The sequence below is a fragment of the Pezoporus wallicus genome, unplaced genomic scaffold (genome assembly GCF_028554395.1).
Source record: "Pezoporus wallicus isolate ANWC-B61680 ecotype Strahan unplaced genomic scaffold, APGP_CSIRO_Pwel_v1 scaffold_8004, whole genome shotgun sequence".
Classification (NCBI taxonomy): Eukaryota; Metazoa; Chordata; class Aves; order Psittaciformes; family Psittacidae; genus Pezoporus; species Pezoporus wallicus.
In genome coordinates, this window is record NW_026639346.1 from 1 (window position 1) to 144179 (window position 144179).

At 40.0% G+C, this 144179-nt stretch overlaps 3 protein-coding genes across 5 annotated transcripts; 1 reads left to right on the forward strand and 2 right to left on the reverse strand.

Moving 5' to 3' along the window:
- Window positions 1-121: 121 nt before the first annotated feature.
- Window positions 122-11189, forward strand: SKP2 (S-phase kinase associated protein 2). The gene is made up of 10 exons (XM_057414306.1): window positions 122-539; window positions 705-1034; window positions 2690-2801; window positions 3078-3221; window positions 3806-3940; window positions 5488-5586; window positions 7160-7287; window positions 8341-8392; window positions 9085-9192; window positions 10396-11189. Exons 1-10 carry the CDS (start codon window positions 122-124, stop codon window positions 10607-10609), a joined length of 1740 nt encoding a protein of 579 aa, XP_057270289.1. The 3' UTR covers window positions 10610-11189.
- A 1969-nt stretch (window positions 11190-13158) lies between these two features.
- Window positions 13159-38933, reverse strand: NADK2 (NAD kinase 2, mitochondrial). The gene is made up of 12 exons (XM_057414290.1): window positions 38573-38933; window positions 29858-29946; window positions 29674-29762; window positions 28131-28212; window positions 26729-26812; window positions 24304-24440; window positions 23198-23276; window positions 20744-20887; window positions 18576-18631; window positions 18443-18496; window positions 17871-17994; window positions 13159-15941 (listed from the first exon to the last, which is right to left on the reverse strand). Exons 1-12 carry the CDS (start codon window positions 38876-38878, stop codon window positions 15803-15805), a joined length of 1383 nt encoding a protein of 460 aa, XP_057270273.1. The 5' UTR covers window positions 38879-38933; the 3' UTR covers window positions 13159-15802.
- Window positions 38934-42015: 3082 nt separating this feature from the next.
- Window positions 42016-76730, reverse strand: RANBP3L (RAN binding protein 3 like). Of its 3 annotated transcripts, none has more exons than XM_057414291.1 (15): window positions 76391-76730; window positions 67716-67774; window positions 67413-67449; window positions 66519-66596; window positions 65376-65450; window positions 65058-65132; window positions 64316-64440; window positions 63815-63918; window positions 59741-59825; window positions 58590-58689; window positions 58015-58145; window positions 56872-56992; window positions 56148-56290; window positions 55265-55451; window positions 42016-43331 (listed from the first exon to the last, which is right to left on the reverse strand). In XM_057414291.1, exons 1-15 carry the CDS (start codon window positions 76632-76634, stop codon window positions 43162-43164), a joined length of 1734 nt encoding a protein of 577 aa, XP_057270274.1. In that variant the 5' UTR covers window positions 76635-76730; the 3' UTR covers window positions 42016-43161. The 3 variants fall into 3 exon arrangements, with proteins under 3 accessions (XP_057270274.1, XP_057270275.1, XP_057270276.1); XM_057414293.1 differs by lacking the exon at window positions 42016-43331 and adding an exon at window positions 45251-45897; XM_057414292.1 differs by lacking the exon at window positions 66519-66596.
- Window positions 76731-144179: the final 67449 nt, after the last annotated feature.

Sequence of the window (144179 nt, forward strand, 5' to 3'; positions counted from 1 at the left end):
GGAGGCCCGCCCACCTGCGCGCGCGCGCGCGCGGGGTTATAACGGCGCGGCGCGGCACATCGGGGTTGTGCACTGAGGGGAGCGGAGCGGAGCGTGCGACTGGCCGTCAGCTGTCGGCGACATGTTCAGGTGCCCCGAGTGCGTGCGGCCTCGGCAGCGGGGGGCTGTGGGGGAGCGGGCCGCGCTCTGCCCGCTGGCGCACGGGATGCGAGGGAGCGGGGGAGCTCAGGTTCACGAGCGTTCGCGGGGCGCGGAGCGTCGCGTTCCTCCCGCGCGTTCGCGGCGGGAACTGATGTGTGGGTCCTGCGGTGCCTGGGTGCGAGCCGTTCATGGGGCCGTGGTTGCGGGTCTCCCGGAATGCCCCCCTCCCGCCTCCGTGCAGCACGCGGGGGTGGCGGCGCTCTCGTTGACCGTGGAGCGCTGGCGGGATGGGGTAGAGCGGAGTATCCCGCGCTCCCCCTCCACGGTCCCTTCGTCCTCGGCCCTTCGTCGAGTGCCCCCGGCTGCGCTGAATTTCCGCAGCACGGTCTGTGGGAGAAGTGGGCGGGGGGGGTGCGAGCCGTAGCGCATCTCTGCCGTCTTTCACCAGCCCCCTGCTCGCCCGCGGAGCCGACCCGGGAACCGGGTTTGCGTGATCCCTGGCGGGTTGGCTGAGTGTGCCTGATGAGCTGACGGCTCAGCGGACCCAGCGCTCGTAATATTAGGGACGTGGGGTCAGTGTGACCGTGAAGTGGTTCTGTGCATACGCGGTGCCTTCAGAGCCTGTCTCTGCAGAAAACACCTCAAAGATATCTTATCTTCCAGCCGCAATGTGTCCAGCAACAATGTGCCCACCAGCTTTTTGTGGGGCTTGGACTGCGACGCCAGCAGGACCTCGGAGCTTCTGGGAGTGTCTCTCCTTAAGAAGGAGAAGGTGGACGATGAAAACACTGTAGAAGATGCGCAGGGGGCATCATCCTGTTCTCACAAACGGCAGAAGATGAAGGAGAGGGACTTTGTCATTGTGCGCCGGCCTCGGCTGCTCCGCGATTCAGGTACCATGACGCTGGTATGCCGGGGCATACCTCAGCCTCCTTTTGGAGCTGAGCTGTAAGCAATGCAAAGACCCTGCCAGAGAGCTACGGGGAACATACAGCGAAGGGTGTAGGAAAGGGACTGGCAGAGAAAGAGCAGGGCTGTAACCTGAAGACCTGGGGCACTAAAAAAGGTTATAGGATGCTGGGCTCCTTTCCCTGGTGTTGAAAGGTTTTCCATCTGCAGAAACTGCAGAATGCAAAGGAAAATTACAGCTCTCTCCAGACCTGGCTAGACCATGATGTGAACCATGACCTTGGTTTAGCTGTAACAGTTATTTTTCTCCTTCTTAGTATCTGGTGCAGTGCTGTGTTTGGGCTTTTGTCTGAGAACAATGCTGATAACACACTGAGAGTGTAGTCCTTGCTCAGTAGCGCTTACCCTGATCAAGGACTTTTTAATCTCTTGTGCTCTGCCAGTGAGGAAGGTCAGAAGAAGCTGAAATGCTCTTGTGCTCTGCCAGTGAGGAAGGTCAGAAGAAGCTGAAATGCTCTTGTGCTCTGCCAGTGAGGAAGGGCACAAGAAGCTGAGATGTTCTTGTGCTCTGCCAGTGAGGAAGGGCACAAGAAGCCAAGACAGGACACCTGACCCAAACTGGCCAAAGGGGTATTCTATACTACAGCACATCATGCCCAGTGTAAAAACTGAGGGGAGTTACCTGGAAGGCCCAGATTGGTGCTTGGGTCAGGCTGGGCATCGTTCTGCAGGTGCTGAGCAATTGTGTTGTGCATCACTTGTGTTTATTGTTTTTTTTCCCATTTTTAGTTTTATATTCTCTCCCCTTGTTATTTCCCTATCATTATTACTATTAGTAGATTTATATTTTAGTTACTGGACTGTTCTTACCTCAACCTGTGGGGTTTACATTCTTTCAGTTCTCCTCCCGATTCCACCTGGAGGGGGAGTAAAGAGGGGGATGTTTGAGCAAGCATCTGCATGGTTCTGAGTTACTGGCTGGGCTTAAACCATGACAGAATGCTGTCAGATGACCCTGATTTTAAACAAGACAGATTCTGGTTTATAGGCAGCTGTTCTTAAACCTGTCAATCAGAATGTGAATGGCAACACCTTCTGGAGCTCTGTATCTACTCACGAGAAGCTGAGATTGCACCACATCTTTTCAAATAATTCTTGGTTGTTAGTGTGCGTAATTTAAGGAGCAGTTTGCAGTACCTCCTTTTCCCCAGGTACCATGCAAAAGCATAGCTCACTTTGGGCTCCCTTCTGGGAGCCTGGCATGAATAGGAAGGATGGGCATTTCAGAAGAGAATGGGGGAAAGAAGGACCATACAAGCCTTAGAATACGTAGGAAGTAACTGAGATGCTCTTGTTTCAAAAATGAGTATATGAGCAAAGATTATTGTGATATTTTTTTTTTCCCCTGGAATTTGTCTTTCTATACCTTTAGTATGTATACTAGATTGATGTTATGGAAAGCTTTACATTTGCCAGTTGCGCCTGCACAAATATCTTCCTACAACAAAGACATGAAAGGGAGATGAGTAGCAGGCTGATCTCTAATGCTTAGAGATGCAGGGGTGCTTTCTAACAGTCTGTCTCATCAGCAGGCAAAAATGAATGAGTTTTAACTAGAACATTTGCTCTTTTCCTAAAGGTGCTTCTTGGGATACACTTCCAGATGAATTGCTTTTGGCCATCTTTGCATATTTGCCCCTAAGTGACTTGATAAGAGTTTCTGTTGTTTGCAAGAGGTGGCATCGTCTTTCGTAAGTATTACTTCTCATCTTGTAGTACTAAGAAAAACTTTGCTTCCAAAGACTGTTAAATGATCTGGTTCCTACCTTGTTTATTCATATATAATTCAGTTTATGTTATATATGGGTTATATGTATGTATAATCAAAAGATGGCTTGCATATTTCAACATTAGTAAGTTCTGTTAAATAGTTTTCTCGGTCTTTTGTGACACTGAAAACTTTCAGTAGTTGTACTCATGCCTCTCACCCTTTCTACCTCACTAACAAGTAATATTCTGTGCCTTAGGTTTGATGAATCTCTCTGGCAGACTCTTGATCTGGCTGGTAAAATTTTGTTGCCAGGGGTGGTTGGACAGTTGCTGCCTGCAGGTGTTACTGTATTCCGCTGCCCACGATCTTCTATTGGGAGCCCATTGTTCAAAACAAGCAAGTAAGGATTTTTCTGCATGTTCTGTATCCTTAAACATTGTCTCTAATATTCACAATTTCTCTGTATTTTGGTTTTAAGGTCTCCACCAGTAATAGCATTTGTGCTGTCTCTGGAGTGTGAAAGAGCTGATCAGTAGTTAGATGTGTTGAAGCAAGAGGATCTGCATTCACCTGTCAGTTGTTTAAAACTGAGTTACTGTGATTTGTTTGAAAATATCAAGCAACCATCGTTCAATGTAGTTTGTATCTTGTAGAACCAAGAATTGTTAGCATCTCCAGTGTTTTTATATGGAACACTCAAAAAAATATTTAACTCCAGCAGGATAGACTGTCAGCTGTTATGATGAATCCTGTAAATGTCTTGAAGTTAAGAGGTCTCCAGTTTTGGGTGGTAGCTTAACAGTAGTCCCAGTGAGCTTATTAGTATGTTCATGTACAGCTGAATACAAAAGTATTATTTTCTGCAGGCTTTGCACAGCTTTATTGTAGGGGATATATTTATGGTCTGGGGGATTTGTGGAGCAGGTTTTAATGAAATTTTTGTAACCTGCCTTTCTCCTTTTTCTTTCTGTTTTTTTTTTGTAGACCTCTCAAACTTCAATGTATGGATTTGTCGAACTGTACAATGTCTGTTGCAAGTCTCCAGAGTATTCTTAGTCTGTGTGAAAAGCTGCAGAACCTCAGCTTGGAGGGGCTAGTGCTTTCTGATGACATCATCGAGTGAGTGATAAGTTTGGGAATATTCAGTAAATACCTCCCTTTCAGTGCTATCATTTTGTGCAGGCTAGCAAAAGAATGCATTTGAGAGTTGTTTGTTGTGGGAGCCTTTTTAAATTGCCATATTTAGATATCTGACAGGGCTAGCTGGCAGGCTAGATGAGCTGCCTCATTTCTCTCTATCATCCAAGAGATGAGGTGAGGAGCAGATACCCCTCTGGAAGAGTGTTTCTTGGTGCTGGGCTTCTTTTTTTATTCCCCAAAGCAGGAGAAGCCTGCTCGTCTCTCTAGGGTTTACGTGTCTGTTGGCTGTTCCCACAGCCAAGCTGTACAGCGGAGCTACTATCATTTCCCCATATCTGTGCTCCCAGGAGAACTTTGTGTTTAGCATGCAGGTTCTTTTCTGTTTTAAGGGGTCTCAGCAGCTCTCCCACCAGGTGCTTGTTGTACTTCTGCACTGGTTCTCACTTTTTCATTGAACTTCACTTGTGAGTGTCTTAAAATTGACAGTCTGTCAAGGAGATGAACTGTTGCTGTTGTGACACTAATGTTGCTGTAATGACACTAATGGGCATGCAGTAAACCTCCTGTTCAACCACAGCAGGTCATTCTGGAGGTGCCAGGGACTATAGCTCGGATGGTAGAGACTCTGGGTGTCCAGTTTCCTATTCTTGAGCTTTCTGATGCCTTTCTTGCTCCAGAGAAGAAAACAAAAAGCAACCCCACAAAACAAACCAACCAAACATGCAAAAAAACCCAAACATACAAAACCCAAACAGAACTAACAAATTCCCAGAGCACAAATAAACCAATGTTAGTTGGCTTTTGATACCAGATGAAAAGTGCCTGAAAATGAGTACTAATTAGGGTTGGAATTTTATTGCCTTATCCCTGGCAGTGTTAAAGGCCAGACTGGACAGAGCCTTGGGTGATAATGGTGTAGGGTGAGGTTACCCTGACCATGGCAGGGGGTTGGAGTTAGAGGATCTAAAGGTCCTTTCTAACCCAAACCATTCTATGATTCTGTGAAATCTAGATACTGGATGTAAGGGATTTTCCAGGTTTTTCCACTTGCATGTCTGTTGTAACCTTGCAGACAAGTGCATGCAGGGGGGATGCTGTTTGGACATGTGTTTTGTTCTCAAATAATCTTCATCTTGCAGAGGGGTGGCTTCAGAAATGGGATGGTTACTTTGTCTTTTGTAGAGGTATAATCATCTGTGATAAGCCATGGTGTGTGTTTAATGTTATACAATAGGAGAAGGTGAAAATAAACTGTTTCCTTTTAAACTTAGCAGTTATAAATATGCAGACCTGTCAGGAATGTAAGGTAAATAGGCAAGTATCCCTCTCAAAGTTGTGCTGTGATGCAGCAGCTGGAGTTGAGATCTTTAGTGACTCTCAGGTTGGTCAGGTTACTAAAGATGCAGTGCCATGTATTTAATGAATAATTCTGTGCCTGGGGTTTTAGCCCTTAAAAATAATCACACTTCCTAACAATGCAAGCAGTGTTCCAATATTAAAATTGTTTCCCTTTTTCTTCCCTACAGATATATTGCTCAGAATCCCAGTTTGGTGCGACTAAATCTCTCTGGGTGCTCAGGGTTTGCTGTAGAACCCTTGAAGCTGATGTTGAGCAGCTGTTCTATGTAAGACAAAAATAGTTTTTGCTATTCCTGTTTCCTGCTCTTCCTGAGAAAAACTATTCTTTTTAATTCTTTCCATATGCATCCCAATTGTACTTATCTTTAATATCTTTTTCTTTTCTTTTTTCTTTTTTTTTCTATGAGCTGGCTTCTCTTCCTAAATGCCTACCAGTTATTATTAGCTGAATAATCAGTTTCTTTCCATCAAGCAATTTGTTCTTTAATAACAAAGACGTACTTCAGCAGTTTTTCATTAATTTCTTTAATCGTCCTCAAAGGAAGTCTGCTTGGTATCATGTAAAGTCAGTTTTCTTGAGAAAAGCAGTACATGATCCTCACAAAGTGAGAGTGTGTTTTGGAGCTGAAAAGTGGAGTTGCAGAGCTCCCTTTGCAATCAGAGTGCAGTGTGAATGGCAGAAAACATCATGCTTTTTCATTCGTGATCCTTCAGTAACCTTTCACTTTATGAAGCACTGTGCTCAGATTGACGGTGCCAGTGATTAAACCATCTGCTGGCCGGAAATCACCGAGCTGAGCCCCAGTCTGTCTGGGATTTGTACCCTGATCTTTCTGCTGACTTCCTGTGAGATGCTGGACAATCTACTTAATTTTTGCTTCTGCAAAAGCACATTTTTAATCAAAGTCCAAGTGAGTGGGCAGACAAAGCCTTCATCATTCACTGCCTCTCATGGGTAGATAATGCTTTCTATTGCTCGGATCATGAGCTCTTCAGAGAATGGCAGTCCATACAGTGCACAGTGGATAGCAGATGGCAAACCTGATCTGAGGAATGCTAGTGGCAATTTAACTGGTTGGGGGGGTGGGGTGGGGGGGTGGGTGTTTTTTATTTTTTTTCATTTACATAATGACTGTAGCCACGTGCTCTGCTTCTCCTGTCCATGGTGTATTTGTCCTCTGGTTAAATCTACAACACCTGTACACAAAACAAGCATTTTGTCTGAGCTCCAAATGGTGATAGGCTATAGGTAATTGAGCATGTAAAGAGAGTTAAGTTCACAGTGTGGCTAATGCTTATATAAAAATGTGAAGTATTTTATGCTAATGAGGATTAACTGGTCATCTGACCAATGCTAATAATGGATAGCCTTTTTCTCAATGTGAACATCTGTTCAGTAGTAACAGATTCAGGTGGCAAACTGAGAAGCAAGTTGAAAAAACAGTGTCTCCCCATGGCAGTCCCTGGAAAGAACCATTTTCTTCCTAAGATATTATTGAGTCATTCCAGCTGGAAGTAGCCTTGGGAAGTTATTTTAACCCCTTGCCCACAGCAGGGTCTAAATCCAGCACTGGCCAGGACTTTTCTCTGGCTAGATCTTGAAAACCTCTAAAGACAGGCTCCACAGCCTTGCTGGGCAACCTGCTGCAGTGCTTAATTATTATAGTAAAGTTTGTAGTCACAGGTACAGTTCAGTTGGTAGTAGGTGTGTTACAAGTTTTTGCCTTAAAAGTTTCAACTGTAATGGATAATATCAGAACTCAGACATCGTTTCAACTGTAATGGATAATATCAGAACTCAGACATTTCTTCTAAATGACTCTGTTCATTTGTGTGTAGGTTGGATGAGCTGAACTTGTCCTGGTGTAACTTCACAGATGCCCATGTCAAAGCAGCAGTCAACCATATTACTTCAAAAGTAACCCAATTAAACTTAAGTGGATACAGACAGAATCTACAAATTCAAGGTAAATAGCAGCATGGCAAACTCTTGTACCATTTTATAATATAAAGCAAGAGGCTTTGTTTTCTTCTGGATGGCATCCTCTGTGAATACAGGAAAAATCATGCACTAACACTGACTTTGTGCTCTGTGTAGCTTGATGTGCTTTCTGTCAGACAATCTTACTCATGTCTCTGGCTTAGCCATGAGGGGTGGGATGATGTGTCTTTTGAGTTTAAAAACAGTCAGATGAAAGCTCATTTTATCTTCAAGTGAAAGGTGTAGCCCTTACTTCAGAAGTAAGGCATGGAATCGGGATACACTGGATCCCATGCTCCACTGCGAATTAGCTTTCCAGATAAGGTACTTGGAGTCTTCTTAAGAATTCTGCTGTTGTGGCTGCTGAAGACATCTTCCAAAAGGGAGCAGTCATAGTTACTACTGATATGATGGCCTACCAGCTAATTTAGAAGGCAAATAATCTCAGTAATCAATATTAACTATTTACTTGATAATAGTTCTAAGAGGAAAAGTTGGGTAAGTTTGCAGCGTTGTATAAAATACAGAGAAATCTAGATCTTGGGAGAGAGCGCAACAAAAGTATAGGTAAAAGGTGAAATGGGTTAGGTGATAAAAAGAAATTAACTTTCTCAATGCGCAAATGTGGCAATAGGACATTGGCTGACGCACAGGTAGGTAAACACAGGCAGAAATTTTTTTCTATATGCAAGAATTTCGGGCATCTCACCATTACTATGTCTTGGTAAATTTCGAGAGCACTATCATTTGAATTATTCTCTTGCTAAGTTGCTGGCACAAGTGGCTTTTAGGAGTTTTCTTCTGACTTGATGGGTCAGTTTTTCCGAGGATTTAAAAAAAATGCCTGTAAGGTATCTTGATAGGCAGACTGGATGCTGTAAGTCTTAAGTGCATATCTTTTTAACAAAAAGTTGTGTTTCAGCCATGGAGCTCCAGTAAGAGAAGGTATAAATGAACATTTGTGGAAGTGAGCAGGGTGTATAAAGCACATTCATCGTGTTAGTAAAAAATGGACTGACTCTGAGTGTCCTGTTTTCAGATGTTCAGACACTGGTGGAAAGATGTCCTTTACTTGTCCATTTAGATCTAAGGTAAGAAGGCCTTTGCAGCTTGTCCTTAAATTGTATGGTTCAGGGAATTGCCGATTCTATTGTAGTGCAGTAATTGTGTAGCAATAATGCATGATTGTGTAGGATTGCACAACCAGTAAATACTTTCTATGCTAAACCTACAAAAGATTTGTTTTCTGGCATGGCCTAATCTGGAGCAGGTAACTCACTTGAACATTTCTTTCTTACCTCAACATAAATGTTATATACAGCATTTGTAAACTAGTAAGTCATTGTAGCCAGTAGGTAGAGTGGAAGAAAGCATTTAGGTGCATGCAGTTTATGAGTCTAGCATCGTAGAGAGGGTTTAGTTCAATTCTAATATAAATTTGTTTCTTGGCCATAGAACGGGGGCGGGGGGGGGAGGAAGGTGTATTTTGGTTTTGACCTAGTCAGTTAAAGTATCTTGAAATCTTGGTATGTGATTTTTATGCCTTTTTATGGCATGAGTTCTGCTGCAGAATATCTGCCTGCAGAGAAACTTCTGCTTCAGTGAAGATTGAATCACTCCCCCACAACACACACACTAGATATGGGTTATTCATCTTGAACAAAAAAAATACTTCAGTGGTAGACAAAGAATTTTATATTCATTAAGTTTCTTAGCCTGAATTTTTGAAATGGCAGATTTACTGCTCCTTTAAACTTAAACTTTCATGTGCTCTTGTGTACAGTGACAGCGTGATGTTAAACCCTGAGTGTTTCAAGTATTTCCATAAACTCAGCTATCTACAGCATCTGTGTCTTAGCCGATGTTATCAGATATCCCCTGCTGACTTAGCGTAAGTAATCTCTAAATGGCTTTGATTTACTTCTCAGAGTATAAGTTAATTTAAACTTGCTTTATTTTAGGCTTAGAATTGCAAGCACTGTTTTGAAAAACTTACTGGTGTGAGGAACTGGGAATAAAGAGCTGAGATAAAATAACCTGACTGCTACAGCACATACCTTTGAGAGTCCAGGCTAGAACCAAAAGCATCTGCAATAATCTTTCTGTGATGTGTACTCACAAAACTTGCAGTTCAGTGCATGCATCATGTCTTCCCTTCATGGCATTGAACTAGTGGTACTCATTACCATGAGGTACAGCTACAGGTACTAGTCCTGCCAGTGACCAGTATTGGTGTCAGTAATAGGCTTTCAGGTGCACAGCAAGGAGAGTATAGTTCTTTGGAAAAGTTGTTGACAGTACTTGCTGACTAGACAACCTGTTTACATTCCTTTGCCTATTCTGTGCCTGTATCGGTTATTGGCTGCAACTGAAACACAGCTTAAATTTACTTGCTTGTGAGGTGGTTTGTTTTGTGGTTTGTTTTTTTTTTTTTTTGCCTTTTATTAGTATAGCAGCTATCTATCTCAATCCTTTCAGGAGGGATGTCAATCCTAAGGAAATGATCAACAAGAAAAAGATTGTGAGAGGAACAGGGCTATCAAAATGGGAAGCTGAAGAACCTTTTCTGTAGAGTGCGTGCTGTCATGGTGATAGCTTGTGTGTCTCTGCTTTTCAGTTTTGTCCAGTACTTGCTTATAGATACACAGGTCACATGATGACTGGGCAATCAAGAAGCCAGGGCTGGCTAGTCACCAAAACATGACAACAGATTGGAAACTGATAGTACATAGGGGATTGTGTCCTCTGAGCTGCATTGTGAAATTTCATCTGGGGCAATTCCTTACACTTGTTCTAAAGTTCAGGGAAGTTAAAAGGGAGGAAACAGTTCATTTTCACTCTATGTGAGAGAGAGAGAGAGAGAGAGCAGCAAGAAGCAATTTATTCGGGCCATTTCCAGAATTATCAATGCAGAGAACTAGTTCCAATTAAACATGTGCTTTTAAAAAGTAGGAAAAGGAATTTAACTTAAGTAGTTACCATAATTCTAAAAAAGCAGAAATACAGTTATCTAGTTTGGGTACAAACTGGAAAAAAAAATCAGGTTCATTATTAATTTTATGGTTGTGTTGTATTTTTTTTCCCTCTTTTCTAGGGAACTTGGTGGAATTCCAACATTAAAGACTCTTCAGGTATTTGGAATCGTGACTGATGGCTCCCTAGACGTCCTCAAGGAATCTCTTCCTGACGTAGAGATCAATTGTTCATACTTTACAAGTATTGCAAGGCCAACTGTTGGTAGGAAAAGGAGCCATGAGATTTGGGGCATCAAATGCAAATTGGCACTGAGAAATTTTAGTGGCTTATGATCATGTACAATGCCCTGGATGCAATAAACATACTGTGTGTAGTGAAGCTCCTTAAGAACCAGAATGCTGGAGCACTTTCAGTGATAGTATTGTTATTGTAAAACGCATTCTGACTTGATCTTGTGCCTTAATGTAGTTTCATAAATATTCTCACAGTATTTTTTTACTTACAGCCTTTAGAAACCTGATAATGTGGGAGCGATTGTGGACTTCTTTTTTTCTGTAACTGGGGATATTTTTTCAGAAGTACTGTGAAACAGCTGTTGTAATCAAACAGTGCCAGCCTCTAGCGACTGTTGCATGTTCTGATGCAGCTTTTGGTGCTTTGTGGTGTTCTAAAGGTGCTTCTGGTTGACTCTACCAGTTCTACAGCTCTTGAAATGGCTTGTAGGGGTGCTAGATGTTTTAATATGGCTTACTAAGGAATTGTCTTTGTCTGAGTTTGTGGACCTCAAAGTGAATTATGGGGTTAAACCCATTTAAATGCTCAGTTGAACAAGATATGTAGTAAGATGAGAAGCTGCCCACTGTTTGTGAGAGACAGAGTCCTGAATTTGAATTTACCAAGCCTGAAAACAGAAAATAGATGTTGAGAAAGGAGATGTTGACAGGAAAGCAGCTAAATAATGCAGAAGAGAAAAAGTAATATAAAGGGGCCAGTGAAGTTTTTCTTGAGCAGAGCATAAAGATAATACCTGTCTTAATATTCTTATTAGCAAAATACACTTTGAAAAACCCATTCAGAACAAGCATCTGTAAATGTAGATGCTGGTTATCAATTCTTTCATGGTGTGTTGCTGTTTTCTGATACAGTAAGGTTCTGCAATATTGAAGCTTCTGTGACCTTGATCAAACTTCTATGAGCTTGATAAAAACTCGTAAAAAATATTCTCTTGCTTCTTTTAAAGAATAAGATCTTTCAACTGCAACTCGTAAACTGTCAGGAATTTTGCAGGAGGAAGACTCAAATGATTATAGATCTTGGACCAAAACCTCAGACTGCAGCGAATGCTGAAAGGGGTAGATGCTTTGGTGATACTAAGGAACATCAATTTATTACTTTTCTTCTGGTAATAGCTTATGTCTGTAGTATCACTTCTCTTGTATCTGTAACACTAATCAGTATGGGCTAGTGTTGGGTTTTGTTGGTTTGGTTTTTTGTTTTGAAGTCCTGTGAAAAGATGAGTAATTGTCCAAAACCAAACTAAGAATATGATCATGAACTTTTGTCTATGTCTATTATGATGGTCCTTTTGTATAAGCATGGAATGTTCCAGCAAATATGTGTTAGTTGAGAAGTCCTGGGGTAAAACTTGCACCCTGTGTAGGACATGAAGATGCTGCTGTTGTTTCCATGAATGCAGCAATCAAGCAGATGGTATTTATTCATGGATATTTAAAATGAGCCTACAGCATTACTGTGGGGTTGCTGCATAGTTTATAGTGTTTCCCATCTCAATCTGAAGAGAAGTGCTTGGGAATAAATACCTGGTAGTACAGAACAGATTCATTACTGTGGAAAGATTGTACAAGTACTAGAAATTAACTTTACTTTCTATAGTACAGCAAATACATCATTATCTTGTGGTTTGGTTTTTACAAAGTCTTAACTGTGTTGGTGACCCTTAGAATCACAGAAGGGTTAGGAAGGCACCTTAAAATTACATAGATCCAACACTCCTGCCATGAGCTTTACACTAGACCATGTTGTTGTTTAACTCACTACTGGGCTTGTGTCCCTCACAAAGGAGTTAATGGACAATATGCCTTGTGAAAACTGGAGTGGAGAAGCAATGGGAGGTTGGATATTGGATACTGTGTTGCTTCAGTTTGCCTTCAGTTTGTGCCTTAAATTACTTCAAAAGTAAATCTCTGCAGCTCAGCACTAGTGTAAATTCTTCTTCCTATGTATCATGTAACTCCATACAACTTGTTTTGCATTTAATAAAGATCTGAAGAATTGATACCTTGTACAAAGTGAAGGAAAATGTTTTTCCATCCATAACTTTCCACCAACTTTGTCATGGGTTAAAAATGGAAATTTTTAGGGAAAATCATGGTTTAGAGGACAGGGCATTATCACCAGTGTATTTTGAATTTAATAGGCTGTGCTTTAAAACCCTGTACAGAGTTGAGGCAGTAGTATGGCCTTTAGAAGGAACTTGCTGGTTATTTTGAGTATGAGGTTCAGTGGTGAAAGAGAACAAAACATTTCTATTGCAAGGCTATGGGTTATGATGGCAGTTGTAACAAACATGCAATGGAAGCTGTCTGGGTGAGGTACACCACTGCCCTTTTCCAAAGTGAAAAAAGTTATGCGGTAGCTCTAAGCAATGCCTACCAAAAGCTGCTACAGTGATGTTTGTGTTTTACTAAAGCTGTTATTTACAACTGCACAATAAAGCTGTTATTTACAACTGCACAATAAATGAAAAGAAGCTTAACACCTGAAATGCTTTTGAAAGTTGAAATAAAGCACAGGACAACTTCTTGCATCTATGATGTTTTTATTCTTTTATTACATAATGCATACACCACTTTTTTAAAAAAAAAGCAAAGAATGACAGGTCTAGTTTAGCAGAACACATTGTGGACTGGCATTAAATGAAAAGACCATGTATCTGATTCTGCAGGTAGAAAAGGTGTAGAATTCACTGCCAGTCCAGCCAGATTAAATCAGTGTTAAACCAATACTCAGTCCTGTCACAGAATACTGTCTACCAGGTAAGGTGTCTGTACTGCAAATCCTTTGTAATAAAGGAACCTTAAAAAGGATTCTACAATTCTTTAACAAAAAAGGTAGCTGCTTACTGTTTATCTATTATAGATCTCTGAATCATCGTGGTTACTTAAATCAAGCATTCACCAGTAAATGCTTTAACAGAAGTGCAATTAAACATAGCCAAAACCAGTAGAGGCCACTCATGAGTAGGTCAGCTTTGCATTTTGCTATGTAAATTAGGAATCTGACTCTGAAATCTCTTCCTAAGCCCTAAACAGATCATACTTTGAGTCTTCAGGGTCTGAAAACATTGTCTTTTAGTCTCAGCGTTCATAACAAGGAATGACAGGCATCATTAAGTCTGAACATACACACCTTGATCAGACTAATCAGTCTCTATTAATACATTAAAGCACACAAATGTCTCTAAACAAGGTCTCTGCCAAGAATTTGTCTATGCAGGTATTTTAGTACACTTTCAATACCTAAACCTCTGATCTAACACACTGGTAAAGTCCTAGAAAGTCATAAGTTGGTCATAAAAATCATTTATTTATGACTTTCAACACAATGGCATTGGAGGGGGGTGTTGAATCTTAACAGTATATTGACTAGTGTATGAGACAGAGGCACATAAACCATCCTGAAATGGTTACAGATGGATTAGGAATAACTGACACACCCCAGTCTCTGTGTAGACAACTTTCTAAAAGATTAGTCTTTTGCATCTTTACATTTAGACCAGTTTTGCAAATAATTTGAGGCATTAACAGCTTTATTCTGATAGTTCCTGAACTTACAAAGTTATGAAAGAGTTATTTGGCTACTTTGATTTTCCCCTTCTGGTCTGCAATTGTGATAACTCAAGCAGAGAGTGTAAATAACTCAATCTGTAGCACACTTAAAAGGTGAAACATACATAAACAGTGACAGCTTACTCAAAAAGCTCCATCAATATCACATTTTCCTAAAATTGAATGGTCTGGTCAAATCAATTTTCTTTAAATTCTGGTTTAGAGTGAATACAAATGCTTAAAACAGTAGAAGGAAAAAAACAGTTTATCCAATTTCTTTACCTATAGAGATCAGTTTACATTTTGTTCGGCAATAAATACTGGCCACACTGGAGAACATTTCCATTAGCCCTGAGAACATCTGTTACAGAAGTCTCTTCATTCAAAAGTAGTCAGAAAACTCACTTTTGGGACTAGATTGGTAGTAGACAGGACAAGTAAACTTGTTTCAAGTCATGTAGCAGAAGAGTTCCTGTATAAGAATCTTCATCAAATTCTGCCCTCTTATCTATGCAATTATCAGCACAGACTTTCAAAGGCAGTCACAGTTCACAGTTTGTCTAAAACATTATCTAAAGTGACTTCCTCGTCTATTTGGGCTTTTTTACTATTGCCAACCTGCTTACCCATCTCATGATCAGAGGCATATAAAATTGAAATTAACTTGTTGCCAATTAAGTGTCAGTAAAATTCCACATAGGACTGGAAATTTAAACTTTTTGGGGAATTTAAAAACCCATATCTGGAAAACCAGGTACATATAGTTATGAGCTTGTGCTCCAACTACTAGCACCCAGCACATCTCATTTTTCTTCAATTCCGAACCATTCAACTTACTAAGGCCAAATATCTTTTTTAATTATAGCCACCTACATACACTACTGAACACACTGTGAACACCCACTAGCCAACTAATCCATTCAGTGAAGGAGTATATCTTACTTCAAATGTTTCTTATATTTTATGTATTTTTATGAAAGGGCTTAATAAAGCCCTTAGGTTTCAGTTCCAACTCTAGCCAAAAACAAAAGAGCTACCTTATTCAAGATGTGATTAAACCTGATTTTTACTTCTGATGTGAATCTACAAAGTAGAAAAAAATATTGGAAGAGAAAAAAAAAAAAGTCACAAATTGTAAGAAACTACAAAGTTGTAAAATTTTTGAAAAGCATACAAAAAGTCTGTATTTCCATTTCTATTACATCAACATCAGGATTTACCAAAATCTATATGTCCTTGCATCAAATTGCTAGATTGACAGTCAACTTTTCTATAAAAGTATATATATGAAGGGGTTTAGTTTCATCACTCCCTGACTGTTACTAGAAAAATGTACATCTGGATACTTAATGCTACTGACTTAATACCTGAACCCATCTACCTGTGTTTAAAAGTATATTCTTTCATGTTTGCCTTACAAGTGACAATGTCAGTTTTCACTGAGGTTAGTGGTGTGACTTCAGATACATTTCTTTCACACCAGATGCAAAAACAGTTAAAAATCAGGCTAATGTTTCCCTAACCCAAAGGAATGAAAAGCATCTCAAACTTCCTCCAAATACTCTTGCATCCAGAAAGGTCAACTTCCAACATAATGCAGCATTATGATGTGCTGTCTATCCCCAGGAGTTCCCTCTCTGGATGCAAAGTTGTTTCAGCAGAAGACACTAGTGTCCTTCATTCTTCCAGCAGAACAGTGCACAGTGCATCCTCTGTATCAATCACTATTGAAGCTATCGCCCCATCATTGAACTCAAAAGATGTTCCTCCATCTATAACCATACATGCATCCCAACAGCGGGAACGGACACAGACCCTGCAAAAACACAAAAAATAAGTACTCACAAAATAGCTTAAAAAAATAAATTAAGTATTTCACAGAAGCACTTACCTGAACAGTAAAACTGATTTTTGGATAAGCGTGGGTCAGTGAACGCGTAACCATATAGGAGGATACTTAAGAGAAGAATTTATCATGGTACTAGTACCACAATCCCCCAGCCTATCAATACTTTGTGCAGACTTAGCAAAGAGTCCAGAGAGGACTGCAGGACTTGTTCAAATGGAGACTATTGCTCCAAGAGGCTCAGGACAGCCTGTAACGTAACACTTGATATTGTGAAAGCTGTAGTTTAGGTGTATGTTTTAAATAAAGCTACTGATGATGCCATTTAATAGTTGTTTACTTAATCTTCTACAGGAAAGTTTCAACATTAGAACCATAAATTGAAGCAGAACATGCAGTTTCAATGCTTAAGATTCAAATAATTTTGGACATTAATATGGTCTAATTTTGTTACATGAATCATTCCCAGAGACAAGGGAAAGTAATTTCAAACACAAAGTTGAAAGTCAGAATGCTTGGCAGGCAACATCATATATAGGCAACACCATAAACAGCATTTTACTGTCAATATTAGAGTTTGACTACTATATCTTCAGGCTAATTGATTATAAGACAGCATTTTCAGAGTTGGACAAGACAGAATAAAGCTACTCAGCATCTTCCTCTTACGTTTAAAAGGAAAATTAACCTTTGTAATTTGTCCTTTCATATATGTAGAAAGCAAGTAAGTAAAAAGTTCTCCAAATTTGCTAGGTAGGAACCAACAGTCATTATGCCAGAGTAGCTGCAAGAGCGCAATCTTATTACGTGGATGTGCTTGACTGTTTTTGACTTGGGCCTTGGTCTAGACAATGTTGTCATCTCCCAGATTTAACCAACAGTTAGCCAGTAACTTAAATTTTCAGGAAGACACCTCTTTCACAAATATGAAAAACTTGGAAGCACAGCCACAGTGTCAAAGCTTAATTGGCATGTGCATCACTAAAACACAGCCTAGTCTGGACACTGCAGAAGAACTTGGAGGCATGTTCCACTCGTCCATTTCACTCTGGGCATCTACTACACCAAAAAAGATACAGAACAGCAATGGGGAGATGTGTAGTATCAAGAGCTAACGATCAACTATAACAGGCAGCAAATTCTATTTAAAAAAGGAAAAAATGGGAAGATGTGCCTCACAGGTATTCACACATAAGCTAAAATGACAAATAATTTAGTTTGGAAGGGCATACAGTCCCTCTTTCCACTTAAAGCAGCCCTTACTTCAAAGGCAGACTAGATGGCTTAGGGCCTTGCCAAAGCAAGTTTTGAGTATCTCCAAGGACGGTGATAGCACAATCTTTGGGCAACTTGTTCCACTGCTTGACAATTCTCACTCTGACATATTTTTCCTTTTTTCTAAGTCAGAATATTTCATCCTGTGAAATCATGGCTGTTGCCTCCTATTTTGCTCTGAAAAGAGTTTAACTCTGACTCCTCTGTAACCATCAACTAGTAGCTGAAGATAGCAACTGGATCCATTCTGCTTAGTGTGTTCTCATCCAGGCCTCTCCTTTATAGATCATGTGTTTTGGCCCCTCATCATTTCACTGGCCCTTTCCTGAATTCACTCCAGCTTGTCAATGCCTGCATGACGTACTGAGGGAAATGGCACTCACCCAAAAGTGGGCACAGTGAGATTCTTCTATTCTGTAAGATTATGAATGGATTGAACATTAAAAAGGCATAACATAACCTGCCAACATTTTCTTCCTGTTGTTTTAAGAACAATACTCAAGGCCATCAAAACACAACACAAATTGGATGTTGAAACACTTCAAGGGAAACTCCCAGGTTACTCCTACTTTGGCAAATACACAGAATGAAGCCTTTTCAGTGACTGCTACAGCCAACACTTACTTTGAAGAGAAGCCACGCTGCCGGCTACTTGAGAAAACTCTGTTTACAATAGGTTCTCGAACACTGAAAAACATCTTTGGTTCTTCTGGACTGTAGACCAAGGACTCATTGTAATCATTTGTTACTGTAAACAGAGAAATCATGCATTAGTTTTTCCTGAAAATATCAGTTATTCTCAGAGATACACAATCCTCCAGGAAAGAGCAGCTTCCCTTACAAGATGGAATACTGAGTCTCAACATATGTTTAATAGCCTTCACCTGCAAATTAAAAACTAATTTTTCAGAAAATTCTTTTTAATTCTATTGCATGACACTCAACAGCTCTCTTCAGGTGATTAAATATGTGTCTCTAATCTTAGAACAGAAATTCTCCTGAAGATCAATATATATGAAAGTCTAAGTAAGTGCTTTCATATCGAGTCAGACATTTTTCACCAAATGTGCCTAAATAATGTTTGCAAGAAATACTAATATTGCAAGAGTACTAAATACTGAAAGCAGTATTAAGAGTACAAACAAAATTAACTGGTCAAAGTTAAAATACCTTAAAGAAATCTTTTTTTCACTAACCTTTCTGTACCAGTTCTGTGTTCAATGGCATATTCAAACTTCCTTGCTTTTTTGCTGTTAAGCCAAAAGAAAGAGACCCAATTAGATACGTGTTTATATAAGCTTGGCGAGTAATGCCATACTGTTCACTCACCGATATTAAGGATCTCTTCAACAGCTTGTTGTGCTATCTTGTTAATATTATAGGACCTAGACAGAGAATCACACGTCTTGTTTACTAAACAGTAAAACTGGGGAGAAAACCAAAACAAAAAATCTTGCATAAAGAACTATATTCAACATCAGGAAGAAAGAAATAAAATAAAATAAAACAAAACCTTTAAATTGACTCTTGGTTTTACATCTACCTGTGGCTTTGTAAACCTTAATAAACCTTTAGGTAATTCTTCAGGAAAGAGCAGCATGACACACAGGATGTAGTATCCTTACCAATAATCCTCCTGCCTTAAAACCCAAATAATTGCTGATTTAAGTCTCCATTAAAAAACACACTGCATGACAGTTTTACAGACTTTGTGTGTTCTTATCCCTTCTATTCACCTCTTGCTGATTAATACCTTTTGTTAGTTCTTATTTATGGGACCCACCACTTCTTTACAAATATTATGCCTCTTTTTCTATATCCTAAGGTGTGGGCTTTAATCTCACAAGAATCTGTGTATAGAAAAAAGGAACTGTCAGATCAGGCATTTTTGCATTTGCCACATTTGGATGCAGAGCAAGTCAGCATAAAACCTCAGTCTGGACTAAGTCTGCATTCCAACAAAAGTCCTGTGCCCAAGCTCCACTGGGATTAGGTAATCACAGCTTCTGTATAGCATTACTGTGCACATCTCAGGTGCCCAGGTCTCAATACAGGTTAAAAATACTTCTGTCATGGCACCAAACCACTTCAGACTGCAACAGACAACCACTGTATATCTAACAGACTACAGAACTGCTGAGGGTGGTTGTCCGAGACTCCTTCTCTTACACTTACTGCCTACCTGCAAGCCTGAGCAGATGCTAGCAAGAAACTGAGATGCAGTTTGACACTGTTCTCTCTCTCAACTAGATATCCTTTTATGCAAGTTTTGGCAGCTGAAGGAAGCACTTGGATATTTAGATGCATTTCAGTCTGAAGCCTGAAATCCCAGGAGACCCCTTAAAACGCTGGCTAAGGAAGATCGCTCCACTGAGGCTTGGCGCAGTTTAGAGACATCCATCAGTATACACTGATTACAGCAGTGGAGATGGGCAACCCTGGAGTTTGGTCCCTGGTTCTGGCATTGCTCAGTAGGGAGTATATGAGCAGATGAAATCCAGAGCAGCATTGAACTAAGATCATACAGTCCCAAGGTACTGAACACTAGGAAAGTTACTCTAGCAGTGTGCCAATTTCATCCTTGGCAGCCTCCAGGACTATGTTATGCTGACTGAATACAAAATTCTGAATTACAATGAAGAGTAAAACCCAGTAACCATGGTTACAACATGACTATTCATTTTTGAATTTCATTAAAAGCTTCAGTTTTAGCTCATCTTAGCCTGCCACATAAATCCAAGATTTGTTGTACAACTTTAAACTACAAGCACAGTCAGACTTCCAAATGAAAGAGGCTCTCACTGTACAGGTCTCTGAAATCTCAAAACTAAATTGATTTAGACTTAAAAGCAGTACCGTAGCTTGTTTAATTTAGCCCTCTGATTAAGCTAGCACAGATCTGCTTAGATATGCTGTCTTTGTTTAAGGGGAAAACTCTGGCAAAGAGACTGTGCCATTTTAATTAAATTTCAAACAGGCAAGAGGCTTGGAAGGAGAATGGACAGCAAATGTGCCAGAGAACACTTAAATCTGTTTCCAAGTACACTTTTTCCTATTCTTGTTAGAGGTTAGGTTTTTAGAAGTTTTGCATACTACTTCATCTAAGCATTTTAATTTTAGCCAACAAGAGCAGTCCAGAGATCCCTCCAATATGCTCTGCAAGGATGAGCAGAATCTCTTTCCCTTGCCACCCCAATCATTCATCTCAGAGGCATGCAACCTCTTCCACCAAAATTACACCTAAGGTAAACTTCTATCTCAATGCCTCAGCTGCTCACCCTTTCAACTCTTCCCATACACACAAATGAGGGGTGCTCTGCTCTTTTCATACCCCAGAAACAGCTTTGGACCATACCAGCAGTGAGAATATTAGAATATAAGCACTAACTTAGTCATAGCTCAGGAGAGTCTCAGAATGGACAAAATGCTTCAAGAAAATAGGTCCATCTAGCTTATCTGAAGTGAAGTTTTATATCAAAGCAGCAACATGTACTTACCATGCTTTCGATCCTGTTCCAGTACACACATTAAGTCCCGAACTCTTCTGTTTTTCCCAGGGACCATCATCAACTGATATCTCATAATAGGAGGCCCTATGAAGCGAGAATTTAAAACTGGGTTTGCAGGATTTAAAGTTCTCCCTGAATAAGACAGAACACACAGCCTTATCAGGGACATAAAAATTTAGAGCAGCTAGTTTCAAATCTGGACAATTTCATAGTCTTTGCAGTGCTTCCCATTTGGCAGCCACTTTTGATTCACTGTTTTACAGCATTTTTATAATGGACAAAAGTGATTTTCAGCATGAACAGTGGCAGTTTTTCTACAGCCACTCTTCCTATTAAATTATACACAAAAACCTCTGTGGTTCATTAGGGAATAGCTTCATTCCAGCAGCTTCAAGTCCAGCAGGGTTTGCTGGACTTACAGATGAAACTATAAATACATTAACTTCCTTGTGTAATTGTTGAACTACTGAAAACCTGTGTTTATGCTGTGATTTGGTCTCATAAAATTATACGAGGGAACACTAAGAAGTAAGGTACTCCATCATCAGCAAGTAATAAAATGGTTTCAAGCTGAATCCTTGATTGCTTTAGTAATTAAAAATCCACTGTGATTCTTCACAAACAGTTTTAGTTTTACAACAGTCGGAAGGCTTATATTTCTCTCCAGGGCAAATTCTTCATAAAACTCAGATGTAGTAAGTCTTGGGGCGTAATCATAATTCTGCAAGGTATTACTTATATTATCAGCAGATTTCTAATGTTAGGCATAGAGAGACCAGTCTCTGAACACTTCAGAACATCCAGGAGTATATTTACGAACTAAAGCTGTTGATGTTCATAAGTCCCTAATTCAAACAGTATGATGTAGTCTTCAGATTAAGATACCATCTTAGAAAAACACTATATTCCCTGTGTTCAGTATGTTTGAGTTTCACCTTAGTAGAAGAGCATTACTGAGCTGTTTTATATAATGAATATTTAAGTCCGGATCAACTAGGAAATACACTTCTTGAATATTTGGTGTCACAGTTTAGATTCTTAGTAACCAAGGAGATTTTGTATACTTGCTCTTGAGAACATGGGAAGATGAAAGAACTGGAAGCAAATTACGAATGCAGGTGCACAGCTTAAGTCAGTTTAAGATAATTTTTGCAACCTGGGTATGAAACTTCAGTTTGTTTTTTTTCCCTCTCCATTTCCTTCAGTTTCCTTGTTTTCTTAACTAACATGCAGAGTAAGACCTTGGAAGAAGCACCTACAGTTATTTTGTCTTAATATATAGCAGACTCATGCTTTACAGAAAAGTCATCTGAGTGACATCATTATTTACTCTTCAAGTGCAAGGTCCTCTTACTGAGGTTTGTTCCTACACGCACTGTGCTCTTAAATGCTTCTTAAATATACTGGAACCAAAGAACATAATGTATCTTTGACACTCAGAAGAGGGCTATTAGAAAGTATTGGGAAGCAGCTTTGTGTTCCTCTCACTGTGTGTTAAGGAAACCTTTAAAAATCTTGATAAAATTAGGTTTAATTTAATAGAGAGCAAAGTTTCTATCTCTGAGACTAATTCCTTCTGCTCATCTGAGGCTGCAGTCCAGCTGGAAGATAAAGCACTCATGGAACATTTATATTGTTTCCAGCAGCAATCAAAGTGTCCCAGGCACTGCACAAACAACAAAATGTTACTCTAAACAACTTAGGTTGGTTTGGATTTTAAAGATGCAGAATAAAGGGGACAGAGATAGAAGATACAAGTAAATTTGGTCAAATCCTGACCAAGGATCATGTTTTAACTCCTTTCCTACAGAGCCATATTGTTCACAGCTTTCCTGTTACTGGCAGAAATACACTGATCTTCAGGACAGAAAGGACAGCCAAAGGTATGCTGGATAATGCAGTACCAGGATTTGATTCAAACTAACTTCATAAAACAACAAAAAAAGTATTTTCCCACAATAACAGAGCTTCTCACAAAAGCAGGCTGATGCCTTTGCTCTAATGACAGAGAGGCAGGGAAAACAGTACCTGGTCATATTAAAAACTATTTCTGCTTGGTCAGGCTAAAAGCTTATGAAAAGATACTTAACAGGAGATGCATGAGGCAGTTTAAGCACAGACAACTAAATCTCCAATCCACTGTAAAGATAGTAAGTGAAAGTATTTCGTTTCCTAAGAACAAAGCAGGAAAGGAGTAAACCAATGAAGCAAATAGCCAGGAATAAGGAAAGATGATAGAATGGTCAGACAGCAAGGTAGAAAACCACAAATTAACATCACTGCACTTACATCTCTGAAAATACACTTTGTAATCACCAACAATACATTTATGGACTAGAACTGAAATTTGACAGAAAAGACATGATCGATTGTTCATTGCTATGTCATAAAAATAAATTAAGTCAACTGTGCCTTACTGCAACAACAAATAATTAAACATACCTGGATGAAAGAGATTCCCCAATGAAGACTTCGTTGAGGGCTCTCACTGGTAAAAGATGTGGACCAGAAATGTCGGATCCTGCAGATATAAAATATTAACAGTTTTGAATCATGGCTCTAAACCCCAAATATTCAAAACCAATTCACAACTCACTGAAGGACACATTCTGCTGCCTTTGTTTGCACTCCAGACATAGTCTTCCATCTTTTTCAAGGACTCAATTTTTCACCGATCTAGTCTGCAGCCAGTCCTTGTCCTTTACTGGAGACTACAGATATTCAAACCAAGGTCAATAAGGTGACAATACTTGTGTCCTGACATTACTTTCCTTGAAAACTCAGAGTAACCAGACAGACTGAAGCCTTCTGCCAGTAACTTAGCCTTGTTAAATTCACTGACAGTGACTTAACAGACGTTTCTGATAAAGTTCAAGGAATCAGACTTTATACCACAGGGTAATTAAGGGGAATTAACAAATTGTTCATGTTGACAAAAGACCTCTCAGTGAGAAAGTGCTAGACACAGGTTAAGGATAGAATCATGCATCCTCAATCCATGACAAAGAAAACTGTCAAAGGTGTCTGATGACGGAAGATTTACCCAGGGAGAAATTCTCACTTCTAACTATAACTTCTAATTTCTCATTTGCTTTCTGACAGTCTGTGACCAGCTTTTTCAATTGCAAAGTAGCCTATCAAATGTAGCACAAGTTAAGAGCATGCGTGCAGGTACACTAACACACTTTAAGTGTGGAGCAACTAAATCCATGGTAAAATGTTCATGTGGTGTCTACAGTAACCCCAAGAGACAGCATTTAAAAACAAATCCTCAGGTATTCTGCCAGCAGATAATATTACATAAAAACATCTCTAAATTAACTATTAAGACTGAAAACTGGTTCTAAGAGTTTAGCCCAGAATAAACTTATAGAAACAAAAATACTCCCTTCTAAAAATCCTTAATCTGGATCTTCAGCTAATGACAGCTGTCTCTGTTTCTCGAATACAGCAATGAGACTTCAAATATTTCAACTCTTACAAATACTTATCTCCCATTCCAAGTTATCATAGCAAAATTATTATATCCTTGTCAGATTTTAACCTACTTTGATCCTGGAATCTTTCATTTATGTGAGCCCTGCTGTGTTGCTCTTGGCTTAGCTGTTGTTCATGTAAATCTACAGGGAGTGGGTTAATACCAGTTCCTTCAAGATACAGTCGGATTCTTTGCCGCCATTGCCACCTTAGAGAGGAGAAGAAATTGGTGTCAGTAGATGAAATATTTATTACAACACTAGGACCAGAGTCTTCACTCTCAGAGCAGAGCATCTTTAAGTTAAATATACTCAAAGTCATATTTCAAGTTCTATAGATTCCACTACAGTTTCTAGATTCAGGAAATTACTCATACTAAAATGTAAATATGCTACACTTACCAATTTGCTAGCTCATGTTTTTGCGTGTGTAAAATAAAAGCACACTGGCCAAAAGTAGTCTTCAAACATTATACATAAGAGCTCACCTTTTTAGACATGTGATCCTAATTTATGAGTTCATGACTGATGCAGTGATTTTGAGAACAACAAACTCTCAGAAATTTATGCAGCAATAAATGGTGTATTTTTACCTTCTTCTGTTTGTTTTTGTAGATATCCAGAAAAACAACTCTAACCACCCCTTCACACGTAAGGGCCACAAGTATCCTCATATTTTAAGACTCTCTCCTAGCCTTGGAACTTATGAAGAATTCAAATTAAGAAAGAGAATGATATAAAAAATATTCTTCCTTAACATACAACAATTCAGATTTCCTATTTCTTCTAGAGGAGGGATCAATTAATTTTTTCCTCTGACAATTTAAGAGATTATATAAAACAAAATAGAACACTAGTTTTGATTAAGAAAGCAAATCACAAGGAAGTGTTATGAGCACATCTTTTCCCAGTTCACACGTTGACAGCTGGATGACAGTATACAAGTTTCCTGAAATTACAACAAGAAACACTTGTGCTTTATATGACTAGATTACTCATTTTTCCTCATTGCCATCCTGGTATTGCCTTATTCAACACATCCTTAGTATAACTACCTATCTGCCCTTAGATTCAAAGTATGCTTTTAGAAATTCAGGCAGACAGCATGTGATGAGTATCATTATGCTAGCCTCCTTACAATACTCATACTAGAACATGACAAAACCCTTATAAAATTAGAAAATAGGACTCCTATAATACCCATACTCTGAGATCCTGTTACACCACTGACCCTCGAAACAAAACCAACATAGCTTGTCCTTTATAAATCTGTAACTCAGTAATGTTGGCTGTTTCATGTGACTACAAGGTAACTGCTTACACATATTGTTGCACTGACACCTCAAGGATAAGATGAAAAGACAATTCCCTTTTCCAGTCTCTGCTATCTCACTGCCCTTACATAACTCTTGAGCCATCAGAAGCTCTTCCAGACGGGCTAATCCAGTTACCCATGTATGTTAAAGTTTCCTTAGGGCCATATAAATCTGAGAACTGCCAAGTGAAACAGTCAGGTCCCTGCTCAAAAACATCAGTTCCTGTTATTCTGGAAAAATAACCAGGGAGATCCTGGACCAGCTTTACCTATGCAGCTTAGCATGATAGTGTTAAAAGCCTCTGTTTTCTAAGTCTCTGAATATGCAAATTGAAAGTACCTTTTCATTTAACAATACATACTGAAACTCCTTCAGTTACTCAAAATTGATCCTGATTACTGTATTCACCTCATTTCAGAATTTACCCTGGCATAAGTCCAGTGACGCTTCAAGATACAAATTAAATGTGCTGGAAGTATAAACAAAACCCAACTGCAATACATTCCACATGAATTACTTATTTCTGTTTGATGGTTTGCAGTCATAAAAGTATTCTGGAATGTTAATATACCACAGAACAATATCTCTTTAAATAGCTAATAAAAACCTCTTCCTTAGTCTGTCCTTTAAAATTCAGGTTGTTTCTTAATTCCAGTGCGATTCTTTTAAGAATATCTTGTACTGAAAACATCAAGCTATCTTCAGCACAAAAAAAAAAGCTTTGCCTTACACTTGATCTGTCAACAGAATTTAAGCCACTCTACCTTAATCACCAAAAACCCAAATGCAACACTGCCCATTTCCTAAACATATAGGCTTCATCAGCTTCTATTAGTATGGCCCATAACTATATTACATATGCTTTTGAGTCTTAAAGGATGTAAATCAATATACCATTTACAAGAATGCAGTTCCTCATTTATGAATTTGCTAAGTCAGAAAAGAAAATCAATTACTGAAGGTCATGACAAAAGTCTTTGCTGTAACTGCCAGTCAATTTTATCCTTTGTATTCCAATCTCACTCACACACCCTCTTTCAGCAAGGTAAACATCTATACAGAATTTAAAATTTGAGGCATAAAGATTTTACTAAGCATTATCTGTTTCTTAAGAATTCATAATCATTAAGTATTTTCCAGTCGCAATGTGTTTTGGGAAACCAAAGATCAGTGAATCCTACCTGAACTCACCACGATAAAGCTTCTGTAGTGCTTCAGGAAATGAGTGTGTGTATCTCACAGGCAAGCATAGGTGACCTTCCGATCTGGCAGCAAAAAAGGACAATGAAAATGGTAGGGTATCTATTAAGGTTTGGTTCCTTTAAAAAACAAAATAAACATCTCTTTCTCCAACATAAAGCAAAGTTACACTTTGACCCTTATGAACCTATGCTATTCTCACAGAAATAGCACAGCAGCAACAATACAACCTCTTTCAGCTCCCATGGTCTATGTGTGTGACACAGCATATTTCTCCCACATTTCCACTGAAAAATAGCTGTTCAACTAGTAATCCTGCAGAAATAGGTAGGTACTAATATAGTTCCTATCATCATAGTTCTGGCAAGGAATTCAAGCTCAATAAATCTTGCAAGTTAGGAAGAAACTTTCCTCTATTTACACACAAGTTAGTGACATAAGACAGGTAGGCAACATTCCTAAGATCAAAAAAATCTCACATCAAAGCCAGGAGACAAAATACTACTCCCCTGTCATGAGTGACACTTGATAACTTGCAGGCGCTTGTTATTTGAACCCTGCTATTCAGGCTTGACACTGTAAAAATATGTATCCACTGCATTTGAAAAGTTTTGGACGAGGAAAAGAGTATGGAAGGAATTCAAACCTTTGTCCACCACTCTTATCTACTAAGGTTACATTAACTGACAACGTCAAAAGCAGAAACATAAATCTGAAAATTTCAGCAGACAGAAATTCAGTAAATTCTGAGTTTTACTTGAGTCCATTTGAAGATTATACCAACCAGGCAGTGCTAATACACTGCATCCACCTGCCCAAATCAATCTTAGGCTAGGTGGATGCAACTTTTGTGGAGTTTATAATAGGACAACTAAATGCCATTAACTGGCTGAAGAGACTGCATTCTCTGAGGTATGACATTGTTTACAAGAAGAAGCCAAAACAAACTTTTTAATCTGAGGCCCTGCTGGATTTCCAATAGGCTCCACCTTCTCCATAAAGAAGCCAGGTTTCTGTGTGCTCAGGAAACACATTTGGTTTGGTTTGTTACATCCCTTTTCCTCTCTCTGCTCTATACTGCCATGCCTGGTTAGTAATACAAGTTAACTAGGTGCAAGTGTTGTTACACTGCTGTGGGGAAACAAGTGTGGCAATTTAACACAGTCATGCTTATTCAATACGATGTAATTTCCCCTCAGATGAGACGGGTAACTCATTGTGGAAACTTTTCTATTAAAACAACAGGTTCACTTGATATCCGCAATCCACTGGAACAGCTATTTACGCTGCCAAGTGCTACAAGCATGTCTCCATGCACCATAAAATAGATGCATGTTGTGCCTGATATTAAACAAAGCATTGTTTTCCCAAATGTGGTTTTACCTTTCAGGATCAGTATTTACACCAATCACGGGTTTGGATTTATCAAAGACCTTACTGGCAGCCAACAACATTGTACCATCACCTACAGATAAACCAAAACTAAAGTTAGTTTCTCTTCACATTCTAGGATCACAAACAAAATAGTCTCGGGTATACTGCAGTATTACCACTGTGTGCCTTTATCTCCACAATTGATCAGGTAAGCTGCACAAAAATAGAACACAAAACTACTGGGACTTTTTAAAGTAGAACAGTGACAACTGAATTCCAACATGGCAAATGTGACTGGAAAATTTACAACTTATTTAACAGCTATACATGAACAGGCAGCTGAGTTTGGCAGAAGTAAGTTTGAAAAGAGATCTATGGAAATTTTTGTATGTTTATCAGCTGGTAAGAGATCTAATAAATTTAGAAAGTATTGCTAATCAAAGATACGGAACACAGGAAACAATACCAAATTTTACTGTGAATCACACAAAACCAAGGACTTAGTTCTATCTCAGCGGATCTTCTAGAAGACACAATTTAAAGGTCTTAGTTGAACCCAAACAGCCACCCTTGGAAAAGAAGTCTTGGATAAAACTGTGAAGTAGAAATCTTTAAGTGTTACTAGCTTCTGCAGATACTGGTATTCTTTCCTGTCTGTAAACACTAGGACAACTAACCTGAATTAGTTTTTGCACCAAGATGCAAGCTCTTAAGACTGGCTTTTTCACAACCATGACAAATGTTGCCACAGTCACATTGGCACTTTCATCTCCACCTTAGAGGAGTTCTTTGAAATATACAGGAGTGTATTAGGATGCTTCAGGAATGCACATACCCTCTTCTACCTGTTCTGCATGGTAAGCAGTAGCTAAGGGCAAAGTGGACCCAGTGAGGAGGAGAAAAAGGCAGAGCAGTGCCACAAAAGATTGAACATTATGTTAGAGACCAGGAACACACTGGGCATTTTTTGCAGCAAATCACAAAAATAACACTGAATGAACTACTGCAAAACAACATTAAAAATAAACACGTTAGTTGCTCTGTTGGTTCATTGAAAAAGCTCTATCAGGCTGCTCAGTAGTTGCATACTATTACCTCTACCACCAAACTAGATACTCCAGCCACTGGAATTAAGTGTGAAAGCAAGAAAGACAGTTAGAGCCAAGAGAAGGAAAAGGCAGTATGTTAGTCTCCACAAACCAAAGAGTAGGGTTATGATTGGATGACAGCAAGTATTTTAACCTCTTTGGTTGAAAACTATAGTAAATCACACAGTTTATATTGTTATACACAAAACAAGCATTTCCAAAGTGGCGATGTGCTGGGATTCACTTCCTAGTCCTACAGTTTTACACCTGACAGTTAGAGAAGATGGCCACAACCATCACATTTTGTAACATTTCCTGACAATTAGATAAGCAATTAGATTTCAAAATGTGCGTATCTCAGACGCTTCACACACTGCAAAATATTTTTGGAAAATGTATCTGTGAAAAAAGATTACATATGTTGTGTATACTGAAATTAATGCTTTCCTTTTATAGAGTCATACCTCCTGCTGATATAACCGCATCTGCCCACCGAACTGTCTCTTCATTATATTCTCGACGTTTAACAAGGCGAACTTCTATCCTCTCATTCCTGCAAAGTGCAGAAAAAGTATGAGTGAGTCCTTCCTTTTGTTATTTTACACAATCCATGGAGAGCTGCACCATGGCTGAAATTCTCATTCTTACCGTAAACTGTCTACAAGATGCTCCACATTTTTTGTATGAATGCGATGCCGCTCCAGCAGACCAGCATAGTTAGATCCCTTCAAGGCAAGCTGTAAGACACAAATTGGTTTTGTAGACCTTAATCACTACAGTAAGTGCTCTTGAGAAGAAGCAATAAATAAGCATGTATTTCATCTCAGCAGAGACATGTATTTTATAAGCATTCTATTCATTACATCCCTACATACATTCCAGCCAGCTTACATTGACTAGTTCATTAAATGAGTTACATGGCCACAGCAGCCAAGAATCACAGACCTTGTATAATTGTGTAGAGCCCTTAAAAACAAGTATGCTATTACACCACTTCAGACACTTTGCTTTCTCTGAATCTGCTAAGTAAGATCTATGAGTAGGTAAATGTACATCAATAGTTATACTAACTATACTCCTGTCATGTTCTAAAAGCAAGCAGATAGTTACCTAATTAAGAACTACAAATATTTTGCTACAGAGAAAGAGAACAACAGAAAAAGCAACAGGAATGATAATTATGAAAACAAGAATCTTTGATGTAGAGCATTAGACTTCAAATCGTATTTGAGCTAAAACAGAAGACTGCCAAGGGCTGACAAAGGTGACATTTCCCCTGTCAAAAAACCTTAAGGACAATCTATCAGACTACATTTGACACTGTCCCTTGGATCACAGACCAGGCTTTTTAAGCAAACTCTCACCAGTAACAAGACAAACTGCATTTAGCAGTTTCTTTCTAGCCTTGTTTTTCTTGGAATCCAGAGAATTTAAATACTTAATCCTGACACACTTGTTAGACCATGGAAATATTTTGCGGTTTTGCATACATAGACAATTCTGAGCAGGCAGAGGAGACTGATGGCTGAAGATTAGATTTTTTTTGCAGCAGCAGCAGCAGCAGGTGTTTGTGCGAGTAATTCGGCCAACATCTATATGCATTCATTCTTCACCTCAGTGTGCTCATCTGGGGCTGGGACTGCCAAATATGTGCTTGCATGGAGGTCAAGCAAGAAGAAAGGGAAATGCAAAGGATGTGAAGCAAAAGGAGTTTAACATATATTCATAACAAAAGTGATCCTGCTTTAAGCAGCAGGCTAGATTAGATGATCTCCTAAGGCTCCTTCTAGCCTGAATTTCTACAATCATCGCCTTCTTTTCTCCAACCCGTTAAAACCAATTTACCATCACAGAAACTAAACTTCTCCTAGTGTTTGTGTAGAGAAATTCATCTGTGCCAGAAACTTTGAATAGGCACTTCCAGCAATTTTTTCAAGTGCCTTTACTCCAAGTTGCATACCCTTCCCAAAAGAAAGTGGTGCCACACAGCCTCATCTAACCCCATTTCCATAGACACGCAACACAGAACTCCATAGCAAAGGGTAGAAGACTGCCAGGATATGAGAATTACAGTTAACTGCAACCCAACAAATGCAATCTTTCTTTATCTGACACCCTCTGATGTCAAGAAATCCAACCATGAGCTAAGCACAAAGACAGACTCAGTGCTGAAGAAATTGCAATAAAGAATGGAATTGGCCATTCTAGAGTTGTATTGCTGTTCTGTCCAGCAGAATCTGCAAGATTAACTTGCAGAACAAAATCTTCAGGTGCTATCACAGCTGGGACCAAGAAACTACCTCCAACAGAGGGGCTCACAGACTTTGCCGGGATGCCACCAACAGCACTACAGGCAGGCAGTGGGAGCAGCTGTCAGCTGTCCTTGGTCACACAGATAAACATGCGGGTGATGAAAAAACATCCAGACAAAGCTTTCAGGTCATCTTTACTAAGCTTTTTAATACTGGTTTACTAAGGTATGGGGTGTCATGTCACATTAAGTGCCTCACACACTTAAACCCTTTGTTTCTACTCCCCAGCTACAATGTTTGCACATGTCCATATACCTCTTGCTCTGCCACAGAACGTAGTGTTGCACTGGGAACTTGAACTGTGCTGCTGTGCTGCTGGGGGGAGGAAGAGAGACCACAAGGCTATGACCAGGTACAGCACTACCTGTTGCTGGGTCTGCTGTCGGCCTCTCATGATCCATCTGGGGCAGAAAGGAAAAAGTGGAGTGGAGAAAAGAAGGTATTCACATCCCACAGGCAATATCTGCTGCTGAGCACCACAGATTTAATTTGCTACAAGAAGGATTTTCAGTTGCAGATTGAAAGCACAAATTGACCTTGCTTTGCCACCAGAAAAAAACAAGAAACCCACAGCAAATAATCTCAAAAAAATCAACCATGTTACTAAAATCAGAGTTCCCGTTCAAGCTTTCTCTGGAACTATCTGTTGTGAATGAAACATAAGCACCTGATATGCAAACTGCTGCTGCAGCATACGTTTGTCAAGTTGCTACTTCTACAGGCTATTTCACACACAATGAAAACTGCAAACCCCATCTTGCAATTTTATGTAGCTCATTTATTTGGCTAATTTGTCAGCATGCTATCTTTCAGCTTGGTCAGAGATCTTTTATCTCACAGCAAAGGCAGTGTAATGAATCTCTCACAGGCTTTTGAGCCTTTTCCAGAAGTTGCCAGACTGCAGACTTACTTTCTAGACGAGCGCTAGAAAACAAAAATTATATTCCTACAGAGCTCTAAATCTTCAAACTGGAGTACCTGGCATTTCTCAGTGTTGAAGCTTTAAAAGCCTACATGAAGGACCACACATAGGTCTGGAGCCCTGCAATGCAGGTTATGTGATTTCTTCTTGACTAGAAAGGAAACTGAAAGTAACGATGAATCGAAGTTACTGGCTATGTGTCTATAAGCACACAGGAAACACAGCATTAGCTATGGAGTCCCATTTGCTGAGGCTCCCAGAACAGGAAAAACTAGGAATAAAACGTACAGGAAATGTCACATCACAGCACAAGGGTAGTCAGCTATGGGTGGCATTAGCAAAAGCAAACAAAAGCAGAAGTATTCGTGGAGACTTAGGCCTATTAATCTGACCTCGATAGCACGCAAGACTGTAAAATCAAACACATGAATATATACACAACAGCTACTCTAGCTAAAAGCACATTAGCATACAAAAATAGGGACAAACTGGCCAAAAATACATTCAGGCATAACTTTAGTAGCATCCTTAAACCTCACATCAGAAATGAAATGCAAAGCAGGCTGCCAGAAGAATTTGCATTGGAAAACACACTCAGGTGAGCAGAACATGTTCTGTGATGGGAGTTATTTTTCCTTAGGAGCCTGAAGGAGGAAAGATCTAGACTGAATGCCCAAAACAATCAAACAATCTTTTCTTGTATCTTCTGGCCTGAATCCTTTTTTAGTGAAAGAGTTGTTTCCCACAGAGCTCCCTTAACAGTCATTTAGGCAAAACACATTGACTTGACCGCCCTCCTCTGGAGTCTCAGCCCTGACCTCTGGCAAGTCTCACCCCATCGGCTTTGAATTCTGAGTCCGCTGACCCCAAGCAATGCTGGCCCTCCAGGAACAATGCTGTGCAATGAGGACATAGCATCTAACCACAAATATAGAAGCAACCTGAAGCCAAGCAATATCCGAACACCCACTGTTGTCCACATATGTGGATTATGATCCTTGATTTAGAGGGAAAAGTCGTAGCCAAGTCTCACTGGCATTGCTAACCTAAGCATTAGGATAAAACAGTATGCTCTCTCAAAACAGCAACGTGGATGTTGTCCAGAGTGAAATAAAAAGCACTGATCTAGAAATGATTACTTCCACAAATTTCCACAATGAACTTGGCTACACATGCAGGAAAACAAGAACACATCACTGCTTTCCCACCTACCCAATATCTACAAAGAGTCACCAAATAAATGGATTTAGAGAGCAACAGCTAAACACAGAAGTTTGAATTTTAAACTAGCAATGGAAAATACTACGACAACTACAAGTATAATCATCTAACCATTTCTAAGCAGTGCGCAGCGCTATTAAAAATTCTGTATTTTCAAAACCTGTCACTCTGTATTAACCACATACCCCAAGCACAGACAAGTCAGTGCTCTCAGTTTTAAAAGAAACAAACATTTAACAGGAATATGGGGAAATGTTTTTTTCCAAAAGTGTTAAATTTTGAACTAGAAACAGCTTTGCTGGAGCACCTCTCCTGTGAAGACAGGCTGCGAGAGCTGGGCTTGTTCAACCTGGAGTAGAGGAGGCCCTGGGGAGACCTTGTAAAAGCCCTCCAGTACCTAAAGGGGGCCTACAAGAAACATGGGGAGGAACTCTCTATCACAGAGCGTAGTGATAGGACAGGAAGTAATAGATTTAAAATGAGAATAGATTTATTAGGTTAGATATTAGGAAGAAGTTCTTCACTATGAGAGTGCTGAGACATTGGCACAGGTTGCCCAGAGAAGCTGTGGCTGCCCCATCCCTGGCAGTGTTCAGAGCCAGGCTGGATAGGGCTGTGAACAACCTGGTCTAGTGGATGGTGTTCCTGTTCATGACGGGAGCTAGAACTAGATGATCTTTCAGGTTCCTTCTAACCCAAACCATTCTATGCTTTCACAGAAGTGGCTTGATTTAAACTTCTCAAACTTCGTAAAACAGGAAGTGTGTTCTACCTGCCTTTGCACTAGAAGCATTAAACGCATCCAGTCATACCATACAGGCCATTAATTGCTTGCTTATAAAAAATGTGGTAGGTTAACCAACGCAGTAGGTCTACCTACTGTAAAACCAAGATAAGGCTGGTGTTACCTGACTAACACTTTGCCTGTCTACTGTTGACTGATGTACTAAGCAGGAGCTCTCAGTTGCTCAGAACTGTTCCCATTACTGCTCCTGGCCATATGCTAGGCTTCTATCAGTTTGCTATGTCACCCCTTGTTCTGTAGGGACCCAGTGGGACGCTTTAACTAGAAAACTCTTTTTCCTTATACTTTCCTCATCATTTTCTTCAGCAACTTAAACCCTTCATTTTCATTAGAGCAGCCTTTCAAATATTGCCTTAATATCTGCTATAATGATTATGAAGTGTTTTGCATATTGTAGCATTTTGTATGCCACTACTTCTGTAGCAGCCGACATCAACAATTTCTTCACTTGGTAAACAAAACTGGCAATATTATGTTCCTGAAGCTTTACAGAAATGCTGCTTGGGGGCAAGAGCTTTACCTATATAGGAACAAAAGTAAAAATGCCATAAACTATTTTCTCATTCTTCATCTACCACATTAAAGTATTATTGCCATTTTAACCATAAGATTGTAATTCAAAGGCAAATGCAGAGAAAATTGCTGTGTTAACTATAAACAGAGCAGTAACTCTGCTGCAGCAGGTTTCCAAAACCCAGTGCAACCCTCAGTTCTCATTAATTCAGCAGGGCACCAAATAATGTCATAAACACAACTCTTTAAGCACATAAAACCAATACTAAAGTCACTTCCAAAAAGCAGCCTTTTTCAGCTATATAAAGTACCAGATGCTCGATGAGATAATCTATGACGTTTAATTCATGTACACTGAAATGCCCTACTTTTACATCTCTTTGCTATGTATAGCTGAGTATATTGGAACGGTGGGCTAGAAAAAAAAAAAAATGTCATGGAAAAAGGAATTACTACAACCCATTTATTTGTTTCCATCATTTTCCAGACTCCTCTTACGACAGAAAAACACCACAGAAGGAACAAGCTCCACAGTTCTTTGGTCTTATTTTGGTATACAAGGACATGCCAGCTTCAACTGAAGCTCTCCAACTTCCTGAGAGGCAATCCTTCCTGACCAGCCACGCTCAGTATGTTGTTGGTGCCCTACACTGAAAATGAGTTCACGCTGGACCTTTTTCAGGGGAGGCAATATCCTGCTAACAGGTTACCTTTTCTCCATACAGATACCAGTTTTCAAGAAAGCTGTATGAATTCACATTTCTAAGATGACCAACCCTGCCAATTTGCTGCAGTGGTCCAAAAGAACCAAAGTTTGTGCCAAGCCTTCAATTCCTTTCTCTCCCTCCCCACTCCAAACAGACACATAAACCAGCCACAACAGAGTATCAGCTATGGTACAAACTGAATCATTTTCCTTCAATTAAGACCAAAAACCACATAACTTCTAATCTGACATGACGTTTCCAAAGGTAATTAAAACTGTATCTAAAGTATGCTTGGATAGCTAAATCGTTCATCTTCCCTAAATACCTAACCAAACTGAGTTAGCAAACAGCAAGGTGAGCCAAGCCTTTCCTGTGCACTTGGCTTTCATTCTTTGCCACTATCCCAACTGCAGACTTTCACATGAGCCTTGACTTCCACCCTGCCCTCTGCACAGCCATTTGGGTGACTGAGCCCAAATGCCAAGACTCACAACCCCTTTAATTCACAAATGTTTAGGATAAACTGGGCATCGCTCAGGGTAGTAGCAACAGGGACTTGCTGCACGTCCAAGGGCAGCATCTGACCTCATTTCTCAGAGGCCAGCAGCCTTGGGACCAGCTTCTTAAAGTCTCCCCAGGAGAAGCAGGGACACAGGGAGCACAGAGTGCAGCTAACCTCAGGAGGCAGAATGCATCGCTCTCCTTGCCATGTTCCCAGGCTGCCTGCAAAGGACTGGCACAGAGGGGGAAGGACACTTTTCAGCAATCGTTCTGCTAGGAAGTGATCTCTGCCCACAAGAGAGAGCGTAAGAGTCTCCTGAACCTTCACCTAATAATTACCGAGGCTGCCATCAGCACAGAAAGCCTGAGGGGGAAAAAACGTGAGATGGAGTCCCAGCAGAATGTAAACACATTCTTACAGGTCAGCTGAAAAAGAAACAGGCAGTAAGGAGGATTTCTTCACTCTCTCATTTCCTATTTCAAAAATACAATTCTGGAAGAGCTTTACAGTGTGTTCTTGCACGAATCTTTGTATTCCCACCCATATGGCAGCAGCCTAACTTAATATTGCTAGACACGTACTTAGGCAAGTTAGGCTTTGTCTACCTGGCATTGCTATGAATTTTATTGCTGCAATTCCTCACATTGAGGTATTTTCAGGGGAAAACTAGATTTAAAGAAGCACCAGTGCTAGAATAAACATTCTAGAATTCTTCCAATTATGGAGAATTACACCTGCAAGTCTCTCCTAAAGGACAAACTCTATACAGTGTTTCTGCAACTACTACAATTAGACACTGTGCATTCAGTTACTTTAAAGGCATCTTCAGACTTCTAGATGTTGCCAATAATGCAAAATGTGCATTCTTGTGAGAAGAGAAACAGCAGCTATCACTGCATTCAGTTGAGAGCACCTTTAGGGACATACAGCACTAACAACACAGCTCACTGACTCACTGTCCCAGACCTGCCTGTACACAACCAGTTAGGGAAAGGTGACCAAATGCCATTTCATTTTTCTTGGTTTTCTCTGTGCACTGAGAACTGATTCCCGGTATTAAAGAGCAAGAAATGCTTCCTCAAGCTTAAATGAGGACAGAAAGGCAGGCTCAGAGAGATGAACTGTGAGAGGGTTATTGCTACTCCACAGCTGCCGTATGAACAGAAGCACAGGGACATATCAGCAACAGGAACCTGTATGTAGATAAGAATAAGAATACAGGTTGATGTTTCCACATTAAATTTGGTGCCTACAGGAAATTTGACTAGAGAGCTTTCCAAATCATGTAAAAATGTTTGGACAGGAATTCCATAGAATGTGGATGATCAACTTAAGTATGCAGAAAAATGTGAGAACTACCTCGCTTTAGATACTGTACTTTTTATTCTAGTGCTTTACAAATTGAAGCTACACAATAAAAGCTGTTGTCTCTGTTACATAAGTTACAAACATTTGAAAGCTTAATCCTAACATTGCAAATGAAAGTGGTCTAAAACATTTACAGTTGTAAGAGACCACAGACTAGACAGACCCAAATTAACGGGCTTACTCAGAATAAAGACAATTATATGATATCATGACCTGCCTGCAGAGACTGCTGGCAACCAAAGTGAAGCAGGTACCAGCGGCAGATGAGCACCTGAAGCAGGGAGTCACAGGGTATATGGAGGATGGTATCACTGAGCTTGGTGGAGATGAAGCTATGAAAAGTGGGTGTGCTTATTAACTCTTTCTTTTGTATACCTTCATTAATGGAACAGTCACTTGGTTTTGTACTGAGTGCTTCCTAACGACTAACGAAAAAGGTTTTTCTAAAAACTGTAGCAAGACAAGATGGATGTGAATGCGAGATCTGTCTGTTTAACTAGAGAAGTTATTAGACAAATATCTTAAGGATGAAGTGAGGAAGCGACGCAAGGATGGGGTGCAAAGGAGCTGAAGGAAATGATTCCTTTCCAAGTCTCAGAGTGGATTTTCACAACATGGTGCTTTCCTCAGAATGCACGTCTCTAAAATAGTAGAAAGAAAAGCCTGGAGCCTTCTGAAGGCTGCTGGAATCACTCCGAGGATAAAACCCAAACACACTTACTACACAAATCCCCCAGTAGCTTGCAACAGATGAACGAAGGGCAGTTAAGCGGCGCTGCTTGCACCGCTCTCCTCGCCAGCTCAGGTCGGGCTCTGGGGCCTGGGGAGGAGGCAGGACCGGCACCGCCGCCCTGCCGCGCCCCATCTCACCAGCCCTGGCCCCCAGACAAGGCCGGGGGAGGCCCCAGGCCCGCTCGGGACACCCCTGCCCAGCGGCGGGCCGCTCCGTAGCGGGGGCCCCGCGGCGGCAGCGCCAGGGCAGACCGGGACAGCCGCCCCCTTCCGCTGCTCACCAGCTGCTTGAGGTCCTCCTCGGAGAGCCCAGCGTAGCGGTACCGCTGCTGCTCGAACTCGTACCGCGTCGTTTTCACCACCACCGCCACCCGCGACGGACGGAACCCGCCGCCCGCCGCCACCCCCTGCCCTGCCGCCGCGGAGCCGCTGGCGGGACTCAGCCCGCGGAGGGCGAGGAGGCGGCGGCGAGTGCCGCCGAGCAGCGACAGCCCCGCCGCCCGCTGGCAGAGCAGCAGGGACCGGCGAGCGGCCGCGCGGCTGGCGAGGCAGAAATAGCCGCAGAAGAAGCGCCGCGCGGAGGACATGGTCCCGGCTCACCGCCCGCCCGGGAGGGCGCAGCGCTGCCCGGCGCCCGCTACCCCGCTCACACGCGCCACCTCCCCACCGGGGCGGGGCTTTCACGTCTGGCGCCACCGGACCTAGTGAGGGGCCGGGGCTCCTCAGGCGGTGCCTCGGCTCCACCGGCACAGGGGGGTGGTGCCTGCGCCCCTCCGCCGTGCACTCGGCTTTCTGGTACTCTGGCAGTGTGCACGTTGGAGGCAGATGCCGTCCTCTGTTCTAGCTGAGGGGGAATACTGAGGTGGGCCTCGATATGGTATCTCACTGGGAAGCTGGCTGAAACGGGCCTGAATCACAGAACTTGTCTTAAATCACAGGTTGGAAAAGGCCTTTAAGATCGTCAAGTGCAACCTTTGCCCGAGCACTGCCAATTCCACCACTAAACCATGTCACTGAGGACCTCATCTACGTGGTTTTTGAACACTTCAGGGATGCTGATTCCACCACTGCCTTGGGCAGCCTGCTCCAATGCCTGAGTACCCTCTCTGTGAAGAATTTTTTCTAATATCCAATCTAAGCCTCCCCTGGCAAGCTCGAGGGCATTACCTCTTGTCCTATCAAGTTACATGGGGGAAGAGACTGACCCTCACCTCGCTACAACCTCCTTTCAGGTAGTTGTAGTGGCAATAGTCTGAGGAAAAGGCCTTTGAAAGGTAAAAAACACAACAGGTTTTGTGTTTTAAAATTACTAAGAGAAACGTAGTTTGAGAAGCCCATGTCTTCTTTGTGACCACTCTGGCCTTACTGTATTGATGGCAATGTCTGAGGAAGCACAGTAAAAGGCTGTGTTGTGAAAGCAGTTCTCCTGCAAGAGACCTGTGCAGCAGCACTGTGAGGACATGTGAGTGTGTTTGCCAAGCCCAGGTAAAAAAAATCACCAAATAAATAATCGATCCTGATTACTTTTTAATGTGGGGTTTTTACATCATTAATAATAACTGCCTTCTCAGGCGCTGGCTTCCACAGACAGCACTGCTGCACTGAAAGCCTGTTTACACATGTTTAGTCTCATTACTCACCCCGTGCCTGTGCTTTCCCTTTGGGAAGTCACGGCCTGTCTGTCGGGAGGGATAGGAGCAGCGGCTTTTACCTGTCAGTGCAGCACCCTTCTACAGTGCTTTGCTAAGAGAGTCTTAGGAAATGAGAGTAGCTAAAGCCTTCTAGCCCTTCCCTACTTTTGTATAAGAATTCCATCTGGTCTTCACTGATGGGTAGGAGGATTTTCTATCTACTGATTAGCTTAGCCTTGAAGGAAACCACCATAAACCAGATTACCAGAGGAGTAATTAAACACAGCTAATTCCCTTGCTAATCAGAAAATGCCTCATTCTGTGTAACAATTAACTTTTGGATTGCACAAAGTTGTAGGTAATACAAGTTCCTGGAAACGAGAAGGATATAAGCGGTTTTGAAAATTTACAGCTGTTATGAATGTTTTATAGCTTATTTGACCTTATATTTGCTCCTCTAGTATTCTGTGCTTCATGTATTACCTCTTTGAACTGGTTTGATCTTTCTTTGAAAAACAAAGCAGCATCAACTACTAAGGCAAACTTGAATGTGGAGCAGTATTCTACTCTGAGGCTATGCAAGATCTTCTGAATTAATGACCACAGCAAGCATTATAAGCATCACATATTAAATATATATTCTAAAATGTAAATTCAAAACAGTAAATGACATTGTAATGTGCTGGAAGCAGACCTGAGGCATGGAGTGTGAAGTGATTCATCTGGGGTTCTCAGAAAGAAGTCTTACTTTGTAAATGAAGCTACTTACAAAATGTTTGATAGACACTAGTTAACTTCTCCCTTACAGTATCTTTTGCTTTGAATGTACACAGGAACAAGACACGTGTTACTTGTCAGATGACACTCAAATTCTTTTGAGCCATGTTCACAGTTTGTGACATATGACATGCTTCATGCCCCATCTTTAGTGACTTCAGAGCAACATACACAAGTGCATTAAGGGTCAGATTTGTTAATATAGAATTAAATTAATAAGCACAGGCATTTTTCTCTGGTACTCTTCTAGGATATAAGTGTGGAGCAGGGGTGAATTCCCACTGTAATAACTTTTTAAACTCTTGGCTGACAACAGCCAACTTTATTTTGGGCCTGGAATACTTTAAAATTCCTCATGGAAACAGACACCTCAGTATTGCCTACAGTAAGGAAAATGCCCATTTTAGACACCAAGGAGTTAGAATACATGAGATAAATTTCAACACACAAATCCATAGAAAAATGGGCATTCTTAGCTCTACATTCTTCCAGTTATATAGTGGACTTTAAAAAAAAAAAATACCCAAAACTATGAAGTAAATGTAAAATAATCTGTGTTACAAAACAGTGTAACTGCAAAAATTTCTATGTTACGCTAAATTATTCCTAAGTCATTATACTAGCTGCAGAACTGGCAATGCATGACTCTACCAAATGTAGCCCTCTTTCATCACAAAGAATGTATATATTGCTCCCAGTGCACTAGTGCACTTACAATCTAAGACAAGTGTTCATTTCTACTCCTTATTGAAGTCTGTAATGCCTTTCTATGATCATTTAATTAATAACTAGTTAATATAATTAACTAATCCAACCATTGGCATTCCCTAAACTTCCTTTATATGCCCCTAAGTACTTCTGGTACCTGAAAATGATAGTTCTGGCTTTGTGTTGAAAATGATAATGCTGCCAGTGTTAGCTGCGTTCACAGAAGAGGAGGTAAACAGACCATTACTGTAACCTTTCACAGCACTGAGTCCTCAGATTTTGAGTCCAGCTGAACATCTGTTAATTCTGACTATTCATAAGAGAACTCCAGACTAATGCTTAGAGAACACGTCACTTGTGTGACACGTCAGACTCTTACAGGTGGATTAACACATAAGCTGCTGTATTCTGACTGATTTTCTGATCCCAGATTCTGTCCATATATGCTTGCATTTTGCTTGCAGCTTACGTCCCTCATCAGTGATTATACAGTTTGGGTTATTTGCTTCATAAATTCTGAAATAGAGGAATTTAAGCATGAAGAGAATGCTTCATTAAAAAAAAAAAAAAGGAAAATTAAATAAAAATGCACTTATGAATGCAAATTATTGAGGGTTTTTTTTCAGACAGAACCAGTGAGAGGGGCAAGCTTTCTTGTCCACACTTTCATTAACGCACATTTTAATTACAGAAATTTACTTTTCTTCTTTTCTTTCCACTCCTCACTAATGCAAAGCAAATTACACCATCCCTGAAGCAAACTTACATGACTGACTTCTCCATTTCAGAATCAATTTGAATATGCTCAAACACCTGCAGAAACATTGTTTTGTAAGAAGTGTTTGTGAAAGACAGGTCAGGAATCTGAACTCCACTTTTTAGGCAACTACCGTGCAACAGACTATGTGTGGTTCTTCTGGATTTTCCTGCAAGCATCCCCCAACAGTTGGTCCTCTAAAACTCATCTAGGGACAAGAGGACGCTCTTTCCCTCCCTGTCCATGTTGCACAAGCTGTCAGTAGGGCTGAAAGCTGTATCACATGTGCTGAAGGTTTTTTTTGTGTACTCATTCATTCACTAGAGACATTACCAAACTCTCAACTTTACCGTTTGCAAAAACTAATGCAGAGGTCACTAAAGATCATGACATAAATACCTGAGCGACAAGATTTAGAAAGAGATACAACTACCTCCATGATGAAAATAAACCATTTAAGCTATCCCATCCATGTAGATTTTGATAGAAACTCACAATCTTAGTGTCAAGTATCTGCAAATATATCCTTATATTGGGAATTGTTAATTTTCCCTGCTTTTGGAAGTTATTACTGCACTAATACAGAAGAGCTTTCAGTCCATTACAGATATAAATTAATCACTGGGATTTGTTAGAAATAAGTAACAATAAATAAATAAATAACATTCATCTGAAAAGAATATAAAAGAACATGTTGCTCCACAAGCAGCAAAATGTGTGACATCTAGTTTCATGTGGATTTGGGTCATATCCATACAACCCTCTACAGGCCACAGCAATAGTAATCTCAGTTGTACGTCCCTCTATGGTTTCTTTCTCCTCCCTCCCAGAAAATGCTGCAGCTTGTTCAGAAACAGGAATGAGCCACTCGGCCCCACAAGCCTCACAGGAAATACCAATCTCACACCAAGCTTACCCTGAAGCTTTTTCCTCAAAGGATACCTTCCTCTGAGTTCTGTCACTCAGTAACTGCCGTTTTCCTTGAAGAACTTCAGTTTTATGTCAGCTTTCTACCCCCCAGTCTGAGTTTTCCGAAACTGAACAGTGGGCTGGAAGTGGGCCTGACCCACTCACTGGTGGATGAGGTACACAATGGTTTAAATCTCATTTCCTTAGGAAAGCAGGCTTGAAATTCTGCAGCATGGAAGGAACTGTCTGTGGAAAGCTCTAACAGAGACACAAAATAACACAACTACCTGTAAGAAAATTGTTTATTGTTCAGGCATAGAAATTGTTGCTCCAGCTGTCCTAAAATGACAAACTTTACATTTTCAAAACTGAGTTAATATGTCACATATTAGCATACCTTCTGCCTTGACAAACAATGAATTTTAGTGCAATGAGACTAAATAGAATAAATAATTAGGCTCTCAAGAGTAAAAATTCATAAAAGAAACACGTGTGTTTATATGTTTGTATGTCCTCTATTATCACAGGATCCAAACTCTTTAGAACAGTTCAATATCTCTTTTTCTCCTCAGCTTTAGGAGACATAGCTTCATGTTGGAGAATGTGTGTGTCCACATGAGTGTGTGTGTGTTTGTATACTTGTGCATGTGTAACAATATGGGGAAGAGGCAGATCGGAATAGTTTATTGTGAACAATCATAAGCCTTGCTCCTTATGCTGTGAGAGCAAGTGACAAAGTTTAAGTCCTGTGTCTGCAAAAGTTCTGTTGTGCCTGCCCTGGAACACTCAGTTTGCCAAAGATTTTACAGCTGTAGTAGAATTTAGAGGAATATCATGACACTCAGGTACTTAAATCCTGTTTCACGGAAGGCTTTGATTATCAGAACAGACTTTGAAATCAAAGTCTGCATTCTGTGCATAGCCAGCTGAACTCTAGGGCAAAGTTATCACCATGACCTGTTGCTAAATAGATATGGCTGCTGTGCTTTTACAACTGCTGAAATTTTTATAATGTGGAGATTTGTTCCTGATTTGCAGCAATGAAATACGAAGATCAGCAATGCAAATACCGATGCGGTCAAAAGAAACATATTGTACAGCTAGTTATGGAAAGAACATTTTTGTTATTGGCAAACTGAAGAGTCAAAGGGAATCCCAGTGGTTTGCTGTCTGACACAGGTGCTCTGTTGTGAACCACTCCTCTTTTCCTAAAGGCAAAATTCCAGTCCCACTTCACCTTACTGTCATCCAGATGCTAAATCAGTGTCAGACAAGTGCTAGTTTCAGCAGGCTGTTCAGGATTCACTGTAATCTAGATGCTAGTTCAGCTTCATCTGGACACTCATCTTGACAGGGCATAGAGAAATTGTGAAGATGCTGTTAGTCTCCCAACTTCACACATACGTTCAGATGGGAGAACTACATTGTAATTTGACTCTTCAGGTGTGATACAGCTTTTAAGAATGAGAAATTGTTACCTTAATTAATAGGCCTTCAGATATTTCAGAACATTGTTTGAGCTCTGAGGATGACATATAATATTTGGTAACCAACAGCATACAAGACAGCAGAGAATGGCAGCAGAATTATTACAGACATGTTTTCTTTATGTTCTGACAGAATGAATAGATAACACAGCATAAATGGTGCGTGCATCTGTACTGTGCACAGGCTTATGAATGATCTGGAAAGTCTTAATTCACAGGTGGCATTAGAGAGAATTAATTTTCGTAATTCCTCATGAGAATGGTTAGGCAGTAATTTGCGCAATCCCTTTTACAGAGTGAGCAGGTCTTTGGCACTGTTTGGATTATTGCACACATGAGGATGTATAACATTCATGTATTTCAAGGAATGACGCTGTTTAGGGATAGCTACCGCTAAGGAAGAAGTCATCTCAGGTAGTCTCACATGTTTAAGAAAAAATTTTATGCAGATATCCAGCTATACTGTGCATGCATTTATTTGTGAGTATCAAAAGGACAATTAACAGTGCAACTGCTTTTCAGTGCAACTGAAAAGGTGTTCATGAGCACATGCAGATACACTTTTATAGTTTTTAAAGCTCATACACCCCCAAGACCTGGCTTGCAGTTCTTTGTGGTGAATTCTGTTGGTGTTTACTGCTGTAAAGGCAGACCGTGGTTCTCTGCCCTGTAAGAAAATCCTACAACTCCAGATATTTTCAAAACAAAGTGACAAAAATCCCTAGTTTCTATAGACCTGGTTTCTGTAGACCTTGTCCATGCTAAACTGCCACTCGCAGTTCTGCTTCATGTACTACAGGCAGGATGCTGAACACTGCCCACTCAGTTTTTAATAAATGTCTGCAGAGAAGCCCAGTTTAAAGGACTTAAACTGTATCTCTTAAAGATGAAAATTTCTTCACATGCATTATTAGTTTATGGTTATGTGGTTTTATCCATCAACATGATGAATAAATCTTTTATTCTCTATGTAATTCCTTAGTTTAATAATGCATCTAAATATATTTAATTCTAAAATCTGAAGCCTTTGTAACACTTCTTCAGTACTGGAAACCATTCTGTCATTCTCATCTCAGTGCAAAGCCAGATGATTAGAATCCCTAAAAGTGCATCTGAAGTTCTTTCTCAGTGTATTAAACTTAAGCTGTCCCTAAAATTAATCTCCAATTGAAAGTCATAAGCAAAATGCATTTGTTTTCGTTCCTCCAGGACCTGATTCCGTCCTCAATGAGTCAGTTTAGACATTTTGGGAAGATGAGTTCTCAACTACGCAGTTGTGAATTCTGGTAGGTGTCATGAGCAGGCTACTGACTGCCTGTGGTTCCATCTAGTATGATCTGAAAAAGAGTTTTAAACAATATTGCTTATTTGAGCCTACTCATGTTGAAACAATCTGGAATTTCATAATACTGAAGCAGAAGGTTAAAGTTTGGATATGATCAATTCCTGGTTTAGGTAAATATCTAACTAGATAACACGGGATTATTCACAAATATTTGAGCATGCAAATAGTGAATGAAGCCTGTGACCCCCCATGTCAATAAAGACAGGCACAGAAAGACTAAGGATTCAGATGTCTAGGTCAGACAATGTGTCTGGGATGCAAACAGTCTCACTTCATAAGGGGAACACTGTCTGAACACAGTGTGTTCAGATGCTCAGTACACTGTGAGAAATACTACCTCTCTTCAAACAACTCATTGGTCATGATAAATTATGCAGGGGTGGCTTGTAATCTCTACAATTTGACTCATCTGCAGAAAGTAGATATAGCTGACTAATGCCTGATACAAAACAGACTAACACGGTATCTGTTTAAAAATTGCTGCTACCATCTGGCCACCACTAAATACTTACTAGTGGTTTTAAACCTCTAGCAGGTGAAATGAAAGACCTTGCAGTTGTCAGAATATTAGATTTGATTTCCCCCTCTTTTCTGATATGGCAGCCTTTAAAGCCAGTCAGAGAGTTCTTTTCTTCTCTGCTTTAGAAGTTACTGGTATCTGCTGGAAAGCATACAGAAACTTGGACTCCAACAAATAACTAAATTCTTAAGTTTTCCTCAGTTTTAATCCCTGTCAGGTATATGTTAGAATTATGAAGTGGAATCCTTAATGGTTGAGAAGAATTTAATTAACAACAAACATCAAACAAAAATAGCAGCTTTTCAGGAATTCCTGTGGTGTTGCTGAACAGTAGTTCCTTTAAGAACTTTAAAAGTTTTTTACTTAAAAAAAGCTCTTGTAACATTTTAAATCTTGGTATACACCCACAGATGAGATCCCTAATGAGGACAACACAGGAGGTACACCTATAGTGGACTAGAAGAGGTCTCTACAATGAAACAAGAGTTGCACTTCTGTGATATACCGTCTGGTTCTCAACACCTGTAGTCTCCAAAATGCATGCAATTCTTGGTAGCCCCATACAGGACACACTATGTTTTGGCACAGTTTGGTTTTCTGGCTAGGTCTATGGCTAGAGAGACACCTCTTGGGACTTAAATTCTAGACCGCAGCGTCTTTGAATTCACCCTAATAGCTTCTGAAAGAAAATTCCATGTCAGGAAACAGAGGACGTCACAATCAAAAGAGAAGACCTCAATCAGGATGAAGTTAGGAGAGGATTTAAGAGAGTCACTGATGAGATGCAGCATAAGGAATAATGCATAAAACATTTCTTTGCCTGGTGACACTGTCACCCTTGCCCCTCACACATACTTTTCCAGCTTGTTTCCCCTCAGGGATACAAATGAACAAATTCCTGCAAAATCAGGAAAGGGAACCATACTACTTACAGGCCCATGCTATTCTACAATGACTTCCCTGTGAAAGAAATGCCTTGTGTCTCTCAAGGAGTAACAGTTCTTTCTAAATGCTACAGGGTTACTTTCTACTATTTCTGATCACCATGGTGGACTTATCTCTAAATGTCAATAAAATGCATTCCTTAGGAGCATGGACAGAATCTCCTTATGGCTATGAACAAAACATGGAAGATTTCTCAGAAGTATCAGAAGCAGGGAGTAACATTTTCAGAGACATCTTAGTGAATTATGGGTCTAAGTAGTGACTTCTGATCAGCTGCTACCAATGGCAAGCTTAGGCATTAGGGCTCTAGATGCATGTTCTGTCAGGATGATTTTTTGAGGCTGGCATAGGTACTTTATTTGTGCTGCCAGTGGAAAAGAGATGGGCACCCTACACAGTGTCTGTGTTAAAGAACTTCATATCCAATAACTGTTAGGTGGAAGTTACGTTTATTAGCAGTGCAACTCACTATTCCCATGTACTGAATTTGTAACTGGCTGTAGTCAAGGTGCTTAAAAAACAGGAGTCAGAACTTGCGTCTGCACAGATACCTGATACAGGTCTGCCAACATACAGGAAAGCCCAAATCAATGGTTCAGATCTATTAGCAAAGGAGGAGGAGGTAGTGGCAGTAGTGTGACATGTTAGTCATTGCAGAACATGCCCAGACCCAGACCCATAGGATGCTAGGTCCTCTTCATCCACAGGGGTCGGGTATACCTCATTGCCTACCAGAAGACCATGCTTCTTAACTTGGCTATTCTATAAGCCTGGCTAAGTGTAATTCTTTGTTGTGTATGTTGAAGCAGATCTACCATACAGCAAAGAATGTAAAGTCTGCAAGTGCAAGGAAAGAAAAATGAAAGGGGAGAGTCGTGCAGCTGAGACCAGTGGCATTCTCCTCAGAAAGGAGCACTCTTGGTCCCATCATTGATATGCTATCATATCAGCATTTTTCATTGTTTTTTTTTGTTAAAGTATTTAGTGAGAAAAATTTTCATATGCATAATAAAGAATTCTGCTGATCTGTCTTCAGCTAGATACTACAAAGATAACTGCAGGCAAATATATTACAATACTTAGAGAAGTGAATTAGCAATGAAAAGATGAAAAAGAGATTTGACTTTGCTCAGCCTAGAAGTTTGTTGTCAAGTCTAGATTAATCTCCTTAGCTCACTTTGTAGTCAGTGGGAAAAGATAAATATGTCCTCCTACTAAGAAGGAGAAAAATAACTGTTACATCTGAACCCAGGACAACTTCACAGAGAGTTATGCATCCCACCCACTCTCAAAATCTCTTTGAAGATGAACTGTTCTGTTTCTCTCCACTCAGACTTACAGAGCCATTTGTGGGTGAAAATACCCAAGCTGTAACTGGTGAAATATGATCTGATAAAAACACCAGGTACAGCAACTTATTCTCTATGAACTTCGTGAAATTAATAATCTACTTCAAAGTAAAGTAATTCAATTAAAAATTTAAGGTAATAAATATCTATAGTGAATTTGTAAAATGGCAGAAGTATCTCTACTACCTTGTATACTGTCTGTATATGGGACTAACATCCTGTGGATGCTATAGTGAAGAAATCCATGTAAAAAATCTTACAGAAATGTCTTGCAAACATATAGGATCTCTTTAATGTTTGTAATGCTTCACTTATTATGTATACCATATTTGCTTTTTTCTTCAGGCTCTAGCACTAAAGATAATTCTTACCTAATTTTTCATGTCTCTTACACTGCCATGAAATGCGTAGCATAATCTAGGGAACTCAATTTGGGAGGCCCGATCTACTAGAGGCTGGTGGAGCTGCTGAGCGGTTTTGGCAGGAGGCTTGCCAGGCTGGTCAAGAAAGCTTTAAACTAGATGTACTGGGGGAGGGGGTCATCATTCCATCCCAACACACCCAGTCAGTTGCCAGCACCTGTAATAAATGCTCGGAGCGATGCAGAGATATTTCAGCCGCTCCAGACAATGAGCAGGCTTCATTTGGAGCTCAGCTCAGATGCCTCTATACAAACATCCATAGCATGGGGAACAAACGACAAATTAGAGATGTGTGCACATCTATGGGGATATGATACAACAGGTATCACAGAAACAGAGTGGGATGGCTCCTATGAGTGGAGCGTCCAGCTGGAGACCAGTAATGAGTGGTGTCCCTCAGGGACTGGTGTTGGGATCGGCATTGTTCAACATCTTTGTTAGTGACATGGACAGTGGGATTGAGTGCACCCTCAGCAAATTTGACAAATGACACCAAGCTGTGTGGTTCAGTTGATACGCTGGAGGGAAGGAATGCCATCCAGAGGGACCTTGACACTCTTGTGAGGTGGGCTGATGCCAACCTTATGAAGTTTAACCATGACAAGTGCAAGGTCCTACACCTGGGTTGGAGCAATCCCAAACACAGCTACAGGTTGGGCAGAGAACAGGTTCAGAGCAGCCCTGCGGAGAAGCACTTGGGGGTGTTGGTCAATGAGAAAATGAACATGAGCCAGCTTCAGTGTGAGCTCGCAGCCCAGAAAGCCAACTGTATCCTGGGCTGCATCAAAAGGAGCGTGACCAGCAGGTCAAAGGAGGTGATCCTGCCCCTCTACTCTGCTCTTGTGAGACCTCACTTGGAGTACTGTGTGCAGTTCTGGTGTCCTCAACATAAAAAGGACATGGAACTGTTGGAACAAGTCCAGAGGAGGCCACGAGGATGATCAGGGGACTGGAGCACCTCCCATATGAAGACAGGCTGAGGAAGTGGGGGCTGTTCAGCCTAGACAACAGAAGGCTGAGTGGAGACTCCATAGCAACATTACAGTATCTGAAGGGGGCCTACAAGAATGCTGGGGAGGGACTCTTCACTAGGGACTGTAGTGATAGGACAAGGGTAATGGGTTCAAACTTAAGCAGAGGAAGTTTAGACTGCATATAAGGAAGAAGTTCTTTACTGTGAGGGTGGTGAGGCACTGGAATGCGTTGCCCAGGGAGGTTGTGAATGCTCCATCCCTGGCGGTGTTCAAGGCCAGGCTGGACAGAGCCTTGGGTGGCACGGTTTAGTGTGAGGTGTCCCTGCCCCTGGCAGGGGCGTTGGAACTAGATGATCTTAAGGTCCTTTTCAATCCTAGCTATTCTATGATTCTATGATTCTATAATGGAAGGTTACAGGCTCTTCAGAAAAGACAGGCCTGGCAGACAGCTAGGGCCAGTTGCTATTTATGTTAGGGATAGGCTGGAGAGTATGAACTCCGTCTGAGGACAGGTGATCAGTTAACAGAGAGTCTGTGGGTCAGACTTAAAGGGAGAACAGCGATGGGAGACATTACTGTGGGGATCTGTTACAGACCACCTGATCAAAAGGACTCTCTGGATGAAGCGCTCTATAGACAGATAGGAGCAGCCTCATGCTTGCAGGCCCTTGGTCCTCACTGGGGACTTCAATCAACCTAATATCCGTTGGAGGGATGCTGCGGCCCAGCACAAGCAATCCAGAAAGTTCCTTGATTGTGTAGAAGACAAATTCCTTCTGCAAGTAATAGAGGAGCTGACAAGGAGAGGTGCCATGCTTGACCTCATGCTAACAGGGAAGAGCTCGTTGGAAATGTGATGCTCCAGGGCAGCCTTGGTTGTAGCAATTATGAGATGGTCGAATTTGAGATCCTCAGGACAGTGAGAAGAGTGTGCTGCAAGCTCACTGCCCTGGACTTCAAAAGAGCAGACTTTGGCCTCTTCAGAAACCTACTTAGTAAGGTTCCATGGGATATAGCCCTAGAGGGCACGGGGGGCTCAAAACTGTTGGTTGATATTCAAGGATAACCTACTAGAAGCTCAGGAGTGTTGCATCCCGACTAGAAGGAAGTGCAGCAGGAAGGCCATGAGACCTCCTTGGATGGATAAGGAGTTGCTGAGGAAACTTTGAGGGAAAAAAAGAGGCTTATAAAAGATGGAACCAAGGACAGGCGGCCTGGGAAGAATGCAGGGATGTTGTCCGGGAAGCTAGGAACCAGGTTAGGAAGGCTAAGGCCCAGTTAGAATTAAACTTGGCTAGGGATGTGAAACATAACAGGAAAGGATTCTATAGGTACATTGCAAATAAAAGACAGACTAGGGACAACGTGGGCCCACTCCAGCAGCTATCCAGCCAGCAGGAGAACTGGCTACCCTGGGTTTGGAGAAGGCTGAGGTTCTCAATGAATTCTTTGCCTCATTCTTGACTGGCAAATGCTCTGACCACACCATCCAAGTCTTGGAAGGCAGACACAGGGAATGTGAGACTGAAGATCTTGGGGCCACTGTAGGAGAGGATCTGCTTCGAGACCATCTTAAGAACCTGAATGTGCACAAGTTCATGGGACCTGACAAAATCCATCTGTGGATCCTGAAGGAGCTGGCAAATGAAGTTGCTAAGCTACTGTCCATCATATTTGAAAAATCATGGCAGCCAGGTGAAGTTCCTGACAACTGGAAAAAGGGAAATATAATCCCCATTTTCAAGAAGGGGAAAACGGATGACCCAGGGAACTACAGACCAGTCAGTCTCACCTCTGTGCCTGGCAAAATCTTGGAGCAGATTCTCCTGGAAGGCATGCTAAGGCACATGAAAAACAACAAGGTGCTTGGTGACAGCCAGCATGGCTTCACTAAGGGGAAATCCTGCCTGACCAATTTGGTGGCCTTCTATGATGGGGCTACAGAACTGATGGACAGGGGCAGAGCAGTTGATGTCATCTACCTGGACTTGTGCAAAGCATTCGACACTGTCCCACACGATATCCTTGTCTCTAAACTGGAAAGACATCAATTTGATAGGTGGACCACTCTGTGGATAAAGAACTGGCTGGATGGCTGAACAAAAAGAGCTGTGGTCAATGGCTCAATGTCCAGCTGGAGACCAGTAACGAGTGGTGTCCCTCAGGGATCGGGGTTGGGACCAGTGTTGTTCAACATCTTTGTTGGTGACATGGACAATGGGATTGAGTGCGCCCTCAGCAAGTTTGCCAATGACACCAAGCTGTGTGGTTCGGTTGACACGCTGGAGGGAAGGAATGCCATCCAGAGGGACCTTGACACGCTTGTGAGGTGGGCTGATGCCAACCTTATGAAGTTTAACCATGGCAAGTGCAAGGTCCTACACCTGGGTCAGAGCAATCCCAGAACAGCTACAGGTTGGGCAGAGAAGAGATTCAGAGCAGCCCTGCAGAGACAGAGACCCCAATTGGAGTATTGTGTATAGTTCTGGTATCCTCAACATAAAAAGGACATGGAACTGTTGGAACAAGTCCAGAGGAGGCCACGAGGATGATCAGGGGACTGGAGCACCTCCCGTATGAAGACAGGCTGAGAAAGTCAGGGCTGTTTATCCTGGAGAAGAGAAGGCTGCGTGGAGACCTCATAGCAGCCTTCCAGTATCTGAAGGGGGCCTATAGGGATGCTGGGGATGGACTCTTCATTAGGGACTGTAGTGACAGGACAAGGGGTAATGGGTTCAAACTTAAACAGGGGAAGTTTAGATTGGATATAAGGAGGAAATTCTTTCCTGTTAGGGTGGTGAGGCACTGGAATGGGCTGCTCAGGGAGGCTGTGAATGCTCCATCCCTGGCGGTGTTCAAGGCCAGGCTGGACAGAGCCTTGGGTGATATGGTTTAGTGGGAGATGACCCTGCCTATGGCAGGGGGTTGGAACTAGATGATCCTAAAGACCTTTCCAACCCTAACTAGTCTATGATTCTATGATTCTATGATTGTGTTAGTTCAGTTTAACAAGAAAAAAATTGCTGATATTAACAAAGGAAAGATCGCTTTGTTTGTTTTTTTTTTTCTTTTTTAAGACAAAACAGAATGGAATGAAAGGAAATGCAGACATACTACCTCGTATTTCTTGTTATGAAAACAAGTGTAAGTCACTGAGAATTTACACTTCTTAGCATCTATGTAGTGTTAAGGAGAGGTAATCTCTGAATCTGAGTTACATTGATAAAAAGAGGATGACTTCCTCACACACATCCTTCAATGAAAATGGAAGCATGAAAATGAAACAGTATTTGATTTCTTGCATCCAAGTGGATGTTTCCGTGTTGGTATTTAAAATTGACCTCAACCTGTTCAAAACCTGTGTAAATAAACCTTGAGTTTATTTTCCTTCCTGTTTTGGAAATTGGAGTTCCAGGGAGAAGCATGTGTAAGATGTTAATGTCTGTGGGTGAGAGCTGGGTACGAGTAACTGAAATGTATGTAAAATTACAACCTTGTGGCTCTGAGAATAACCAACAAGATTAAGATAAGCAGGAAATGTTAGAAGTCATTGAAAACACACTTGAAAGGGATTGTTACAACTGCTGTCAGTAATGGACATAAATGAAGGACAGATGCTCAAACTAAAAGGTCAAGATCAAACAGCACCTGACACTCCTATCTCAGAATCTGTTTGCTTGCTGCCATCTGAATATTTGTATCAGTGTCTCTGCAAATCAAAATAAATATTTTAACTTGCAAATATGTGCTCCTACACTGCTTTGAAATCACCTTTCCCCCCCTTTTTTTTCCCTCTCTAAAAAACCAAAAATTTTTTATCATCACTAGTTCTGGAAAAGTATCAGGCTCTATTCAGTTTTCAAGTTACCAGAAACTCTTTGTAAAGTCAACAGACACTATTTAGGAATTACAAAGGTAATGTTTGATTTTCTGTGAGCAATCCAGTGAGTTCTCAGCACTAGCAATTTTCTCATTTCCTAAACAGGAAAAAGGTATTTGTGAGAAAATGTTGTATAAGACCACTGTGCTTTGTTTAGAGCAGTGGATGCTACTGAAATGGAGCTAAACAACAATTAATAATGAGAAACTGCAACCTACTTGCCTATGGAGGAAAAAGAAATCACTTGTTTACTTAAGGAAACAGTTACTTGTAGCTGTTACTTGTACATGACTTGATTCTCGTTGAATAGTTGTTAAAAGGAAGGATTTATGATACTAGGACAGTATGTTTCTGAGTTGCAGAGGGAAACTAATGCTATGAGCAACAACTCAAACATGCCTGCTGTAGTCCTTTTACAAAATCAACCATAATAGGCAGCTCCTGTATTCACTGTGGCAGTTCAGCACAAGCAAGTCAATCTGCCCCAGAAACGTCCTTTGTTAAGACAGAAGAGCTTTTAAGTCTGACAGCTGTTTCTGCCTTGCTTTCTGCAAATGTGCCCCAAGCCTTGTTGTGAGCTGTATTAACAGCTTCTAGAGAAGGATGAAATCAGCAGCTTGCCTCTTATATCTTGTTTTAGTCACAAGTTTCCGCTTGAGGAGCCTACATTTTTATTATATTGAAGAAAGCTTACAAAACTGGTATGTAAACCTTGACCTGCAAATTTCCTAGTGAGGTAGTTGTTCCAGCTGATTAAGAATCTGCGTTTTAAATGAAGTTAACCATTGCATAATAGAACAATAGAATCATAGAATAGTTAGGATTGGAAAGGACCTTAATAATAAATACTTTAGTAAACTTGTTATGCTTCAAGCCATTAGTGATGTTGTGAATGGTCTCAGCTTTTGCTTACTCAAGGAACAACCAATATCTCAATACGTCTAGTAATTTCTACTGAAATATATTGAAGAATCCTCTAGAATACTTTATAAAGCTTTACAATATTGAAATTTCTTAACCCTCATCCTTTTCTCAAGAGTATTGCACTGCTGTAAAGATGTGTGGATAACTGATCTGGCAAAGCCTTGCATTTTAACAGGAGTAAGTCAAAATACTAAAAGGAATTACCCTCTTCTACCTGAAAAAGGGTATCTGTAACAGATGAAAGTTACATTCAGCATGAAAAAAACCCAACCCAAACCAATTTTCATTGCTCACAAGAAAATATCCTGAAAGGATTACAGTGTTCCTGGGAAAAATTCTGCTTACCAGATCCAGTGCTGCTCACTTGAGTTATTTTTTCATCATCTTCATCATCACTGCTAAATGGCTGAAAGGCAATTTCTGACTCTGTGTCTATTTGATAAGCATCTAGCTCTTGCTCAGCAAAGCTTCGCAGTGCCACAAGGCGGTGATGAATTGCTGCATACAGGTATCCAATGTCTTTTGAGCTTGCCTGCAGAACATAAAATATGCACAGTCCAAACCAATAAAAAAAAATCTCATTTTTTCACAGAGAAGCTGACTGAGAAATTTTCAAAAGTAATGAAAGAGCTGTATTTTGTCCTTTTAAATCAAAACAATCCATTTAAGATTCACACTTAAGAAAATAAAATTAAATACAAATAATGTCAACTTTAAGTGGTTGTGTTTTGTAATATGTACCTGTTGATTATTTTCTCTATAGTTACAAGAGCAAGCTTGAAAATTATTTCCCCTGAAGAATGGCTCCATTTCCTGAATATGCTTCTAGAAGTAAGAATAAACTTGCACTTTGTTTTGCAGAATAAATAAGAATTTTAAAACCTAACTACAAAGAAAAATATTTGTGATTATAAAATTTAAAGATACCATGAATCCTGCTGCTATTGTTGAGCAGATGAGCATCATCAAGTTGGGTATTGATATCCATTCCATGAGTGGTATGTGAATCACAGTCTGGAAATGTCCATCCTAAGGCCATATCCCATCTTCACACCTTTTTTTTTAATACCAAGGGATAGCTCATTTCATAATAAAAGCTATGTAACAGCTAAGTTAAGCACAGCACAGCAGAGCACAGAAGGCCATTCGCTAAAACCAAAGCCTCAGAGAGGTCTTCAGAATCCTAAAAGAAATGTGTATTTGTGTGGCATTTTTATCGCTTGCTCACCTGAATTAGAAATACTTGAACAGAGTGGTCCTCTTGGGCTGTTGCAGTGAAGCACAGGCTCTTCCTGTTTGCTCTTTTTATAACCATTTGCTCCCAGAGTCGGGTGTTGAGAATAAGTTTCAAACTGCCTTGATTTCGCATAACTAAAATAAAAAGGTTTATATGATAAGTCATTTTTACTGCCGCAGTTTTCTCTAGCACTTGTATACAACTAAGATTTTCATAAATGAGTATTTTTAATTTGGTCTAAAACCTGACATGGTGATTTATTTAATTATTTTTAAATACCAAAGACATTAGCTTCTTTCAATACATACAAAGCAAATAATCTGCTGAAATTGTGCAATACAGTACAAAAAAATTGACAGCACAGTAAAAACAGCATTCCAGAAGTGACTTGAAACAGTGCTCCTGCAAAATCAGAATCAACAAAGAGCAAACTGTCAGGCTGGTGACTGAGCTAAGGATACACTGCAGTAAAAATACACAGAAGCTAACAACATATGTAAGCATAAGTGTACAAACTGAGTGAAAAATCCCCAATGCCTCAGTCTGTAATACAGCTAACTTCTATCACGCAATGTTAAAAAGATTCTCAGCAACTTGACTTAAATAAAGCCAGCTACTCAGTGTTAATATTGTGAAATAAACTTATTCTGGCCAGCAACAGTACAAGTTATTTAGTGTTTTGTGTGTATGTGTAATTTTGGTATTTAATTCTTACTTAGCCTTGACTGCAGCATTCCATGTTTATTGCTAGAAGTGTCATTAAGCCTCAGGGAGCCTCTGCCTCTTTCAATCCAAGTTAAAGAAAGCTTATTAAATTTAAAGAGCTTGCAGTTGATCTGAAAAAGAAATACATGATGAAAATTGCCAGCCAATGTTAATTTTATTGGTTCTAAAACTTTATATTTTTTAAACCTTTTGATACAGCTTTTAACATGTCCATATGCATGTATACAAAGACAGAAACATAGGTAGATCACCACAATTACTTAAAAGGAAATGGCTCCCAGATCTGTGCTAAACATTCTGCTAGTCATGGAAAACATTCAGCATGAATCCCAGTTTACTTTTTCAATTATTTCATCTGTCTTCATCTGTGATACCCACTAACAGCTGAATTTGTTGCAACTGTTCTACAATCTTATTCCCCTACCTATTAGAAACATTATACAGACCAGGATGTCAGTACCGCTACTAAGAGAGTACTACTAGAAAGAGAGTAAAATTTCCATGTTCTGACAAGACAGAAGATTTAATCAGCGATAAAATTTCCCTGCCCATGGCAGGGGCGTTGGAACTAGATGATCTCAAGGTCCTTTCCAACCCAAACCATTCTATGATTCTATGATAAAATAATGTAATGTTCAATGTTAAGATTTTTTTAAATCGTATGTCATTGTTATTTCCTAAAAACATTACATTTTTTAGGTGAAGAGTAGTAAGGTGTGTCTTGCTGAGCCAGAAAAATAACTAATATTTTAGATGAATGATAAAACTAATTACCTTCTGTCATGGTTTAACCAGGATACTCTGACAGCACATTGCTGGTGATAAAAAAAGTCTTTGCCCAAATTATTTTCAATTTTGACAGTTCAGCTACTGCTGTATAATTCCTTATAAAATGCAACTACAGAATAAAATCCTGAAGCAGTCACTGAAAAGGACTACAAAATGAACAGATATAATTCGAAACAGAAAATACCAACTTACAGAATAATTGGTTAGCAGAGGCATATCTTTAAAAAGTGAAAATTCAAAATATAAATTGAAGTTATTTACAGCTTGCTGCAATCTGTAATGGATCTCAATGTTCTTTTCAACAACAAAACTGCTCACCATCTAGTCTTTATGAAATACACACCTGTAATACATTGTGTTCTGCTTCTTCTCCAGTTATAACTTCAATTTTAGCTAACAGAATTTTCTCCACTGGCTTGGAAATACAAGCAGCTGCTGATTCAATTAGTGTTGCATTCTTCAACAGAGATGTTTCTGTAGGGAAAAAAAAAGGAAACCCAGGACAATAAAACTAGCACACATGATGGCCTGTGCCTTCAGTTGTGTCGAAGTAATTTATCTACCTGAGCAGTCACAAAATACAAGCAGCTTAAAATCAAGTTAAAAATCAGTCCAAAAGGTATTCACAAAGTTCACTGCATTTTCAAATAATAAACAGTAACAATCTGTAATAAATAGTAACAATCTGTAAAGCCCTAACCTTTCCTGAGTAACTTAGATGATTCATTCTGAAGTTAGTCCAGTTCAAATGTCATAAACCAAACTATAGCTGCTTTCTGAACACAGCTTTTGGCACAAACTGCAAGCATGCTATTGACCTGAGTACTTAGAGTAGATTAAAATTATTTACCAGCACTTATTTTATATCCTCTAAAATGCAGTGAAACATAATAAAGCTAACTGTACTTGTTTGCTTACTTGTTTGTGGACTGATGTGACAAGGTTCTGTGTGCGTGGATGTTACTTCCCCTTTGTATGAACTGGCTTTGTTATACACCTTTGGATGCTTCTCAGGACTCTAAAAAACCCAGGGGAAATAAGAATTCCCGTTTAAATAAAACGGCAATTTTATTTCATATCAAACAGAACACTGAATCATTTAGCAATTGTAGTATCTTCAGAGTAAAAACTGACCCAGATGATACATTTTCAGTCTCTACTGGAAGAGACTGAATTTTATTATCATGAGTATATAATTTTTCCACTGAGAAGAATGACCTCTTTGTATGGATCCCGGATTAAGATTTAAATCCACTGAAGGATTTAGATGTTTACGTACCAGCTAATTTCTGGTTTAACCTCTTAAACCCTAGGAGAATAGTTTAAACATGCAAACTTAAAAGCAGGGGAATTAAAAATTTCCATGACCTTCAGTTTTTGAACATAAAATTTCTTAGGCATGTCTAAATAAATGATTCTGGTTCCCTACAATGCTCAGTGGCTCAACACCTACCTTGTAGCTAAATCCTGGTCATAAGTCATAACTGAGACCTATGGTGGCCAAGCTTTTTCACTGGCAGATATGCATATTGTTTTCATTCTACTTCTGCTATAAAATGAGTATCAGTTCCATTTTGAGTGGTGCAGTCCTCCTCAGCTTGTCAACCACCTTTTTGTCCGAATTTCCTTCAGGACTTGATCCGTTAAGCTGTCTCACAGCATGCACAATTTAGTTCAACATGGACACTATCCAGCATACTTATTTCTCCCACCTCTTAACGGTTATGATGAAAACCACTAGAGTGATGGGGACCACATTCTTTTATCTTGCAGCTGTCACACTTTACGTGGAATACAAAAAAAAAACTTTTCAGATCAAAAAATGAGCAAAAGAGAAAAAGTGCATACTGGTACGAGTTAGTAATTAGAATACTTATCTTGAATGGGGAAGATACGGATGCCTAACCCTCCTTCTGCAAATATTTAGAGATTTTCTCCTCAACAGCCATTTGAATCATAATTACTCACATCTCTAAAAGAACATGAGGAGCTAAAAAGAATTGCTATCTGAAAATAATTATAAATACATTAACCTTCATAAAACATCTGCCAGCAATTACAGATCTTACCAAAATTCTCTCAACCATGTTTTCTCCAAACACAAAATCAGAATTGCTGATGTTTTGTACATTTCTGTCTTCAAACAACTGAATTCTGTGGAAAAAAAATAATGTAAGAATGTGATATAGAAGTGTTTAAAAATCTGTAAAATGTTTAAGTAAGTTCATGCATTTGCCTTAGCACACCTTGCATTAAACAAAAAACGACCACTTAAATAATCAGAAACTTAATTCTTCAAGAAATCCTTCAGACCAGTCAGTCTCACTTTTGTGCCTGGCAAAATCTTGGAGCAGATTCTCCTGGAAGGCATGCTAAGGCACATGAAAAACAACAAGGTGCTTGGTGACAGCCAGCATGGCTTCACTAAGGGGAAATCCTGCCTGACCAATTTGGTGGCCTTCTATGATGGGGCTACGGAACTGATGGACAGGGGTAGAGCAGTTGATGTCATCTACCTGGACTTGTGCAAAGCGTTTGACACTGTCCCACACGACATCCTTGTCTCTAAATTGAAGAGACATCAGTTTGATAGGTGGACCACTCTGTGGATAAAGAACTGGCTGGATGGCAGCACGCAAAGAGCTGTGGTCAATGGCTCAATGTCCATCTGGAGACCAGTAATGAGTGGTGTCCCTCAGGGATCAGTGTTGGGACTGCTCTTGTTCAACATCTTCGTCGCTGACATGGACAGTGGGATTGAGTGCGCCCTCAGCAAGTTTGCCGATGACACCAAGCTGTGTGGTTCGGTTGACACGCTGGAGGGAAGGAATGCCATCCAAAGGGACCTTGACACACTTGTGAGGTGGGCTGATGCCAACCTTACAGGATTCCTTCAGGGCAGGACAGACTGGTCCATAATTCCCTTGGTTATCCAGTTGTTCCTGACGCCGGTTTGGTTTTTTTTCTTTAACAAAAGGCTTAGAGGTTGTTCATACTTTCTGTAGAGCTTAATTAATGCATCTCTTGCTGGCAAAGGCAAAAACATCCAAGTTCTTGTCTATTTCTGTTTCCAGAAGGATGACTTGGCAGGAGGATGATCTGATGATTTGTCACAAACTGCATAACTCAGCACCACTTATCTGCTCTTCCAGATCATTTGTCACCCTTCGGAGGGCTTACCAGCATGTATGTCATGCAGAGGATGCTCCTATTAATAAGCTGGGTTTGTGGCCAGAACTTTGATGATTGCTTCTAAAACTTTGGTTCTGTGTTCACAACTACACCTCTTCATATAGCATGAAGCATTTTCCAAGTATAAGCTATCTCCATTTTACATGTAAGGAAAAAAATATTCCTTAACATTCTCATGCTTGATGTGTTGCTAAAACTAAGAGCAAATAAGAAAGAGAAATCAGAGAATCCATCTCTTTTCAACCTTGAAGACTTCCATACGTGTCTGGGGCTATGGACAGGGAATGTGTGTTTAAACTAGTAAGTTTCTTATTCCTTACGAAAACTTTCCACTAAAATTCATGGAATTGTGATTGTTTTCCATCCTAAAATTTCATCTGCTACCTCTAGGCCACTCCCGTAGTAACTCAGTAAGGACAACACTCCAGAAGAGATAAAAACCAGGAACTAGAGCCTTGTTTGAAATGAATAACATGGGAAATGGATTTATTATTTTCAAAAATGTAACAAAAAAGTGGTTAGTGCAGGATCTTTCTTTTAAGAGGGCTAACTGGAAGTGCCAGCCTTAGAATGCTATTAAAACCTCAACACCCTTGTGTTGCTCCAGGGTAAGAACAGAATGTGTCAGTGATGACATTGCCATGGAGATGAAAAACAGAGGCACTGAATTCAGGGAATGACCACTAACAAGGAATAATGGGAGTAGGAGAAATGTGTGTAAGATACTGGAAAGGTTCTAAGGAAAGGGAGCCAGGTACTGTCCTTCTCAGAGTGTCTGGAAGGGTCTGAGTAGCTCCTAAGTCCAATGCTGGCCTTGAACCCTTGCAGTTTTCTAAGCAAATCCTTGTGGCAAAGCTGAATACATGGCCAGAAGCCTGCATTTTCACAGCATTACATTTCTGTCACTTACAACACAAACTCCTTGGTTTTAATCAGAATCAAGAAACAGCAAATTTCTCATTTTCAATTTACTACAGTCTGTTCAGGAAATGGAACTACTGGTGGTTTCCTGAGATACAAACAGCTGCAGCAACTGCAGAGGGGTAACAAACCACTTCCATTCATCTCTCTACAGAACTGTATCACATAGAGAAGAGGTGGAAGAGGAAGGAAAAGTAAGAGGGACATTTACATGCAGCAGCAATCTTGCTATTAAGTCTCTCTGCATTTTATTTTGTAAATAAACTTCAATAGTTACACCTTGATTAATAATTAAAAACACACCTAAAAGTTCTTTTCTTAGCAATAAGCAGGCCTGGCTGCAACGTTCAATACTATTTAGCATGTACATGGAGTTTAGTAAAGTTGTGTGTTCGAATATCTGCTGTCAGGTTATCTGTAAGAAATGTCTATGCCAAAAAGATTTTACTGAAGTATCTTAAAGCCTCAGGCACTTAGTACAGATCAGAAGAATCTGATCTGTAGAAGACGACCCCCCTGCAATCCCATCAGAGCCATAAGCACCTAGTTGTATTTAAATTAGATTTACCCTCTCAAATAAACCAACATTTACCACAATTGCAGATTAGTAATTTCTCTTTTAAAGAAGGAAAAGAAATACCATAAGCACTTTTAAGTCCTGTTGACACCAGAACACTGAATTGCATGTTTCTGTCCATCTACTCCACAGGAAAAAGCCTCTCAGCTATCTTTTCCTAGATATTATACAGGTGAGAGAAGGTAAATAGACTTGGAGTATTGATACCAATTGATTTTGAGGTCAGTACCATCTTCCCTCACCTTTTCAACGTGCATTGCCATAATTCTGAATCAGCTAAAAATCCAGCATGTTTGTGACTCCAAGTTATTCTCACAAGGCATCATTACAGCATTAGTTGTGACAGAAAAGGACAGGCTGGCTCTTCTAAAATCACAGTGAGCATCTGCCCTCTGATATTCTGAAGAATCCAAGTTATGAATCTAAAAATCCCTTACCTCCTCAGAACCCTGGCACTGTGAATCCCAAATGGTGGGTGCAGAAGATGGGCCATAGATGAAGAAGGCTGAAGCAGACTCCTCTGCAGTTAACTCTTGGGAGAATGGCAAATGTGTTATATGTGGCCCTAGCAATTATGAAATGTCATTCCCTCATCATAACTGACTTATCAGGTGCATTCCTGATGCTCACAATTTCCAGGTAAATAACCCTTGTCAACCATCAGCAAGCAGTATTAATATCCACACAGTAACTTGCTGATGCTAAGCTGGCTAACCACAGACCTAACATTCTCATAAGCAGGTCTTCAGAGAGAGGTAATAGCCCACTTTTGCACTAGTATGAGCTCTTTCAGTCATACATAGAGGAAGTCCAAGGAAGTCAGCTTCCTCATGCAGAAATTCTGAAGTCCATGCTGGTGAACCCATGTCTGCCCAAAGACTGCACCCTACCACAATCACTCTAGCTAGCTGTTCACGCCAGACAGTCTGGTGTGGGCACAAGCAGAGCATCAGGTGTAGCATTCACCTTGTCTTCCAAATCAGTCCTGTATGGTTTTCTTCACATCTCCTATGTCCTAAGCTCCTATATCCTAATATGTCCGATATATTGTGCTAATTCCTGAGTCTCTCTGCATCTGTTTATGAGATTCAGCAGCTATGCAGTCAGAAGGGAGTTCTCCAAAAGGACACAAAGACGACTTAAACATTCAAAACCGTAACAGATTTTGAACTGCCAAAGCTGCATGAGATAGCAAACCAAAATAGTTTCTGGCCTAGGGGTTGCTAGTGGGAAACAAAATAGCCCACAGAGATTAACTCCTGGCAGAGTCCATTTCTTACGGCATATGGAGCTCATGTCAGCACCTACAAATCCTGGCACCACACAAGCACCAGTGAGCACTGTGTGGGTGTAGATAGCATGGGCTTAGTATCATGTTAGATATGTTGAACAGAAAGGCATGCCATAGACCGACTGATGAAATGGTGTAGAAATATAATAAATAAAAGCTTACGGTGTTGTTGTAGAGCTAGAAAGGCTCACAGTAATAGATGATCCTGCTGCTGTTTTGGAACTTACTGAATTCTCAGCTGAAGAGTAGGAGCTGTCTTCAGATACCTAGAATAATTAAACTATATGAATTAATTAGACTAAGGTAATTTTCTGCTATAAACATATCTGCTAGAAGTCCAGAGTTACTGAGGTATATGTGATGTTTGTGATGTCATGTGGTAGTTGGCAGAGCTGCCTACAGCTGTGCACTAAGCCAGTACCCTTAATCAAAATGCTAAAATACTATGCTCTAAATAAACAAAATCCAAAAGACCCCCAAAGCTGATCTGCCCACAGAACCCTGATATCTGAAAGTTGAGACAGCCCACAGAGATGGTTTTTCAAACACAGTGAGAATGAGTTTAACAGTTCACACCACGTCAGTGATCCAGCAATTCCACTGCAATTGATATAGGAACTTTCTTGAAAATCATGCAGTGGAATAGTTACTTTTCCTTTTTACCTTAATAAGTGCTTCCTTCTCAGTCACAAGAGATACTACAGGACTTCCAGGACAGGTCAGGGCTTGTGGGGGCTGTAAAATGGCAGGTCTAATGACATTTTGCAACTGACTTTGTGACAAGGATCCTTGCAAAACACAAAAGACAAAATATTTAAACAAAGACTTTTTTTCACACTTAATTCATACCTATGTGTTTTGCCTCTTTAACTAAAGAATCAAAGCATATTTAAATAACATTTATTGTTGTTTACTTGCTACATATTCTGAAAAATTGTAAAATTGTAATCCCTGCTAAAATACACAACTCTGAAGTGACAGCAGCCCCTTTATCCTATGAGAATAAAAGGTATTTTGTTATATATATAAATACACTTATATTTGTAAGTTGTACTTTAAATATTTCTTTACATTTATATTTACTGCTCTATGTTAGATCTGTCTTCTGGTATTTCAAATTTAGCCCTGCACCTGCAGACGCCAAGAAGGTTCTTTATTGCCTTCTCCCGGAGTGCAGTTATTCAGGTAGAAATGTGGAATTTCATTATTCAAAGTTATGTTCACTCTACTCAGGAATTAACTAGTCAGAGCAGAAGCTCATAACAGAGCTTACAGAGTATCTATACTGTCAAACAAATAACTTATGTAACCATAGAGAGAAAAAGGTGTCATTTTTATGTTTTTTTATATCTGTTAAGAATGTCTCTTTGGAACTACAGTGAAAAAATACTGCAATGACAGTTACCTTGTTTTGTACTGCTGATCAGATCAGTGTTTCTTTGAAGAAGAGCTGAGGTCATGAATATGTTGTTCTTCTTTACTACAGAACAAGGAATTTAAACTTTAATAAAGAGTAACAATAAACTTCTATTAATAGTTCATGCTTCTGTAAAACCCCTCCCTATTTTGGTAGTACCTGAGCAATGCATTTCAGCTCTGTGCATAAAAAAAGCAAGAAAAGAAATGCAGAAAAAGCATTTCTGTACAGCTCATTATTTTACCTGTTTTATTTATTTACTTAGTTAATTAGTTTATTTTCTTACTTTTTTTTATTTTTAATTACCTGGCTGGGAAGGAGGGAAGGTATGAAGTATGGTGAAGGAACATGATCTCCCTCTTTTCTGAGTGCAAGGTGGATCTGAAAGGGTGAGAGACTGAAATTATCATTTGTTTGGAGAAAAAGAAGTATTAATTGTAAGGTTAGCCAATTTAATGTTATGCCGTCATTGGCAGTAGAATAATTACTGCTAGCTACCAGCTTTCTGAAGTAGACTGTTAGGTTATGTGCATACTGCTGAACTGGAGAGGTCTCTGAGGCCAAGCGGCACAGCCTGGCCCAGGTAATCTGCTCACAGCTAGTCCACCCTCTAACAGTTGGAGACCACCAGTTACAGAGGTTCAAAACAGAACCAGGAAGTGAGCTATCAGATAAGCAGTGTGGACAACCAAGAGGTCAAACACTCATGCTTCTTCCTGCACCCTGTTTTATTTTCTGGTAGAGGCACACCTTAAAATTTCTACCATATCTGTGATTTTTTATTTATGATCTTGGTATAATTCTCACAGTAAACCAGGCTTAGCTTATCTTAATTTTTTGTACCTACAATCAGATGTGTCACAGGACTAGATAAAACAAAACACAGTGTACACATATTAATGCCTAAATTCAGAAGTAACTTTCTGGTTCCATTCATATGTTAAATAAACACTGTAAATACCAAATGAGTCCTGCTCACTAGCCTCAATGAACTGTGTGCATTTCATATGGAAGTAATACACAGTCCTTAAAAGGTCTTTCAGGTCAGCTGTTGGCTGGATGGAAGGAGGGGCCCTTCTGGAAACTGCTTCAGATTTTCAGGGGTTGCCTAGGGAACATTGATCTCTTCCACAAACCAGAAAATCTCATTTCTTTCCAGCCCTCCTCCTTCCTTGACTGTGTTAGTAATCCAAGGAAACAATATAAAATATACAGGTTTTTCACTACTTTATGTAATACCATGTAAGCATAGAAAATTAATATATTTTTATTTAAAAGGGAATTTATTTGAAATTACCAGAAAATTAGTATCAGTGTTTTAAGTTTTCATGACTTGCAGTATTCCTACAGTGCAGAAATGTTTCTTAGACAGGAAAATTACTTATCTTCTTTACCAGATGAGAACACAAACTATAGTAATTAGAACATGACTGAAGCTAAACATCATACCTGTGTTAAACTGAGAGTCAGACTTCTGGTGAGTAAAAGATGATGATCTTGTGCGTTTTCTGGAACAACTAATGAAATCTAGAGAAAAGTAAATATAATGTTCTGCAGGGACAGACTGGCAGGAAATTTCAGCGCAATGTTATGATTTGGAATTAAAACTTGAATACAGTAAATTCTAGGAATGACTTATAGGAACAGCTTTAAGGCAGTACCTAAGAGCAAGAGGGCTTTGGAATCTGTCAACACCAGGCGCAAAGCCCCAGGGACTCTTCTTTTTTCCTACGTTCAGGGAACCTAAATCAAGCACTGAGAATCAGTTTGTAGCCCATAGGTTCAGAAGACGTAAGAAGGAGAAATTACATTATAATGTAGCCTAAACAAATAGAAAAGGGCAGCTAGGAGCTCATAGAGCTGATTAATACACCTGGCCACTTTTCAGGGCTTCTGGAGTTTGGCTTTCTTGTAACTATAAGGGTTAAAATGGAAGAATTCTTGAGGTAAGGCAGGACGTACAACCATAGAATCATAGAACAGTTAGGGTTGGAAAGATCATCTAATTCCAACCCCCCCGCCATGGGCATGGACACCACAAGCTAAACCATGTCACTCAAGACTCTGTCCAGCCTGGCCTGGAACATTGCCAGGGATGAAGCAATTTCCTTAGGCAACCCATCCCGGTGCCTCACCACCCTCATAGTAAAGAACTTCCTCCTTATATCTAACCATGTATATTGGGACGTAGTAGGTGGCTCTAGAACCCACATAGTCTTCATCTACTAACAGAGATTTGTCCTTACTCATACAAAGTAAGGGTCCAAACACTTATTTCACCAGCAACAGTCAGACCTATGAATAACCCAGTGTACTATACTGTTTCAATAAGGTGGTTATTACCATTTTCAGCTTTGCAAACTGGGTCTTCTGCAGGCCGCTGGAAAAAACAAAAATAAGTGTGGAAAGGTCAAGGAGAACAGAACAGCCATTTTCTAGACTAGGACACAAAGTACATCAATCCAGTGTATATGCATTAAAAGCAGCCTTGTTTCTTATTTCGACTCTTCCTTACTCCATCCTGAAATCATTTATTACAAGTCTTAACCTGGGCTAAAATCTTTTATTACTGCTAGGATCATTGTCTACAGAATACTCATTTCTCATCATTTTTTATCAATTATGAAAAAAAAAAAAGTTTTTTACCTTCAAAGGACGGTCCTTCCTTTCAAAAACAAATGTTGGCTGGGCAACCACCAATCTCTCTGGAAAAGGGATCATTCTTGTTAGCAATTCTGTAATAGCATTTCTCAACCACAGTCTTCTAAGTGCTGAGGCAAAACCAAACAGGACTTTATCCTTTTGTTACAAAGGATGAAAATATAAAATGGAGTAATGTACAGCACAGTCCATAAATACAAGAAAAGCTGCAGTCTTCAAATCCCAGTATGATTTTTGCCTAACTAGATGCCACAGTATCTGGCCTCATGTTTTTTTACATTACTTTTAGTTAAAAAGAAAAAAAAGTACTTTTAACCTTTACAAACAATATCTGCTATCCTTTAAGAAGAGGGGTGACCTGCAGCTTTAGTTCTCAGAAAAGTGCAAGGACATGAAATGCAAAATTATCCCAAAAGGAAAGCAAGGAGATGCGTTACACTCAGCCTCTCTGATGTGTTCACACTTCCCATTCTTTAGGCTTCAGGTAGGTGAATGCCTCATGTCAGTTAAAATATGTATGATATATTAACATATCAAGTTCTACAGAACAAATCCTATCTTCAGGGATACTTTTGCATTTCTTAGCTATGCCTAAAACCAACTCTGGATCCATATTTTGTTTGTGTTTTTTTTTTATGAAACATATTTCAGCACACAGTTTCCTGACATCAGATTTTATGCTGATTTAGGGTTCACTATTTCTACATCTTACACTGCTTCTTTGGAAAACTTACTTTGCGAAGAATGAGACCTTCATAAGCCTGTACAACTATAATGGACAACTCTGGCTGTCAGTGTAAAAGAAGTTGTTTTTACCAATACCAGCAATTAATGACACATTCATTATACCAATAAATGACACAATTAAAAAGCAAAGAAGCAGATACAAATAGATTTTTTTAGACTACTACATACAGGATTCACCTCATGCTATCTTGATCTCCATGGGTGATAAGGGCAGACTAGGGTGACTACTGAGCTATATGATTGGCTTTTGGCCAGAGAAATCCCACATTTGATATCTTGCTAATTGACATTTGACAGAGCATTTATCATGTGCACACCATTTTTATAACACTGGCTTCCTGTTACCAGCTCAGGTAACAAACCATCTAAGTGAAAATATATGGATCGACATTTTTATCTTGGTTTGCATAGCTATTTATGACCAAACCACTTTAGCTTTATGACCAAACCACTTTAGCACTGGTATCAATTACATAAAGCTTGATAAAATAAACATAAACCTATCATGGAGGAGTTAAAATTACTAAATATACATATATGAAACTATCAAGGCAAATATTGTTAAAATAAACGCTGCACTTATGTAAATGGGCAGGAAGCATTGCTCAATCACAGTGATATACAGACATGGCAGTAATAACTAATATAGTTTTGCTGTTGTTGAAGTAATTGTGTATTTACTTGGGCATTATGTGTGGCAAAGGACTGAATTTAGCAAACCTGGCAGGCTTTGCAATGAAGATCTGGTTTGTCCTCAATAGAAAAAGCAGAAAAAAGTTCACGTTGTGTAACTGCAAAGAAAGATACTTCTCTGTCACTGAAAGTTGAAGAAAGTTTCCATAAACCGGTTGAAGCTGGGGTCCATGGCATGGCATGAGATGGAGCAATTCCACTTCTATTCACTAGGGGGAAGTGGCACATATAAAAAATAGCATTTCACTGCAGTGTGATTTATTCAATATAATGGGTTTCTTTTTCCTGTTTCATCAAAAAAGAAAAAGAAAAAAGAGAAAAAGAAAAAGAAAAAAGAAAACCACCACCGACTTGTATTCTTATTGAATGAAGAAAAATACAAGAATTAAAGCATGACTACAGAAAGCTTCATGGTCTCCACAGTACCTCTCAAAACTCAGAAGCTAGCAATATTTTTAAAGGTACATTTACTACTCCAAAGCAGAAATTAGCAATGACTGAATTGCTGTGAAAAAGGAACTGACTTTCTATCACAAAGTTAACTTTTGCTGGAGCTAAAAGGCTGTAGGGAATTTGAAGGAATTAGGAAAGTTTGCTACGATTTAAACAACAAAATTCTATCAATAGTTTAAATCCCAAAAGTTCCTGAAAAAAAAAAAAAATGCATAAGTGGCTGATTACCAACAGAAAGATGTAAAGCTAGGACATAACAGTACCTTAAAAAGATGAGTATTTTGATACTGCAGTAAATATAAAAGGTATATCATATCAACCACTTTTGAGCCAAAGCTGTCTCTAAAATATGTCAAGAGGTCGCTGATGGTGCCACAGTTATTTATAATTTTTATGGTTCTCTATTGCTTCTACAAGAATCAAGAAACCCTTTTTGTAACTCCTGAAAAGTATTCCATACAGCTCATTAGCAAGATCTTCACTCCTAGATCAGCCCATTCATAACAGAGTTTTACAAATATATTTGTGTTAACTAATATGTTTCCTGTGCACCCATTTCCAATTACATTTTAAACTTCTCAGCTATTCAACAAAATATCTGCAGCTGATCCCCGCAGAAAAAGCAATTCATAATTACCTGTGAGTGCAACAAGGCCATCAAGGAGTTACCACAATCATGTTTATGTGCCGATTTTAACACTGATGAGCAACTTTGCATTTTTCTCCTTTGGTTTCTGCACTAAGGCTGCGGCTGCCAGGGTGGATGTTTGTGCACAGGGAAACGCAGGGGGCACCCAGGCAGAGCCTGACTGTCCCAGGGAAGGGGCAGCAGCAGCCAAGGCTGGGTGCTGAAGCCACCCCTCCAGCTCACTGCCAACAGGACACAGACAGACGTAGGCTGGCTAGTTCCTGGTTAGGACTGGGCTGCTCCAGCCGTCAGCAGCTTGGTACTTGTGGATGAAAGAGGCTGTTGGAAAAGTTACCAGAAAAACCTGCCAAATGGGCTGCATCGGGCTGCAGGGACTGGAATAATCCACCAGCCTCAGCCAAGACTCCAGGCTTAGAACCTGCCTGCCTGCCCATGAATAATCACCACAGATTGGGCTTTTCCGCACTACAGTTCTCCTGAAGCTGCTGAGTTAGAATCTTGGCCTAAAGTCTGCTGCATTCGGAGTTCAAAACAAGCCCTTGCCCAGAAGACACATTCAGTTCCCTTGTTTGAGACCTTATCTGCACAGCCTCCTATCCTGTGCAGAAGTGCAACCAAACCACAACATGGAAGGCACCCAGGTCTCGGGCCTGCCGCCTGCTCTGCTCACCCGGAGCAGGCGTCCCTAGCACTGTATATGAAGGCTACTGGCAAGTTACAGTTGTTCGTATGCCAGATGGAAACTGCGTTTACAAAGCTCTTTTTGAAAGAAAATAAGAGATGGGTTTTGGGAAAAGTAATTGCTGGCTGCTGCCTAAGCCTAGGAAGCACTAGTCCAAACGACATGCCAGAGCGAATTGAAAACGTTTTTTCCCAGCTCTGTTTGTGTCCCAAAAGCCAGCATTGTCCATGAGGTGCATGAGTCCTTCAGCCTTTCCTGTGATATTCCACTCTTCATGGCCATTGCTTTTTAAAAAGTTGTACAAGTTTCCCAAACATTAAAAAACAAGTGGGACTCTGGTGGTTTTGAAAATATTAGGGTTCCTATTAGTATTATTGTTCCATCTTGCCCAGAGGAAATGTAAATATCTTTAACCTCTGAGGGCTAAGGACACAGTAGAGAGGGTATGAGCCCAAATCTCTCTCCAAATTTTCAGGCAGTCTTACGCCTGAAGTCCTATGCCAAATGTGGCTGATAGTGCTGTGCCTCTATTCCTCACAAAGCAAAGCAAAACCCCCTCAAATGTTTAAGAAGTTAATATAGGAATCTGTGATCTCAACAAGTTTTTTTTAATTCTGAATTTTATACAGTTAATTTTTGCATTTTCAGATTCAGAAGAAAATAAATTCCATTGCATCGTCACTATCACCAAACTTGCCAGAGGTCTGAAAACATTTTAATTCCTATTCATGCCAAACACTTTCCCATTTTGTACCTAAAGTTAGGAACCTACATCTGTAAAAAACAACAGTAGGAGGTTTTGTATCACTCAGGGTGACTGCCTCCAGTGAAGGTTCTGAATGTGCATCAAATCTAAAAATCAAACTGACTTTATATATGCATTAAAGTGCTAAAATGCAGGCACCAGAATTTGACAGCAATTACAGTTCTTTTACATGAATCATATTTTTCTCCTGCAGTCTTAGTAATGGGTTCCATCCTAGAAAGGAATAACAGAAACAGATTTTCTCATTCAAAATTTGTGTCCTGTTCAGATCGCTTTCATTGGTTAGTGATCCTCTTTAGCCAATCACAAAACTGAGTGGACATTTATGGAATTAGGCTCTCTGTGGTGTCAGAGGTATGCAACATCACCCAGATCTTCTAATTCCTGCTCAGTGACTAGACAATACCTTCCTCACGGACTAGCCAGTCAGTGTTGAGGAAAGCTGTAAATACTTTTCCAGTAAATTAACCTAATACCTTATAAAATATAAACATGTTACGTGGTGCTCTCCCTTTGGCTTTGTATTAGATTTTAAAATTAGGCTTAACTGAAAAAATGTGTTTTCAAATATTTCACCAGAGTCGCCAATACGTGTGTTTTATTCTATTTTTCAATTGGGTTCCACTGAACAGTGAGGTGGCAGCACTCTCATGTCTGTGTTGTTTCTTTCAACAATCTCATACTGAGAATTTCTATGAAGGCCTAATGCCAACCCACTGGATCTTGCCTGAGCTTCTACTATTCCAACAGCTTTATGTATTATTTGTATAGCTCTTTACAAGTAACTACCAATCCTGCAATCAGCTATTTCAAATTGGCTTACCTACAAAACTGGACCCTCCACAAAAAACCTGGGAAAAAACCTCCACCCAGTAGTACATAAGCGCAAACAAAGATATAACCCTGACAACAAAACCTGTTGTAAAAAATACATTTTTCTCAAAATTCCTTAAATTAAAATATCAACTTGTACATTTTGGGGTTTTGTAGCAATCCCATTTGCACCTCATCAGAAAACTTTTAATTCTAACACAGAAACGACAATTTTTACTTTCCACATTTGTATTGGCTTTTCATGGCAAGGCTCTGGCAGAGCGGGGCTAGAGGTGTGGCTTCTGTGAGAAGGTGCCAGAAGCTTCCCCTATGGCCAACAGAGCCAGCACCAGCCAGCTCCAAGATGACATGACACTGGCCAAGACCGAGCCCATGAGTGACAGTGGTGGCACCTCTGGGAGAACATGTTTATAAAGGCGGGGGGATGACACTAAAAAACCCCTAAAAACAGCAATTGCAGCTGGAGACAGGAGTGGGAATATGTGATAGAAACAGCTCTGCAGTCACCAAGGTCAGAGCAGAAGGAGGGCAAGAGACACTCCAGGCACCAGAGCAGAGATACCCCTGCAGCCCATAGTGTAGACCACGGTGAGGCAGACCATGCCCCTGCAGCCCATAGAGGTCCATGGTGAAGCAGTTCTCCACCTGCAGCCCGCGGAGCTCCATGGTGTAGCTGGGGGATGCCCAAAGGAGGCTGTGACCCTCTGGGCAGCCTGTGCTGGAGCAGGCTGCTGGCAGGACCTGTGGCCCCATGGAGAGAGGACACCACGCTAGAGCAGCCTGTTCCTGAAGGACGCACCCCATGGAAGGGACCCACACTGGAGCAGTTTGTGGGAAGGATTCACACTGGAGAAGTCCATGGAATACTGTCTCCTCAGGGAGGGACCCCACACTGCAGCCAGGGAAGAGTGTGAGGCATCCTCCAATGAAGAAGGAGAAGTGGACACAATGTGTGATGAACTAACCACAGCCCCTACTCTGGGTCCCTTTGATGGGCTATAGCATGAATTTCACTAGCTTTATATATTACTGCTATAATTTGCAAAAATAAAAGCAGAAACACCTCTGCATTTTGATATTACAACTTAAGACTGCTGTTTCCCAAGTCACAGAACTCAAACCAAATAAAGTTAAGCAATAACAACAAACTCTTACATGTAACAAACATTCCCATTTTGTTTATTTCACATGCAAATTAGCTCAATGGGAACATAACTGGGGAAAATGCTGAGAAGTAGATTTACTGTGACTTTAGTTGCTACATCCCCACAGCTAGTTTTGCATTACTGAAATACTGAGGAAAAAAGGGAGAGCTTTGCCTCTGCCATTTATGAATGTATGTTGTTTACAGCTATTACTTACAAAAAAACCCACACTAAGACAAAATATTATGCCTGGCATTTTGTGGCAGTGTACATGAAGAAAAAGAATGCACCAATGAACTACCACGTAAGTGGAAGACATGGATCCAGAAATTCATATAGTTCCATTAAAATAAAAAGGAATCATTCTGAATATGCTAGCTGAAGATCTGTCCATTAACATGTTACCTCAAAGAGCATCAGAGTTAAATTATGTAGGAATATAACCAATTTTTGTTATGCTGCAAAACCACAGAAAACTACTTACATTTCAGGTAATAAAACTGCAGTAACAGGAAGTAGAGAAAGAAATAGTGAAAAAGCATAGTAAATTAACAAAAATACTTTGCTATCCAAGCTGGGCCTCATGTTTAAATATTATTTCTGGCTTTTGATACAAAAATACAGCTGTCAGTATTTCCAGAGATAGACCATTTTCATCTATAAGGAAGTGAAAAAACAGTAAAACCCTCCTGGCTTATAACAGGGTTTGCTAAACCTGCAGTAGAACCATGGTTTCTGTTTTATAAATACTCACTGAACTTTGCAACATGAAATAGAGTCAGTCCACAGTCAAGCAAGAGAGCAGTGAGGCTGCCAGCCAACATCTCAGGTCCCCAGTGACCTCATGACATAAGCCAGGCTTTCCTCTGCCAAAACTTAAGTAAGATGACATAAAGAAAATGGGGATGTCCCAGAACAGTACTTCAGGCACCCAACTTAATAAAATTGACCAACTTTAAGATGTACAGAAAAAGCTTTTAATATTTTGCACTGCTGATCCTCAGTAAGAGGTCTGCAGAAGTGCTGAGCAGCTGAGAACCTGGGTTAAGACTCCTATCTTGCACTTTCTTTGTTTTATATATAGTTCATAACCCACATAAATAATTTCAGTGACACCAGTTATGACAGCAAGGATTCTTCATTCAGGCACAGTTGTGCCGAATCAGGCCCTAAATTTTTAAGGCATCAATTACTGTTCTCAATGCTAACAGATTACAAATACAGTTTTCTTACCGCTGTGGAAAGGATTCTTTTACCCAAGCAATTCCATCTACACAGCTCCCACTGTGGGGTTAGAGCATGCCTTATGAGATTTACAAATTAATACACTTTTTTTTTCAGATGTGGAAACTCATCTGACAGCCTGCGTTTATACATATGGCATATGTCACACCCATTCATCTCTGCAGAGCACAGCTTTTGTCTCTATATAGGCAACATATAAACAAGCATTGAAACAACAACAACAAAAAACCTATCCCAGCATTTCTAACAGAAATGAAACCCAGTTGGCTTTATTTCAAACAGGAGAGTGAAGGAAATATTTTGGGAGTCTCATCACTACAATGTAATTCTAGCAGTGAAGCAATGCCAGAAGTAACTGTGTCACTAGACTAGTGGGACTGAGCCAAAGTATGTAACCAAAAATTATTTTATAAACACTGAAACTTCCACCACTGCAGTGCTCAGCATTTTTAATCTATTGTAAAAGCTTATAATACCCAATACCCAATGCAAGGGCAATACAACTCATGGGTATATAAAGCTTTTCCCTTTTCAGGGCACTGTACCAACACTAAATTTAATAAATCCCGGCAAAGTAGCATAGAAGTAACACTCAGGATTTTTGTGCAGAAATTGAACTGTGATCCAACAAGACTTCCACATCCTTAGATTTAGGCATGTAAATAAATGGGATTATGTGTGCTCAACACCAAGAACAAACTGAAAAGCTGGTTAACTGATAAATTAGGCCAAGCTAATTAAGCTGTATCAGCCACTGCATCAGGTTTAGACCTTGAAAGCACATACATCCTTTTGCTGTTTCAGGTTCATTCATCAACCTGTGTGGTAAAAAATGGCGTCATCTGCAAAATGTCTTTAAAATTAGCACTGTTTCTTTTTACATCCTCTTTAAAAATGTTGCTATTACAAATTCATGTAAGCTACCCTCAATTCCTGTTACTCCTTATTACTACCAAGATGATAAGGGATCTTGCTGTCCAGCTCCTTCATCAGGTACCTCTCTGAGGAGCTAGACTGCTGTTAGTGCCCAGGTGCAGAGAGCAGGAATGCCCAGGAAAGCGAGCACTGATCCCAGGTACGGCCAGAAAAGTGAGTGCTGTTCCCACCCCTAGTCAGCGTTTTGGAAAGCTGCAGAAGTTTGAAGGGCAGAGGAGTCAACACTCTTTGAAACACAGACAGCCTACCTTGGGGTGCTCTACAAGTAAAACCCCAAACATACACTATCTGGTAGTGTCTTTCCCTCAACTAAAATACGAACTGGATAATCCTGATAGATTACCACTAAAAACTTGCAATGAAGAAACAGTAAGCCAGCCAAGCTCTCGTCTTGCATCACCCACAATGCTGTTACCAACCGGGCACATTCTTTGTGTTTATTCCATTCCCCAGAAACCTCCCTGCAAAGACGCAGGACACATGTGGAAGATACTCGCCCACAAAACCTACCCGTACAGCACTCGTCCTTGGGCTCTAACTCGCCAGGGCAGAGCCTGGGGCCGGGCTGTCCTTGCAGGCGCGCAGCTTGGTGCACAGCCCAGGGGTTACCGGGCAGGTCTCTTCTTTTGGAGACGTCAGGATCTGCCTTCGTACCGTGCCTTGATTCGACTGGGAAGTCACAGCCGGCACAGGCGTGCCGCAGATCTCTGCGTACAGCGTTCCCTTCGCAGGCGGGAATTGGCTGATTTCTCATTGTGGGATCGATCCTTAGAAGCACATTTACCTATATAGATATGTGATCATATATGTAGATATAAAAGCCGTAGCTGGGGCTAGAACTGGATTTAGTCTTGCTGCTCCCTCGGCCACCGCGCTCAGGCCCTCGCCCCTCGCCGAACGGCCCCTCGCAGCCACCCCCGGAGGTGACTGAGGCCACTCCGCCGGAGCTGCGCTGACAGCGCGGGGCGAGCCCTTGACGGGGCGGCCGCGGGGAGGGGACATGAAGAGGCCGCGGACTGACATCAGGGGGCGGGCGCGGTGTTACCGCCTGAGGGAGCGCGGGGGGGGGGGGGGCTCGCTCCCCACCGGCGAGGGCCGAGGGGCCACGCCGCAGGCCCCGGCACCGGGGGCCGTGGCTCTGAGGGGCGGTCATGGAGGGGCAGCCCCTCAACCGCACCGTGCTGCTCCCTGACCGGGATTTCTCCATGAAGAACTTGTGCTTTCCCCTCTAAAGGAAGTGTACATTTCGCTTGGCAGATGTCTCCTTTGATACTGTGCTCGGTGTTGATTTTTCGGGCTTTTTGTTTTCGCAAAGCAGACCAAACAGTCAAAAGGGAGGCAGGCAAACGCTAAGCTCATTCCAGTGCTGACATGAAACAAATGCACTGTCAGCAAAAAAAAAAAAAAAAGGTGTTAACATCCCCTCCTTCCAGATGCACTGAGCGGCGAGTTTATACAGCCCAGCCCGTGCCTCCTGCTGTTCACTTAAATGGTAACAGTCCCAAATTCCTCACTTCAAGTGGGAGCAATGTCAGCCCATTACATTGCAGGCCTGACGCTAAACTGCCTCTAACCCTAATAGTTCATGACAAAAGGGTGGGATTTTATTAAAATTTCATCAGAACCATATGTCTAGTCTAATCTGGTTTCTTCACACAGCCAGTATCAGATGTTTCACATAAAAAAAAAGATGCAAGAAGTCCAAGAGCATGCTGCAGTTTTCACTCATTAGAGCCCCAGTTAGTGTTAGCATAAACCCTGAAGTGTGCTGTTTTACTCCTGCTACAGAAGGACCATAGAATCATTTTGGTTGGAAAAGACCCTTAAGATCAATGAGTCCAACTGTTAACCCAACACTGCCAAGTCCACCATGTCCCTGAGTGCCACATCTACACATCTTTAAACACCTCCAGGGATGGAGACTCCACCACTGTGCTGGGCAGCCTGTTCCAGTGCTTGACAACCTTTTCCATGGATAATTTTTTCCTAATATCCAGTCTAAACCTCCCATAGTGCAGCTTGAGGCCATTAACTCTTATCCTATCACTTGTTACTGGGAAGAAGAACCTCCTTTCAGGTAGCTGTAGAGAGCGATAAGGTCTCCCCTGAGCCTCCTTACCTTCAGGCTAAACAACCCCAGTTCCCTCAGCCATTCCTCGTAAAGCTTGTTCTTTAGACCAGCCCTTCTCTGGACATTCTGCAACATCTCAATGTCTTTCTTGTAATGATGGCCCAAAACTGAACATGGTATTCAAGGTGTGGTACCCTCAGCCTTAACTGGTATTTTTGTGAACTCCAATTAAATGTACAGCCTCTGTCTAAACCTTTCTAAACCCTTGACTTCATGGGTACATTATGTCAGCAAGTTCCACGGTCACTATTGCATGAAGAACTGTTTGCTATTTGTGATTTTGCAAATTTTCTGTTGAATAATGTCTTGTTACTGGTATGGGCAGCAGTCCTATTCAGACTGCTGAACACCATTTCATTGTTTTATCACATATTCTGTTAATCTTCTGAGGCAAACGGTTCAAAACTTTTCATTCATTATTCCCGTGAGAATTGCTCCTGCTTTGTTGCAGCTCTTGAGCCTCAAATTCCAGAACACCCTTCTTTGGACTGAAGGTGCCCACAGTCAAGCTTGTGGAAAACGCAGTGGCCCAGAGCTATGCTTGATCTCTTCAGAATTATTTTTCATTCTCTTCCACATATTTCCTAAAACCTCAGTCATTTTCAGTCATATTGCCCACTGAACAGAGCTGTTATCACACTGGTTGGGGTAATGCCCAATTCCATTTTTGATATTACCAGAGAGTTAATTTAGAATCCCATAAAATGTATTTATAATGGATTTTTTCCTTTTTTTTTCTGCAAGACTGTAATTTGTCATTAGTATTATGCCATTAGTTGCAGTATTTGCCATTTTAGTGAGTATTCATTTAGTAGAGTGTAAGACTTCTCAACTTCTTTAATGCCTTCTCTCAACTGAATGACTTAAATAATTAACTTGCAAATGCTGCTGGATTGTTGGCACCTTTCCAATTCATCTACATTGGAGCCTTAATATGAAGTCTGTTTTTCATCTCTGCTCAATAAAACTAATGATTTATTTTTACTTCCTTTCCCTGTTTCTTAGGTAAGTTTTGAGTCATGTTAATATTTGGTCTGATCCCAAGAACATCTAGTTGTGGGCTAACTTTAGGCTTGAAAACACCCGTTTGGTGACAGCAATCATGGCTTCACTAAGAGAAAATCATGCCTCACAAATTTAGTGGCCTTCTATGGAAGGGTTGCAACACCAGTGGGTAAGGGAAGACCAACTGATGCTGTCTGCCTGGACTTGTGCAAAGCATTTGACACTGTCCCACATGACATCCTTGTTTCTAAACTGCAAAGGCATAGATAGATCGCTTGCTGGATATGGAACTGGATGGATAGTCACTCTCAAAGAGTTGTGGTCAAAGGCTTGATGTCCAACTCGAGATCAGTGACAGCTGGTGTTTCTCAGGGGTCGGTATTGGGATCTGCATGGTTTTAACAACTTTGTCAGAGACATGGACAGTGGGGTTGATGCACCCTCAGCAAGTTCGCCGATGACACCAAGCTGTGTGGTGCTGTTGGGGCTGGAATGTATCAAAGCTGTCAGAGACCATGGGAAGGAGAAACTACAGCTGGCAATTAAGAGTGACCTGTCCCTGACTGGTACTTGGAAGACGTTGGAACTGGCAAGGAACAAGGACGTTGGAACTGGAAAGAGGATGTCAGCAAGAAAATCAGATAGACCTTTCACCTGGTGTAACCGCAAGGCAAATGCAGATGTGCTTGGCAGCATATAAATATCGTGTAATCTTTTCAATAAACGATCCAGCCTGCACTCTACCTCTGGGTCTGTGCCTCCATCCTCACGGGGTGCGGTTGACACACTGGAGAGAAGGGAGGCTACCCAGAGGGACCTTGATACACTTGAGAGGTGGGCCAGTGAGAACCTCATGACGTTTCACAAGGCTAAGTACAAGGTCCTACAGCTGGGTCAGAGCAATCCCAAACATAGTTACAGGCTGGGTGGAGACTGGATTTAGAGCAGCCCTGAGGAGAAGGACTTGGGGGTGTTGATTGATGAGAAGCTCAGCATGAGCCAGCTTCAGTGTGCACCCACAGCCCAGAAACCCTGGGCTGGGCTGCATCAAAAGAAGCATAACCAGCAGATCTAGGGAGGTGATTCTGCCTCACTGCTCTGCTTTTGTGAGACTCCACCTGCAGTACTGCATCCAGCTCTGGGGCCCCAGCATAAGAGGGGGGACCATGAAGTGAGTCTTAGAGGAATGCCACAAAGATGATCAGAGAGCTCATGCTCTCTGATCATCATGAGAGAGTTGGGCTTGTTCAGCCTGGAGAAGAGAAGGTCTTCTCTCTAGGGAGACCTTGTAACAGCCTTCCAATACCTAAAGTGGGCCTATAGGACATCAAGAGAAGGACATTTTGCAAGGGCCTGTAGGGACAGGACAAGGGGGAATGGTTTTCAGCTGAAAGAGGGAAGATTTAGGTTAGACATTAGGAAGAAATTCTGTACTGTGAGGGTGATGAGACATGCACAGGTTGCCCAGAGAAGCTGTGGCTGCTCCATCCCTGGCAGTGTTCAAGGCCAGGCTGGACAGGTCTTTGAGCAACCTGGTCTGGTGGAAGGTGTCCCTGCCTGTAGCAGGGGGTTGGAACTGGATGAGCTTTAAGGACTTTTCCAACCTAAACCATTCTGTAAGTCTCAGAATACATTTTCTTTTGTGTATTCATACATAGTGATCTACAGATTTCTAGGTGCTTAGAGGTTTTAGTTGTGTTTTGCATATATGCATACTGTACTATATAAACTTACTGTGTACTGTGTCTACTACCAGATCAAGATTCTTATGCTTTTGGTGAAAAATCTGAATAATATGGTGAATAAAGACATAAATCAACAGCCCATTTGCAAGTCAGAAGGTGCTGAGCGCTTTTCTGTTCGTGTCTGATGTGGCTAGCACAGCTTAAAAAGAAAGGTGCTATAAGTTGAATTGCTAACTTGGTGGAATTGAAAATCTTAATCCTACGGGCCAGTTTTAGAAGGTCAATTCTGGTAAAGACTGGTGAACTAATTTACCTTCAGTTATTTTAAGGGCATCTTTCCTAGTTTTTATCTGAATTCAGCTTGAGTTGCAGTTGTTACAATTAGGACCTTGCAATTTGACATTAAAATTGTTGTCTTTTAAAAAACTGGTGTAGAAAACTATTTGTACTCTTAAAATAGGGGACTGATGCCCCTTCACATTCAAAGATCTATCAAGGTCATGAAAGGACAGCAACAACTTGCAGGAGTGGTACTGAGACTAACCGAATAGTTCTGAACATTCTGTTCCTCTTAGGCTTGTTTTGGGTTCTCTTGTGATCAGCATGTAATCAACCTTCCCTACTGCAACTTATTATTGTAAGCCCCATGTAAAATACTGTAAAAGTGCATTTAAACACTGACTATGCCAAGTAAAATAGAGGTCTGAGTTTAAACATGTGTGACATTAAATGTGTTTATACCAAACATGAGCTTGATCTGTCATCTAAAGACCTAGTATATGAGAACATTTGAAAAACTTGGATGGGGTGGATCGTGGTCTCAGATTTCTGTTCCAAGTTGAGAGAATGTTTTCTTCATATATGATATATGTTGGATCACATTAAATTTTTATATTTAGTTCTGAAAAAGCTGAACAATTTAGTGGCTGAATTTACAGACATTTTTCTAATTTCCATTTCACCAGCTTAATTTAGAAATTATGCATTGCTGCAGCTTGGTTGAACTTTTGGCCCTCACTTCTTCAAAACAATTACAAATATTAGAATGCATTAGTTGAACTTAGGTGAGTTTGAAATGTTGTAAAACTGCACAAGAAGCAAGATTTACACAGCATTACATTTCATCATCAGCATTTTGGTTTATATATCCACAGGCAGTGATCCCCAAAAGCCCAGCATATTTCAAAATGTAAAGTATCACAAACTCTGTAGTAGTTTAGAAAATTGCCCAACAAATTTAATGTTTTAAGTTTCTTCCTTAGAATCACAAAAATGACAAACATGCAACCATAAAATTATAAAAACAAATGTGATGAGAAATATTCCAGTTCCTCCCAAACCAAGCTAAACAAGCTCTGAGTATTTCAATTTCATGTTGGTTTTATTTGTGAATTGTTTCCATTGGTTTGATGTGAATTATGCGTTGATGCTTTTCACAATGTGAAGAGTTGTAACTAATTCTTCATCATGCCGTATCTTTTCTTCTTTACTCAGTAATACTTGATTTGGCCAAGTCTTTCAAACACCTAATTTTTGTTTGAAAGTGCAGCTGTTGTCTATCTCCATGTTTCATAGAATCATAGAATAGAATCATAGAATAGTTAGAGTTGGAAAGGACCTTAAGATCATCTATTTCCACCCCCCCTGCCATGGGCAGAGACACCTCACACTAAACCATCTCACCCAAGGCCTCGTCCAACCTGGTCTTGAACACTGCCAGGGATGGAGCATTCACACCCTCCTGGGCAACCCATTCCAGTGTCTCACCACCCTAACAGGAAAGAATTTCCTCCTTATATCCAATCTAAACTTCCCCTGTTTAAGTTTTAACCCGTCACCCCTTGTCCTGTCACTACAGTCCCTAATGAAGAGTCCCTCTCCAGCATCCCTATAGGCCCCCTTCAGATACTGGAAGGCTGCTATGAGGTCTCCACGCAGCCTTCTCTTCTCCAGGCTGAACAGCCCCAACTTCCTCAGCCTGTCTTCATACGGGAGGTGCTCCAGTCCCCTGATCATCCTCGTGGTCCTCCTCTGGACTTGTTCCAACAGTTCCATGTCCTTTTTATGCTGAGGACACCAGAACTGCACACAATACTCCAGGTGAGGTCTCACAAGAGCAGAGTAGAGGGGCAGGATCACCTCCTTCGACCTGCTGGTCACGCTCCTTTTGATGCAGCCCAGATACGGTTGGCTTTCTGGGCTGCAAGCGCACACTGCCTGCTCATCAGTTTCACACTGACTCTGAATGTCTCATTTCACCATAGCAGAAGAATGCTTTATTTCTTCTACTGATTTTTGTCAGAAAAAAAATTGCTAAGGGCCAAGGTCCTTCTTCCTGCCAAATGTAATAGCAGGGGTAGAGAAAGGAGGCAGAGCATCACTGCTACACCTTCCCTGGCATTGCCCATTGGACTGACATGGAACCTGCAGCCAATTTTGTGTCAGTGGTGGAAGTCGTTCCAAAATCAGTGGGTTTGGATGGTCACAAAGAACACATGATTCTTAATCTGTGTTATGAATTATTACTCTCTAGGGATGTCTTTGAAATAAAACTTACATGTTTTATGCCTCAGCCGTGTAACTGTTGAGCACACTAAGGTCAGCCTGCAGAAAGCACCAGCCTTGACGGCAACAGGAAGTCTGTAGTGAAACCATCTGCACTGGCTGACAGTCAATATAGATATAGATGTTTGAAATTAATCCCTATGACTCCCTATGACAAATTTAATAGAAATCTTTGGGATCATTAAATGTCCCTAAATACAACTGCTGATGAAGCAGAGAGTATTATGAGGAAGCATCATATCAGCTTGTCCTGTTCTCAGCTTCAGCATCCATTCCTGGCCAGTGCTGAAGACAGGATGCTGTCGTCTAGCGCAGCATCTCCCTTCTCATATCATTGTGTTAATACTGTATTAATTTTTCTTGTAGAACTCCTTCGAATAATAAAATCTTTAATACACCATGAGTGCAGAACATCATCTGAAACTGTGAACTAAAAGTAAATAAAAGGCAAAATATGTTTGTAAATCGTAAAGTGCACATATCCTGCTCTTTTGACAATTCATCTATGAAAATTTAAATTAACCAACCGTTAGCTTCTCCATAAGTAGTTTTTTATCACATCATGATGAAATTCAGGTTGGACTAAGACAGGTAAAAGTGAAAAGCAGAGAAGTGAGCCGTGTTACTGTCTTAGCTAGGTCACAAGATAAATTCCTCATTTCTTCAAGCCTCCAAATGGTGCAAAGTCCTTTAATAGACAAAGTAACTATGTATTGTAGACCAAAGACTTTATAATCTAATTATACAACTGAAATTTTTTGAACACTCAGTCGTAACAAACAAAACCAAGTGTTTGCAATTATCGTTCAGTCAAAGTCCTGAAAATGCCTGCATGCGTCCTGCTGTCATTGGCAAGTCTGGCACTCCCCCCTGCAGAGCTGTTTCTCTCATTAAACAGAATGGCCAAGGATAGCACAGATTTTGTGAATTTCGGCATGGTACCCTCACATGACTCCTATTTCTCCAAAGATAACCTCTGAGAGTTCCTTATTTAACATGAATAAAGCAAGCATAATACATTCAGTTTAATTTTCAGATATATTAATCACTTGACCAAAAGGCACCTAACCCCTGCTCTGAGCAGTCTCCACTTACTACAGTTTTAGGAGCGGGTATCATTCTTATCGCGCTGTCGGTCACCTTGCCCCCACCCTGAACAGATACTGTCTATAACGCACCTGCAGCTGTGACATTTCTGTTCTCCACAGCTAGCAACAAAAGAATGGACATGAGATTTTCATAACAGCTGACATCTAGTTTCAAGGAATAAATGATTAAAAAGCAGTTTTCTTAGTACTTTACTCATTGTCCTTTACTAATTTCCCTACCAGAGAATTTAGTCTCAGTTTGGCCTAGTGCAGCAGTGCATTTTATTGATTTTTAACCCCTTCTTTTCTCAGACCAGTTCCAATGCTGTAGTTGAGAGGGGCCTGTGTGCCAGAATTTCTGGCCTGTCTGTTCAGTAAAGCAGCTGAAAAAAGGGGAGCTCAGTGAGGTAACTGAGTACATGCCTGTTAGCTGAGAGTACTCACAGCATGTTCTCCTTTCACCTGCCCCAAAGGCAAAGACAGCTAGAGCTAGGGAATGGGAATGGGAATGGGAAGGAGACATGAAAATGGTGATGGAGCTCATGTGCCTGCCACCTCCAGTTACTGCTTACTCACATGAAGAGAGGTACTGGCTGAATGTTTACAGCAGCCTCAGGGCTGGTAAGTGAGATCTAGCTCCTAACTTGGGCAGAACCACACAGAAGGAAAAGCAAAAAAGGAAAAGGCACTGAGCCCTGCTGCATTCAGCACAGCTGTCTGACAAGGGATTAGGAGGAGGTACAAAGCTTGGTGAAGACTGTTGAAAATAGAGAGGGATGTATTTGGCAGTAAATTGCTACTTAAATTTCTCTATAGTATTCCAGAACAAACATGCAGTGCAAAACAAGGGTATTTTTAACAGTCTGGGGCCATGTGGTGTTCTACCAACCAACAGCTCAGGAAAATGAACTGACTTCCCAGGCATACTGCTCATCCAGGACTTATGCATTCATTTTTTATCCCCAGAGCTGCCAAATCAAACTCATTAAAGACTGAAAGACACCAGCCAGTTCAGAATTAACTCTATTTGTTATAGTATCCCCCAAATACCTTGAAGTCCACAAATGGAAGACATTGTAAAAATAAAATGCATTATTATTACTAGTACTAGATAAGATTTGGGGAAAGCACTTTATTAAAAGAGTACCTCTTCAACAGATGTACATCTGTGTGAATATGCATGTGCAGTGCTTCCTGTGTACTTATTTGTGAAAGCAATAGAGGCAGTACTGAATCTATTTATAGAACGTATTTTGCACTAAAGAACTGGAACTATATATATATATATATATATATATATATATGTGTCAATACAAGTTTGGGTTTTTCTCAGGTTTTAGATCATTGGCTTGGATTTCTTAATTTGTTTTTCTGTGTCATAAATGACACATCAAAATCATGGAATAACAGAATAATTCAGATTAGATAGGACCTCAGGGAATCATCTAGTCCAGCGTCCTGCTCAAATCAGAGTGAACACTGGAATCACTGGGATCAGACCAGATTGCTCAGGCGTTTATTCAGTGGAGTCTTGAAAACCTCTGTGAATAGAGATTCCAAAACTTCTTTGGACAACTTGTTCTCTTTTCTTTATGTGCACTAAGATCCTCCCTCTTTCAATTTATGACCACTCTGTTTTGTTCTCTTGCACCTCAGGAAAGAGTCTGTTTCCATCTTCTTAATAAGCTCCTCTAAGGTTTTGTAAGGGAGCTACAAGATCCCCTTGATGCTGTTCCTCCAGGCGTAACAAGCCCAGTTCCCTCAGCTTGTCATCAGAGGGCAAGGCTCCAGGCACTTGTAAGCCCTGTGCTGAACTTGCTCCAGTTTATCAGCATCTTACACTGTGGGCCCCAAACTGAATGCAGTATACTACATGCAGTCTAACAACTACTGAGTAAGGGGCAGTAATCACTTAGACTGCCTATGCCAAACACCTTCTTCTTCATGTGATATGAATATATAAAATAATGCAGTAGGAAATAATATGTACTATCCAGTGCTTGGTCATCCGTATTTTATAACGAAATAAAATTACCTCTTTAGGCTTTGACACCTATTAGCTCGTTTTACAGTGTCTTGTAAAACAACCTGCAAGTTTACAGACTGTTTCCTGAGAAGTTCTGTTGCATTTATGTCATGATCCTAAGAGCATTTCACAGCTCTTGATTTGTCATGTGTACGTTCTGGCTGCATACTGATGTCCTGTCTTGATAAAAGCTGGAAAATCACTGTGGCCCGCATACTTTTTCATAGGATAGGGTAGGACAGGATAAATAGTTCAGTTGGAGGGGACCTACAGTGATCATCTAGTCCAACTGCCTGACCACTTAAGGGCTGACCAAAAGTTAAAGCTTGTCCTTAAGGGCACTGTCCAAATGTCTCTTAAACACTGACAGGCTTGGGGCATCGATCACCTCTCTAGGAAGCTTGTTCCAGTGTTTGACCTCCCTCTTAGTGAAGAAATGCTTCCTGGTGTCCAGTCTAAACCTCCCCTGGTGCAGCTTTGAGCCGTTCCCCTATGTCCTGTCATTGGGTACCAGGGAGCAGAGCTCAGAGCCTCCTTCTGGATTTCCCCTCCTCAGGAAGCTGCAGAAAGCAAGGAGGTCTCAGTGAGTTTGGATCATTAGCAAACCTGCTACTGACGTATTCAACTCCTGCATCCAGATTGGTAAAAATATTGACCAAAACTGGCTCTAGAATTGAGCCCTGAGGAACTCGGCTGCCCAGGCAATAGTTGGGCCACTTAAACAAAAGGATGCTGTGAGGGACAGTATCAAAAGCCTTACTAAAATCCAGGTAAACTACACCTACTGCTTTTCTTTCATCGACTAGGCAGGTGACCTTATTGTAGAAGGGTATCAAATTAGTCAAACAGGACTTTTCCCTCTGTGAACCCATGTTGACTGTGCCTGATGGTTGCCTTGTTCTTTAAATGCCTTTCTTCCCACTCTCTACCTTCTATATGCTCCGTTTTCATACCAGCAGAGACAGACCTGCAGCTGCCTTCAGCACATCCTTTGCACATGCAAGGCACTGCTTTAACACGTTTCAAGTGCACCCTGTACAACCTCTAGTCCTCCCAGAGTTAGAGCTGTTCACAGTGCATTTCCCCACTCTCTGCAAATGCACATATTCCCACTGCCAGACTTTTAACTTCATATTTTGCCAGATGAAAGCATTCTTTTTTAAATAGGCCTGAGTTAAAAAGCCATCTAGACAAGCCACTTCAAAACTGTTATGCCATACATACACCGTCAGTGGAAATGTGGAACAGCTGCAGGCTTCCAGTCTCTGGAAAAAAACACTCAAATTCACTGGTCATTTGTTAGCTGCTGGCTTGAGCTCTTAGCCAGTTCACACCACAAAAAACAGCCAGCCTGAGTTGAGAGTTAGGATTTCTGGCTGAATGAGTATGAGGCAGGGACACTGAACTCTGCAGTGAGGCAAAATGTCACTCAAGAAAACATATACTGGGATTTAATTCTGGAAACAATGAAGCCTATGAAGTTATGAAACATTTTCCCTTGAGGATCCCCTTTTGTTCAATATTATCTTTATTTTAGTAGAGCATAGAGACCAATAGACCTGAGGTATCTCACCACATGAAAACTACACATTTGGGAACAGGGGGCAGGTATTTATGTGGCATATGGATCTTTCAAGTATTTAGACTACATAGCCAAGTAATGTACCACAGAGGTCAGCCATACCCTGACCTTACCCTGTGATATTTGTCCAAAATCTTTTTTCTGTATGTCTCAACTGTTTCAGAGAGCCCAAAGACTGCATCACAGATAGGAATGAAAGGTGAAAGCACCATAACCTTATGATTTCCCTCCTTGCACAAAAAATAACAAAGCCTAGTTTGTTGAGAGCTACAATGTCATGCTGTAAATGTGAGCTGAAAACCAGTCTCATTTCTAATCTATTTCACGTATTTCTGATCCTTTTCCACACTTGAATTCTGTTACAGGGAGCTGGAGTACCTGGAAAGCTGGTGCTGGTTACAGGTACACATGGTGACAGGTAAATGATTACTTTTTCTCTATCCCCACATCTGAGCTGGGGATTTTCCACTACAGTGTCTTTTGCTTAGGGAAAGTTTTAAAATGGCAGCAGAGTCTCAAGCTGTCTGATTTTAGTGCTGATAGAATGGTACTTGATTTGCTTGACTAAAGAAGCTGCTGGCAAAAAAATGTTGCAATTGGCAATTTACTTGTCTCCATGCATATTTTGGATGCATATCAACTTTCTGAAGTTTCTTTCCAGACAAGTTCAGAATAATCAGCCCATCTGCCATGTAGACAAATGTAAACTTGATTAAAATATTTTATTTATACATGCATTTTATTTATACAATACAAAAATGTAGTTTGATATGTTACAAATAGAATTTCTAATATTTTGAATTAAAACTATAATCTCCTTGTGGAATGGAAATATTTTTTTCCTTTCCCAAATAGGGCTGTATTCTCTCTTTTAAATCCGGGTTTAGGGTATACGGGATCAAAAATTTTTCTAACAAATAATACTAAACACAGGGCATCTTATAGAAGCAAATATATGAGGCTTACTCCCCTTCTCACCCTCAAATATATAACTTTATGATCTATTGACATTATCAGAAGTACTAGCTCTAAACAAGATGACCATGCCTTCATTAAATGCCACAGATCACAAAAATTAAAGATAAAACTAGTCTCCATTACTAGATTACTGCAGTTCAGTTGCCAAATATTTATGCTTTGATGGGCATTCCCATTTTTTCTCTAATAAAGAAAAATTTTTACTCTGTATGCAACAGGTTTATATTACATATAACTTTGCATAAGTTGTACTTGTTTTCTTGAAAAACAATCATAGAATGCATTTGATAAGTATGCAGCAGTCTTAAACCATACAAAAATATTTCTAGCCCAGCCAGAATTTTCATTTTACATATCAAATATATAAAATAAATAACATACTAAAGATACTATTCAGTGCAAATAAAGATATAAGATTTTAATTCTTACTGCTAGCAAACTGCTAGAAAAAAATTTACCCATCCTAAATATAATTTGTAAAATGTTAGAAAAAACATAATTTAAAGAAAACTTGGACAACACTAGAAAAGAATGGTGATTTAGTTCTAGTTCAACAAATCCTCCTTATTTGACAAACCTTTTAAATGCATATGTATCTATACACACAGCATAAGCTCACGATTAAATTTCATCTATTTGAATAAGACCTAAACATATGCTTAAGTTCTTTGCTGAAAATCTAGGATGATATTAAGTAATTGACATTATAATGTCAGCTTTCTGCATCAATTTAAACTTTAAAAGGTGGCTCGGGAACCTCTAATCTTCTGTTGACATTTGTGACTAAGTTGTAACAGGGTTTATTGCTAAAAGCAATACAGAGAATAATGGCACAAGGGGAAAAAAGTTAACATCTCTGACTGATTAAAAGGCTTCATAAAACAGCAAAACATGAGATCCTGAGTGACTGGGTAGAAAGCTGATTTCTCAAATCCACAGTGTTAGCTGAGAATTTTAAAACAAAGTTTATTTGGAGTACTACTTATTTTTTGCTACAGACAGACATTAATGGTTTGCAGGTTTTTTTGATCCAGCTACTTTTTCAAGTTTTCATACCTCACATATGCTGTATATTGATGGGAGAATTCCTCTAGAAATTAATGAAATCACATCCATTTATCCAGCTAGAAACTGAGTTTCTTGTAACCAGAGAAATTCACATATGTAGAAAGTTTAGAGATACATATGCATACTTGTTTTCTAAATGTCTTCTTTATGTGTAACTGTTAGGTGCATTTTTTTCTATTTTGTTTTTTCAGGAGTTTGATTTTATTTCAACACTTTTTAAAAGCTTTTTATTCCATTGCTTCAATTTATCTAAATTCTTTCATGAGAGGATCTGAAAGTAAAGGATAGAAAGAAAATAGAAGATTCAAGAACTATACCATCCCCTTAAACATGGAAGAATATGAAATAGGGAAAAATTTACATTATCACATTCACATGGAAAAGTCAAGAAAACATTTTCCAAAAATTTCCTTGCTAGAAATCTAATGCCACAGTTGTTTTTCAATTTTTTTTTTTTTTGAGCTTCTACAGCCTGTTGTATTTAATGTTTAGAATTCAAAAGTAAAGTTGTATTTATTAACTTGGATATTTCCTGTCTGATACTTAATTAGATCCATTTTGAATGGATTTTAAAAAATCATATGAATATTCAGACTGCCACTATGAAGTATTCACTCTTGAATGCAGTTTTTGCACCAGAAGTACGTTGGTATGTAAGTCAGTCCAGTTTGGAAGGCCATCTCTTAAAATCACAAATAATAGCTTAAAACCTGCCTGAGAATATGAGGCCCTACTGGATTCCCATAATAATAAGGGCTTTCTTTCAGACCAGATGGTACTTCTGGGACAGTATCACTCCTGGTTCCATCCTTCTTTTATATTAAAATGTAGTTAACCATATACATATAATGCTTTTATGGGGCTTCAACTATATAGCTTTAGGTATTATTTTTTTGAGAGATTCAGTTTAACTCTTTTCTGTGTTTAATGCACATCTTCAGCAACTTGCTTTAGTTTTTTTTGACTCTGAAGTACAATTATGTCTGACTTTTCCAGGTCAAAAAGTGCAAGTTACACCACAAAGGTACAGTTGTCAGAAGTACTACTATATATTAATAAGCTTTAACACAAATAAAAAAGCTTAACTGCCTAGGTTTTGATTGTTGGTGAAATTTTTTCATGGTAAAATTTCATAAAAGATCTCTAGATAAGCAGATAATCTTCAATCTTTCAATCCTGAAATAAGTTTCTCCACTTCCAGTACACCTATATTAGAAGTTTAAACTTCAGCCCATGACTAACACTGCCAGCTGTCAGAAATAAGTATGTTCAGGTTTCTTTTTTATACAGTTTGTCCTTTGCACAAATTTCAAAACACACTATTGACTCCAACAACAGTTTTGAAGTAATTTTCTTTGTCTACACAATTTAAAATAACAGCTCTATAGTTAGTCGTTTTGAGTATTTGACTAAAAGTCCCACTTAGATTGAAATAAGATTTTTAACAATTTGATCCCTGCCTAGGTGAAAGTCAGCTTCTTTCCTAACTTTGATGAAAAATGTCAGATTAACTGCTTGGATTGATTCCACCTGTACTTACTCATACAGGTGGAATACTGTACATGAGTGAGCAGAAAGATGACTTTTTGAATTTAAAAAACAGCTTAAATCAGCTAAAGTGGTATGGAAAACCAACCATCCTCTGATGTCAGGAGAAGAGAAAGGACTTGGATACTCTAGATGGAGTAAGGTGTTTTTTGGATAGACTGAAGGAATGGAAAGGAGAAAAAAATCCAGCATTTGGGCAGCCATCACAACGTAGATAATGAAAAAAAGAGAGGACGATGCCAGTGTAACCCAGAGCCCCTGACTACAGGAAGTCTGAGGTAACTGAGCATCAGAATAGAGAATTACAATGGGGGAAGCAAAAAGCTTCAAGATTATTCATGTTTTTTAGAACTCCTGAACCACAGATAGATACAGTGAGAGGGTACAACTGAGCACACAACCAAGGGGGGCAACAGATCTGATTGGGAGACGATGTGAGAAGCAAGAGGAATGTGATGAAGATCAGCTGCACACTTACTTATGGAGAAGGGAAGGGAGAAACTTTCTACAGTAATTATAAACACTGAAATCTCAGTATGACTTTGTAAAAAACCTTTTCTTTATTGCCTTTGTCCTTTAAAGCTCAGACAATATATAGCCAATATTCACAAGACAACCATCTCTGATATCTGTAAGGACAATTTCTAATGAATGTAAAGTAAGAAGCAACAAGAATAAAGAATGAAGCCAATTCTGCATCAGTTTTTAAGTAAATAATTCTTAATTTAGCACCTCCAGATGAAGTCATATTTTCTGAAAATTTGGCACACTGAATATTGTGCCAGTTTACAGATTTTTCACCTGAAAATGATGCAAATATTACAAGAGTTTTACAATGCTTGTATGTTTTAAGTTTATTCCTGATGACTTAAAACTTTTTAACAGCTTTTGGTTCACTATCTTTATTCAATTGCATGTAATTAGTAATTCTACTTGCATTTTGTTTTAATAAACCTGTTGAGAAGATATGCCTTTTAAATTCCTTTGCAAGAAGAAAGTTTTATTTTATTGAACATAGTATCTATTTATAAAAAACTTCTGCTTCTGCCACTTTTTTAGTGTTTTGTTCCATTAAAAGATGAATCTTTTGATATAAACATTCCAATATAAGGTTGACTTGACATTAAGAAGTAGCATGCTCTTGTATGAAAAACATCCTGGCTTTCCCATGCAATTTTCCTTCAGGAAGTTGAAGGTGCAGTGATTTAGAACTGGAATGCTGTTTTAATCACTAATTTATGGGCATTTTACTAATTCACATGAAATCCTTCTGAGTAATGAACAATATATCTGCTACACTGCAAGGGACATTTTGCTACTATATTGCCACACTGGAGCTTTTCTAATCAGCCTTAACAATAATTTAATTACAAAACCCGAAAGAGATTGCTATCCCACTCCACACCCAAAGGATCCAGAGACTTCCACCCTGGGTAAAAAGGCATCACAACCACTTTGTGACTGCTACTTGCATGCCTTAAAAAGTTTCCTTCTACTGCTATAAGGGGAAGAAGAGAATATTCTGATTATTAATTGCTCCAACTGCACTGAGAGGAACATGTTATAAAAAGTCTGAGCAGTGAAAAGTTGTGCTGAAAGATGCAAAGATACTAATTTTTTAGTTTGAAAATATATATTATGCTCCCACTGAAGTCAGTGTCACTTTTGACTGTGACATCAACTGGAGCAGACAGTATAGGTATATTGTATTGCTCCAACACCTGTCATCATGAAGGTGATACTGATTATTCTGACATTCTGAAACATATTGCTTTTTAAGGCTCTGGCTTATAAACCTAAAGAAGCTTGACTCTGAATAATGTGGGTTTGTGTATGTATAAAGAAAAAGCTGTATGCAGTATATGCCTCCAGATTTTCATATTGTTTCATCCCCAGCAGATGTCAATTTGTATTTGGGAATGCTAGAAAGCATATGACAAAGAGCCTTATAGTGTTCCAAGAGATGACAAAAAGCTGAATTTTTTTTTTTTTTTCAGAGATTGCTGAATTCAGTGATCTTATCTCTTCCATGTTTACTGTAATAAATGAAACACTCTGGACTGAAATCTAGACACATACTCCGACTTAACCTCTTCACCAATTTAAAGCTGATGTACTGAGGATCTGGCACATACAGGAAGGAAGCTGGTAATCCCTTCTCTATTCTACTGCACAGCCAGATGAATTCACTGTTAGAAAAATTTAATGCTATGTATGTTTCCTACAGATGAAACCAAGAGCTGGTATGAAACTGAAGAATCTCCGCAATGATACTGTGAGGGTGACCGGGGAGCCCCAGTTTTCAAAGGAAATGCCAACACTATTTTTTAGAGCTCTCAAAATTTTTAAATTAATGCAATTCAATAGGATTCATCTGTTTTCCTCACCACTTGAATTTTGGCCTTATGTCTGTGAGAGGGAAAACTCAATTCTAAATTTTTTTCAGACTAACCCAGACCAAGGTGTAAATAATTTTCATGCCCTAACTGGATTTTTAGTGAAAGCCATCAAGAATATTTGCTTTGAGTTTTCTATCAAAACTACAATGCTTTCAGCTGAGTTCCCTCTTACATTTTTGTTTGAATTCTCAGTATATGCAAACGTTATGCAAACTGCAGCCAGACCAAAGTCAGAACTCTTGCCAACAAAAACTGCTGAGTTTCACACAGCTTTAAATATTTTACAAGGTCTGAAGCTTTGTTTGCTCTCATTTGAAAGAACTGTTAGGATACTGCTCACAGTTTGCCTGACCTCAGCCTGTAATTTGGAAGGTTTACTCTCAGGCATACCTGTAACTTTCCACTTCACACTCAGTCTCAACTATTTAGGAAGACCCAAGAAGGCAAAAAATGGAAAGAGAGTCTTAGTCTATGTAAAAAATGGCATTACGTGTTTCCAAGTAACTGAGAAGGTAGGAGAAAATTGATGTCCTAAAGGATAAAGAAAGCAGTATGCTGTGTGGGGCTTGATATCTATCACACCAGTGAACACGATGTTCATCACTGTAAGAACTAGACTGTAGTGTGAAGGCTAGAAAGCTGTATTATCACAGGTGACTTCAACCTTTGAAACATATAAATACCATAATGAAGTATAAATGCAGGTAATGGGGTATACCATATTTATTTTTCCAACTTTTTAATTTCTAATTATCACTGATGATTCGGAGAAAATAGTGATAAGAGTAATTATTAGTAACAATCATTATCAGTAACAATTTTGTAAATCTAATATGGGCAGTGTGCACAAATAAAGAAGACCTGGCCATTTAAAGAAAAAATATCAGTAGCTAAGTGCAAGGAATGCTAATTTTATCAGATTTTAACAGGTGAATAGAAGAAAAGTGAAGCTACTAATACACATGCATGTATTTATACATCTATCAGCATTTTTCACAGGCTAATTTTGTAGTGCTAAAATTCAGTGAATCAGGTGCCTGGGAGAAAAATGTGAATGGCAGTAGAAAAGATTTTAAGGCTATCAAGATAAATCTGGAAAACAAAGACATTTTCAGATAAAAGTGACAGCAGCAAAGATCTGTATGCACTCTGTATCTATACATAAATATATATATATGAATGGAAGAAGTAGGAAACTGTCAGCAGGCAAAATAAAATCTGGAAACTTCAGAAAACTGGTAAAGAAGCTTTAAGGAGAAAAGTAGGGTCCATAAGGGTGAGGATAATAACGAGATTTTTCATACATGAGGAGTAATGAATAGGTACCTAATATTGCATATAGACTTTGGCCACACAGATACGATAGAATGTTAGTAAAAGGCAGCAGTTATTATTTATTTCTGGCCTGTATCTGCAGAGTAAAAAAGCAGATTATTATATACTCCAGGAACATAATTATACGACTTCCATGTGAAAACTAAGCAAGGATATCATACAAATACTAAGGAAACAAAAAATTATATCAGCAGGTCAATGTAATTTGCATTTAAAAGTTTTACAGAGCTGGAGAGTTCAGAGTTACCTGAACGGTAACTGCTGATTTTCTGTAATTGTTGGAACACTGGAAAAGTTCCAGAAAACTGTAAAAATAAGTTCATGTAGCACATGTACTTAAAAGGTAAGCCGTCCAGGTAATTTCATACCTATCAGCTTGAGACTGATTGTAACAAAGTCGATCAGTGATACAACTTAATTAATATAGAATGGTGCATCAATAGAAACATTATGAAAATACAGCCTGAAAACCCAACTGGCCTTTTTTTGGCTAAGACTCCAAGATTGGAGTACTCTTCCTGATACTTCTCTATGACAGCTGACTGTGTACTGTACAGCATGTTCACGAACAGAAAACTAGGAGTATTGCAAACGTTAAGAACTGTTTAATTTTAACAATGTGATGTTTAATATGGATAATTTCTTTCCCTGTTAAATGTTTACTGCTATTATCAGTTACATGGAAGAAAAGGTTAAATTATCATTGCTAAAACCTATAGATGACATAGTCTGGAGGACTGGTAGGCAATGGTTGAGATGGGTCACTGGTACAGAATGAGGTCACTTACTAAAATGGATATACTCTAACAGCATGCAATTTAAGACAAACTACATTACTAAAATGGGCACCTTCTCATCTTATAACCTATAAATCAAACCGTCTAATGAAAATCATCCTTGTGCTTCAGAGTTGTTCCTGACATGAGGAAACAGTGAAATCTCTGCATGCTAGAAAAAAATATTAATTATAAAAAGTTATGAAGGACAAGAATCTTGAATCTAATGAGACAGCCAATGGACAGTTTGCAAATATGGGAAGACCACGGTCAAATAGAGGGACAGGAACATGGCTTTCACTGACAGCATTTTTAAAGGATCAGCTGAAGAAAAAGATGTTGCAGTACGTAATGCACAGTGTAACTGAGGTTTACTCTAAAGGTATGCAATTGAGAATGGTAGGGAAAAGGTATGCTAAAGGAGTAGAAGCAGCAATGAATGGCTTAAAAACATGAGAGTGGGAAGAAGAAATATCAGTCTGAGTTTGCACAAAACCAGAAAAGCTGAAATGTGGAAGGTTTACAAAGTTCAATCAAAATTGTGATCATACCCCCAGCAAAACTGCAGATGTTCTCAAATACAAAGCACTGAATGCGTAACACTGGACAGAGTCGTATGTAATCTACCACTAGTGTCCAGATGAAGACAAATTAGTTACATCTGTGGAACAGGCAGCTTACGAATGTTTGTTAGTTATTCACACCTCTGATCTGAACTGAATTAAACCTGTATCAAAGATTTGCAGGAAAAAACTCATTTGGGAACAATAAGGCCCTGCACTACCTCCCTTGCCACCTTCTCCTTTCTCCCTTGCCATGTTTTGTGTTCATGTGGCATTGTAAATGAAGGCAGCAAGGGAAGTCACAGTGCAGTCAAAACCATCACATGAAAGCTTCTCAGAATGGGGTGTGACAAGAGTTTATCTGGCCCATAAGTCTTCCTAGCAAAACAGTGGGAAAAAATTCCCAAACAACTGTGAAGGAATCATGGGATGTTTTATCATTCTGTCCATGGTAGCTTGAAAACAAGTGCTCCTTCCTTTTCCCTTGTCTCACAGGTCCAACCTATACATCATTTTTTATTACTTTTTAACAACTCCAGGACCTCCTTATTTTCCTTACCATTCTAATTTCTAGTTCTTCTATTTTCTTCTTTCTCATTTTCCTCGAATTCTTTCTGCTCTTTTCCTGATTACTTCTCTTTACCTCTTCTGTACTTATCTACTATGTTCTTTTAATTCTATCTGTTTTAAATAACAACCCTTTTAGGATAAGAAATTTATCATATTCAGTGGTTTAAAAATGGACATTTAGGCTAACGGGCATGCATTTAGGTGGCAGTACTGAGCACCTGTTTGCCCATCAACTACAGCAATGGAGCTGGCTTTTGTTCACAAAACGTCCTGCTGATCAGCATGGTTATAATGGAAATAATTTGCTATGAATAAACAACTTATTACACATTAACAAATATTAAATATTAAAATCTAAAAATATTCGTATTTGCCGTACATGTTTTATCTGTAAAAATGCTGACCTAAATAACATTTTGGTAAGATGGCTGGTCATCATTTGAATTATTATATCTACATATTTCTCACTAGAACATTTTTTTGATTGAACAAGAAAGATTAGATTAGATTATGTTAAAAAAAAAAAAAAGCAGATCAGTTATCTTTAGTAGTAAAGGTTACACATTTCAACTACCATAAAGAATTGCAAAACTTCAGTATATGTAGGGTTAAAGGGTGGAAATGTGCTGTAACTTGCAGTGGAAATTTCCACTGCATGCTTTATTGGCAGAAGAATGAGGCATACCCATGGTAAGGGGTGTGTGTGTGTGTGATGCCTTCATAAACACACTGGAATGCTGTGTGACATTATTTCTCCTTTCAACCTTCTGTCCAGTTTTTGGTTTTAGTCTTCCTGAGGTTTCTGGGGTCACAATGCACACAGATCCACTAAAACCTGAGGGACTTTTGCTTAAGAACAAACTGCATGATCGTATTTTAGAATGTTGTATAGTTTTCTCATACTGACACATTGTACTTTCTGCAGTATTCTCCAGCCTTTGTCACCCATACATTCATCTTTATTTATTACTGAAGGTAACTGTTTGCCTTTTTTTTTAATTCTGTACAGCCAGTGCTTAATTATATACATGGGAAAAAACTGTAAGATCTGGGGACAAGAACTGTTGTTCTGTCTCTAAAACAGCAATTCCTCTGCTTCAGAACTAGCAACTGGGTAGAGGATACAAGAGGAAAGTTAAGAATACTTGGAAAGAAATTGGCTAGAAGTACTCAGTACTAAAATCTGACATGTCCAGTTTATTTGTGATTTGGAAAAACTCTTGCACAGTGAAGTAGCAACATGAGCAGCACTGTTACTCAGAACAGTTGAGCAAAGCTGCCTGCAAAAGACCTGCAGAAGTGCACGTTCAAGTGGTGAAAGGACAACTGCAAGATAGGTAAGGGTTAACAGGAAAAGAAGTCACTAAGTAAATGTACAAATATGAGCTTACTTGAGTTTTTGTCACTCGGGGAATAAAATCTTAGTCAATGTCTGAAAGCATTAATTCAGTGGGAACTGGAACATTACACAATGCTCTGAATTACTAGGAAAGCTATAAAGAAAACATAGATGGTTATGCCACTTTATAAATCTGTTTTATTAATGAATCCGGAATACTGCTCGCAGTTCCTTTTTCAGTGCTAAGGAGAATATTCTAGAAACAGAAAAGATGAAAAGAAATGAGTGACAAAGATGGTGGGAGATAGTTTCCACATGAAGCAGACCTGAGCAGAGTACGACTATTCAGTGTAAAAGAGAAATATCTCAGAGGAGACTCAAAATTGTGATTTGACTGAAAGTAAGTAGAAAACAGAATCATAGAATCATAGAATGGTTTGGGTTGGAAGCGACACTTTAAAGGCCATCTAGACCAACCCCCTGCAATAAGCAGGAACATCTTGAATTAGATGATGCTGATCAGAGTTCTGACCAGACTGACCTTGAATGTTTCCAGGGATGGGGCATCTACCACCTCTTGGGCAACCTGTGCCAGTGCTTCACCACTCTCATCGTAAAAATTTCTTCTACATAGTCTGAATCTACCCTCTTTTTGTTTAAAACCACTACCCCCTGTTCTATCACAACAGGCCCTGCAAAGAAGTCTGCCCCATTCTTTCTTATAAGCCCCCTTTTGGCAGTAGAAGCTGCCTAAGGTTTCCTCAGAGCCTTCTCTTCTCCAGGCTGAACAACCCCAGCTTCTCTCAGCCTGTCCTCAGAGGAGACATGCTCCAGCCCTCTGATCATCTTTGTGGCCCTCCTCTGGACTTGCTCCAACAGATCCATGTCCTTCTTATGTTGAGAGTCCCAGAGCTGAATGCAGTACTGCAGGTGGGGTCTCATGAGAGCAGAGACAAAGAATCACTTTACTGAACCTGTTTGCTACGGTTCTTCTGATGCAGCCCAGCATGTTGGTTTCTGGGCTGCAAGTGCACACTGCCAGCTCATGTTTAGTTTCTTATAAACCAGCTACCCCAAGTCTTCTTAGGGATGCTCTCAATCCATTCTCCTCCCAGCCTGTCTGTACTTGGGATTGCCCTGACCCAGGTGTAGGACCCTGCACTGGCCTTGCTGAACCTCATGATGTTCACATGGGCCCATTTCTCAAGCCTGCCCAGGTCCCTCTGAACGTCATCCCATACTTTGGGCATGTCAACACACCACTCAGCTTGGTGTCACCTGCAAACTTGCTGAGTGTGCACTCTATTACACTGTCATTCATGAAGTTACTAAACAGTACTGGTCCCAGTACAGACCTCTGAGTGACATGTATCACTCATCTCCATCCAGACATTAAGCTATGACTGCTACTCTCTGGATGCGACCAGACATGTGTGAACGCCCAACCAAGCAATGCATACTGGTGTTACTGAGTGACAGGTTCTGATGTCACCAAAGGATGGACTGTGACATTCCAAGCAACAGAACAGGATGTCCCCGAATGATAGATTGCAAACTCCTGTCCCTTGTGGCTTAGAGGAGGGGGCTGCATCTCACCCATCGGCTGTGCCTGCACTCCAGCTGAGTGAGTCTGTGAGGCTGGAGTGTTGAGTGAGGCTGTTGCTAGAGCTGAGATTGTGCTTGGGGAGTTGTTCATTCACTGCAGCTCCCAGTGCCAGACCCCAGAGCCACTGGAGGATTTAGAGTCATAGAATCATAGAATAGTTAAGGTTGGAAAGGACCTTAAGATCATCAACTTCCAACCCCCCTGCCATGGGCAGGGACACCTCACACTAAACCATATCACCCAAGGCCTCATCCAGCCTGGTCTTGAACACTGCCAGGGATGGAGCATTCACAACCTCCCTGGGCAACCCATTCCAGTGCCTCACCACCCTCACAGGAAAGAATTTCCTCCTTATATCCAATTTAAACTTCCCCTGTGTTTTTACCCACACTGTCTGGTTCAGGCAACCGGGACACCACAAAGCCTACCGTGCAGCCACCCCGCCGTCAGTGACACTGGGAAGGGGGCTCGGAGGCTGGACAACACACAGCCAGGCTGGCACCTGGGGCTTGGGCCAGTCCCCAAGAGATCTGTGATCTGGCCCTATTATTATTATTGTATTTGCTATTGTTGTTGTTGTTGTTATTATTATTGTTGTTGGTATTATTATTCAGTAAATTAAAGGACCACCTTTCTACTTTTTATAAAACATGGGTGCAACTTCTCCTGTTTCTCAATTTCCATGGACCTCAGCTGACTGTCATCACTTTTCAGATGTGGTGGATAATGGCTTGGCAAATACAGCTGCCAGTTCCCTCAGCACTCTGGGATGCATCTTGTCAGGTCTCAGAGACTTGTGTACATCCAGTTTCCTAATAAGGTTTTGAACCTGATCTTAGAATCATAGAATAAAATAATAGCATATTTATGGCTGGAAAAGACCTTAAGATCATCGAGTTCAAACCCTCCTGCCATGAGCCAGGACACCACAAAATAATCTTTGTCACCCAAGGCTCCATCTAACCTGGCCTTGAACAGTGCCAGGGATGGAACATTCACATCTTCCTTGGGTAACCCATTCCACTGCCTCACCACCCTCACAGTGAAGAACCTCATCATTATATCTAACCTAAACTTCCCCCTGTCTAAGTCTGAAACCGCTACACCTTGTCCTATCACTACAGTCCCTGATGAAGAGTCCCTCCCCAGCATCCCTATAGGCCCCCTTCAGATACTGGAAGGCTGCTCTGAGGTCTCCACGCAGCCTTCTCTTCTCCAGGCTGAACAGCCCCAACTTCCTCAGCCTGTCTTCATACAAGAGGTGCTCCAACACCCTGATCATCCTCGTGGCCCTCCTTTGGAGAGCTCCATTTCCTTTTTATGTTGAGGACACCAGAACTGCACACAATACTCCAAATGAGGTCTCACAAGAGCAGAGTAGAGGGGCAGGATCACCTCCTTCGACCTGCTGATCACGCTCCTTTTGATGCAGCCCAGGATACAGGCTTCTGGGCTGCAAGTGCACACCGCCAGCTCATGTTAAATTTCTCATCAACCAACACCCCCAAGTCCTTCTCCCATTATACTTGTAGGGACTTTGCATCCCCTGTCTCTGCCTTGAGGTCCATCCACTCAAGAAATGTGGGAGGAGAGGCTGCCAGTGAAGACTCAGGCAAAACCACTGTTGGTTTTCTCAGCCTTCTCTTTGTCCGTTATTACCAGTTTGCCAGTTGTGCTCATCAAGGGGGGTTCACTTTCTTTGATCTTCCTTTTCTGGTTCACATGCCTGCAGAAGTCCTTCTTACTATTTTTTGCATCCCTTGTCCAGTGCAGCTCCAACTATATGAATCCTTGAAGATCTGTCAGCTTTGCCTGTTCTGAGGGCCGTTTCCCAGGGGGTTCTGTTGACTAACTCCTTCAACAGCTGGAAGATTACTTTCCAAAAATTCAGGGTCCAGATTTTACTCTTTGCCTGTCCCATGTCCCTCAGGACTGCACACTCCACTAGAACATGATCACTCAGCCCAGGCTGTCTCCAATCTCGATGCCTCTGATTTTCTCACTTGCTTTGGCAAGATCCAATGTGACTCACACTGACAGGGTAGTCTATGACCTGGCTTAATAAACTCTCTTTAAACACTAGAGGGCACCAATGATTTCATCCGTCAGCAGATTTGGTAATAGCAAGAGAAGGTATTTTTTTCAGCTTCACTGAGGTATTTCAGAGGTACTTCACTGAGGTATTTCTTGCTGTAAAGTATTGTGGCGGTCCATATTTTAAGGGATTCAAAAGAAAATTGACAAAATGCAATGAATCCAATGAGTGGTGAAGCTCTGCATCTTTTGAAAAACATTTAGACAGATGATGCCTAAGCAAAAGTTATGCTTTCTCCCTTTGAGTCTTTCCTAAGCAACTGCTTGGGAGTGACAGTTGGAGGCAGACTCTGAGATGAGACAAACCTTTGGGATGTCCTAGCTTTATAAATAAATGTTCCTGACACTAAGCATACAACACCACGTTTAACAATAACCTGTTATCAACATGTAAAAACTGTGAAACCAAGACATTTGTGAAACCAAGACATTTGTGACATAAGTGACTGAACAGCAGAGCTCAAACAATTGTAGTGAATGGGGCTACATCTGACTGGCGATGGGTCACCAGTGGTGATCCTCAGGCTTCAGTTCTAAGGGCCAGTTCTGTTCAATATATTTATCACTGATGTGGATGCAGGAGTCAAATGCACCATTAGCACGTTTGCTGCAGATTCTAAATGTTTACTCTCTCAAGGGACAGGAGGCCTTGCAGAGGGATCTACAGAGATTGAGCATTGGGCAACCATTAATGCGGTGAAATTTAGCAAGTCTAAAAGATTCTGCACATACGACTGACTAATGCCAGCCACAAGTATAGACTGGAAGAGGAGTGGCTGGAGAGGAACCCTGCAGGAAGGAATCTGGAGGTGTTGGTCAGCAGCAGGCTCTGTGTGAACCAGCAGCGTGCCCCAAGAGGGCAAATCCTGCCCTCCGGTACATCTGACACAGCATCACCAGCCGGTCAGCAGGGGTGATTCTCCCACTGTATTCAGCATTGATGCAGCCTCACCTGGAGCGCTGTGGGCAGTGCTGGGACCCACCATTTAAGAAAGATGTGAAGGTCCTTGAATGTGTCCAGAGGAGGCAACTCAGCTGGTGACAGAACTGGAAGGAAATGTCCTGTGAGGGGTGGCTGAGGGCTCTGGGCTTGTCTAGTTTGGAGAGAAGGAGGCTGATGGGTGACCTCCTTGCTCTCCTACAGCTTCCTGAGGAGGGGAAGTGGAGAGGGAGGTGCTGAGCTCTGCTCCCTGGTACCCAGCAACAGGACATAAGAGAATAGATCAAAGCTGCACCAGGAGAGGTTTAAACTGGACACTAGGAAGCATTTTTTTACCAAGAGGGAGGTCAAATACTGGGTCTGGCTTCATAGTGAGGTGGTCGAAGCCCCAAGCCTGTCAGCATTTAAGAGACATTTGGACAATGCCCTTAACAACAGGCTTTAACTTTTGGTCAGCCCTTAAGTGGTCAGGCCACCAGACTAGATGATCACTGTAAATCCCTTCCAATTTGAACTATTCTATTTGTCACATACTGAGAATTCCCTAAGATATGCTAATAGTGTAAAACATGAAAAAGGAGAGAGATTTAGAAAACTTTTAATATTAATCTAGCCCTATTCATCTTGCAACAAAAGGATTTTACTGATAGTCAGTCACAGTCAAATGAATGAGTGATTCATTTTAAAACTCCCATCTGAGCTGTCTGTATCACTTTATAGTTAGTAATGGTTAATAATTATCTTTGGTGGCTTCTATGTCTAGCCAGATTTACAGGAGTGTATATAGAACTATTCTGAGAGGAAACATGAATTAAAGTGTCATTACAGAGCAGAGTGTAAATTGTAAAGTAGGCTGAGACTATTAAATGTAATACATTTGTATTTTTTTAAATTTTGGTTTTCTCTTTGTAATAGTTCATTTCACATAATGTTTAGGTGCTTTGATTTAGTAAAGTCTGTCTAAGGGATTGAAAATCCAAGAAATTAGTCTGGTGGGGTCATAGCCCACATAAGCATGTGGCGTAAAATTCAAAAGTTCAAATACTTCTGTAAATTGTTTCATGTTACTGCTAGTATGCGTACAAAAGCTCTTTGAAAACCAAGATCTTGCACCTATGAAAAATAATAAAATGGTATTACACTGATTTTGATTCCAGATTTAGATCAAATATTAAGAAGAAGTTTTTCCCTGTGAGGGTGGTGAGCCACTGGCACAGGCTGCTCAATAGAGATGTTGTGGCTGCTCCATCCCTGTCAGTTTTCAAGGTCAGGCTGGACAGGGCTTTGAGCAACACGGTCTAGTGGAAGGTGTCCCTGCCCATGGCAGGGGTGTTGGAATGAGATGATTCTAAGGCCCCTTCCAAACCATACTATTCTATGTTTCTGTGACTTTCAATGCCATTTATGCAGATGTACTGAAGCCACTGATGGCCAATGAAGACAATATTAAACCGATAAATAAGCTATTCATTAATGATGAAGAGTCAGACCTTATCTGTCCTTAGTATTGTTAAATCAAGGACAACACTAATGAAATCTGGTTTTTCACCTTACAGTTTAAATGAAGCCTAAAATATAGAAAACTTACTATAATCAAAGCGGGGTTCAAAAGAAAAAAGTATACAAAATCCCATGAAGCTGCCATCACTGAATGAAAAATCATGCTTCTGGGGAAGAAATTAAAATGGTACACAAAGAGTGGTGGTGTTCCTTTTGTGGTCTCATGCATCTGTGACATAACTTGTCATCCCAGATGACATACACCTGTATGTGAAGAAGAGCAAAGTAAGACACAAGATGTCTGTAATTTAGCCTGAAGGAAATTAGAATTATGCAACAATTACACCCAACACACACAATCAGGACATAAATAGACCAAATGAGCTCTCAATCAAATTTTGAAGTGAAATAGGTAACTATCAAACTTGAAAAATTTAACCTTCTGCCTGGTTTTAGTTCTGTTAATAGGAGATAGAGGAGCATATTTCCATTCTCTAACAGAAATGGCAGTACTTGGTTAGCCATGTGGTAAGGAATAAATTGTCATAATGAAGAAATAAAGCAGCAGGTAAAGGGTACCACTACTGGAGTGAGTCCACTGAGGAGCCACAAAGACAACTAAGGGACTGGAGTGTCTGAATGCAAGGATGGCCTGAGACAGCTGGGACTGTTCAGCCCAGCTGGAGAAGAGAAAGCTCAGGGGGCTGTTATCAATGGGTCTAATTATCAGGGGGTGGCAATGACAGACTAAAGTAGATGGAGTCAGATATGTGCCCACTGACAGGATGAGACCCAATAGGAAGAAACTAAAATACAAGAAATGCTCTTTAAACAGAAAATAAACCTTCTATTGTAAGGGTGACTGGACACCAGAACAACCCAGAGAAGTTGTAGAGTCTCTATCCTTGGCAATATTCAAATCCCAAATGGATCCTGTCCTGGGCAGCCTACTCTAGCTACCCGCTGAGCAGGGAGGTAGGACTAGGCAACCTCCAGAGGTACTTTCCAACCTTTATTCAATGATTCAGTCATTTAGTTCATGTCATAAATTCCTCAAAACAGGCTTGTATATTAATAAAGCATAATGTGAAAATCTACAGAAAATTCCAATGACTGATTCATTTGCACTCTGAACTGATGCAGAGGCTTTCTGTCATGTTTCCCTATTGGAACACTTGGAAAAGGACGGTCTACTTTCTCTGGTATGTTTTTTTTCAAAGCCTGTAGAATTATTACCACCTGCAAAGCATTAACTGAAAAAACAACATCTGCTTTCTGTAAGAATATCTGAAAAAATAAACTGAATTTCTAATAAAATGCTGTCTATCATTATAATCTGAAGTCTGACAAGTCGCCCAGTTCTCTCATGGCTGGTGCCTTTAAAAACTACTCCCTGTTGTATAGCCGTTTGTTGAAGTTTCTGAAGTCTGTTTTGACTTGCCAGTGTTCAAAGACATGACATACAAAGCATAGCATTTTTATGATATTAATAATTATCAGTTTATTATTTTTTCTTGCCCTGAGACAGATGCTTCTTAGAAAATGAATTACAGGAACGCATGGGCCTGCCTTTACCTAACAGTCTTCATGCATAATATAGCTCATTTCCTTTTCGCCCTGTTGCATTATTTGGTGGTGCAGAAAGAGCAGCTTCTTCTGTTCATGAAATTGCTTCCCTTATCATCTAGAAAATCAGGCTCAGTACAGACTTCTCCCATAAGCAATTGCCATCTGCATACAGAAGTACTGACTGGAGCAACACAATGTACAGTTGTTTTGCTCCTTCCCTAGGATGGAACCATAAAAGAGGTTGAAAAGCCCATTCATTCCTGTCTTCCTAGGCCCTGGCTGGTGGCAAGTTCAGCACACCTGAATTAGTGTGTATCCTTGGCATCACTCCAGACTATCACACTTTGTTCAAGAAGGTTCCACAGTCTCACACTATGCTTAATTGAGACTTTTTTCTGAGATGCAAAGATCCCTATTCACTTGCGTAGCAAAATTCTTCAAGCTTTATTATCACTTTTTTATTAGGTTTTTTTTACCTTTGACAGATGATATGTTGTCCTGCTCATATGTATGAAGAAGAAAACTTTTTTCAGCTTGTTATTTTGAACCAGAAACAATCTTCTGGGCAGTTTTTCAGTGACATTTTTTCTTCTTCTCTAGAAAATACAAGCCATTGTACTCTTTATCCTTCTCCAAGACTCTTTTGGGCCCACAGCTCTATCTAAGCTTTCCTGTTTTTACTGAGATACTGCTTCAGTATTCCATCAACTACCTTCTCCTGAAATATCCCTGATGCTTATAAATCACACTCTAAACCAGTCTTCACTAGGCTATCTAAAAAAACATGGTAATTCAGTTTGTACTTTGCTCATCATACAGACCAACAGTATCTCAATGTCCTCTTGTGTGATAGTGACTACTGTCACTTGTTTTATATTGTTAGATTTTTAACAAAAATTCATGCAGAGGACTCCTGGTCTATTAATGAGGCTTACTGGCATTAAAATAATGCTATTATTACTTTGTGAGTTAAGGTAATTAGCCAATAGTTACTAAACTATGATTAATAATATTGAGGTATTTAAGCTATTCATCTTGCTGAAGTATAAAACCTGACAATATCATAGAGTAATAAATTCAAATGCAGACTTTCAGTAGTAAGCAAATCGGATGTCCTCTATGCCTATAATCACTGAGAAATACTAGTTTTTTTCCAGAAGATGGTGCTTATGTGCCACTAAACACAACAGAGTTACCCAGTTTCAGGCAAGTTTCCCACATGGTAGAACAGAAAATAAAATAATAATTCATTATTTTTGTTTTCCTTTTTGAAAAGATTAAATGAACTCTCAAGATAAGGAAACAGTGTATTTCTTTCACATGAGATGAGTTCTCCAAGTTCTTTAAACTGGGCATTCACTGAAATACGTTTTTAGTGCTGTCAAGTACTAGTCAATGCACAAAACAGTGAGAAATAATTTACAGTTTTTCTACAAGAACAGAATTGTAAGGTGTTGTAAGAATGGATTATTTATGTTTGCATTAGTAAACACCTGATGAGAAGCTGCAGTTTCAGTAACTCATTTTTACTACTTTGGATTAAGAGAATGTTTTTTAAAGCCAAAAAGTAAAGATAAACATACATTCTCAAAAATTAGCTTAGAGGGGTTTCTTTGAAATTAAACTGTGAGGTGTGTGAGTGTAATAAGGATCTACAAAGAAACCAATTTCTTTTAAATGACATTTTTATTTACACAGTATGTTTTACCCCACAGGAACACAAAAATTATTTTAGAGGCTTTGGTATCTAACATTTAGAGTTTCAGAAGTTCCATTTAGAAAGCTGATTTGGAGATGTGAGGATTGCATACTCTCCTGCTACCAGTTGCCTGTAAGGTCTTGAAAATGACCTGTCTTGGTCTGAAACTTTGCTTAGACTTCCTTAAATGGTCTCATTCACTAGTTTGAAACACAGGACTAAAAAGGCACAAGAGAATAGAGTTGCTCTTCTGTTATGTCTGTGCCTACAGAGATTCACTGCTAGCTCAGAGCACAGCATCTCCAGAAGCAGTCAAACTATTGTGTTATTTAAAATGGCATAATGCATGGCAGTGCTGCAGTCACCATAGTTTGTCTTAGACTTATGCCTGGTTCTTGCTCCATAAGCATGCAGCGTTCACTGCAGACCTCTGTGTCTTGTTCAAATTCTTTGCTGAGTAAGGTCATTAAGTTGAGTTTATAGACAGGATGGTAACTTCATGATTAATCAGGCAGGTAACTGCAGTCTTGGTAGGGTAATGTTTGCCTGCTTCTTTTGCTCCATGATGTGACAATTCTTCTGTGAACCTGAATTAATCGAAAGCTTAAAAAAAAAAAAAAAAAAAAAAAGAGAATCCCAGAGTGTCTGCAAAATAAACAGCACTTCCACCCCTATATTATTTGTTGTATATGCATGAGCAATGCAGAGAGTTATTTTCAAACCTGGTTTGGTAGAAGGTAAAGTACAAAAGGAATATGCTGCATGAGGAAGGAAAATGCCATCTACCAGACTTATCTTCACTTTGTTTGCAAAATCAACTCTGCCTCTTTTGGTAGAGCTTAAATAACTTAACATGTGAATTACATCTACCTAGACCTTCCCCTTCCTTGTTAGGAGGTTCTTTTCCTTTTCTTTCACCTGTTCTCTATGGAGCTTAGAAACACCTATCTTGCGTAGTTGCAATGGTGCAGTGTTTGCCCTCCTTGAAAGAATGACATGAGGCTCCCTACAGAAGGAGCCAGTCTCAACAGTTGCTCCAGATTTTTTTGCCTGACTTCTTGAGGAGAAAAAGCTTACAAAAGATCACACTCTCTTTATCCAAGTATTTGTGAGCCAAGGATTCTCCTGTTAGGTTTTCCAGCATCTCAGACAATACAAGGTTCAACTGAATCTTTTCCCACAGCAAATACATTTCCAGTATTTTTCTCTCATTTTCTGGTGTCTGATAATGGCTGAGCTGAATGCTCAGCATGATTCAGTTAAACAGCTACTCAACCAGTGCATACAAGAAACCAGGCTTCACTAAGTCCAGCATTTACTGAAATACTTCTTGTTCCATGGAGTCACTCCAGTATCCGTAGTGGCACTGCCTCTCATCCTGCCCATTCCACCTGGAAGTCCTTGAATAACGGACTGTAAGCATTTCTTTCACAGAGCTTCCCAGTATGTGGCCTGGTCACTCTTTCCTCACAGCTACTTGCTCTACCAATATAATGGGACTGTAGCGTTTGTTCCTCTTTAAAACCTGAACTGGCAGAAATGCGCTTTTCAGTGAAGTGTTCTAATGGAAGCTTATGCTCAGCCTCAGCCAGCATAGCTGAAACCCCCGGCCAAGAGGCTGGCATGAGGCATTGTGGGATGGCTGTTGCAGAATTGTTACATACACGAGCAAATGAGTGTGTATACTGGATGTGAAGTTACTCAGCCCACACAGAGCCGACAAATTGCTGCCTCACATGTGGAGACATACTGCAGTCCTTCCTAAGGAAAGTTGTGAACCACAGATCTTGATTTTTGCAAAGCTACGCAGACTGCTGACCAAACCAAAATCCCAACTTCCCTCTTAAATTAAATACAGTATTCTACAAAATAAAGTCTTTTTCTATCCTAATGTATACTCAGTAGACAAAACAGCTTAAAGCATTAATATACATCCTGTCCTTTCTTTAAGTGTAAATCTTCTGCAGGATTCTTCTGTCAGTAGTTCTGACAGGCTAGACAGTGGTATACATACATGCAGCAGCTACTGGACATAACTACCTACAGACTACCCTGGATTGGACAGTTCTGCATCCCAATTTCATAGAATCATCACAGAATCATAGAATAGTTGAAGGCTGGAAAGGACCTTAAGATCATCTAGTTCCAAACCCCTGCCATGGGTAGGGACACCTCGCACCAAACTATGTCACAAAAGGCTCTGTCCAGCCCAGCCTTAAACACTGCCAGGGATGGAGCATTCACAGCTTCTTGGGCAACCGGTTCCAGTGCCTCACCACACCCTCACAGTAAAGAACTTCTTTCCATCTAATCTAAACTTCCTCTGTTTGCCAAACACCTAATTCGTACGTTTAAATGGAGTTTTATATGATTTTGCCCCTATATATATTTGCCCTTATTCAAATGCCTGTAATATGGGGAACAACCAAGAAGAATGAGAAATGTGTGCACATCTATGGGGATATAAAAGGTATCACAGAAACACGGTGGGATGGCTCCGATGACTGGAGTGTTGGAATGAAAGGTTGCAGGCTCTTCAGAAAAGACAGGCCCGGCAGATGGGGAGGACCAGTTGCTATTTACGTTAAGGATAGGCTGGAGAGTATGGAACTCTGTCTGGGGACAGGTGAGAAGTCAACAGAGAGTCTGTGGGTCAGGGTTAAAGGGAGAACAGCGATGGGAGACATTACTGTGGGGATCTGTTACAGACCACCTGATCAAGAGGACTCTGTGGATGAAGCGCTCTACAGACAGATAGGAGCAGCCTCACACTCGCAGGAACTTGGTTCTCGTGGGGGACTTCAACCACCCTGACATCTGTTGGAGGGACAGTACTGCCTGGCATAAGCAATCCAGGAGGTTCTTTGATTGTGCAGATGACAACTTCCTTCTGCAAGTAACAGAGGAGCCGACAAGGAGAGGTGCCATGCTTGACATTCTGCTCACCAACAGGGAAGGGGTGGTTGGAAATGTGACACTCCAGGGCAGCCTTGGTTGCAGCGATCGTGAGATGGTCGAGTTCAAGATCCTCAGGACAGTGAGAAGAGTGTGCAGCAAGCTCACTGCCCTGGACTTGAAAAGAGCAGACTTTGCCCCCTTCAGGAAAAAGCTTAGTAAGGTTCCATGGGATATAGCCCTAGAGGGCGCAGGGCAGCCCACAACAGTTGGTTGATATTCCAGGATCACCAGCTACAAGCTCAGGAGTGTTGCATCCTGACTAGAAAAAAATGCAGCAGGAGGACAAGGAGACCTCCATGGATGGGTAAGGAGCTGCTGAGGAAACTTTGAAAGAAAAAAGAGGCTTATAAAAGATGGAAGCAGGGACAGGCAGCCTGGGAAGAATACAGGGATGTTGTCCAGGAAGCTAGGGACCAGGTTAGGAAAGCTAAGGCCCAGTTAGAATTAAACTTGGCTAGGGATGTCAAAGATAACAGGAAGGGATTCTATAGGTACATAGCGAATAAAAGACAGACTAGGGACAATGTTGGTCCTCTCTGGAAGCTATCAGTAGAACGGGCTATCCTGGAGTTGGAGAAGGCTGAGGTTCTTAATGACTTCTTTGTCTCAAGTCTTCACTGGCAAATGCTCTGACCACACCATCCAAGTCTTGGAAGGAAGACACAGGGACTGTGAGAATGAAGAACTTAGGCCCACTGTAGAAGATCTGCTTCAAGACCCTCTTAACAACCTGAATGTGCACAAGTCTGTGGGACCTGATGAAATCCACCCATGGGTCCTGAAGGAGCTGTCAAATGAAGATGCTAAGCCACTATCCACCATATTTGAAAAATCATGGCAGGCAGGTGAAGCTCCCGACAACTGGAAGAAGGGAAATATAACCCCAGTTTTCAAGAAGGGGAAAATGGATGACCCGGGGAACTACAGACCAGTCAGTCTCACCTCTGTGCCTGGCAAAATCTTGGAGCAGATTTTCCTGGAAGGCATGCTAAGGCACATGAAAAACAACAAGGTGCTTGGTGACAGCCAGCATGGCTTCACTAAGGGGAAATCCTGCCTGACCAATTTGGTGGCCTTCTATGATGGGGCTATGGAACACATGTTGGGGCTATGGAACACTAGTTGATGTTGTCTCCCTGGACTTGTGCAAAGCATCCGAGACTGTCCCACATGACATGCTTGTCTCTAAATTGAAGAGACATCAGTTTGATAAGTGGTCCACTCAGTGGATAAAGAACCGGCTGGATGGCCGCACGCAAGCAGTTGTGATCAGTGGCTCAATGTCTGGCTGGAGACCAGTAACGAGTGGTGTCCCTCAGGGATTGGTGTTGGGACCGGTCTTGTTCAGCATCTTTGTCGCTGACATGGACAGTGGGATTGAGTGCGCCCTCAGCAAGTTTGCTGATGACACCAAGCTGCGTGGCTTGGTCGATATGCTGGAGGGAAGGAATGCCATCTAGAGGGACCTCGACACGCTTGTGAAGTGGGCTGATGCCAACCTTATGAAGTTTAACCATGCCAAGTGCAAGGTCCTACACCTGGGTCAGAGCAATCCCAGAACAGCTACAGGTTGGGCAGAGAACAGGTTCAGAGCAGCCCTGTGGAGAAGGACTTGGGGGTGTTGGTCAGTGAGAAACTGAATGTGAGCTGGCAGTGTGTGCTCACAGCCCAGAAAGCCAACTGTATCCTGGGCTGCATCAAAAGGAGCGTGGCCAGCAGGTCAAAGGAGGTGACCCTGCCCCTCTACTCTGCTCTTGTGAGACCTCACTTGGGAGTATTGTGTGCAGCTCTGCTGTCCTCAGCACAGGAAGGACACAGAACCATTGGAACAAGTCCAGAGGAGGGCCACAAGGATGATCAGGGGACTGGAGCACCTCCCATATGAAAACAGGCTGAGAAAGTTGGGGCTGTTCAGCCTGGAGAAGAGAAGACTGCGTGACCTCATAGCAGCCTTCCAGTATCTGAAGGGAGTCTATGGGGATGTTGGGGAGGGACTCTTCATTAGGGACTGTAGTGACAGGACAAGGGGTAACAGCTGAAAACTTAAACAGAGGAAGTTTAGATTGTATATAAGAGTGGATATAAGACCTGTTTTACTGTAAGGGTGGTGATGCACTGGAATCGGTTGCCCAAAGAATTTGTGACTGCTTCATCCTTGGCAGTGTTCAAGGCCAGGCTGGACACAGCCATGGGTGACATGGCTTAGTGTGAGGTGTCCCTGCCCATGGCAGGGGGGTTGGAACTAGATAATCTTAAGATCTTTTCCAACCCTAACTATTCTATGATTCTATGAATTTTGACTGACTTTTAGCTCCTGGTAACACTACATTTGCCTAGTAATCTTACAGTTCTGTCTGATCTTCAAGCACTCTGAATGCATTAACTAATACAATCCTCTTAATCCTCTTAATCACTTCATTACTTCTTGTTATTCCCCCTCCCCACCCCAAAATGTTAAGGACTGCACTGAAGAGTTGCTGCTAAGACTTTCTCACTGCATACTAAATAACAGAAAGAGTCTTTGAGAAAAGTTGTCACTGCAAAGGAGTTACAAGAATTATAAAGAAAGCCTAATACTTATGAAACTGGTGACATATGCTTTTAAAAGCTCATTACTGTATGTGCATCATCTTTTATACAATACTTCAGTGTTGAAAAGTACTGCATATTGAAGACCAGGTTCATTCTCCAACCTACAGGTAACAAAGATAAATACGTAATAAAAAGAGAGAAAGGATTAGTTAAGGACAGGCAAAGTTACAAGTTTTTCTGAAATTATAAAGAGCACAGACAAAATGGCTTAACGTTTTAAAAATAAACAAAATATTTGATGCAGGAGACTTCTTTGAGGAGAAAAGGATTTTCAGTGAAGTCATTTATAAAAATAACCAAAGCTAATTCTAAATTAAGTTTGAAAGCTGAGAAAAGAAGGCCTGCCTATCCTAATAATGCTGTCTAAAGTGCTGTCACTGGGAATGTTAAGTTTCTCTTGACAATAAAACTTGGATCAGACTGGAAAATGAAGTGCTTGCATTTTAAGGACTAAGTAAATCTTTAGAATATTTTCTGCAATTATGCTTTCCCTGTAATTCTTTCTTGAACTTTTATCCTGTGTAATTTTCATGAGTGCACTGCTTCTTAAATCAATAAGGGTTTTTTTCCCACCTTGTTTTGAATGGACCAAGGACTTGTTCCAATAGAGCAACTGCTGTATTCTAAGTCAGTAGTTCTCAAAGAGAGCTGGTTTGTCACATGGTACTGGCTGTAACCTTGTAAACAGAAATAAAAATACTAAAAAGATGTATTAAATGCCTTCCCATGACATGGTCTCAGCAAACAAAACTGAAGTGATCATGCAGTGCTCTAAGAGAATTGTGAGTGTTCTTTGCCAAATCTTGGATGTTGGGTGTGATTTTGTGCACTTTTAAGCATCAAGTGCTTCCCTAGAGTATCAGAACTACTTACACAGAAAAATCTGTTACAACAGTGAAGAGCAGTGAAAAAAGAGAGGAAGGCAAAATAAAAACAATACACTTCAGGAAGGTAGATTCCAACAAACTCAGGGAAACACTAGTTAAGAATTTATGGGAGGCAAGTTCATAGGGAAAAGGAGTTAAGAGACCTGGCAATTCCTCAAAGAAATGGTATTGACGCACAAGTACAAGCTGGCCCAATGCAGAGGAAGGATGGAAAAGGTAGAAAGAGACCAATCTGGCTAAGTCATGAGCTTGTTATTAGCCCTAAACACAGGAAGAGAACACAGAGAAAGTGGAAATTAGGTTAGACTGCCAGGGAAAGTATTTTTCAGAGGACACAGAACTCAGGCCAAGGTACAAACAGCTTCAATTAGAAGTAAAATCAAGAGTAACAAGAAATAAATATGTAAGTAATAATTATATTATTAAGAAGAGCAAGGACAACTGTCCCAAGTGACAGCCTCATGAGCAGCTTATGGAAGCTATGTCTTGACCTTCCTAACACAGAGTAGATGCATAATCTATCAGAAAATCATACCCAGAGTATACCTATTTATGTTTAGCCGCCAAAATGGAAGGGAGTATTGAGTGGTGCCATGATATGAATGAAGCTCAGCAGGTATGAATAAAAGTACTATGTGACAGTAGAAGCAGTAACCAATCACCTGTACAAATACTGCACATGGAACAGCTGGCTAAGTAGGAAGCAGGGGTAAATCACAAGCTGCACATGGCCCAGGACTGGCTTGCTGTTCCAGAAGCAGCAAAGCTTAGACTGAGTTACATAAATAGACATCTACTTGGAACAAGTGAAGTAAACTGCCTAGTCCAGTTAACACTGATAAAAGCACAGAGCATGCAGAATACTGTATCCAGTTTGGGGCACTGCCCTTCACTTAGATCCACTGGGCAAACTTAACAGCACCAGGATATTCAGACAGCTAGAAAGCAGAAACTAAATAAAACCACCAAAAGAAGCCTGAAATGTGGTAATAATCAAGAATATGAACATTACTGTAAAGAGAATGTTTTTCTCTGTATGTGTGTGCAAGTGCTATCAGTTGACCCTATGCACTGTAATTCCCAAATCTTAAGACACATTCCTATGCTTCCCATTAGACATTAAAAGTGTTGTAGCCGACAAACTAAAGTTTGTCTAAAGCAGAGTTCACGCTTTCATTCCTATAATGACAGTATCATGCTATATACCACTTATATCTTAATAGTTGGCACCAACTCAACATTCACGTTCCTCAGCTGAAGCGAAGTGTAATACACATACAAATACTGCTCTCAAATTCGTATTTATTTAATGCTTGTTCACTTTCCTTTTCAGGCAACACATCACCCAAAACTTAGTAATGCTCTTCTTTCCAGGTTCCTTTCACATTCCTCTCCCATATATAGCAGACTCTAAAAATGTCAGCTTTTACCTACAGTAACCATGCTTACACATACTTGGAAAGATCTTGAAACGTCTCTGAAAAAAGTAAGACTGCTGATTTCCTGATCACTCTGCAAGACCTGCTTTCACAAATAAGCTGGTGCATCTAAAACAGAAGCAAAAAATTGGGAAAATTCACAGCAGACCAAGTATGAAAACTCTTATGCTTAAAATTTTACTGTGGAATGTGATAATGGAAAATTTGTGGCTACCTCAATTCACAGTTTTTTGAAATCAGGTTTATCCACTGACCAAAGACACTGAATAATCAGATATCATGCAAATACTAAGCATTTTACAAGTACCAGATGAGCTGCTTTTATCACATATTTTTCTTCTTCTCAAGTTGTTTTACAAGGCATTAAACCAACTCAAACAGAACACCTAGTCAAGTAGCTCACCTGTGCAAGGCAAACCATGTTACGGTTGAAGGCTGTGCCTCCCATTTTGTATCTCAGTATGCAAATCTCCTCAAATCTCTTTTCAAGAACAGTTCTTGGTGGTGGTGGGTCCTTTTTCCTGACATGGGAATGAGAGAGAAATACAGATCTAAGAAACATCACTTTCAACCATGAGAGCTGATTTAGTTTCCTGAACAGCTAGGCTAAAAAAGACACAGTCATTGATACGTTACATAGTGAATGCACAGAAAGAGGTTTTTGGAAGAAAGAGATTCACTACTTCTTCAAAATCCTACAGTCAGAAAGGGCCTTTATTTGAGAAAGTCAGCAAGAGAATTAATACGAAGTAACTCATACTATGTTTTGCCTATTCAGAATAAAGTCTTTCCTCCCTGAAATGCCAATCCTAGAATTTGAAAAGCATTTGGAAACTGTTCAGATTTTTTTTTTTTTCACTGTACTCAATTTATTGTCCTCATGAGAAACTGAGATTCTCAGATCTCCTCTGCTACTACATTTTGAATGGTTAGTTAACAGATATCCAACCACATGCTACAGAAGAATTTGAGATTTCAAATAGTATATAAGCTACTACTTTTTCTGCTGTCACCAGCAGATGATAGTAAAAAAAGCAGCCTTTCACAATATGTAACTGCAAGAGCACATTTAAGGGCACATACACGACTGCAATCGTATAGGTATAGGTACAAGAGCATAATAGAGCCCTATTTACTGCATGAGTGCATACTGTGTTCTGGAGGACAAGGGGCTTTAAATACTTACAGACAATACCTACGTAACAAGCTAATGAGTTAGATGCAGTAGTTCTGTATTTAGGACATAGCTATGAACCCTTGACTAAGGATGCAAAAATCAGTCACTGAAGAATTAGTGGCACGTTCCTGATTCAGACAGTTTTTGAGTTCTTGTAGTATTAAGTGAGAAAAAGATAGCTTCTTCCAGTGTCATTTTGGCAACAGGTAAGCTGCCACTCCTATTTTTATGGCCCAAGACACCTGAAGTTGGGAAAAATTCTTGCGTATTGGAAAAGATGATTTTACACAGTTTTAACATAAATGTGAGGTAAATTTATTAGTAACTATTATGTTACTAACATAGACACAGGCACAGACAGGCATACACAATTTCTTCAGATTGGCAAAAACAGTAGAGAAAGTTTGTGCCATTTTGGCAGTTACAGCACTACTAAAATAGAAATATCATCTGTAATTTTAAAAATAGGGATGTATCCCTAACATAAATTTGGTCTGTAGATAGCAAGTACACAGCTAAATTTCTGTGGTGACACTTGAATTCTGACTGTGTACAACACCATGTTGTTTTCAATTTAGACCAGCAGTACTTTTATGATGCAGCGATCTGCGTAATGCAGTGTTCACATTTTTTGTGAGGGATTTTACTGTCTTTTCTTCTCCTTTCAATGTGCTTCCTTTCTCAGTGTGCTGTTCTCTCCTGGTGAATCACTTGGAAGTACCCTGGAAATGCTACATCTTGCAACCAAATGAAGGGTTTTTCTCTCTCCCTTGTTCTGGGGGTTTCTAGTTTACATTTGGTGCAATGGGATGGCAGTTACTCTATGCTCAACTAATATTTTGAAGGACACATTCACTGATTGCCTAAGGAAAAGGTAAAATCACCTACCTGATTTTACCAGATCTTGCTCTCCCTCAGAGAGGGAGAAAAAAGCTGTAGCCATTTCTAGTCAAGGGTAATTGAAGAGAATAGCAGGAATCTGAAGTTTAATCCAGGAGGATCACAGCAACACCACCAGTTGCAGTGTGCTGTTATGTTTCTGTCCTCAGAGTGACCCTGCAGGACTCCTATTTCCTGTCTCAGCATCAATGGAGGCACTCCCCTGAAGATGGGACACTCCCTAATCTACCTTCAGGACACTAAGGATTAAATAATGTATATAAGATTTATTTACAAATAACTAGGATGCTGCAGTGTTACATTTCTGTGCCACATGGTTCAAAAGGTCTTACAAAACACCAGATGATAAGGCTAGCAATGAAAGAAGGCAATGTAAGTCATTCAGCTAAAAAGGTAGGAAATATTTTTTTGAGGGGAAAACAATGTTCCTGTGAAATCAACTGATTGAGTGACACCAGCTTTTCACTCCAGAAAGGTAACTTCATTTGTTTGTAAAGGTAGCTCTGGTGTTTGTAGAGACTGAGTAAGACTACGAACTTGAGTTGTATTATTATTTAGAATTTTTCCTATTTTGGTGAATGAATACACACACTACTCCTTTAGGACACAAGTCTTACTTTACCTACTAAGCACATTTTTAAGGCAAAGAAACACTTCATTTTATCAACAGAATTCTTATATACAAGTGCTTCTTTTCAACTGTACTTGTACCACTGTAACAAGCACAGCAAGTGTCTGAGCTGAAAAGAACTGAGTATTGGTAAGTGTAACATTTGCTTGCCTTTTCCATTTTCCAGCCTTCCATTTATGACCACCGCTAGAGACAAGAGTGTGATGGACACTTTTGGTGTGGTGCAGAATCGTCATTCTTCTATTCTGATGCAGTGATCCTTCCTATTCAGGAATGACTGATGTGTTTAGATGCACCTTAGCAGATGGAAACTGCACTGCAATATGTTTTTTATCGCACTAAGACAGGCAATGTTGCCTTAGCTGTGTTAAGTTATACTACTCTCAAATCCTGATCTGCAAAAATGCAGATTTTATGTCTGGGAGGCTTAAATCAATTTGTTGCAGTACCACAGAGGTCCAGCTAGTTGTTGCTTCTACTGTAATTCCACATCAAACCTAACTTGCTATGTGAACATGACAGCCTGTCTACGTAACTTATAAGTAAAAGAGTTTTCTATTTTAAGAGAAGTGTTGATTTATTTTATTTGCTCCTCGTGGCATCATCTTAGCAATGTACTCCTGCACAACTGAGAATAAAGTAGAAAAATAGATAAAAAGATAGGAGAAATTACAAATTAATCCTAAGTAAAAAGATCTGAAAAGTTCCCAAATGCATGGCTTACATACTCACCCTTTTCTAAAGAGACCTTTGAAGTTATTTACTCCATTCATCTACATAGTAATTGGAGTAAAGCTAAGATGCATCTGCAGGTGTACCATTATCTGTAATAAACATTAAACACTGCCAAAATCAGAATGTTTAATAAATGTAAATTAAAGAGCATAACATGGGAAACAGAAGACTACTAGAAGCTTTAGAAAGGTTAAGTATTGTGAAAGGAATATAGTCACAATGCCTGGATTACTGGTGGGTTTAGAAAACATCTTCCAGTGCAAAAGGAGCATATTGTGCCATCTCCTGATTAGCATCCCTGAAACTTTAACACCACCATAAGCTGTAAGAGGAAATAACTGAAGGGTCCTACAGTAGCACAGATCCTGTCTTTGCCTTGCATACTAGCGTAAGACTTTCATCATCTGTATGAATGGTGTATTTGAATTGCTTTCATTGCAAGCATTTGCTGCCCCCAAGAGTCAACAGCTCAGTTCCCATGGTGCTGTGTAGTTTCTTAAAAGATGTTTCATATGTACAGTATCACGTTCCTGTGGTTGCTATAGCAATGAAAGCACTTGACTTCTACAACACTGGACAGTGAAAAACGCTCACATAAAACCATGAAGAATAAATATCAGAGTTTCAAGTTCATTTCTGAGGGGATTTTGGTTACTGATGTGTACTTTCTGTCCAGTATTAACATGAAACTGAAGCAATGTAATCAAAATAACCTCTTTATCTAGACAACAGAAGTTCTGCCAATCTGATTTGTGCAATATTTGCGTATATACCTGAATATGTGTATTTGTTAAATAGTGACAATAACTGATCAGAAAACAAGTATCTCATTAATTGTACATTTTCTTTTATAATATACTCATTACTTTCTAATGTGTATCTTTATTATTGATTTTACTGAAAAATGGCAATGTGGCTATTTGTGTCCAAAGAGAGAACAGAATGCAATCCCTGCAGTACAGAACTAGTATATTGAAGCTTAAAGGCCCCACCCAGACTCATACAGGAGGGAGCAGAGTGCCCCTCGCCTACAGAGAAGAGACCCACCTGGGATAGCGTATTTTGCAAGAAACCCAAATATCAAAGGCAGAAAGACAAAGGAGTGGGGCACTGCCAAAACAGAAGTGCAAACCAGAAATAACAAAACAGCTTCTATTCAGGGAAAATAAAAACTAATCCAATGTGGAAGTGATTCAGCATCTCTCACACATATATGGTTATATACTTTATATAGAAACACACAGAAACGTGTAAACGTAGTACTATACACACGAAGTATAAATGCAGCATGCGCCTAATGAAGAATAAAGAAAAGTAGCAATACAGCCAAGTGAGGGAACAGGCAAGAAATGAGCTGTGAGTGTGCAGTGATATGGCTAAAACCTAACACTTTTTGAATTGATTATGCCCAAGAAATGGGAATGTTGCTCACAGTAGCAGTCCTAGAAATTTAGCACATTTATAAAGTCCTGTCTTACTTTCCTTGTGTGTTTTTCTCTGGCATTTATTAATGTATTATCTAAGTTGCTCTTTCTTGCTAATCTTTTATAACACTTGTGAAATGAAGGAGGGATGTACCACTTTACAGATACAATAAAGTGATGGAGTAGGTACTCACTAATTGTAGGCAATTACTCTGAGATGTGCACTATTTCCTACTTTCCTTGAAAGCAAATAAGAAACAACAAAAAGCCCCCAGCTTTTGTAATGGGGTTTCCCTTTCTTCTCCTTTTTTATTTTTAGTTTGTTCTTGCTTGTTCTTAAACCAAGACACCAATAATTTTAGACTTATGACACAGCAACTGTGCTAAAGGAGTAACTCACATCATTAGCAGTTGCTGTCCTTCAGAAGCCCTGAGAAGTACCAAGACAAACTAGTTAACCAGATGCATAGATACTTGTTAGGACAACACTGAAAACCTGGATACAAATTAATGTTTTTTAATGTATTCTTTTTCACATCTCCTGTTTTCTGCATACTGCACTATGCTAAAGGGTGCTAACTTAATGCTTTGGGGAATGTGTCACATATTGACACTCATGGGTATGCCCAAAATTGTTAATCAAACTATACTGGATCCATGCTGTGGGGGGTAAACAGTTCTGAAGATATGTTGATATCTTAATTTCAATCCCAATCCCCTTGCCTACCCAGTCTACCACAAATTGAGTGGGTTATCTTTTGTTCTCCCCTATTCCTTTGCTCCATGTTTTGACTTACAATCCCTAACTATACAGTGATACAACCAAAAAGGAAGTAAATTCACTCTCTTGGTTTATCATTCACTTAATTGCTAAGTTATCGGTCAACTCCTATTGCCTTTTTAGACCTTGTCACTTGCCTTTTTGTCGCAGTCAAATCCATCTTGTCAGATAAATCTTGATTTCTTTCCTTTGACACACATCCCATGCCCCCACCATTACCTGTAAAATCAGCTGATTCACTAAATAGTAAGTGAAATACACTGAACAAACTGCTGCCATTAAGGGGTACTTTCTCAACAACTGCACTTTTTTCACCTCCCTTCTGTGCTGTGGGCTACATCGTCCTTCCACTTACTTCATGCTGGTACTGGCACTTGTTGGGACGCCTTGAATGGTCACTTTCACTTTTGTCTGCCAGTATTGCCCAAATTGGGCAGGTTTCTGCTGAACATAGTGCATTACAGCAGCTAAGGGTAGCAGTATCAGTGACAAGGCAAGATGCAGAATAATGTACCCTGTGCAGGAGGGGGAAAGAACAGGCAGGTAGTGGGGATTAAGGGATGTGGCAAAAGGTGGTCTCCATCTTCATTTGCTCATCCTTGTAAAGAACTGCCACCTAAGCCTTGTTACCTGTCTACCTCTGCATTTTCCAGCCTCATTTCTTATCAGTTCCCTGCCCATAATGCTGTGCCTTTTGTGTGTGTGTGTGTGTGTGTGTGTGTGTGTGTGTGTCTCCACACTCCCTCTGCCTCCCTCCTACCCAGTTCAGTAGTGCTCATATGTCCCTCACAGGTGTTGACTAAGCTCCGCATACTGCCCCTAGTTCAAGTCCTTTTCTCTGCTGCACTCCAGCCAGGTATTCTCCCGCCCCTGCACTGCCTGCACAACTTCGCTCAGGACAGACCCTGCTGCTCCCAGCATTTGCTTGCCTGGAACTCAGCTAGCAGCAACCATGCTGAGAGAGGTTCTGTACTTTGGTTACCACACAGCACGCACAGCTGTGGTTTTAGAGCGATGTGTACAGGCTGGCCAGCATCAAGAACTGAGAGAGGACAACTTCATCAATCTTTAGATTAAGGTGCTGAACTCTTAATAAGTCTTGGAGCATATTCCAAGTGAGATAATTCACAGTGTAACTTGGTATCTGTGGGTGAAGCTCCATGGGAATAGCTATAAGCATGCTCTCCCAAACTGCAAATACCATACTAAAGAAATAGCAGGCTTTTCAAAGAAAAGCTTGCTACATATCTTTTTTTTTTTTTTTTAATTTGAAAAAGAAAAGGCTTTCTCCACCTGAATAAAAGCATTAAATACAAACACATTCCTCCAAATATTCAGTTCATAACGCACATTCAGCCTGAAATGTGAGCAAAAGCTTGACAATGCTATATGCAACCAAAGGTAGATTCTTAATAAAAATGTCAGTCAACTTTCATAATGGAAAAGGCTACCCACCTATAATTACTGTTGTATACATTACAGCTGCAGGGTATGAATTTTCCTGCAAGCTTATACAAGTTACAGCCTATTTCTTGCAAGTCTAAGGAAGTGGTCTCAAAGAATTATCTGATAGGAGAAAATTCCACAGGAATTAGTTCAAGCAGCGCATCCAGACAAATTCAAAAAACTAAACACCTAAACAACCATGATGTTTCAAGAAACTGTCAAATACAAACAAGTCAAGATTAATACCATTTCTAGTGATGCAGTATGATATCTGCACAAACAGGGAGTTTTCATAATTACAGAATTCTAAAGGGCTTGAAATATAAGAATGTTAGGTAATGGCATTATTCCAAGTCGTAACTAATGCAGTCAATGAACTAAAAAGATTTCATTAATTACTCTGAAAACTGTAAAAGGTTATAGCATAGGTACTCAAAAAGCTTGTTTTAATACTACAGAAATCCAGCTTAAAGCAATTTACATGACATACTAAGACAGCAAGAACTTTACATTCTAACCTCCTTAAAAACAGACCTTCCTCCAATTTTTTTAGCTGACTTCTGGTATGATCTGGAAAACCAGCCTAGCTATGCGAAAGGTTACCTCTCTTTTGACTGTGTTGCTAATAAGGTTTGTTCATCCTTATACTCTGAATTTACAGCAACTATAAAAATAATTATAGAAATGTCGTGGTTTAAAACCAGTCAGGCAGCTTCTTCACTCACTCCTCCCCTTCTTTCCCTCCCCCTACTCCTGGAGGGACGGAGAGGAGAATCAAAAAAGAATGCAACTCCCATGGGTTGAGATAAGAACAGTTTAGTAACTAAGGTATAACACAAATCACTAGTGCTACCACCAATAATAATAAAGGAAATAACAAGGGAAAACAATACAACACCTCATCACCACCCGACCGTTAACTTGCACCCCCCCAGCCTGACCAAGCACCGATCGGTACCTCTGCCATCCCCACAGTCCCTAGCCCTTCTGGGTTAACTCTCAGTTACATCCTGGGCATGAGGTACTGTAGTATGGAATACCTCTTTGGCTAGCTTGGGTCAGGTGTCTTGTCTCTGCTTCTTCCCAGCTTCCCCTCCTCCCTGGCAGATCATGAGACTCACAAAGTCCTTGGTCAGGGTAAACATCATTGTTATCGGCTCTGTTCCCAGGCTGAAAGTCAAAACACAGCGCTGCACCAGCTACTAAGGAGGAAAATGACTGCTACTGCTGAACCCAGGACAAAAAACAACAAAGTAATTATAGTATTTTTATTTGCAATAAATGGACAATTCCACTCATAGATCTCTGAAGCTTTGGATCACATGTGTGGATGTAAAGTAAAGTAAGGCCAATACTGATTAATTTTGAAAATCTTTGCCAAATTGTTTTCACTCCTGGATTTTTTTTCCTTTACAACAGAGCTTTACATCAGCATGGCATACAGTCAACCTCTGCAATCACGTGAACAACTGATCCTTTGGTTCACTGGACAAACAGAAAAGAGACCATTTTGGATGGATCAAAATTTCCTGTTGGCTAAAATAAAATGTTACATCTTCCTGCCAGGTGTTTGACTTTTCTCAGCTAAATACGGGAGAGGCATTTCAAAACAGCAACAGAAATAGGAAATAACACTTTTAAAAATCTGTATTTTGCTTTGAAATTACTTCTTGGGTTGGACAAGTTTCACCTAAGATTACTTTTTCAGATGACAGTTTATTTTCTAAACCTTCCCTACCTCTGTGCATTTGATCACTTTAAGTCTTGGTTAAGCTGATCTGAAAATTGACACATTAAAATTAATTTTCTTTGGAAAACTTTTAAGCAGTAATTTCTTTTACAGCTGTAAGAATTCACCTGTAAGAAACAATAAACATAATGCAGTCCAAAACAGAAAAAGACAACAAGAAAGTCTCCAAATATACCAAACTGCTGTTACAACTTTTGCTACATTGATTATGTTGGTTCTGCATATCACTAAACAAATGCATGACGGATGAAGAAAGCTAATAAAGATCAACAGCAGTACAGACTGGTTCTGAAAAGTAGCCAGCACTACATGGCTAAAGTAGATTCTTCTAGTGACAAAAGCTTTATCTATGAAATGCTTGATCAAAAGCATGAACTTGAACAAAAAATGTCATCTAAGCTAGCCCAGTATTTTTCCTGTGAAAGTAACAGACATACTCACACGTACTACACACTATTAACAAAGAAAATACCAGTGTGGCCAGACTGAATTCCTACTGGGGGGAGGAAGAAAAAAAAAAAAAGAAAAGAAAAAAGAATGAAATACCTTGAATGGTGCTGGGGGTTTTTGTTAGATTTTTTTTATTTTTATTTTTTTAAAGACAGTTTATAACAAGTCTAATTTTGGTGAATGTGGGAAGATCGAACTACATCATGCAATTCCTTGCTCAAAAACCCAAGACTGTCTTTCCAACTGCATACAGAAAAATATCTTTTCCACTCCCTGCTTGCTTGTATCACAGTATGTGTGTTTCCACCGATCCCCTGCTCTTCAGATACTTTTAATGCATACACATACCTTTGTCCTCACCTTCCCTTTCCTAAATCTTGTACAAGGCACAGCAAGTACCCAAAGCCTCAGAGAGTGATCTATAAACAACTTGGCCTCTAAATACTTAAAGGGCATTCAGTCATTATCCTCCATCTGCCCAATAAATACCTCTCATGGCAAAGCTCAGCATCACTGAGGAACAGAAAGTGAAGTTGGAGTCCGCATCATGTTAGCAGCATTTATGCCTCAAAAGTTATTGGCAAACTTTCCTAACTGGGGAAACCAGAGTGGCCTTATTTGCAGATAAATCTAAGTAATTCCTCAGGTTTTGTATTTGGATGATGTATCACTCTTGTTTTAGCTACCAGTCAAGGAATGGGTACATATCCGTGTTTCCACATTTTGACTGAGCAGGTGACAGCAACGTACCTTACAGCTTGAGTGAAGTCTGAAACCTCCCTAGATCAAAGATACATTTCCTAGCAACCATTCAACAGCTAACGTATTTAATTTTTCCACTAATGAACTAAAAGCAGAATCCCATCTGCACATTTGACTGTGTTGGAAGAAACAAAAGTCACAAAAAATACATGACACTAACACAGCTCCAGCTGATCAAAGAAATTAAATTGCTTGCCCAGCCAAAATAACTTGCTGGGACAAGGAGATTCAGAGGGGCAAAAAATATCAGCGGAGAAAACAAGAGACCACTTAAAGAAAGCGAGTCTTCCAGGCTGCGCACAAACTGCTGTTCGAGACTCAACTGACATCGTGGAGACTAAATGGGTTTGGACACCACAACAGCTTCAGCAAGATATAGTGTGATGCGGAAGGAAAGCCCAGGCAACGGAGCTCAGTAGTCCTGCCTATCGATGGACACAACCTCCACGGAGCTACAGTGCCCCCGTACTGCCACTACCCCTCAGGTGCTCCGGGAGCCTTTCAGTGGCCCTGCTGAGTCTACCCGGCAACTGTAGACGTGTTGGAGAATAGCTAGTTCTGATTGGCTCAAATTCCTGCATGGCCTGCCGATTGGCTGCTGCCACGCTCGCAACCTGCCCTTCGGGAAGGTTCTCCAGACGCCCGGAAGGGCCTGTCAAGGGACGAGGGTTGGGGTGTGTGTGGGTGTGGGTGTGGGTGTGGGTGTGGGTGTGGGTGTGGGTGTGGGTGTGTGGGTGTGTGTGGGTGTGTGTGGGTGTGGGTGTGTGTGGGTGTGGGTGTGTGTGGGTGTGTGGTGTGGGTGGGTGGGTGTGGGTGGGTGGGTGGGTGTGGGTGGGTGGGTGTGGGTGGGTGGGTGGGTGTGTGTGGGTGGGTGGGTGTGTGTGGGTGGGTGGGTGGGTGGGTGGGTGTGGGGGTGTGTGTGTGGGTGTGTGGGTGTGTGTGTGTGTGTGTGTGTGTGGAGTGACGAGTGGAGGGCAATGTCGTCTGTGACCTGTTGATAGGCCTCATGTAAGGAGTGTGGAGTCTGTTAACATGGAGGGTACAGTCATGGGTTTAGGTTTCCTCAGCAAATAACTGCCCATTGCCTGGCCCGTGGTGAGTGACCATTACGTTTCCATTTTTTTCAGCTGCTTTGTTAATATTTATCACAATTTGAAGACCAGAGTAACTGCATTAAGGCTGTTACTCATGAATATTTTTTCCTATATTTGAGTCATATTCACTAATGCTGCTCCACTCTTTACATAATTCTAAGTATTTAATTGTACATTACAAACAGCCTTACTTTCAGCTGTAGGAAGTACAGCATACAAACAGTCTGAACTGTATTCATGCTTGTCTACTGCTATATTACTTTGTAGCTGAAGGAAATCTTTCAAAGCAAACTACAAATTAGATGGTAGTAAATGGCTATTGTTGCCATAGGAAGGTGAACAGAAAACATTTGGACCAAAACTCAAAGCCAGACACTGTACTTCCTGTCTTCTAGATTTTCTAACGTGTAAATCGACCTTTACAAAGAGGATTAACTACTAGAAGTGTACGGCTGAAGCCCAACGTTCAGCTCTGCGCTTTATTGACCAGTAGAGCAGGTGTCCAGAATCCTAATGCAGAGCTCTGCAGTTGGTGTTTATATGATCTGCATACTAAGCACAAGTCACCATTGTCTTCTAGTTTTAATTTATTGATGGCCTTAACAACGGCTATTTTGTCGCTAATTTTACTGTAAATTGCGAGTACAAAATTAAACAGCACTTTGGGCTCTAAATATGCACTTACATGAAGTACATTTCTTTAAAAACTGTTTTATCAGATAATTAGATTTATGCTCAGAACTTTCCGGCTTTCTCACAGAAAATTACCTTGTGGTATTTTTGTTACGTTAATGGCTTACGTGTATCATTATTTTCTCAGAAAAGTTTTATAGTATGTACTAGATAAGAGATGGTGGTGTAAAAAGGCATTTTCAAAAGTTGCAATAATTAATCACAGGTACATCTGTGTCATTGCAAGATGAGGTCTAAGGCATTTGGGAATCTCCTCTCTTAGCGCTTCTTGCAAAAACAGGCCCAAGTACTCCAACAGATTCCAGTTTGGAAAGCCTGTTACTTATCAAAAATCACCACGTGTCTTCAGTTTGGAGTTTAAAGTATATCTTATCCAGGTGGCCATGGGGCAGAGCTGAGGGCTGGCAGGGAACATGGAGTCCACCATAGCTGACTGCAGATCTGGTTGTTACTCTGGTTCAGACTAGTCCATGTGTTCCAAGAAACAGTCTCCGCTTGGCATGTGAATTTAAAATAAATGGCTTGCCAAATACTTTGTGATCTCTCTTGCTGAAAGTCACTGTTAAGTAATAAGAGTTAGGTTCATTCCCTAGAGCTCAGAGCATTTTAAACATCTAGAAAGGGTATATCTCATGTTAGCCCATTTTTGTAGATGAAAAAGCCCTCAGGTTTAAAGGTTATAAGTAACTTATCCTGTGTGATACTAAGCACCCTCCAAAGTTGGAAGCAGACATTCCATCTCTCATTTCTGTCCTGTGCTCCCACAAGACCATTTTTCAGTAAAAACTGAGAGTCATTTTGGCCTACAAAAAATAACAGGGGTTGGCATATAACTCAGAAATAAGATCTACTCTACAGAATGCAAAACTGCATGCCTACTCTTCCAGGGCCTGCCTTCATTTTTCTTCTGAAAGATATGGAGGTTTTGTATTTCTCCCATGTTTACCAGATTTGCAGTTGCCCATGGTAAGAGTATCATTTCTAATGTTACAGGACTGCAAGGTCATAAAAATGTAGTGAGAACTATGGCAGCCATACAGTCAACTCTTGGTTATGTGTGGGTAGTTATTTGCTCTGTACTCCACCTTGCCAAGCAAGCCTGAGCCCTTCTGCTATCAGAATGTCAAAACAGTTGTTTTCCATCCTGTGGAATATGGTCCTCATGTTGCCAGTCATGTAATAGCTGGCAAAATGAATAACTGAATAAAGTGCTTGGAATAAAAGAATGAACAAAATTAAAATTTAAACATGACAGTTAATGCCAAGGGGGAAAAAAAGGCTAAACCCAAATTTTATCTCAAACTTGCTTCATAAAAAGAAGATCCTGGTTGCAAGTACCACTTACAAAATTATAAATTCATTACAGAATACTTTAGAAAGATGTTCTAATGAAATTCTGAAAGGATTAAACTTGGGTTGAAATCTGTAAACATTTGATGGGTTTTAGTATATGATAAGCAGTAGATTTAAAATTTTCTAGGGAATATGTAAACTCAGATATACTCTGCCTCTTAATTCCCAGAACTGAAATCCTCCCCAAACACATTGGAATCTCTGTAATTTACTTGAATGAACGTACCCACTGCTGAAATCTAGACCTTCCTCCTCAGCCCCTCGTGCTGTGAAGAGGCATGATTAGGCCATGCAGAACTCAGTGAAGAGTGGGGAAAAAATGATAGGGTTACATCAACAGATAGTAACCAGGATGGGTTTTCTGGTTTTTTTCTTTTAACCTTGGCAGAGACACAAAGGTAATACCACACTCTTAAGAAAAGTGCTGTAAATATCTTCACTGTTCATATGAGGGCAAGGTCTTGATTTCGTATTTCTTTCAATTGGTACCAGCATCTAGCGTGCTATAACGTTTTCTGAGACAGTATATAAGATAATATCTAGCACAGAGAAACTACTACAAGCTGAGATGCTAATGTGGTACCAACTGTAGGAACACTTTTTCCTAGCTATGACATACAGCTTTTGAACCTATTAGGGTAATTTGTGAGACCTGTTTAGATTAGAGACTGACATAGGATTTGGTTAGTCTATGTAACACCTGCAGCGTTTTCTACAATGAGAAAGGGTTGAGCAGCTGCACAGTGACGCTTTAAACTGCGTTACTGGAAAATCAGGGTCAGGCTTGAAAAAGGTTATTAATCATTCTTGCTGCTACTCCACTTTTGAGGCAAGAAGAATTAAACCATCATCGTTTCTAAGCTGACAAATGTAATCAGAGTACTGAAACTTTGAAGTTTTCCAGATTCCTGGTTATTTGTCTTTAGAAGATTGATGCTGTCATGTGATAGGGGTTCAGCTCTGCTCTGTACACAGTCCTTCTCTTGTCAGTATCTAGAGCTGAACTGAGTTATAAACACCAACCTGTGCTTGTTTCTCATATGTTTAAAGTGTGTTGTGTGTAAACAGAAATGAGGAAAAAAAAAAAAAAAGCCTGGAACAGGGATGCAGTGTTTCAAGCTTCTAAGACTGAAAAATACATTTATTTTATGAATGCTACATTTTAAAGGTAAGATATCATATCTGTAGATCATTTATCAAGAATTGTACCCTTTGTCAGGCTGTTCTGCAGACTTGGGGAAAGAAAGGTTAGATGATCACTCTGGCAGATACACATACATGTATTTGTATTTTAACAGTGTTCTCATATTACCTGTTCTGTGTTTCTTGCCTTCACTCTGAAAACCTTCGAGGTAACTCAGATAGTGTGTGTATTACTTGCTAATAATTCATGTGTCTAAGTTACGTTGAAGACATTTCTGGTTTTATAATCTAGAATAGTACACATTTATGTGGCACTTCCCATTGGAGGAGAAGTAAGTGCTTTTCAAAGATTTGTGAGCTGAGGTGAGGAAGACTTTTCACATTTTCTTCGTTAAAGGATAAGGCACAGAAAGATTGAGATATTTATAATGAGAACCTGATGCTGAGTCTTTATCTTACTGGTTTGTTTGAGTGGTAACTGTAGACACTTGGTCATTTTGAAAACCAGTAAAACAGCTCTCTTAAATTATCTATAAAAATGGTTTTGAAGTATATGGTATATCAAAAAATATACAGTAGATCTTTGAAATATTCAGGATCAGAATATAACACTTCTGAATATGATTCCAGCCCCTGAAATCTGTATACTGTCTGTTTATTGCTCTCAGTGTTTAAATTTGCTCTGGGGTGGTCAGCAAAAGGGACAATGCACAAGACCTATGCTTTAGTAGTGTTTGGCATTTTACTGCTGAACAGATTGAAGAGCCTTTTCATGGAAAGCTATTTAGTTTAAGGAGTCAAACAAAAGAACAGAAAGTATGTTTTCCTGAATCTATAAGCAGACTTTTGAACTTCTCGTTCTTACCAGTCATTTACTGAAGGACAGTCTTTCACATCTCCTTTTTCAGGCCCAGCAATATAGCCAAGTCTGTAATATGGTATATTCATAGCATATTTGAAAGTGGTATGAAATAGGTATAACAGGAAAGCATCTGGCTCCTATTTATGTTAGTGAGACCCATATGCACGCCCCAAGTGATTTACATGGGTGGGGTTGGTCCATATCTTAGAAAGAAATAATAAGACTCGCATTGCATAACAGAATTTTTACAATGGAAAAGTTACTGTGTAGTTTACCCAGCCAACACTGATAGATTTCAGTGGGAATCACACATCTGCTTACAGATGTGCAAAAGCATTGTATTTTAAAAACAATGAAAATACTCAGCTTCTTTTATTTCATAAAATCACATAATGGTTTGGGTTGGAAGGGACATTAAAGATAATCTAGTTCCTAGCCCTCTGCTGTAGGTGGGGACACCTTCCACTAGACCATCTTACTCAAAGCTCCATCTAGCCTGACCTTGATCACTTCCAGGGATGGGGCATCCACAACTTCTGGATGCCCACAACAGAGCAGCCTGTTTCAGTGTTGTCCCTTATCACTAGAACTCTGAAATTCTGTAGGAGTGTCATTTCTGAGAGGGAACATTTCAAGAAGATTTGTTCATAAAAGTCCAGTAAGGTCTGGGGTGCAACAGCTGCAGGGGCTAAAAGTGCCACTGGTATCCAGTCCCTTCTGTATCTCGGTTGTTCTTTGATTATTCTGTTTAAATAGCTGCAACTCAAACCATCTTTATTTAACAAAAATATAATATTTTTAGTTTTAGTAAGAACACATATTAAAAATATTTGCTATCATGGCATTTAACTTCTGTTCATTATCAGTTCAGATATTCCCAAAATATTTTAAGTGTAACTCAGATAAATACAGTTTAGAAGGGAAGCAGAATTGAGCTAAACGCCTGAGCTGCCCAGGGACATCTGTTTCAGTCCCGTCCATTCACTGCCCTATCCATACATCTAATTTTTTACTCGGTTTAGCACTGAAGTTAGCTTACCAGCACTGTAAGCATGCGTTCACTGTTACTCTCTGCTTAAGTTGCAATTTTAAGACAGGAATGACTTATTTCAGTAATTCTTCTGTCTGTGTAAATACTGTTTGAGATAGTTTATTTGCTAAGCTGAAACTTGTTCTTCCATTCACACAGCAAAAGCAGATTGTGATACAAAATAAATGAAGCCACTTGTGCTAGAGAACATAAAGAAATGCTGAGAAATAATCAATGCAAGTCCTTTCTCTTCCCTTTACTATGGTTTCTTCAGTTGTAAAATGAATAAAATATACTGAGGGGCTTTGTGAAATAATTTCAAATCTGCAGGTGGGAAAGCACTACATGAGAACTAACTGTTGTTTTTATTATAATTGATTTAGTAGTATGGACTAAAATCTGCATTTTGGGAGGTTAGATTGCACACAGAAGTTTTGCTGATTTAGTCACTCTATGGAGATACAGGCAAATGTAAATATACTTTGTCATCTCACATCATACCCTGTCAAAGCAGCTATACAATAAGTGAGGATTTGACAAACTGAACTTAGGGCAGCATTCTTCTATTCGGCAGAATCCTGTCTAATAGGAGACAGGATTCTGGATGTGTGATGAAAGGCATTTGACAGTCTGAAGAGACATGCCTGAAAATTTGAAACCTTAGGAAAATGTCTACAATAACCTGGATAATACATGCAATACACATAAATGTATATGTGTCCTCTGATGTCACTATTTGCTTAAGAATTGAAAGCTAAGGCCCAGTACAAGTTTCCAGATTTCCACATATATGCTGCTTTCCCATAGATACAGCTTTAACTGTAGTTACAACATTCCAGGAAAACTCTTAATATCTTTTTCTGTTGTTCAGATATCAGACCTCTTTAAGACAATCTACATTTTGCTAGAATGATCTGTTTTCATCTCTGTTCTATAGAGTAAAATACTATATGCTGTAGCAGTGAAATGAGCAATACTGACCTTTACTGACCTTTATAAAGCAAAACTGCAGTATCTCTTCATATAAATGGTAATTTATGAGTGTTATTTAATTTTAAAGTATTGCCATTCTTCAGGTTGTGAACGTCTTCTGTAATACATATTCGTAGGAATCTGGGGGGTTTGCTTTGGTGTATTGCTTTTACATGTTTGGACAAAAGAAATGGGGTTATCACTAGCGTCATAAGCAATTTGCAGTACATTCTCTTGCATAATTCTTTCCACCAGGCTGGTACTAATCCATGGACAATGCAGATGAAAGTGTAGCCTAGCAATCTGGTGAATAAAACTGAAACCAACCCATAAACTTTACTGGAACTGGAAACTGAATTCTATGAAGGCTTGGCTATGGCTTTTACAAGTTTTAAATAGTTGGCTACTGTGCAGATATGCTGCCTCAGGATCACATCTGAAACCAAAATATAAATCACTATACTGCAATTCAGTCACTGTTTTCTCAGTTCTATCTCTTTAAAGATGTCAAAACCACTACCCTTGTCATAAGCATTTTTGTACCATTCTGTAAATTTGCTGAACATACTTTTTTTCTGAATGCATATAAACTTGTCTAAGTTAAATGAGAAACTGTAAAGATTCCAGATTCATGTTTAAGTGCAGATTGGGATTGCAGTTAGGTTTATTTCATGAGATGCTTTTGGTTAGCAGTTCAGATTAGAAGGAATTTAGGAATTAGAAGGAATCAACAGGTCAGAAGGAATTTTTTCAGTTTGAGAAGGCAATATTTCTGACTATGTAGGTGAGGAACCTATAGCAAAAAACCATAATGCAATTCCATCATCTCCTGCTGAGAATTATCTGTGAATTATACTAACAGATTTTTTTTTAATTGCTCAGTTATTCATAAGATTATGGATTTCAAACTGATTTTCAAGATGCTGCTAATACTTCTCTGCTAGAATGATTTGTATTATTGGTTGGTACACAAACTGACATTGAATCACTTGTGGATACATATCTATTCTACAGAAATGCTTTGGTTTGGACAAGCTTCAAGAATATTCTGGGACATATACTGGGGAAAAGTTAAAGTGACATGAATATTCTCATTAACTGCCTTCTTTTTTTTCCTTTTTTTTTTTTTGCAGGATTTTTCTGATAAGCAAAGTAAATATATATTTCAAGTGCCCATCCAAGCAAACAGTGTCACAGAATCACGGAACACCTGGTTGGAATGGACCTCAAGCATCATCTGGTCCAGTCTTTCTGTGCAAAGCATGACCAAGACAGTATGTCTCAGCACCCTGTCCAGCTGAATCTTTAAAGTGTCCAGTGTTGAGGAGTCCACCGCTTCCCTGGGGAGATTATTCCAGTGGCTGATTGTTCTGATTGTGAGAAATTTTTCTCTTGTGTCTAATTGGAATCTCCCCAGCACTAACTTGTACCCATTACCCTTATCTTTTCCATGTGACTTCTTATAAAAAGGGAGTCTCCATCCTCTTTGTAGCCACCTTTTAAATACTGGATCATGATGGTAAGGTCTACCTGAGCTTTCTTTTCCTGGTGCTGAACAAGCCCAGCTCTCTCAGCCTTTCCTCACACAGGCTGCCTAGTCCTTTGGTCATCTTTGTGGCCTTTCTCTCAACACTCTCCAGCCTGTCCACATCTGTTTTGTGTATTTGGGACTAAAACTGATCACATTAATCCAGGTGTGGCCTCACAAGTGGTGAGTAGTGTGGGATGATGACTTCTTTATCTCTGCTGGTGATGCCGTTGTTGGTGTAACCCATTATCCTGTGGGCTTTCTTTGCTGCAGCTGCATCACATTATTTACTCCTGTTGATCTTCTTGTCCACCAGGACCTTGAGGTCCCTTTCCACAGAGCTGCTCCCTAGCTGAGTAGATCCCAGCCTGTGCTTCATTCTTGGACTGTGTTTACCCAGGTGTAACACCTTATACTTGTCCTTGCTGAACTTTAGAAGATTCTTGTTAGCTCACTTTCCCAGCCTATCTAGGTCTTGCTGCAGAATCTGCCTTCTGAAGTGTCCACTTGCCCACTTAGTTTGGTAAGGCCAACAAACTTCAGCAGGGTACACTTGATCCCATCTTCCACATCACTTACGAAGATGCTGAATATCAAATTGTGTTGGGCCCAGTACAGTTGCCCAACCTTGTGACAGGTTGCCAACTGGAAAAGTAGCTATTCACCACCACCTCGTGAGTGCAGCTGGTCAGCACATTCCCCACTCAAGACTAGTGGCAGTACCATGGAGTCCTTCACTGCAGATACTGAAACTACCTTCAGTATGTTATCAGCTGCATATTTTGTGGTATTTGCTTCATGCTAGTCTTCACAGAAATAGAGTACTTCCCTGCCATCTAGCTTTCTAGCAGACTGATAGTAACAGATGGAAACAAACCTGTACAGAACACAGCAAAATACTGGTGGAAGCTGCCCTTTGGCAGACCTACACATTATATAAAATCACTGCAGAAATTTAACCACTGAGGCTGGGTTGCCTGCAGCTTCTAAACATGACTGGAAACTTATAAAAGGTAGGCAGAATCAAATAGCAAAATGAGACAGGTATGTAAGTTCTGTACGTGCTCTGAAGTGCAACAAATACCAACAGAAGGGTGAGGATGTCCTCCAGTAAACTTTGCTGCACTAACATTTTAGTAAATGAACAATAGTTACAAGTGTTAGCAGAGTTTGTGTCCCCCATCAATACAAAATCAGTAATTTACAGCTACTGGCCATTAGCTATTGAAGTAGTTGGGAGATAGCATTTTTATGTGTTAAGTAAGTGCATCACACGTATGGGTTTTGGGCACTTCTCTGATGGACAAGTTTTTTCAGAACTTTGTATTCTTCTAGGAGGCCTTAAAACCACGGATATAAATGGATGCAAAAATGGGCAAGCAAGGTATATAAGAAAAAGAAATTTGTCTTTATTAGACTAACAAATTTAGAGAAATACAAGTTACTTTGGTTTTACTTACTTTGAAATTATTTTTATAGAACTATGACAGCTTCATGCTAGGAAATGATTTTCCCCTTGCAGTTTCTCTTTTAAGTGGCTGGACTTTTTCTGAGATCTTGGTTTCAAATTAAATTTATTAAGGTTCCAAAATCTCTCAGATAGAAAAAGACATGTGGGAGGTTTTGCTGATATTTGAATCTTCAGATTTCTCTTTATAAAACCATTAGTATTAGCAAGTCAGAGCTTGTCTCCCATTTATGTTCTGACTTTTTCAACTGTAGTTTCATAGCAGTATTCTGCAAATTTCCATGCAATGTTAGCCTTATGATTGATTTCTTCAGTAATTTTTTATGTAAGGTTTTCATTTCTGCAGCAGGAGGAAAACTGGAACAGAACCAATCTCCATATGTAGGACTAGCACTTCATATTAATATTCAAATTAGTGGAAAAGATAGGGTCAGCTTCCCTTTCTTCAAGGAATTTTAATTCTGAGACTGGTAGCTCTTGTTCCTGGCGTACTGTGATGATTTGTTGTTCCTTTTAAAATACAATTCCATGCAGACATACTTGTCTGCATTTTGATGGTAAAGTGAGCACAAGAATCCAGAAAGGAAGTAAGATGCCTGTTCAGGTACCTCTTCTATTTCACAGGGGCTCTCCAAACTGAGCAGTTACACAGCTGTCTTCCAACTGAGCAAGTCTGGATGCTGTGGGAGGATGCATTTTATGCCTGAAAGTTTCCAGGTGCAGTTGTGGTCCCTTGTAATTTTTTTTTTTTTCAAACACAGCTGAACACAGCTACTTGGCAGTTATGCTGCATGATATGTTAAAACCAAAATGCAGATAAATTCTCAAGAAAATGCTAGACCTTTTTATTTGGTTTTCGTACTGATAAAAAGTGCAACATCTGGATGTGAACTTCAGAGTCCTTGGGAAGAGGAAAAAATGGAAGAATCATTCATGGAAGCATATGGTCCTGTGCTACTGTGTAACACAGTGAAAAGAGTGAAATCATGAAGCAGGATATAATATCTAGTATTTTTCTCTGTGCTGGTACATTACAAACAGGCATGAATGGTAATTCCAGAAAAATGCAACAGCATAAAGTGTTATTTTTTTATACAATGGCTGCAGTTTTGAATATACATTGCCATAAAAGGAAGCCCATCACCTGTAACTGAATCCTGCTACTCCCAGTGCCCCAGGGAACCCCTGTTCATTTTTATATGACACTTAAGAATGGGAAGTACTCATTTGTTTTAAAAATACGCTTCCTGCACTCTTTGGTAGTGAAAGGGACTGCCCACAGGGCTCTTCTACCACTTCCAACTTCTGGTCTCATAATTAATTTGTTTACAACTACTATGGCAACTATGACTGCTATGGCAACTCTTGATAAACTGCCAGGAGAAAAGGGAAGGGAAGTTAGAAGAAAACACATTTTGCAATAAACTGCAGGAAGATAAAGCATTTTTATCTTCAGCTCATGTGCTGCAGGAACAGATTCTGTTCCCCTTTTTCACTCAGTGACTTAAGGCATAGGACTGATTATGGAGCAAAAAAATAGCAGGAAGAATCAGACTGTCTGAATTTATTTCATAAGCTTAAGTTTCCCACTTCTGCAGAGCTCTACTCAACTCTCACTATATTGCTGACTAAAGAAACTTAATAGACCTTAGTTTAAAATTAGTCAGCATTACTTTTTTTACAAGGTACATGGATCATGCAAGTACACACCAGAAAATTCTTGGTGTATTTAGTTTCATAAAACTCCTGTACAAGCACTCAAGTGAGCCAGGCATGCATTTTGCAGAGGGAAGACAGAGATGGATAAAGGAAGATTGAAGTATCAGACACTTGGCTGAGTGCATACAGACTTGGATTGCAGTTGACAGCAAAAGCACAGTAGCACTTTATGCATGTTCCAAGCCATGGCAAACATGGATTACATGCATCACCTAATAATTCAGAAATGCTGTATGAGAGACGTCATGATATCTTAAAGCTTGAGATAAAAGACATGGAACCCAAATCTGTTACAGCAATACTTCATCACTACTGTGCTCAGACCTAGAAGGCTTTAAACGATATATTTTTGTTCATAAAATAAACAGTTACCTGCATGACCATATTTGTATAAGTTCTAAGTTTCAATTAGTGGAGATTGCACTAAAGTCTTCTGTCTGTCCTTCTGTATCTGCCATGTTTGAGGAATAAGCACCATTCTCAGCTTTTAGTACTAGGGAGCATCCCTATGGTTAACTTACGTGCATCCATGCCCAGACTCTCCTATCATGACACCTTCTTTTGTAAAAGGAGATCATTTAGGAAAAAAAAAAAATCTCTCTCCTACATCTCATCTTTTACAGTTATTTCTAACTGTTCTTCTGAGCTTGCACATTGTGCCTCATTCATAGCTAACTCATTTGGATTCTTTAGATGCTTTATGTTCCATCACTTTCTTAGATAAAAGCTTATTACTCACATACCTCCTAGATGCATTAGTAGAATAACCACCACCACTAAACACATACGCTCACACTCTGGCATTCTCAGAGGAAAGCCTGTGTCTTTTCAGCATAATGCCAGGTACTTTCCACTTTTTAGATGCTCTCATAGAATAAAAGGACATGCTGTTAGATAATATTTGATATTTTCCTCAGGAGGACTACGCATCAGGGGGCAAAACAATAACTTGAAGCTGGGAAAGTACCTGAGACAGCATAGACTTCAAGGCAATGTAAGAGGCAGACAGAAAAGACAGTCATTATTCTCCACCTTCTGCCTTTGAATGGCTGTTATATCTATATAGTTTCAAATCAGTAACTATCAGTGACACGTTGAATGGCAAATCTTTCATCTTCATATCAAAAAGAGATCTTTCCAAGGGGTACTGGGATAAGAGGGAAAATCCATCTCTATCTGGAGGTTTTCAGAATGCTTAATTTACACGCAATACAGGGGCAAGTTAATTCTATAAAATTCACTTTAAAAAAAATTGTGAATATAAGGTAATTTTTATATTAGTATCTTTGTAAAAAGGAATCTAAACTCAGGATTTATGTATGAGACTCTATATGCCTTTATAATATGCTATTAGCAAACAAACCAACCAAAACCTAGTTGAGAAAGTAATACATTGAGTAAGGAAATTCAGAGTATGTTGTAGGTTTTATATATGATATATAATTACTGTATTGTATCAAATGATGCCACATACCAGTATCAGTTAGCATTGTTCCAAACCATAGGTTTATTTCAAGAATTATTTTTTGAAAAACATCTTTAAGTGGTGTCAGATGTGATCTGGCATAATAGAAATTACCTGACCTTCTTTATAGACAAAAGTAATAACACAGAAATATTCCATTCCTTTTCTCCACTGCTGTCCCCCAATAAAATGAGTAGAGCTTTGGAATACTTTCTGTAATCTTCCCTGACCTGTCCTCTAATCTCATTCATTAGGTGAGATTAAAAAAAATGTGTTTGGCACCAAGATGCTTAATGCTTCATTGCCTTAAAGTAAAAATCCAAGGCACTTACACATTTGCCTGGGGAACCACATTCAAATCACGGAGGTGATTTAGCTGAAAACTTGCAATTTTGTTATTGATGCCACAAACTTAATTCACAGCCAGATCAGTCTCTAAAACTGGCCAACTGTTTAGCTTGGCTAGAATTCATTCTGGCAAATAAGACTTTGGGCAGCAGCTTGAGCAAAGGCTTAATGAAATCAAGAAACTGCAGCTTAAGGATATGGTATAATGGTACAGTTACGTGCTTTTAAAAGCTGAATACTGCTAATGGGCAGGATAGCTCTCTCTTCTGTCCCTGTCGGTATAGTTCTACTCCTTCTCTTACATTAGCAGTGGTGCTTTCTTGACACTTCAGTGGTCTGGGTCAGGAAGCTAAACTGTCTTACATTGAAGTTATGGGGAGGGGGAAAGCTGCATTCCCATTAGAGCTCACCAGTATCTCCACATTCACTTAGATATGAGGCAAAACAGTGAAAAGTACGATGTGGCTCAGAAAGGTGTGGGCAGGAAACGCAGAGAACAAAGTGGACACAGGCTGGACTAACTGCTAGAGCAGTTGGAACTGTTCAATGTAGGTGTTGGATGTGCTGTTAACAGCAAAAAGTGAAGTCACGCATTTGAGTAGTGGCACACAGATCATTGTTTTCTCCTAACAACATAAAAGAGTGTAAATAGGGTCTGGTAGTTTTACCTTTAACATAGCAGTCATGTGATTTGAGCATTTTCCTTGTCATTGGAAGATGTTGGTTCTGTTAAGTCTGCCCAGTGTTTGCGGGGTTTTTTTAATTTTTATTTTGGACTTACACACAAAAGCCAAATGTGAAACGAGCACATGGAATGTTTATTTTTGAGTACTTTGGTCTTCATAGAGCCAGTAAAGATACCTGAGTAAAGCATCTTACTATTCATCAGAAGGTAAATGAGGTATCTACAGCATCATGTGGGAACTAGAAAAGAGATTTTTTTAATGCATATGCAGTTAATTCTGTAAAGATCAAAGCTCCCTTTATAAAATCAGTTGACTTTGCACTGTGCTATGACCTTACCATCCTCTTCTTTGGGCTTTTTCTTTAGTTTTGATATATAAATCCATGTATAGTGAGTACAAAATAACATCCCTTTTTTTTCCACTTCCCTTTGGTTTTGCAATTTAATATGCAACATTAGTTAGCCTTAAAAATGTTTCTCCAGGTTTTGAGGCATTCAGCCCATTGCCTACTTACTGTTAGGAGTCTTCATAGACATCCAAGTGCTAATAAATGCAGAATAACCTGTTTTTCATGTTGCCAGAGGAAAACTTCAAACAAGAAAAAGAAGGAAAGAAAATATTTGTTCAAGATTCTTTGAGAGCATGGATTCTAGTAATTGAGTTCTAGTAATGGCGTTTCCTGCATTTTCACACACATCCCTCAACTGAAACAATTTATGTGTGAATGAAATTACAGTGTGTAGTCATTGCTAATCATGGCAGATACCAAAGCCACAGCTTCTATGATTTCTCATTTTACCTCTTCAGAAGAAGAAGTAGGAGTACATTTCAAACATTAATTAAAAGTAAGCCTTGTTTTCTTTTTTTTTTTAATCCCTCATGATTCTAAGCATGGTTGCAGGAAAAGAATTGCAGCCTTAACAATGTACTACAAGCCTTCATGCACAAATGGCTGAAAAGGACCCAGCCACCTAACATGCCAAAGGAAGTTACCAATCAACCAAAGAAGTTGCTAGCATTTAATAGTTATGACCTGACAGATGTGTCTAACATGAAGAACAGAGCAAAGAGCTAGGATGTTCATAGTAGTTTTAAATACTGGCATATAAGGCTTTGAGAGCCACAGGGGCATGACATCTGAATAAAAAGGAAATTGACAGTGTGAAAGGAAATATGCACAAATAACAAAACACTGTAATCTAATGAAGAACCCTGAAGCAAGGGGTGAAGTCTTTGTGAATATTAAACACTGAATGAATGTTTTCTCAAATCTTCAAAATGGTGAGGAAACAGAAACCCAAACCTGTATATATGTAGTTGACATATTAGACAGTTTCCTTAGCCTTTCACAAGACAGCTGCAAAATAGCAATGTCCTCTAATGCTAGTTCATTGGTAGAATATAATAATGGCTGTACTGGGTCAGACTGAAGATCCCTCTAGCACAATATTTTTGTTTCCAGTAGTGGCCAAAAAGAGGATCCTTAGGGAAGCATGTAAGAACAGAAAAAACACTGAAGAACAGAGCCTGCACACAGTGAGTTCCCACATAACTCACCCTCTACTACTGCCTTATAGTTGGTCCAAGTATGTCTTAGGGGTTTATACTAAAGCCAGAACACACTAAAGCTGCATCATGAATAGGGTTTGTTTTTTAAGGGGATTTTCAGGGTGTTCAAAACTGCATAGCAAATATTAATGGTGAAATGTAGAAGTCTTGAGGAGATGTCATACAGAGAATCTATGCTTAAATTATGAGACTAGTAACCAAAAAAGCCCTTCCATTCCTTTGGTCATTCAGACCAAGAAATTACCAATGCATTTTTCCCAAAAAGGAGCACTCAGCCTATGTTCTGGGAAGAGCCAGATGAAAATGGTAATTCCCCTTGAGCTTTTCAAGTCCTAGGCTTAGTCACAGACCTGCTTTAGAGGGAGGGAATCTTATATGGGTGCTTGGCCAAAGTTGTTGTTTACAGCTTGAAACTGAGCAGCTAACCTGTTGAATATGAATCTTATTTAACAACAACCAACTGCACAGTTTCCTGTAACTCAGGAAAAGATGGGGAATTATAGATTTCATACATGCACAGAACTTCTTAGTCTGCAGACAGCTTGCAGTAGTCCATAGCAAAATCTGTAGGAGGAAGGTAGCCACCACATCCCCGTATTCCAGGATCTGCAAAAATCTTTTGTAAATTGCCAGCAGAAGAGACATAAGTAGACTGAATCCAATTTGCTGCATGGTGGCAGACCCGTTAACGACTGATGTTATCTAACTCCACTCACTTCAGCAAAACATCAATCAGTAGCCCAGGACAGTTTTGATACCTGTTACTCTCTTCAGCTGGCTATGGTCTTTATCTGCCGTATGTTGCTTCCCAAGTAGCATCCTGTCTTTGTCATCCTGTTGAGGGAAATGCCCTCAACAAAATAATGCTATGCAAAGCCAACAGTGTGCCAACAGAATGACAGATCTGTATGATTTAAAGCCTTGCTGCTTAGAGCCTTCTCCAATCAGATTTTGAGTATCTTTACTGAGAGAAAGTTCACAAGCTCTCTTGTCCCCTGTTCCAAAGTCTATCACCTTTATGGTAATAAAAAATACGAAGTCAGAATTTCCCTTGATCCGACTTGTGTCTGTTGTCCACTTGTCCTTCCACTGTGCACCTCTGAGGAAATACCAGCTTCACAGCTTCCTGCTGGACTCACTCCAGCATGTGAGTGCCTTTCTTGTACTGAGGAGTACTTTATTGTACTTGATGCAGTAGTCTGACTGAGGTGTCACTAGTGCCAAGTAGAGGAGCAAAACAAATTCCCTTGACCACCTGCCTGCACTCTAAGTCATCTTATTAATGTGGTTGGCCTTCTGCAAGGACACATAACATAGCTGTGAAAATAGGTTACTCTTAGCAGAGGTGGATACTTACGCACTCATACTAAGTTACAAGGACAGTAAAAACAAAGGTTCCGTTCTGATTGTACACTTAAATGTATCATCAGGGCTTTCTTATTCAAATTTAAAACAAAATAATTATGCATCTCTTAAGCATTACTGTCCAGCTTAGGACACATTCTCCTTTCAGGATGGCAACTTACTCCTTAGCCCCTAAGAGAAAAATAGTACAAACATTATTTGGTCCCAGATACTAAAGAATGCAATAGAAAGAAATAGTTCAAGGGGAGAGGTGTAATGAGAAGCAGCAGGGAGGACTAATGCCATGGGAAGAGAGGAAGAGGGACTAATGAAATGGTAAAATGCGAAAAGACAGGGGAAAGGGCAAGAGATTATTGTAGAGGTGAAAGGTAGGGAAGAAATAGTCCTTAGTCTTTATAACCATCTGGAAAGGCTGGCAATACCAGCAAAGGCCCCTTCTCAAAGCCTACTGCAAAAACAGACCCTGCTGACCTCCTCTTTCAAACCCTTTTATAGTTCTAAACACTATAAAATCTATCCTAGTGTTTCAAATAAACTCAGTGACTGCTTGCAGTGCGTGAATCCTTGATCAGTCTTTTGGCTCTGCATAATCAACTTTCCGCAGTACACTGAGACTCTGGCATTGCTTCTCAGTGGCCAGTGCCAACAGCAACCTGAGTTTCAACCATTTTATATTTGGAAAGATTAAGAATTTACATCTAAATCCAGTCACTTGTTTGGCCAAAAAGGGATGGTTTGTGCTTCAGTGTTATTTTTTATCAAAACCAATAACTCTAGCAGTTTTCCTGAAACCAGTTAATTTTCTGTTAATTTCCCTTTTCAGCTTTGAAACTTTGTGTTCAAACTACACCTCCTTTTTTTTTTAGCCATTTGCCCCAACAGGATCAAACAGGGCATTTTTGTGTAAAGAAGCCCTTTCTCCATGACCACAGCTTTCACTGTGGACAGCAAGAACGTTGCAAATCAGGCTTTATTTATTTATTGTATTTGTTATATAACACCCATC

Excerpts from the sequence above, each read along its gene's own strand:
- SKP2 (XM_057414306.1), top strand. The coding sequence starts at position 122 with ATGTTCAGGTGCCCCGAGTGCGTGCGGCCTCGGCAGCGGGGGGCTGTG. Across the intron at positions 1,035-2,689 it reads TCGGCTGCTCCGCGATTCAG|GTGCTTCTTGGGATACACTT; the intron begins GTACCATGACGC and ends CTTTTCCTAAAG. Across the intron at positions 8,393-9,084 it reads CTTGTCCATTTAGATCTAAG|TGACAGCGTGATGTTAAACC; the intron begins GTAAGAAGGCCT and ends TCTTGTGTACAG.
- NADK2 (XM_057414290.1), bottom strand. The coding sequence starts at position 38,878 with ATGTCCTCCGCGCGGCGCTTCTTCTGCGGCTATTTCTGCCTCGCCAGC. Across the intron at positions 28,213-29,673 it reads TGCGGTTATATCAGCAGGAG|GTGATGGTACAATGTTGTTG; the intron begins GTATGACTCTAT and ends GTTTATCTGTAG. Across the intron at positions 17,995-18,442 it reads CACAGAACTGGTACAGAAAG|TAACAAATGATTACAATGAG; the intron begins GTTAGTGAAAAA and ends CTCTGTTTACAG.
- RANBP3L (XM_057414291.1), bottom strand. The coding sequence starts at position 76,634 with ATGAGAAATCAGCCAATTCCCGCCTGCGAAGGGAACGCTGTACGCAGA. Across the intron at positions 58,146-58,589 it reads TCACATCAGTCCACAAACAA|AAACATCTCTGTTGAAGAAT; the intron begins GTAAGCAAACAA and ends TTTTCCCTACAG. Across the intron at positions 43,332-55,264 it reads AGTGAGCAGCACTGGATCTG|AGCTTTCCACAGACAGTTCC; the intron begins GTAAGCAGAATT and ends TGTCTCTGTTAG.